At 36.9% G+C, this 144,179-nt stretch overlaps 1 protein-coding gene across 1 annotated transcript; it reads left to right on the forward strand.

Annotated features, from left to right (window-relative positions):
* Positions 1-10,582: 10,582 nt before the first annotated feature.
* On the forward strand, positions 10,583-95,770 carry TFEC (transcription factor EC). The gene is made up of 8 exons (XM_030455546.1): positions 10,583-10,783; positions 64,314-64,565; positions 66,698-66,793; positions 81,717-81,831; positions 82,646-82,702; positions 85,798-85,873; positions 94,084-94,231; positions 95,042-95,770. Exons 1-8 carry the CDS (start codon positions 10,583-10,585, stop codon positions 95,420-95,422), a joined length of 1,326 nt encoding a protein of 441 aa, XP_030311406.1. The 3' UTR covers positions 95,423-95,770.
* The last annotated feature ends 48,409 nt before the right edge of the window (positions 95,771-144,179 follow it).

Raw genomic sequence — 144,179 nt, forward strand, 5'->3', positions numbered from 1 at the left:
CAATGCAATGCCTGAGGGGTCCTCAGGCCCATACTGAAGGGCCACCCAAAGGACTGCAGGAGGCTCAGGAAACAGACTGTTCATGTCCCTGTTGTGCTGTGGCATCCACACCACTGTAAGGGTGACTGCTTCTGGGTAGATGTGGGATCTCTGGAGGGTACCATATGCCATGACTTTTTATTTTAACAAAATACTTCTGTACTAGTGCATTACTGTGCTTGCAGTGTGGTGGTGTCCACTGTATGGCCGTGGGAGGGTGGCAAATGTCATACATGGTCAGCTTGAACACTGAAGCAGTCCTGGAGGGATCCAGAATCAGGGTTTCTGGCAGTGCACCTAGGTTTGATCAGGATCCATGCAGACTGTAAGCAAAGATGGGCTGTTTTCTGAGGTAGACTCTGGGAAAAAGGATGGAGAGGGTGGTGTGGAGCCTTCCTCACCATCTGTAGGCCATATATAATCCCAGACGTTTACTGTAAACTAATCCTACTGCTTCACTGAATCAGGGACTTCATGGTGTGGCACTAGAAATTGGGAAGGAGAAGTTTTTCCCATCCGTTTGGGCTGGACAGAACACTCTTGTCTTGACCATATCAAAGTGTATTGATCAAAGGATTGTGTGTTTATTTCTTTGTTGTTGTGATTGGAGAGCATTAATTTCTTTTATGGAGATATACAGTTTGTTAAGCATCTATCTCTATAGACCGTATTATTGATGTGCATGCTTTCGTATTTTCAAACACAACAGGTTGTATTGATTAATGAGTTACAAAGAAGAAAATAATACTCTAAATTAAAGAGTTACATAATTCATCACTGGATTCTAGATTGCTGCTGAAATTTGCTTCCTCAAATACCTGTGAGGAACCTCTTCCTGAGAGCTTGACTGCCCAGCAGAATGGGATCATTTTGCCCCCAGCAGCCCTCACACAAAAGATTTGCCATTGTAGTGGGAATTACCAAATCTTCTGATTTTGGCACTGTTGTCTGGAAACCTAAATCTCAGTATATAAGCAAATTACTATCCAAGATGAAAGAAACTTTTCAAATCAAACCATAAATTCAATGTCAATAACCAGACTAATAATTTACAACAGCTATAATATTTAAAAAGAGATGCATACATATAATATACAGAGTGCCTAATGTAATCAGCATTTTAATATACTATTTGGCCATGTTGTGTCTTCATTTCCACACTGTGTGTGGTAAGGCAATGTTTCTCAGCTGTCAACTGTGAATTGTTCCTGCTGTGTAAGATATCAAGAAGTGATTAATGTAATTATCACAAAAACATAACAGATGCAGATATAAAATTTGGGAAAATAATCAAAATTAATTTCAAAAAGAAAGAATATTGACATTTTAACACAGTTTTTACGTAGAAGGACTGGGTGGTCTTTGAATTAAAAAAACTAGAAAAGACTTGTTTGGTTGGTTTTTTCTTTTTTTTTTGGTAGGCTAGAGAGTGGCTTTGTATCAAGGACTCATGGACAAATACATATAAAGGCTATGTGACTGTGTCCTATGTACTGCTTTCCATATTCTGCCACATTTATGTCTCTGCAAGATTGGAGTGAGCTATAGTAAAAGTTACTCTGCAGGTTTACAAATACACAAGAGTTTTGCAATGTCTTTAAACATTAGTTTTTAAAAAAACTGGTATGTATTGTAACGTGTGGGGGCTGGTCTCTTTTCCCAGGCAACTCTCAGCAAGACAAGAGGACATGGTCTTAAGTTGTGCCGGGGGAGGTTAAGGTTGGATATTAGAAAGAATTTCTTTACCTAAAGGGTGATCAGGCATTGGAATGGGCTGCCCAGGGAAGTAGTGGATTCTCCGATCCTGGAGATATTTAAAAAGAGACTGGATGTCTCACTCAGTGCCATGGTCTGGTAACGGCAATGGTAGTGGGTCAAGGGTTGGACTTGATGATCTCTGAGGTCCGTTCCAACCCAGTCAATTCTATGATTCTATGATTCTATGTTAAAACTTGTTACAAGGTGTTTTCATTGTTTAGTGTTACTTTGCAAACTATTTCATTTGGGTTATACAGCTATAGTAGAAGCTATGACAGGAGAACAAAGAAAATTTTAAGTGATGTTATTAAGTTCTAGTGGGCACATTATCCTCAATATAAAAGCCACCCCAACTGAATCCCTGAAAATAAAAAGAATTTTGGAAAAATTTTAAAATACCCTTCTGAGCTGCAATGCATGTTAGTCTTCCAATGTGTTTGCTGTTTGTTGCTAACCACTAATGCCACAAGTCAAGAAACACATTTATTTTTAACCTTTGTGCTTCAGTGGCTCCTGTGCAAAAATTATTCTGGCCTTTGAAAGCAAATTCCCCCCTCTTTTTATGGCACAGAGTACGTGGGAGCTGCAAGCCTTGCTACGGATCTTCAAGTTCGAAAAACATTTCATTCTGGAAGAGAAGCTAAATGATTTTCTTCTCCTACTGGTCACATTAAAGCTTGATGAAATTTATGGCAAGTGGGTGCCTTAAGGGTTTTATGTAACAATCAGGATATATGAGTACCTTTTGTAGGACTAGTGTTGTTCTGGTGCAGTGGGGCCTTATACAACTGGCTGTTCAAGGTATTGATGATGTATATACACTGCACAGGAAACAACCCCATCTTCCCAGCGATGCTCTTTTCTGTTGCCTCATAAGAATGGTATAACCAGCTATAGTGAATCACATCAGTCTTCAGCAATCATTAGTAGCAGAAACCTAAATAACAGTGAAAGGACATCTCCAGAAAGCATTCATACTTCTACTGGCAACAATCTCAGCTCAAGCAGTCTGTGGCTCAGGTGATTCCTGAGCCAGAGATATGGTATCTTTGTAATTTATAGTCCTTGATGGTTTTCCATTAGTGACTACTTAAACTTATTTAACTTCTTCCTTTCTGTGTAATGCTGTGACAAAATGTGTCACAGTTTAGACAGAAGTGCAAATGCTTTCCTTTTGTTTATTTTGAGCTTGTTAGGTGGTAATTTCATCATAGACATCATAGTCCTACTTCTTAACTAATGAAAAGTAGTGTTTCCTTCTCAGCTTCTTCTCCACATGTTTTTACACGTCCCTGTATTATGTTTGGCCTGAAGTGCCTTTTCTCCAGGGTGGAGAGTTTTGTCTTTTTACTTGATCATCATTAAGAAGTAATGGTATATCTTCAACTACTTTTGATGTGTTTGTTAGCACCTTTCCATTTCTACCACATTCTTTTTCACACAGATAGACAAGGACAATGCTTGAGGTATAGTTATTGCACTTAATTTAATCCATGACATTGCCTTGTTTTCTGCACAGTTTTTTCTAATATTGTATATTCTGGTTTGGTTGCGACTGACCATTGGATTTGTCATCTTAGAGAACTGTCTTTTTTAGCTTCAAATTTTTTTCTTACATGGTGACAACTGGTTCAGTAAGAGTCTCTGACAACAGTGTATAGTTAGAAATGTATTTCCCTAAGTACCTCACATAACTTTTTGCTGACAGAAAATTTAATCAGACAGTTTTTAACTGTTCAGTAGGTGTCATGAGACCCTTCAGTTATGCTGCCTTCAATAACCAGCAGTTTGTTGCTTTCCTCTCTAGAGCTTTTAGATACTATCTCTGAACAATTGGAGCATCCAGTGATATCCTTGGGATTTTTTTCATTAAGAAAACTGAACATTTATCCCTACTTTTCATGTCTTATTTTTCAGCCTGATATCAGCCCTGATGAGCAGCTGTCTCATTCTGCACTCTAGTCTTCTTTCACCACCTTCGGTGAGGGAACTTCCTAAAAGCTTTTTGGAGGTCTCAGTGAACTGTGCAAGCTGCCTCTAGTTTTCCTACAAGCTCAGTGATAGCCCTAAAGAAATTTGGGGCTGTTGGGGTGGTTTTTTCAGCATAAACCTCATCAGCTCTATCTCCTTACATTTTACAGGTATTCTATGTGCCAAACACTCTCTTTTATAACTCTAACACTATGTCTGGCTTAAACATTGGATCTACACATGCAGTCACTTTAAAGAAGAACTGACACTAATCTTTCCCTCAGATGAAGCTGCCAGCAAATCATAGAGATTTCTCTTCAGCTTCAGAAGGAGGCAGGTTAAGGAGAAATGCCCAACTACTTCCATTTCTCTAGGTCATCACTCGGAGTCTTGATGCTGCTGCCCTACATCTGTCTATAGGCTATAGGCTGGACTTCATTTAGGTCAGAAGACTTCAGTGAAATCCAGGACTGATGGTCAGACCCTATGGTCACAACAGTCCTGGGCATAGCAGACCTTTATAAACAGTAGTTGCTATCCTGTCTCACCCTCTCCTGCCTTCATAGCAAGAAACTCTAATTAACATCAGTCTATTGAGTTTTCCTGAGCATCTTAAAATGAAATAGCTTTCTCTGGTTCTAGGTTATTTCCCAAACATTATTTTTAATGCTGTCAGTTGTTAAAGAAAGTCTGGAAACAATATAGATGGTCACCAATGATTCTTTTGGTAGCAGATATTGTTAAAAAACCTGTTTCTATGTGAATTGTAACCAAGGAAAAAAAGTTTATGTATGAAATCCTACTCCTGCCTTACTTTTGAGACCTGAATTTTCAAAGCGTTGATGGCAGGGGATTGTACATTTTCTTTTGCTGCTACTTCAGCCTGATCCCTCTGCAATAGTGACCTCTACATTTATTTTGCCTTTCAATGTCTTAAAATTTTCTGTCATTTGTACTGAATGCTGAAAGAAGATACATATATATTTATAACAATAAAAGAGAAAGAATTCCTTGACTGTTATGGCCTTCTGATATTTTATTAGCCAAGTCTATATTCACCTTCACCCTTATGGGTCTCCATGTGGTAGCTCTGAGCTCTGCTGATCTCACAGACAAATGATGGAATCATCTGACTTAGAGTCTTTAAGAATCAAAGAAGATAGAGAGGGAAAAGACCTGCTAGGTCATTTTGTCTGTCCCCTGCCAATACAGGATCATGACCTACTGTACAATAACTTCACTCATGTTTTGCCAAGTCTCAGTTTCAATGAACTGGATGGTAGAGATTATACCACATTTGTTAGGACACCATATCCCTGTTGAAGGATTGTTATGATACCCTTCTCAATATTCTTAGCATCACCATAATTGTAAGGAGAATTTATTTTCTTCTCATGGTAATTGTTTCTTTCTTGATGTGCATATTTTTATTATCTATCATGTTGAAAGAGCTGTATTTTTCACCTAGTGATGACAAAACTCATAAGTCCCTTATCAATGTTTGCTGTTTACCTTAATTTAATTTCCTTCCGCTTTCTGGTATAGGCTGCTGAAAAAGGTATGCATTGCTCAGTAGATTAGTCTTGCTATGATTCTTGGGTGTTAATGTTCTATAGCCAGGCTTTTGCCTGAGTCATAATGTGATGTATCCGGATATGTAATTCCAAATTTCCTGGGTGTTCCTGTTTACAGCTTAATGCTGCTCTCTGACCAGTTCTCACCCTTGTCTTTTATTGCACCAATATATCTTTTACTCACTGCTGAATTTCTGTATTAGTGAGTCATCCTTCCAATTCCAATTTCTTCATAATTTAATATTTTAGGTCATCCCACTTATTTCCCTATGCCCTTTTATAAAATGTAAAACCTGTTTTTTACAAAATTCCAGAATCTCAAGTTTTACTCAAAGTGAAAATAAATAAATATTCCAGACTTTGAATGACATAAACTGTATGAATTTTGAAAAATAAATTTAATCTTTTCTGGTGCTGCAAAGATTTAATTGTTATCAATGTAAATATAAATTTAGTGCTTGGCATTGCTACAGATGAGGTTTTTTTAGTAAACTCCTTTCCAAACCAGTATCTATTTGTCATTTGAACATAACATTTATGCAAAACTCTGATTACATTTTTTTACTCTTAAATAACTCATACATACTTTTAATTTTACCACATATTTAATTCTATAATGTTTTCATTGGAATTCTTTTACTTGTGGATCTTTGACTTGAAAAGTTTTAAAGACTCAAACTATCAGCAGAACTGAAGAAAAAATATTACACTATTTATTGTTCTTTTGAGTTACTTCTTGATCAGTTCTGAAGAAAACAACATGGGAAGAGGCAAGTCATATTTTAAATGACTGCATACATTCAGTAGGATTAACTTTGTTTAGCTATTGCTAAGGTATTGAGTAGATCATGTAAGTTGAGATTCAATGTAAGGTTGATTTCAGTTAAAAAATATTAATTTAACACACTTTTTACTTTTTACATTGTAAAATTGCTGAGGTAAATGAAACTTTTACAGATGGAAAAACACTTAGAGTTGTTGCTTGATTTTTATGTAAAATATTTGTATATGTGACTGCACTTTTTCCATACTAATATACCTAAAGGATTGTAAGTCTGCATTCCTTAACAAACATAGACTACTTCACTGTCAAATGGTGCTCCAGGCAAAGCATTGGCAAGCAATGAGTTAACAAAAAGGTCAATGAAATGTGAAGAAATGTGGTCCTCAATGTGTAAAAAAATAATATTTATGGTTTTCGTTGTCTTTAAAGTTTGTATTGCTCAAAAATAGATTTTTTTTTGATTGAACATTTTCAGCCTTCCATTGACTAAAATAGATGATTGCCTTAGGGCATTTTTGAAGGGGAAAACTAAAAGAAAAATGACTAAATTCCTTTTTTTCCAGAACTTCTGCTCTGCATATTTGGTAATTTTTTAAAACACAAACACATAGCAGTCCAGGGGGAGTTTAGCTTGCAAAAGGACTGCAAGATTAGGTTCTTAGCATGCTAAAAGGCATGACAGGACTGCAGTGACCAGGAAGGGGCAGTTTTGGCCATCTTCTCAACTTTTGCATTTCAGAACTTTATAGGTATTCACATCTGAGTAATGAGAGAGGTCCAGGGAAGCAAGGAATAAAAACCACTCAAATTGCAGAAGAGCTAGGAAGAAATACTAGCAAGTCCCCTTGTTGAGGCAGATTGGTGTTCAGCCACAAGAGCAAGGTGACCTTCTGGGAGCAAGGGAAGACTTCAGTTTTTTGCTGAGCTTTGTTATGGAGCTGACTATGCATGTGCCTGCAAAGCAGATAATTAATCCAGGCACAATGAATCAAAATCTGTGTACAAAAGGATTGATGTTGCTAGGGAGCAGCATTAGTGATAAGGAGATAGAGCATATTTCTGTCCATTCTTTATTTTGAATCAGCACAGGTGAGTTATCTAAGCTGTTCCTCAGCTTTCCCTCTTGCTTGTATCTATTAGAAGAGACTGCTGTGAGAAGCAGTGCTGTAGTTTTTGTGATGTATTTACATCAGAGACTAGTTGAAGATGTTCTAAAAGAACAAAGCCAGATCCTTGTCTTGACATTTATTCTGAACACTCAAGCAGTGCTCTATGCAGAATTGCAGGGGTCAACATTAGTGGAATAAGTTTTAGAAGTGATGTTTATTTTGTGAGCAAAAAGAAGAATGTTGGAATGCTAAAACTTGAGATTTCATTCAATTAAGGTTATCTCTTCTTTAGTGGATATTACACTGAAATACAAAGAAATACATTGAAAAAGCCTTGATCAAAAGGAAAAATCTGCAAGACTTTCTTCACTGCTGCTGCTGGCACTATCAAAATGCTCTATGTAGTGTTTTAAAATGTTTGTTATGTTCTTGGATATGTACAGACATCTTAGCTCATAACAGCTATTTTATGGTTATTATAGCTTAACAGGTTCATAAAATATATTTTTTTAAAAGACACTAAGCAGGCATTTGAATAACAGTAAAAAGAATTCTAAGCACTGCAAACTTCACAGACATTTAAGAAGATCCCGTTGATACACATCAAAACATTACTAAATTAATAAATTCATTTTAACAGAATAGAATAGAGTAGAATATCGCAGTAGAAAAGGGATCTATAATGGTTATATAGTCCACCTCCTTGACCACGTCAAGGCTGAAGATGGTTGTTGATATTTTTTTGTGTTGTATCTGGAGAAGCACATGAATGGCATCATGAAGTTTTTTTACAGATAGATCCACAGCAAAAGACAGACTAAAGAAAAAGCAAAATCATGATTAACCAACTTAGTGGGGTTCTAGAGTGAGATGATGAGCTGAGTAGACAAGAGGATACCAGTGGATATTGTTTAGCTTGATTTTAGTAAGGTCTTTGAAGCTATCTCCTAGAGAATCATCATAGACAAAATGATAAATTATTGACTAGGCAGTAAAAAGCCTGGCTGACCTGCTGAGTCAAAGTGTTGTGATCAATGCCACAAAGACTATCTGGAGACCAATAACTAATGGCATCTGTGAGGCATCAATACTAGGTCCAATATTGCTTAAAATATACATTCATAAACTAGATGATGGGGCAGAGTGCAAGCTTGAATACAACAGAGAATCAGGAGGGATTGCTGCTATACAAGCTGATTGTGCGACTCTCCAGAAGGGCAATCTGGAGAAATGTGGTGACAGGAATCTGAAGAACTTCAACAAATGGTAATACCAAGTCTTGCACTTGAGGAGCAATAATTGCATGCACTAATGCAGGATAGGTCTGACCTATCTGAAAGCAGTTTTGCAGAGAAGGTCTTGGGAGTCCTGGGTGGACCATGAACCCAGCAATGCAGCCTTTCAACAAAGAAGACAAAAAGCCTCTCTTTGGGTGCATGGGAAACAGCCCTGCATCACCTGCAAGCTAAGGGTATAGTCCTTCCCCTGCCTCAGCACTGGGGAAGCTACAGCTGGAGTGGTAGGTCCACTTCTGGGCTGTCTGATGTCAGATGGACATTGAGTGAGCTCAGAAAAGGGTCACAGGGATGCTGGAGGTCTTGGAGCATATGAGTTACATGGAGAGAGTGAGAGAGTTAGCATTGTCCAGCCTGGAGAAGGGAAGGCTCAGGAGATTTTCTTCATGTGTGTAAATACATGATGGGAGAGAATAAAATAGATAGAGTCAAGCTCTTCTGAGTGGTGCTCAGTGACAGGCCAAGAGGCAAAAGGGACAAACTGACACTGGGGAAGTTTCAATTCTCTAATAATAAAGCCTTTTGTTACCATGAGTGGATAAACACTGGAACTGGTAGCTTGGAGAGGTTGTGGAGGCTCTGTCCTTAAAGATACTTAAAACCTAAAAAAGTCTTAAACAACATGCTGTGGCTGCCCTAATTTGAGCAGGACAGTTGTGCTAAATGATCCCCTGAGGTCTTTCAAACCTCACCCATGATGCACTGTATAGTACAAGCCCAGTTCATCATAATATGTTCCGCTGTGGTCATTAGAGACTTTGGAAAACTCTTATTTACTCTATCTTTACTTTATTATTGTTATTTATTATATTTTTTTTCCACTGTGAATCTTGACATCAATAAGCAAAAGGCAGCCCACACACAGGGTGCCACATGTGTCATTTTCCTTCTCTTTATCTAATAGTGCTTCTGCCAGGGCCTGGGCCAAGGAGCAGAGATCTATAGTTTCATGCTGCTCATATTACAAAAAATACACTGCAGTGAAGTAATGACGATGTTCAAGCCTCATTGTGTTTTCTGGGGCAAAGGCAATATGCAACAGATATAAATGTGTTTTTATTTTAAAGGGTTGGAGGCTGATCCCACAAACCCTTTCTAGTGTGAGTAATTTTGATAAAAGGTTTCTTCCTCAGAGCTATTCACATTTGAAAGGAAGGAATCAGTCTTGTGTTGTATGTGGCAGTACAGAAACTGGGCTGTGAAATATTTTCTTCTAAACACAGAATAGGTAATGTGGATCGTTGTTAGCAATGTATTCCTGCAGCAAACGGAATGGTTACTGCATACAGAATCAGTTTACCCTTCATTACTTTTCAGGTTACTTAAAAACATATTGTACCTGCTATAGAGCAAGTAGGAAAGAGAATGTGGAAAAATGAAGGCTTCTCATATCAATTGTGGTGGCTTTTTTTAAACTGGCAGTTGTTCCTATTTTCAAATGTTTGTTTTTACTTTAATGAGGATACCACTTTCATCCAGAGAGATGTGTGGGTCACTTTGTTAGAGGCACTTGCAACACCAAGGCAATACACCAGCTGGAAATTTTGACTTTTAGCTGAATTATTTTTCCCCAGCAAACGGCTTTCCTTTTGACATATTTTAATGTACTTGCACACTGAGAGGAAGAGTGGGTGAACAGAAAACAGACTGTTTTATTAACCCAGCAGTCACCTTTGAGATTCATACATGTCCACTTTTTTCTCGCCTTTGTACCTAATCCCAAGAGAGTGGTATCTGGCTTCCCTTGGAATAACGAAGTCAGTCACAAACCTCCAAACATGATTGTTAACTGAATGCCAACTGTTCCTGCTCATTTTCCACCCCCCTATTTTCCCCCCCTTCCTCCGCCCCCCAGTAGCATGTTAGGGATTTTGTCCTTATGGGTGCCCTTTTACCATAACATGTGTTTGGTTTTATAATTTAAGGATTTATTTTATTTTTTCAGTAGTAGAGGTGTATCATACAAGACATTAAATTGCTGCTTCTATTTTGTGTGTGTTTTATAGTGATTTTTTCAGCTCTGCTAATAGTGGGAAAGGAAGAAATAAAGAGATGCTGCAGGCACTGACTGGACTACAGTTTCAGCTCAGAGGAAAGCTACAGGATGAAGAGTGGACAGACAAGCACCCTCGAGAAGAAGCCCATGCACATTATTCACAGTGTCACATCCCAGTTTCACAGTATCCTGGGTTCAATGGTTTTTTTCCGATGGGAACACACTTTTCATCAAACAAGGCTCCAGCAATCCCAGAGGTACCTATATTACCATCAGATATTTGTAAAGCATGTTTCTCAATGCTGTGCTATCTGCAGAAAGTTATTCTTAATTATAACATAATGAGCTCATTTTTAAGTTCACTGAGATGCAATCCAGGAGACAGGTGAGACAAGAAGCTGTTGGAGTTACCATGCTAAAAAAATACATAGGGTTCAAGAAAAGCAAATGATGGGTTTCTAAACTAATTAGGTTTCATCCCCATTCTGACTAATGATCTAGGGCTAACAGCTTAACTTATTCTCTCTTTGGACAGCTGTCTGTGGAGTTTTCTGTCCACATCATGCCATATTTCCAGCAGCACAGAGGCTGAGATCCAGCTGTGGGGGCAGCAGGGAACCAGGACCCTTCAGCTCTATCTGTTCCTTGTCCAAGGCAGAGCAGGAAACTCCTCATGACATGGGGAAAGGGGATGCTGCTCCTGGTAAATCTGTGTCTGTCAGATGTGTGTTATCATCAGAGATTTGGAAATAAACATTTTTCATGCAATGCTGTTGGCAGCCTGGGGTGGTCCTGGACTGTGGTCTCCCAGCTTGAAGGATGAGCAGTGGGAAAGTGATTTGGTAGCATGGCCACTGTGTTGAGGGCAATATACCACAGCTGGTCACTCACTCAGCCTCAGCAGAGCCTGCACGGGGTGCAGAGAAGCCACCCATCAGCCACCCCATCTCTTACAAGCAGTGCATTGCAGATCAAGAGCTTAAAACCCATCACTGAACAGAGCAGATGGCTCCACCATATTTCTTTTCTGTCTGAATGAGAAGTAACTGTGGTATTTCAGACACCACATGGTGGCAGCTGTTGATAAAGGCTGGTACTACTTTGTTTTAATTTTTTAAAACTAAGGAATGTATAATTGCAGTGAGTGGAGCAGACAGGTAGCCATTTCAAAAGCTGTTACATCAGGAATGCTCTGATAGCTTGGTATCTGATGCACTGACTCTTTCTTCTTATTTAGCAGTAGGAAGGAAAAGAAAAACTAAGTAGAGATTCAGCTGTACTCAAACTCTAAATACAACAATGAGTATTTTAACCTTTCTTTGACTACTAATAAACTTTCCCTCAGTTCTGCCACTCCCTTCTCTTCTGGGCTCCCTCTGCTCTTCTGTTCCTCCAGTATTCCTCAGTGTAGCCTGGGGAAAGAAGTTTAAGAAAATAATAAAGTTTTTATTTATTCCTTAAGCTTTTCTGCCCCTGTGGCATTTGTCTGCCTGTCTGGGCTAATATGCTGTAATGAATCTTCTCTCTGCCATACACACACATATCATCCTATCAATCAGGGAGATGAAATGCTGAGTATGGTAGCACTAACAAGCATCAGAGGGGTCAGTACTCAAGTGCATGCAGTGGCATGCTACTTTCCCTACAGGCTGCTTTAAATTGGGGGAAACATAAATGTAGGTGGCTGGCACCATGTCTTCTTGCAGTCTCCCTCCTTTGGCAAACTTGACCCCCTCTTCTTCAACTTTCAGTCAGTGACAACCCTCCTCTTGCTCCTGGCTGTAAGGCAAGACCGTCACATCCCTTTGGAGGCTTAGAGTTCACAGGACAGGTAGAGCTTGGTCACTTGCAGACACTCGCAGGGGGATCAAAGGGTGCGGAAGAGCCTGTGGGGTTAGTGCTTCTTTGAAGGTTGCAATCACAAGGAAAAGAGAAGCTGGAAAGGGTGAGAGAAAAAATTAAGGAGGTGGCTGAGGAAAAAACAAGGGGTTGATGAGACAGGGAAATGGTGATGAAAATGGGAGAGGGAAACTTGAAGGACTGAGGAAAGATTGGCAAGAATCCAAATAAAGAGGAAAGAAAAAAGATAAAGAAGTATGACAAAAAGATTATGGAAAGTCGTATATTACTGGTGAGAAATACTAGAAGCAGAAAAAAAATAGAGAAAGCTAAAAATAGACCTGTGCAGAAGTCAGGGAAGACAGGAAGCAACGTCTTCCAAAAATCTTAAAGAAGATAAGGTCACCAGAGGAATTTTTCAAAGGCAGGTTTCAGCTTTTAGACAAGAAAATCATGCCCAAGTCCATAATTAAGTATCAGTGTTTTAAGCTATATCCATAGACAAGTTGACTTCTAGTCATGATTTCTTTTCACCCCTTTTGTGGGCTGCCAGCGATGCCATTAAGGACTGACTGTCAGTGCTCTGTTAGTAAGACTTATGAATTGAAGTAAATTTTCTATCAGAGGCTTCGAGAGCAAAGCCAATTTCTCCTTTATTGGTTGTCTGGAAGGTGTAAAGGGATTTGTTGGGAAGAAGAAAGGAATTATAAATTTCTGAGGGGTTCTAAAGTCTATGGTGGGAATTTGGGGTTAACAGCCATAATAAAGGACAGGGCATTATCCAAAAATCCCACATTTTCTTTTCATTCACAGAATTTATGTGGTTGATAGATGTAGCATGTTTGCTATGGCAGTCAAATGACAAAAAAAAATCTAAAGTAGTTTCTCATTGCCCCAGAGTGAGCACTAACGAGGAATCCAGCTTGAGTGAAGATTTGCATAAAATGCCCTTGAGAACACTGTCTTTGAGACAAGGGGATTTGGAAAGGTAGCAAGAAAGGGGTTAGGTTGTATTTTAGAAAAAAGTAGCAAAGGCCTAAGAAAGAGAATTCAAGAGACTGAGGCCTTATTCTGAGACCTCCTTTTGTGACATCTGGATTCAATTATTTCTGTATTGATCAAGGAGGAATTACCTATCCTCTCCAAGAAGGAGTTAACCTATAGAAATACCACAGGCAGTAAGATTACTAGATTTTCTCTTGAAGTATATGTTAGCCTTGTAAACTAAGGAACTTTGGCTTTAGCAAACATCTGGATTGGAGATTTTTAAAGAAAATCAAGAGGAAAGTAGAATCCATTTATAATTGAAAAGTACCAATTTCTGGTCTTAAATGAATATGCCTGGTGAAGTGAAAAGCATGTGTGGTGAGAAAACCATCCTTCAATCAGTGAGCAAAGGCCAGGTTCTACTGTATGTGTTTATACCTGATGCCCTTCTCTGGGGTCTGTTCCAGTATCTTAGTCAAAGTTCAGCTTAAATAATGACTTAGAACACTTGTTGAAGAAAAAGATTACTTTCTTTGGAATGGCTTTTTATCAAATATTAGTTTTGGTGCAAATTTCAGTGGTCTCATTCTTCAGGTAATTAGTCAAAGCAAACTATTATACCAAATTCAGATTGTCACTTACCTTTTTCCTTCTCTTATCCTTTAATGAATACATTTGAATGGAGGTTAAAATTATTTATTTAATATGATACTCCTTCTCCAGCCTCTCCTTCTCCATGGCATGCCATTGCAGCTGTCAGTGATAAGACTACTGTGTGGCCACAAGTTCAGAATTGTGCAATCCTCTGTAAAGACCATTGTTGACTTTTAGACAAAAAGAACAAACATATATTATAATAATTATAATGCTAAAGTATTAATAATAATTAAAATACAAACATTCCAAACAAATGTATTGCCCTGGTGAGAAGGTATTATGAGTGGAAGAATTCTGTTGTTATGGCAGTATCATAAAAGAATAACAGGATTATTCATCATAAATAACAAAAGAATGGCTGACATGGGACTCCATTAACAAAGAATGAAAGAAGGTAATGTGGCTATATGCATAAATGATTTTGTCAAACTAGCTGTATCTGGTTTGATCCTATTTCACTTTGATTGATAGACGGTAAGATTGTTAATATAATACGTAATACTTCTTCAAGATGTTTGATTAGAACCTGTGGAAAATTAACTTTCCATGCAATAACACTGGATTAACAAAATTCATAACTGACAGAGGTGAAAATGGATTTGGAAATGGGAGATTGCTGGTTATTGACATAGTTCTTTGGAGTAACACAAGAGATGAGTTCTTGGCCCTGTTGCTACATAATATATTAGCAACTATTGAAAACAGTTTACATGTATAAGTGACTTCTTTGCTTAACAAATTGAAAAAGTCCTGAAAATGCTGCTGGTATGAACAGCATAAGTATTTTCAACTTGTCAACACAACCAGAATGTTGTGTTACCACCAGAAAACGAAAGTCTTTGTGGCCATAACATAACTGGAGACTTTATCCCGGCAACCTCTACTTTGTCAGAGACTTAGGAGTCAGAAACCTGGATCAACTGGAAACGAGCTGCCAGAGTAGCTTTGCAGCAAAATAAATAATCAATTTGTATATCTAAAAAACATATAAATAGATAAATATTGAATAGAATTAAGAATACTGTCTTACCTATGTATTTGGGGTTGTTTGATCATTAGTGTATTCTGTGTCCATTCAGATCTCCCTAGATCCAGCAGAAAACTGGGAAGGAGGTAAGGACTAGACAAGGAGTCCAGCAAATTACTAATGCATAAAAAGATCTAATTTATCCTGAAAGACCTGGGGACCATCATCTATTTAACTAGTGTAAAATGATGTTTAATGACCTGCAGAGAATTCACCAGCAGCTGTAGGGATTACCAGTGTTGAGAACAGAGTTTCCAATATACACAGCAAAGGGGTGCAGGGGAGAGTGGTTGGAAGGTAAAGCTGGAGTTCCTGGATAAGAATCTTTTGATTTTATTTCAGGCACCTACAAGATAGGTGTTTGATACTTTCCCATAGCTCCCAGTGAGGCCACAGTGCTGCTTGCTTGCCTAGGCTGGGAAAAGCCCTGCATAAGGATCTGTCTGTTAACAAGTTTAAAATCCCTACCCCAGTATGATCTTCTGTATGAGTGGCAGGGGACAACATGCTGTTGCAGTGACTTGGGCCACTGAGAAAGAGGTAAACTTCTCAGACGTGTATAAATAAACAGCAACATTTCTTTGATAATAGTTGTTTTAAGCTGCTGGGGCTTAATTTTAATACTTATGCTTTTAGAACATTTCTGCAAACAAATTTTGTATTTAAAACAGATCAGGTCCAATTCAGATGTTGCTAAAAGAGAAGTCATTGCTCTTTAAATGTATTTTGAAAATCACAAATAACTGTGATATTTAAAAGTCTTGTGCTTTCTCTCATATTTCCTATGTAGGTTGTCTGCTACACTGATATCTTTCAAGTTCTCATTTTGGTATCCTGTTGGTTGCAGCATCTTCCCATGTGTCATACAACAATGCAAACGCTTATGAAAGCTGATTTGTTTTTTGGTGGATAGGCATGTATGAAAGGGAGAAAGAATGGCAAGCATCTTTACTGAACACACTTCTAGCCACATAAAATATATCATCTGCAATCATGAAGGATCTACTATATCTCCTAGAAGATCCTTTTCAGATTGAGGTAAGATACTAATCAAATCAACTCTGGGCTCTGATTAACATCTCAGGGCTTTGCTCCAGACCACAGCCCCTGCAAATGACATATTAGCAGCACATAAGAATATTAAGTTAGAGATATTGCTTCATATAGTAATAGCTCAATAATCTGTTTAAGAAACTTTTTTAGGATCTTCCCTATCTCTGAAACAAATATCTAAGTATGAACTTGAATGCCTTAGTGGCTTTTTGTTGGCAGTGGAACAAACAGTCCATTTAAGATCCAATTATCTGGCTTATCTTAGGAGTTTACTGCAAGTAATATGTATCATGCCCTTGAAGTCCTTTTTTCTCCCTGTTGACTGCAAAAAGTCTGATAATTAACTTGGATGTAGACATCTGTATTTTCTCATACGCACAAAATCAAATGAATTCCCTCTGTATGTCTTTTGTTTCAGAGAAAGGATAGAAGATTCAAAACTTCTTGATTCCACTTAAAATTATCTTATGAGCTGATACTTGAGGGTTAAAATTTAATTTTATGTCAATTTACAACGAGTAACGTAATTGAGGTTATTATGTTTTTAAGTCTTCCTGAACTGTTTGCTGAAACAGTTCCTAGCAGTTCAGTTGTGTGCCTGTTTACTGAATTCACATAGATTCATTGCAATAATTTGAAATACATTAATTTTTAGTGCTACAGACTCATTTTATAGTTGTTATTGTTATGCTTATTGTTGTTCTTGTTGTTCTTGGTATTATTATTATTATTATTATTATTATTATTATTATTATTATTATTTGTACTATATGTAACATATCTAATAATAATAACAAACCCCTTATAGTAGATATTGATGTTTATATAATGAGAAAGAGAAGAGGAAAGGAGGAAATGAGGTGAAGGGTGCAGAAGTAAGGCAGAAAAGGGAAAGGTGAAGGAGAGCAAAATAAGTTTCGGAAGAACTGGAAAGAGGAGGAGCAGAATGGAGACCAAAAGATATGAGTAAGCAGGAAATAAATAGATTTGTGTAGGATCCTCAGGCTCACTCATTATTTTGTAGAATTTTATAGTATCTCTTCTTTTCTTCTCCTTTTCAGACTTCAGAGACTTAATCTTTTTAACTTTACAGTGTGTAAAGTCCCCAGTCTCCATTCTTCCTCCCATATACCTCATCATTTTTTGTCATTTTTTTAGACCGTTTTCTTTTTGCTATGTCTATTCTTGCACACACCTCTTCACATCTGAACACAGCTGTTGACCTACTTCTGTGAGATAATTCTTGTAGCATGGAAATCACTGATGTTGCTGCTACTAAGAGAGTAAGTTCATCAGGTCCATAACCTTCATCAGCTGAAGAAAGCATTAATGCTGGATCAAAATTTGATTTTTGTATCAAATTAAAATTACAGATAACAATTCTTAAGACTTGAAGCTGTCTACTGTCAGGATGGTTCAGTTCAAAGTGAATTGTGATTCTATGTGTGAAGGAGGCCAAGAACTGTGCAGGACAGGTCTAAAAAGAAAAATAGTCAGGCTTTAATGCATGGAATCTCCTAATTTTTTCCCACGTACTCGCAGCTCAGAGCCCTGAGCAGCAGTGATATTTGCCTGGACTATTACATTTAAGTATATTCAGGACATGTCTGGGCAATCGTCTTCTCAGCAGCTCTGGACTCAGTGCCCACAAGCATTCCCAAGAATATCAATTTATTGAATGATACAGCTTGAGAGAATTCAAAAAGCATCTCTTTTGGTAGCCACATGTTTTGCAGTATATATTTCAAAGTATATATGTTGTATAAAGAAGGACTAAACTTATTTGAAAGGGAGAAGCACTTTTAAAATTTCTATTTTCCATGGCAAATTTTAACAAAATTGTGCAATTGTAAAGTCAAAAAGATCAGTGCAAACACTGTTGATCCTGCTTTGAGCATATGCAGGCTTTTCCAGTGCTAATGACAGCAGGCTCAGTTTCTTGTCATCAGCAGTGGAGAAAATGAATCAGCTCCAGAAGACTTGTAAAGCATATCAGCAATTTTTGAAATGCTGGCCCAGAATTAAAAGCATAACAGAACTCCCAGATGCCTATTGACTTCAGTGAAAATGTAGGAACAATGGTGGGAGCTAGAAGTCCAATATAAGTCTATACTTGACTTGACAGTCATACTATTATTCTTGAACTGACAAATGGCAGCCAAGCAAGAAGCAGTCAAGATGAAGGGTCACAAGGGATAAAAAAGCTTTGAAACAGAACTGCCAGTCTCTATGACAAGGGTGGTAGTAATAGAATTTGAAGAGACTTGACTATTGAAGATATTAAGTAATGCACATTGCATGAGTAATTACATAACAGATGATATTAAGTATTCTTATGCAAGTGTTTGTAATTCAGATTTAATGAATAACCAATGGCCTTGTTGTAAGAAGGAAGCCCACACTTAATTTGTGAGATTAATTTTATTTAAAGGAAAAATTCTCTCTCTGAATAGCTTGTGGTATTCAGCCTAAATTAGCATCTGCAGAAGTGAGCAGTTGAGCTTCATCTGACATTTATTTAAGACCAGTGCACAAAGGCTGTGCAGTGGCAATACTTTTAATTGTCAGGGCAATTAGTTGCCGCTTTAGATATCAGAATTGTCACTGAATTAAAAACAAAATAATAAAAGAAGAAGCTGCTGGATATTATGAAAGACCCAGTAGAAATAGTTTCCTTTTTAACTGGAAATTGTTCCTGAATTTATATTGCTCGTAAAAGTGAGATCTGATGGCATAGAGTGGACTCAGGCATAGCAGGAAAAAATAATCATTTTAAACAGTGGTTGGTCTACTTCTTGTGACTTCAAACCAACTCTGAATTTTATAAAAATATGTAAATGCTGGATGCTAGGGCAAAGTCCCTGTTAGTGTTTTATGGGTCCTCTACCTCCCTAGAAAAAAATCAGGATTATATTTTCTCTTCAAGTGCATTAATATGTTAAAAATAAAACCTCCTTGTCCTCTTGCATTATTCTGTAAATCTGAGTTCCTTTACTCTGCATTTGTGTAGACCTCTAAGCAAATGAGATGTGCAAGTTATTAACAATTTTACTCTTATCTCTTACTAAAAGAACTTCCTTATTTTGAAAATATTCATATGATCATATCTTCCAATATAGGAATAAACTGGCCATAGCAAGAGAGACTTCTATTAAACAGTCATCATTTATTGCTTTTTGTTTTTCAACTGTTTTTTAGAAGATCTTTCTAATCAATGTTGCTTATCTACCATGCTAATATAGTAGAGTCAGAAAAAAATGGGAGTCCATTTAGGTTCAAGGCTCTGATCACCAGTGCACTGTGCGGGAAGGCTGTACTCTGGCAGCCTGTGCAGTCACTGGCCTTTGGATTAATATAGGAATGCAGAGCTACAGGTCCCTTAATCTTCATAAAGAATGACAAACAGTCTCTTAAATTCTGGAGTCTCCATGTTGTTCCTTCATCCCTTCTTACCCCCTGCCTCACCAACGTGCAGTTTATCCATTTCAAATCTGTCCAAATTAACTGATTAATTTTAATACAGCCTGTCTTTTTTATCTGTTGTCACTTCTGTAGCTGGACAGAGCAGAAGAACTGATCAGGTAATTCTCTGATTTATAAAGAGTGAACTTAAAATCAAACTCTAGAAAGAAGATAGTGAGATTTTTATTTTCAATATACCAGACACCTCTGGGCTGTCGCAATCCGGCTGTGTAGAGGAAGAGTTTTGCTATCTCAGCTGCCTTTTACTAGCCCTTCAGTGGTGGCAATGCATCTCATACATTCATTCAAAAGTATTTCCAGCCATCACCAAAAGGTCAGTATATTTTTACTGTGAGGCAGATGATCCTGTCTAATTAAGTGGCCTCCTCTACTTTCTGAGCAATGCCAGACAGGGTTAAGTTCATTTAAAGCTATGTTACAATTGAATTAGCTTCTGCACAAACTTCTGTACAAATGTTTCATTTTCTGAGCAAAGATCTAGGACCTGGATGCCAGCACTTTAAAACTGGAGAATGTAATACTTTATTTCAGAGGCAGGACATTAAAAATGTCTCTTACAAAATGAGACTGAATCCTCACGATTTATATATCAATTGATTTCAGGTTTTCTTTTGTTGGAGTGAGAGGCAGAGATAGAGATGAACGAAATCTCCAGATAATCCCACAGGTAGCTGAAATCAAATGAAAATATGATTAGAAGAGTGTCAAGGTGTCATGATTTATCTGTGATTACCTCCAGTCCAGCAAAATAGCAGATACTGAAGTTGTTCTGATTCAAGAGGTAGCACACTTTACTTTGTACGTATGGAGATGAACAGAACATTTTCTTGGTACCAATTTGTAGCCCATATGAGTTGCAGCATGTATCTGTAACTCCTTCAAGGTGCTAATAGCTCCTTTTATTGCCAGCCCTGTTTCTTCTAAATCCTTATTGATTTCTGGCATGTTCTGATCTTGACTAGACCGTATTTCCTTACACTGTTGCTGTTATGCGCACTCACATGACAATTTTTTGTTAATTAACTTAAATTCAAGGCAGTCATTAACAACTCGCTTTACACATGAAAGTACTGCTCCTTTTCTCTTGTGGAGTTCTTATCTCTCATAATGTTAGGGAGTGACTTTCGAAGTATGCAACCACTGATGCTAATTTCCAAATCTATGTACCATCTTCTTGCATTTGAAACAGAGCATTTTGTCATTCTCTGGTGTTCCCTGAAGTGCATTTTCCCACAAATGAAGCATGTGGTTATTGTCAACAGAAACTTGCAATCAGCGTTGGGCTTGATTTCTGCACTAGATGTAATAAAATTAAAAATCCTATATGTGTTGCTTCCATCTGCCTTGACTCACAAATAGTTTTGGGTCTATTTAGCTATACTTCAAATGTCCTGATACATTCATAAGTAAAAGATGATGTAAATATCTCATATTTGTCCCTGAGAAAATGATACAAACAGCTCTTTATAACTGAGACCAAGAAATTTCTGATATGACAGAGAATGTTAGGATATTCCTGTTCATCTTAGGAGTCAAATGTTATCTCCCAACCAGAAAGCACCTCCAGTTTAGGGCATTGTTTCACACAATGGAGAGGCAGATACTCAAAATGCAGTGAAAACGAAGTGATTCAGTGCCCATCAAATACGAATACAAATACAAACACAAATACAAATACAGATACAAATAGAAAATAAACAGCAAACGACTCAGCATGGGTAAAGTAACATAAGAATTATCTTCCCCAAATTCCATTGCCTGTTGCTGAAATCTGTTAGTATAGAAATACAGCTTTGGTCCCCATGACACTTCACCTATAAACACACACATAAATCCTTTCTCAATAGATAGCTATTTGAATACAATAATTTTCATAAGTGAGATTGCTTGAATTTCATAAAGTTGAGAACCATACAAATGTGATAATGGAGAAAAGTGGAACAGACAGAAATGACTCTTCAGAGGAGAACACCTGTTGTGAATGGCAGAAACTTTTACTAGTGCCTATAAACCTAAAGGAAGAAAAAAAATACTGTTATTCTGTAGCCACGATAGCTTTCAAAGCAATACAACCTGCAGCGCTTGTCAGGAAAGCAAAAAACCCACAATAACCCTCACACCTCTAGCATTCCACATTCCACTTATTTCACCCAGGGCTGCATATATATTTTGAGATTAATTTGGTACATGTAGTGTACATTTGCCAAGTCTTTTTCCTATTTAAATCTCCACTTCCAAAGCTATGTTTTAATCCTATTACTGCTAATTGAGTGAAGTTGGCAGTCTTTTTGAGTTAGGTGAAATTCAAGTTGTAATTGGTATCAAAGAAAGACACAATGCAAGAACTGAATATTAATATTTAACTCTTGCCATTTTATTATTTCCACTTGAAAATCACAGCAGTGGTTAAAAGACCTTTTTATGAGTTCATGAAGGTATTGAATTGGTGACTATGGGATGAGATTTTTCATTCATGCAGCAAGATTAGCAAAAATTTCTTAGTTTGTAAGAAGTGGAAATGAAATATTATACTGGTGCCCAGTAGTACCAGTTCTAACTACAGGACTCTTGGTATTCCCGTTATGAATTTTTGCCTGTAGGTTAAGTTAAGGCACTGTAAAATTTTGTTTAAGGATAGTAAACTGTACAAGCTCCTAACCCAGGAGATGTTTTGTTTCAAATCTTCTATTTGTCCTTTTGCAGATGACTGGGAATTGTACCAGTTTGGGATGACATTTTGGATTTGAGTGCTTTTTAAATTACTCTAATTTTAAAGCAGAACATCTCATAAGATATGCACACAATGGTGGATTAATTGCTTATGACTGAAAATAAGGATAAAGACCACCCAGGACAAAGACCACCCATTTGATTTCAGTTCCCTAAACAAGTACATTTTTTTGCCTGAAATTAATCATTCAGCGGTACAAATGATTAACTTGTTGAAATGTCAAGGAAACTAAAAGAAAAGTGGCTACTGTCTGGGTGGCTATGGGAAGAATTTTTACCTCTTGATTAAACAATATTTGGGAAGCCAATTGATGAAGAATTCTTATAAGTAGTTTCGGCTTTTTCCTTTTTTTCTTTTTATTCCTCAATTATTCTGATTTTTAATTGGGAATTACAGGCTTTTGTTGTAATCATACCCATAGTGCATATTCAACATTTATACCCTTGGCACTGCTATAATCAATGGTTTGAGATCAAACTGGGTAGAGACCACAACACAGGAATCATTCCAACAGCACAGTAGTAGCAACTATATTTCTCAGAACTCTATCTTGCTTTAGTATCATGAATACCAAAAATAATTTTTAAAAAGGTGCCTGATAGGAAGTAAAATGATAAGATGTAATGCTGGAAGTCAGAGTAAACAAGTAAAGAGATCAAAACATAGAAAGGAAGAAAAGAAGAGATGAAAATTTAGACAGAGAACATTGAAACATTGAAAACAAAAGAGCAAAAAGGATAGAGGTGGAAATATTGTATTGTCATGACTCACTTTAGGTTAGGTGTGATAAAATATGATAATTATTGCTAATTTTTTCTACCAAAATCGTTGTTCATCATGTGAACTTTACAGATAGTCTCAACAAGTAATTTGCCCAAAATATATAAACAGCTATGGCATCAAAGATGGTTCCTGAGTGAGAGGTCTGATTCTTGCCTTTGTCCTATGTACTGTGAATTCAGACCAATGTACAGATTAGAGATGTATATTGTTATATGCCAGTTTTTCTGTTAATATTTTACATTCATTTACTGCAGAATTTGTTCCATTTGAAGGCCTTGCAAAACTGGACCAAACCTGGGGTCCATACGGATCTAGTAATTTTGTAAGGGGCATTAATACAACTGGAGTCATAGGTAAATCCTCCTGCAGAACAGATCTCAATTGCTTTCTAAAGCAAAGGGGTGTTTTTGTAACTACAGCTGGATTGGAACAACAGGCTAGATATAAGCTTGTAACTTTCATTAGTGCTGTTATGAAACATAGACATATTTTGAAGGAAAATCAGACTCTACATTTTCTTCACATTAAAACCATAAAAAATTGAATTTTGCACTACCTTTTATTATCTCAAAAGAGGTAGATTACAGTTGTAGTCCGAAGGGTGTGAATAATTAAAAATAAGTTACACTGAGTCTTGAGATAAGCTATTGTATCTAGCAGATAGAGCATGAAAAACTTGTCTGTTTCTACAACAACCTCCAGCTGGTTTAGTGAGAATTCTGCCTTGAAAATTTTTCCTTGAAAAATTCCGAATACAAGCAAGCAATGACATCCACTTTGTGCTCCTGAAAGTGCAGATTTTGTGACTTAAGTGACAGCATTATTAATTAAAAAATATCTCATACAGAGTGCTTGAAGAATTTGGTTCATTCAAACTCCAAACTTAGTTCTTTCTGGAAGTTTTTACTTAGTACAAAAGGACAACAACATCAGAATACAAACATTCAGTTCATACATTTTGGGCTCATTTCCTCCAGCATCCTTTTCTATCTATTTATCTTAAGCAATTTTCTGGGCCCCAATGGCATTTTGACAACATCATATAAATTTTAAAGTTTCACCTCCCCCAGTCTCATTGTAAGGAAGGTATCACATTTTACAAGTGAAAATTTAAGATGCAGAGACACAAATACAGGTCGTCATAGTATAAGGCTTAGCTTCCACAAATAAAATGGATCCAGACTTTTTGTCTTGTAAATAATAGGAGTCTGATGCAGGATAGTTGCTCGAGTCTCAGTCTATGATGAATGGGAAGGGATAGGCACCTCCAGAGGAATAATAATAATATATATAAAAATTTTCCTTCTGTTGCATAAGGTCTCCCAAAGGTGCCTAAAGTGATGTAACTTTTGGAGGTCCTTTCACCTGCTATTCTCCAAAAGACAGAGGTTTTCTTAACTTAGACTATAAAGCTATCCCTTAGAGATGAATGTCACTTCTGATGAATTCTCAAAATTATCCAGGACTTGTGTTCAGGTAGGAAATTGCACCAGATTCCTGGAAGTCTTCGTGTAGCAGGTAACTACTGAACCATTCTTCTTGCAGGCCAGATAATCTTCCTCCAAAGGCTCAGTCCACTTCTTTTACACCCAAGTGAAGCATGAAGTTTTGTCTCACCTTTGAGTCAGTGATATGTACTTCATCTTTTTGCACCTGATACAACAAATCCTGCTATACAAATGACTGTGGGATAGAGCTCATGTTTTATGGTAGCTATACAGACAACTTTATGACCTGCTTGTCTTAAAGCCTTGTGCTCTCCTGGTTCTGAACACTTGTAGAAGTAGGACAAGATGAACTGGTAAATGTGATGTTTTCCCATATCTAACACAAAGTTATTTCAAGTTAGATGCTGTATGGTAGTTATCTGGAGTATTCATAATATAACTTTTTTCTACAGTATCTCCACAATAAAGCAAATATATCTTCCCTGGAGCCTGGCTAAGGATTGCAATCTGCTAACTGGAAGACCTGAGACCAGTTCCAAAACCCACTGAAAACAATTTGACTTCACTGAGTTTCAAGTCTACAGAAGCAGCATTTTCAGTGTTACAAAAAGAATTATTCTGTGCCCCCCCCCCAAATAACTCTGAAAACATTTTCAAAGCATTCCACTCCCTACAGTAATACTTTCCAGACACTTGGTCTGATCAGACATTCTACAGTTTTGTATTTAAATCCTTATTAGAAAAAATATGCTATGGAAGGTATTATTGTGGATCAAAAGTGAAAAAACAAAACAAAACAGCAAACAAAAACTTAAGGGGAATCCAGATCTTTGATACCCTCTACCTGTGTGAATAAAACTGAACACATAAAATGAAAAAATCCCAAACAAATCCTCAGAATTTTCTGTATGCTTTCTAGAAATCTTTATACCAACTCATGCCTTCATGTAAACAGAAGTATTTGACCACACTTTCTACAAAAAGAAGTGCTGATGACATTTCAGGAGTGATTCCCTCACTGCTGTGCTGCAGTTAATGGACCACTCTTGTGATAACAGCACTATTGCTTCTAAAAGTGTGATAATCCTCTGTGGATTAAAAAAAACTACTAAAACACTACTTTGTGATCCACAGATTTGTTTCCAAAAAGGATGAAAGAATAAAAAGAGAAACTACTTGAAGAGATGGACTTCTGCCAATATTTTTTCTCCTTATTGATTAATATTAATGTATATATAAATATATATTTCATCCCCTGCATGCATACATATACATGCTTAAAATATCTTTTATAGGTATGTGTGAATGGTAAAAGTTCAAAGCTCTGAGAAATGGCCCATTATCACTTCACTGTATAAGGTGCTGTCAGGCTTATGAGCAGTCAGTTAGGGCCCCAAATGCCTGTTTTCTTCATTTCCTACCTGTCTCTGTTGGGTCAACAACATTCATGTAGTTATCCAGAACTACACTGTCAACTATTTTTTCCTACATTTATTTCTTTCACAGCTGGAAAATGAATCTTTCTCTTAATATAAGTATATTCTTAGTTTCTTATGCAGCTCCTTGCTGCCATTGTTGGCTGTATGCAGCCATTCGGTTCACTGATCTTCTTTGCAGCTCTTAAGTTCATCATGCATGTCAGTCCTTTCATAGAGTATTTTTGAGATACTAACTGAAAAGGGAATTTTACCAGGTGAATTATTAACTAGTACTCTTAAGAACTTGAACAAATACAATAATATAAATCTTTAATGCAATGTGTTTTAGTAAGAAAGCTACTAGAATTCAATTATTAGTCAGCAGCTAGATTACACAAAGCTCTGATGGTATGTTTGAACAAATCCTAATACTTCAGAAACTTAACAGTAAGAAGATTTGAGTTTACATGCACCAACTTGAAAATCCACTTGAGTGTAGATTGATTCATATCTGATTTTTGAATCTTTTTTTGCATTTTTCCCCTCCAATATCTTTAACACTGTACGTATAAACACATATTTATACATACAGCTATAAATATGACATCAGATTTTTTCTCCCATACATGCCCTTGCACACAATTGTTTCTACCTTTTCTGACTGCTACTTGCTACATATTAAAAACACTGATATTGTATCTTTGATCATACCTATTCTTTCTGAATAGGTATGTAAATAGGGGGTAAATAATTTATGTTTTATGCTTTATGTATAGAGGAAAGAGTCCAGAAGACTTCCAAACTTAGATACCACACATGAGATGGAACTTCTGAAAGACCTTGCACAGGGCTGTTCCTGTGGAAGTTTCAAGGAATTGCTATTGACCTGATCAACAGAGCACTTTCAGAAGCCTTAGCTGTGACTGAAAGAGCTCAGAGTTAGAAGTTATTGGATAATTCTTGTTTCTTCTCCCAGATCAGTGCCCCAGTGTGCAAAACATTATATACACATAGCGAACAACTTCCTTAAGGGCTTTACAGCTAGAAAGAACTTTATTGACAGAGAGCACATCTTAGAATTCTAAAGTGTCAATGTCAAATCCAGCACTGCAGAGAAAAGTGGAGGGGATAGCAGTAATCATTCAATGCAGATACAGAAGTTACGTGTTTGTTTAAGTGCTGTTGGCAATTTCTTACTTTTCTACATTAAAAATGTAGTTGGAACTCTATCCAAAATAAAGAACTGTTGTCTGAAATAAAGAGCTGTTCTCAGCTCTGGGGCTCACTTCATGGAGTGGAGCTGGGGGTTATGAAAAGCTCTGAAAAAAAAAAGCTCTGAAATCGTTCTATAATAATCAAATATATCTTAAAAGCTAGGACTCTTTGCAAAGTACTTTTTATTGGATTCTTCACTATAAGACTCCAATATTTAGAAATTTATAAAACCGAGGTATAGAAATTCTCTGATGCACAGAGTCTGCAGTCTCCACTGCCTTGCTCCAAGTGAACTATTTCATCTCTGCTTTACATTCTGTGGCATGGTTCAGGAGAGTGAAGGTGTCAGCACGCATGGGCAGATGTCTGTGCAGCTGAGGGTTGTGTGATATTGCCTGGATTCAGCAGCAATCTAAGTATTCACACCAGATGTGTTTTTCAAGTGAGACAGGAGAAACCAGTGGGAGAAAGCAGCCACACACTGAGATGTGGGCAGTCTTCTGAGCATCTCTCAGGTTAGATCCCAGGGGCTCCAGCTGCCCTCTTCTACCCCATGAAGGTGTAGATAACTGCTGATAACACAGGGGAGGGTGGCCTCCCTTCTTATGTGATATATTCAGCATTTTTAAGAGGCTAGATTTTTGGGGAATGTTTTAGTCTTTTGAATTTTCAACTTTATAGTATCAAAAACCCAGCTTGGCACCTTTGACTGAAGGTACTCTTATGCTCTGCTTTAGAAATTGTTAATATTCATCTGTTTCTAGAAAATATTTTTATTTTTAGGTATTAAAAACTACTGTTCCTTGCAGACAAATTACTTAATATCTGGTTATGTTTGGTCTATTTAATGGGGAAAAAGTCGAGTCATGGAGTGTGATAGATCTGTATTTTATACATGGATACAATCATGTAAAATAATTTACTTCACATTTTAAAATTTTTTTTAGTTTTGATGCTAACATAGCTTATAAAAATAGTTTGAAGTTGAATATTCAATAAGTATGAATTAATGGATGATGGTTTCTGCATTAGACCAGTCAACAGGTCAGTCTAAAAAGTGGGGTCAGAGGTAGTGGTTTGTTTAGACTAACAGAACTATTTTGCACACTCTTCACCTGAAGATGGAGCTTGAGTGGTTCTGAATAGATATGCAAAGTACAACTTGTTCATAGAACTATGAATAATAACCTTCTCTTTGGACTTTGTACAGGGAAAGAAGCCCCATCTTAAGCTTATTTAGATTCTTGTGGCAGAAAAATGAAATCTATAAACAAACTTTCTCTCTTTAATGTTCATGCGCTTTCCTATGCTCCTGGGTGTTTTACAGATTCTTATATAAGACTCCTGTAATTATTGAACTGTTCTCTTGACCTGGTTGCTTGAAGGATATTGGATTTCTGTTATCCGTAAATGGAGATTAGCAGTCAGATCACCTCAAGTGCTAAAACACTGCTGTTTTTTAAAAACAAATTAATTACAAACAATTTTTTTCCATACCTTGGACTTGAGTATTCACATTTAACTCATTGTAATAGCTGTTGAGTGATGTGAGGATGACATTCCCTGAGTAAAGTTTTACTAGGCATTCTTATATCTGCAATAAAATGTTATAAACTAACTGGTATCTCTGAAAACCAATAGTTACAGAGTTGAATAATTACTTAAGTAACTAATAGTATGATTTAAAATAACTAGAGCATGTCCTCTTTGGCTGCTGTTTTCTGTTTATTTCAGTGACCCCTTTCGTAAAGGACCTCTTGGCTTTGCATATTGGATCTCAAAGGACACTCTGAGGACCCAGTTTTACTTCTTTTCTTTCCCTTCTAGCTTTTCAGGTAGAGGCATTGATTTCACAGTTCCCAGCCACAAGGCAGTGACTGTAAGGACCTAATATTAGTGACATTTGCTGACACTGCCTGCAGGAGAACTACTTAAAAAGTAGGGTATATCTAGTTGTGAATTGGCTTGGTCCTAATTAAGGTAACTCTGATTTGTGCCCCCCCAAAAATTATCCCAGATCCCTAAATTTCTAGGATCATAGGAGCAGGAATGTGGGTATTGTTGATGGCAGACTAAAAAACATGGAATTGGTGTCCAAACCTGGGAAACAAATATCCTCCCCAGTATGGGTGAAACCAAGGAGTGTCATTTTCTGGAACTGGAAGCCCACAAGCAGTTTGAGAAGAGAAGGCTGGGCCTTGACCACACAGAACAGAATGCTTTTATTTATCTTATCTTTTTTTTTGTATTCTCATGACTAGTTATCTAGTTTGGACACGGAAATATTCCTAAGCCCCATATAAACAAAGAAATGTGATACTGTCCTTTCATCACCTACAAGAGTATTCCTAGAGTTTGTCCCTTGATATATAAAGCAGTGTCTACCTCTCAATTTAACAAAGAATCTTTCTGACAAAAATAAAGCATGGAGAGGAACAAGGAGAGGTATAATGAAACATACTAAAATATTTCTTATTTCTACCTGTGCAATAACAATACTAAACACTATTCTTGTAAATAAAGAAACAAGCATGTTGGGAAGAAAACAGGGTTGCCAAGGCCAGTGACCTCCACAAAGACCAAAGGAGATGATTGTGAAACATTATCTATCCAGTTCATAAATCTTTGGCCTCTATTGTGTAAGGCTGAGTGAAAACATTTTAGGCAAAGCTTTAAAAGAACCTGGAGAACTGTACAAAAATGCCAAGAATTGGATTAATTGGCATAATACAAGGTGGCTGGGCACAGTTGGGGAAAGTGTCAGTGTAGGGAGAATCCCTACCAAGTAAGACTGTCTGTGCAATTAGCTATCTGAACTCTAACCCTTCCAGAATAATTAATGAATAACAGAGGGGATCAAGACAAAGACACAAAGTGATTTGGTGGGTGCTAGCAAGTAATACATCAAAGAATGCTGGTAATTGGCCCTGTGGCTTTCATTCTTTGCCCTATTTCTTTCAATTCATTGACTCAAAATAATGGGTTCAGGTTCATTATCAACAGGTTTTAGCTGCAAGAGCACAACACTTCAACAAAGCTATGATTGTAACAGTGCTGGTGGTTAAGTAAAAAGTTGTAGACTGTAGCACACTCCCTTGAAAGGGAAAGTAGCAGCATAGTCATAGGCTTTGTCTTACATGAAACGGTTGGTATTCACGAATTTCCTCTGAGTTTTCTAACACTTGGTGTTCACTGAGGTTACAATGCTGGAATACAGTTGGTATGGGCAGGTATGTATAACTCCCCTTCAAACCTTGTTATAGCAGTAGCACCTATATATATTCTGTTCCTTCAGCTGTAAGAAATGAAATAGATTTCTTGACATCATGTGTCACATGTACATGACATTATTTGCATACTAATGGAAACAGTTTAGATGCTTCCCCCCCCCCCCATTTTGGAGGCATTGCAGTAAAAAGAAACTTAATTACTTTTAATCCATAAAATATCTTTCTGATCTGCAAAATTTTACTAGAAAGCTTGAGGGCTTTTTTCAAAATCAGAAATGGCTTCTCCACTGTTCTGTTTTGTTTTTAGTGTAAATGTTGTTGCAAGATGTTGATTAAGTAATTAATGTATTTAATTAATTAGAATAACTTTTCATAAAAAAGAAGCAGCAGAATATTAGAGCAGTTTTATTCAGTGAGTGAATGATGAATGATGTGCATTTTTGCTCTTCTGTTTCACTTTTTCATCATTGTTCCTCCATGCTTAAGGGCTGTAAGATATGTTGTTTATTATTTTATTATGGTCAAATTAAATGCAAATACATTTATACTTAAAAACTGTCCTTTTGTAGTAGTATTTGATTAGCATTAGAAGCAATTTAAATTTTAAAGGATGTCTATGAGCACAAATGGATGCAAAAATTTTTTTTTTAAAAGAGATATTTTGAATTTGGGCTCATACTAAATATGCAAAATTCTGTAAACGTTTAAATCAGCAAACTGTGCTCCATATTTTATAGACAACAACATAAAAACTTCCCAGTACCTCTGACAAATCTCTTAGGCGGAAGCTGCTGGTGCAACTGTTAGCTGCCTTAGTATTACAGGTCAGATTCTGATCTCTACTATGTCACTGTCTTTTTGAAATAGCTTGAATGCAACTTATGCAGAATTTCATTTTAAGAGGACTGTATAATGTAATTATGAAATCGTAAAATAGAATCTTGCATTATATTAAACTTAGATTCAAATTTTCTAATTTAACTTGTGCTATTTCATTTTACTCATGCTCAATTTTTGTCAATAACAATTATTAACAGAATATTAAAAAAACCCAGTATGATTTACCAAACTATACATACAGGTATAAATATGATGCGTGACCAGTAGCTTCCCCTTCTTTAAATGCACCCATACTACTTAAAATAATGTTGTCACTGATCTGTATGTAGTAGTTCTTGTTATCTTCCATAATGCAGATTCATCCACCTGAATACATGCCTTATCCATAACATTGTCCATGCTATGGCCAAAAGTATCTTGGTTTGGAAAAAATTTATTACCAAATATTCTAAACCGAATATTTGTTTTTGATAAATTCCAAGTCACAATTCCTAGAATTTTTCAAAAACAATGAAATATTTGTAGTAGGACAGTACTTAGCACTGTGAACAGTGCTACAAGCCTGGTGTGACAAAGCTGTTAGTCAGAATTTTTGCATTTCCCCCTTCCTGATTCCATCTGGTTGTCGTAGAGTTTTCTTAGGCAAATCTCAGCATGACTTAAGCAATATATGAAATACTTTGAGAGAATTTTCAGGTTGTCACTTTTTTGAGTTAAGACTCTAGTTCTTAAGCTTTTATAGAACTGAGGATGTATTTTCCATCTGTTCGCATCATCCATATCGCATGATATGGATGTCATAAATCTTTAGAATAATGTATGTTGAAGATAGCAAACATTTAGGAGACTGCTATTTATTTTAGTCTTGTCATTGTTATATATCATTAAAATAAATATCTAAAAAATATTTACATAGTGAAAAACCATGCTCACTGTGCCTTCTATCACATATAACTCAAGGTCCTGAGCCGATAAAATACTGGCTGGTCTTGTCCCAGAGGTTCTCATTTTTTCAGAAAGTTGCTTCACTTTTTGTATAATTTTACTTTCAAGTGAATAACAAGACTTTGGAAGAGAATGAAAATCGTTATTAAAAATACACACAGGCTTGATCAAAATAACTTTGATGGCTAGAATGATAAGAACAGTCATTCTCTTTCTTTGACAGGTATTTTTTGGTCTGAGATTTGAGGGCACTGATATTGATTTAGAAAACACTGTGGCTCAATTTTAAATGCAATGTAAAACTTTTCCATTTTCTCACCTATCAACCTCCATAAAAGAGCAGCTGCTCTTGCAGGGAAAACTGCTTTTCTCGCTTTGGGTGTCAAAATGCATGTATGATGTGGGGCTTATCTAAACAGCTCCCCTTGATGTGGAAAGAAAGCCTGTCTTTATTCAGGGCATGCCTTCTGACTGAAGCAGCTAGATGCAAGTCTGGATCCCTAGGCTAGGATATGGACTCCCTTGAGATCACCCTTTCCAGCAGGCACCCCCAGCTTTTTTCCTGTCTCTTGCAAATGCCAATGGTAGCCTCTTACTCCCCACTCCTCCTTCCCACTCTCCTGAAGGCAGCTGCACCTCTGGCCCTGATATCCACACTTTCTCCTCTCCAGAGAAACAGCAGCAAGCTGAGTGCACCTGGGAAGTTGGTTAGACCTTGTTATCCCACAGAAAATTTCCCAGGAACACACAGGGGGTTCACACTTTCTACCCCTGGTAATTAAAATTACTCTTCTACAGTAAAACTGGATTCAGTTTGACAGCAGAACTACCCATATATGGGAAAGACAGAGGAAGAAGAGCTGAAGGACAGTCCTGTCTCTCAAATGTGCTCAGTTCCTGTCTTTTAGTGAGAACAGAAACAACTTCAGGCTTTTAAGGACATTTAGCAGATGAGAATTAGAATACACCCCTTTGCGTTGCTTCCTAATAGAAAGTGCACAAAGGCTGCAAAGGAGAGGGGAGTCTTGTTTGCTGAAAGTCAGTTCCTGTTTCAAAGGATGACCTCCTTTGAAAAGAGGTCTCTCTGCCTGGCGTTCCCAGAGGAAGGGACCCAGGGGCTGGATCCATGCTGGCCTACAGTCAAGGAAGTGCTGAGCTTCCATTCAGCTTCCCTGAAAAAAAAAGAAAAAGCCATTTCAGCATAATCTTATGTATCTTTGACTAAAAAACGGATGCTTTCTAATGTAAGGTCTTCATTTGACTGATACTGTGTGCTTGGATATCTCAAAGGATGTAAATTTAGCTAAATCCAGACTCTTCTTAGAGATAATCTTAATTTGGTATGGTTTCATTCAGCCTGTTTTCCATTGCCCAGGCCCTACTAGGACTACTAGTAAAATTTGGGCTAAATGGATATGTGAGGGAAAATAGTAATTAAAAAAAAATTAAGGTGCCAGAAAGGGAGAAGGAAAGGATGTCAATAATTAGATCTGGGGATTGAAATCTCTGCTTCTGGTTTTTATTATTAAACAGTGTACAAAAGTATACGTACTTTACTAGCAAGTATCTTAAAACCCCCAATATTTACCAGGACAAAGATTTTTTATATTCTTTGGCGAAATTTTTATGTAGCAGGGTAGTATTACAATAATAGGATTTTAATTTATTTGTTTCTCTACCAGTGAAAAAAGGAAATGTTCATACCTTGGAGAGGGGATAGAGCTGACCTCTGTTATCAATAGTTTTTATACTATCTCACAAAGTGCATTCCTTAAACAAAAGAACAAGAAATCATCTCAGGGAAAAGGGTGGCAGGATGCTAGAGGGCAAAAGGATGCCGAACAAAGAATCCTGACCAGCCATTTCTCATGGAAATCAGTGAGGTAGAAGCCACAAACAAAAGGGAGAATGCTTTATATATTTCATCTGCTAATGTACCATTGGCCAACCAAGAAGACAGTGACTAGTCCATATATCTCTCTTCTCCAAGGCCAGGCTTTCCATTGCTGCCCCCTTTACCACCCTGACCCCCTCTATGATGTATTTTTATAACACTTACCAGAAATTTCTCTGTTTGGACTTCTAAACAAGTTTTCTCATTTAAAGGAAAAAAAACAACAAAAAAAATCTGTGAAGACTAACTTGTTTGTCAAGCTTTGAATCCATCTCAGCTTTTCAAGTTTTCCCTGGGGAGTGGGTCTGTCCCTGTCTAGAGCAGAGATCAGGTGAAAGAAACAGCAGGTCCAATGAATTTTAGTTCTTTTGTTTTGCAATGCTGTGAGAAAAGCAATGGCATCTTCAGCAGCTTTGAGAGAAAGGAAAGCATCTCTGTTTCAGTGTCTGAGGTGGACAGTGTCTGAACTGTCTGATGTTTTCTTCCCTGTATGGCTTTTTACTATACCAGGCAATTTTCTTGGTTGCTGAGATCAGAGGCACCATTAACTCCTTTCAGTATTTCTGTAAAACTTGTGAGCTGACACTTGAGCTTCAGCCCCCTTGCTTTTAGTTTTGAGCAGTGCACCAAAATTTTTTGTGTGTGAGACTTTCAAAGTGTTCTAGCATCTATCAAGTAGAGAGTAATTAAAAAAGGAAAATACTATGATGTAGCTCATGTCTCATTGCCTGTGTATCTCAATTCTTGCTTCTCATTAAGGGTTAGATGAATTCTTTACTCTAAGGTTAAAAAGAGACTAATATGGTGTGAGAGAAAATGGGTGTTTCCTGAACAGGACTTAGGGATCTAACTCCCATCTTTGAAAATATTTGAATTTGAAGATTCAAATATTTCCATAGCAGTTACAGCAGCTATAAAAACTGGGATTAAAAGAAACAAAATTGCCTCCCTCAAGGCTTTAGCATATAGGTAGTATATAAAGGAAAAAAAAAAAAAAAGACCTAAGGGACTTAGCGTGATTTCAAGTTATTCATAATTTGGACAAAATTACTGCATTACAAGAGCCTATTCCAATTACAGAATTTTTTAATCTCAATCCAAGATAAACATGTCTTCAACACCACATACACCTGAGCTGCCCTTTTAAATGCCCAAAAACCTTGATCCATATTCAGGGCTTCTTTTCCTGAGTCTCCCTGCTGTGATGAAAGAGCCATCTCATCTCATATTAATTTTGTCTCAGCACAAGGAATATTATTATGCTATAGCTTTTAGGGCAGGTTTTTTTATATATTCATGTGAATTTTAAAGCTGTTAAAGTAACAGCTAAAATTTCCACCTCACTTCCAAAAAAATACATTCTGCTTGTGAGGGGAAGGTGGTGTTACGCAAACTTTGCTGTGAGCAATTGTCTTTAGCAGCCATCGAAAGTCAAATATAGAACCAAATTTCTAGAAGTTCCTTAAGAGGCAAACCTTGTCGCCACCCTTCATGGGAAGGGAAGCAGGATCTGTAAAACCCCCGGGTGCTTGCTTCCCTCAGCATTACTGATCTCCAGCCAGCTGGTCCCGTCTGCCACCCACACTATGGGTAAGGAGCGGGGGTGAGTACCGGGACAGGCAAGTACCTGCCTCCAGGGATCGTTCTGCTTTCTAGCAGTGGGGACAAGCAGTCTGCAGAGTCTAACAGGGGTTCAGAGCCCACAGGAGTGGGTGTAGGGCCTCTCAGCAGTGGAGACAGCCCAGGGGAGAGCCCGAGCATCCACCTCATCCCAGTGGGTGGCTCCCAGCTTCCCGGCGGGGGTGTGCAGAAGCAGTGACTGCTCAACAGTGCTTAATTGTGCAGTCACTCATAATCGATTTGAATGCTTGAATATTTACTGCCATTGAACTTGCAGTGCATTTTTTGTGGCAGGAACTGGTTGCTTACAAAGATATTTTCAATGCCATCTGGATTTGGACAGCATTACAATTAAGCTATTGTAATTCTATAGCCATTGAATTGCAACACAGATAACTGGGTTGAAGTTAGACCATTAACTTAATATCTGAGGGGACAAGAAGATTTAATTTCCCTGTTTTATAAAATTAAATGTTGTACTACATAAAACAGTATATGCCCTTTATTGATTATTTACACAAAGCTTCTTTTGTGGAAGTTTTGCTGACAAATTCAGTGCAAGACTGTATTCAAATAATATTTACATCACATCATACTTCTCCATTTTGCAGGTTTCCCCTTCCTCTCCTTCATTTTTTTATTTAATTGTGAAAGGATTTTTAGAACTGTGGGGACTCTAACAGTGATTTGTGTACAGATGTCTATGGATGTTTAGACAGCTATATTCATTCACAGCTACACTCTCCACCATAAAAACTTTATTCTAAATATAGGCAATTTATCCCCAAGGGAAAAGAAAATAAAAAACAATGATCCAGAGAAAAAATTCCAACAATAATGCCCCTCTGTTCCTCAGACCTATAAATACTATTTGGTATCCAAAGAATTTAATCATACTTGGTCTTTTTGCCTCCACGGTCATGGATAAATCTCTCAAATTTGGATGTCCAAAATATAGATGAAATTTCAAAGCCTAAAAGTGATTTAAGACCATGGTCTACATTAAGATCAGTGGGGGCTGGCATTCTTGAGTAACTTTTGTGGTTCTCACAAGAATATTCTGAATGTATAATTTAACATCAAAGTCAGTATGCTGCTTGAATGCCAAGGCAGACAATTGACTTTTGGAGAGCTATACACTAAGGTGTTCTGGTGCTACTGTGGCAGCTGGCAGGACTAAGTATTAATTTAGATGCTTAATTTTAAATCAAGGTAAATTTTAAAAATCCAGACTTATTTATCCCAAGTCATATTATAAATATGATCCCAGTTAGCTCATCTTATCATGGTCATTCTGAAAGTTTGACATCTGGGCCAAGCCAGTTGTCATTGTGGAAGAGCAAGATGTAACACAGAGTGATCAGCCCACCTGCTTTAGACACAAATAGGACACAACTCCCTAATTTAAAACCAAAAACTTGTATTCTGGAACTCACATGCAATTGTGAAAAAAGATAATAAGGTTGGATTTGAAACCAGAAACCATTTTTTTCTCTTCATATTGACTGACTGCATGGTCTCCAACTTCGAGAATACCCAACAGTTTTGCTGAGTGGGATAAGAAATAGGTGATCATCAGTCTTGGTGAGTAACACTTGCTTACTGGAGACATAGGCACTCTGCTCCAGAATAACTGGTAGTGTTGGATGAATGCAGGTGTGAGGGCATGCAGAATTGTAAATGAACAAGTATTTAAGAAAACAAAAGTGCAAATTAGAAGTTTCTAAACCAGGCCAGTAAAAGACAAGGCTGACTTTTCCCTGGTGTGTGGTGCTGTAATCCATCCCTCTGAGCTGCTTCACCTTCCTAGGGCTGGACTGCCAGTGCACAAGATTTTCACTAGCAGTTGTTTTCCCTGCAAAAAAAGAGAAAGGGAACATTGCTGTGAGGATCCTTTTAGCACAAAAGCATAGGAGTGTGGTGTCACCGCAAAGCCACCTTGGAGCAGCAAGTGCTGAGCAGTTGGGCAGAGGCCTGGGATTTGTTTCACAGTCATTCTGTTACTTTTGGAGTTTCCCTGGGACAGTACCACTATGTTGCCTATCTAGTTGACAGGCAGTCTGGGCTGGGCAATGCTGTGGTTGCCTTTGCCTATAACTGGACTTGTTCCAGTGGGAAAAATTCTGCTGAGTCATGAAAGCAGGGGAAGCAGCAGAGGGCTGCAGGCTGCTGTCAGCACAAAGCTGGGAACTGAACAAACTCTTTCCTGCAGACTATAATTACACCATGATTCAGTAAAGGAGAGCTTGCAAAACCAGGCACAGCCAAGTGCAAAATAACCTTACTGATAAGCAGCCATACCCATTGGGACCTATTATCCTCTCATCTTTGCAGAAACTATAGAGCTGTGTTCAAAATCTGTTGGTTTGGTGTTACCTTCAGGAAAAAAAATTAAGTGTAGGCTAAGGGCAAGCTGATTCTCAAGTCTCAGACTACTCATTTTGTAGGAAATACTTGTCATTTTCATCAGTTTCACATGATGTTTAAAAGCCTCTCTTCTTCAGAGGGTGTTTAATCCAGCTGCCTGCCTTTGCACAAGTGGCATCACCCTCTTCACCTCTCTGTGTGGCTGGATGTGCTGCAAAGGCTTCAGGGGATGAAGTGAGATGGGAGCTCAGGAGACCTCTGTACAGTCCTCATTTAGCTGTCTACAGCTGGTCAAACAAATCACCTCCTGGACATTTCACTCCAGTAAGACGATCACCTCAGGTAGAGATGGTTAACTCTGAAGTGTCCAAACTTGGGCAAGATGAATTCCCCTGGGTAAAAATGCATGGCCAAAAATAGGGCTTGCCTTGAAGAATTTATCATTAGGGAAGGCAGGCAAAAATGTATCAAGACAGCAAGGAGAGGTGGCAGGAATTGTCCAAAGTGACCTAGACCCTCAATCATTGCATGGGAACACACCCTTGCTGTCCTGAGACAAAGTTCCTCACTATATATCTTGGATCTGTTTGAATCTAATATATGTTATTAATTTTGCCAAGCTCCTCCAATCTTCCTTGTTAACTCAGAATCCTAAGAAAAAGCTGAAAGTCTGAGTGTGGGCAATGGAAGAAGGAAGGGTGAGAGGAGCCTTCTTATGCTTCACAGCCTATTCTGAAAAAGGAAGTGCTGAAGGTTTTGCAAGGTAAATAGAAACTCAAAAAAAAAAAAAAAAAAAAAGGTTCAGACTGTTTTGCAGACAGTTTCAGAGCCAGTTAGATGGATGCAGAGAGCCACATGCAGTTCCACTGCAAACCAGTTTAGCAACAGGCTTTACTGCAGATGTTCCCATTTGCATGATTTGAAGACAGACAGATAATAAATGGAAACTTTACTTTTTTCTGATAATAATATAAACCGATGGTGACAGTGGAAGTTCACAATGTGTAGCATGTGAGTAATTTGTTGGAAAAGTGGAAATACCTTTCAGATCACTTTGCACTTTTTCTCTTCTTAATTTCCATTGGCTAAATGTAATTAATATGCTTGTTAAGCATGAAATATTCTTCTTTTTTTTTTTTCAGAAATGCAATTCCTTTAGCTGCACTATAGATGTTTTCAGTGTAAATAAAAGAGGTCAGTGGAGTGTTAGAAGTCTAACATTAGATATGGGAAACTGGGAAAAAAGGAGAGAAAACATAAAAAAAAGAAAATACTTTCAAAACCAGGCAATTTGTCACCCAACAGAAACATGAATTAGATATCAGGCTGAAAGGTTGAGAACTAGGAATGATTTATAGAACAAAATGAACAGGAAGCTGTTGATAAAATTTGAAAATGTTGCCATTCCACGTTTACTTAAACAAAATGTAATCTGTCAATCAAGAAAATTTTGCTTCACTTCTAAAATAAGACTTCTAGCGGAAAATGTCAGTGTTCTTTTTCATTTTAAATTTCTTCAATCTTCATTTTCTGAGCTATACATCAATTATAAAAAAATTCTACAAATAGGAAAATGAAATGTGATGACTTTGAGTAGTAACAGCATGACTCAGACTGTTTTTTCTTAGTCCACTGTCAACTCCAAGTAAGGGTGGCTTCTTTTCAGCTTTAATTGCTAGTGTTAGGCTATCTTTCCTGCAGAACTTTGGTAAAGATAGCTGAAATTTCTGTTGTATATAATATAATGCCATATAAACTTTAATTAAAGGGATCCAGATACTTGGCTACCATATCTCAGGATTTAATGAAAAAAGTTATAGCAAACCATGATCTCAGCCAATGTGACCAGCATATAAAGATAAGGATGGTCATTTACCTTATGCATGTTAGATAACTGAAGAACTGTGTAATTAACAGCATCTGTAGCTCATTGACATTAACACATTTAATTATGATTAAACAAAGCCTCTCCATTGCAGCGTGAGAAATTTTCAAGTTCTTTTTGCATAGATATTGCATGACCTTTGGGGTAACATAATTTCTGCTGCTGGTATCTGGGTGCTTGTGACCCCACTCAAGGAAGGATGTCTTGAACTGAGTGGAGATAAGCGTGAGACTGGTACCACAGTAACAGAAGCTGTTTCTCAGTCTATTTAAGGACCCACAGGCAACTGGGTTGACTGCCACGTGTGTGCCAAATACTTCTGGGGTGTTTTCTTGCTTCGTCTTAGAGTGGATGATTTGGGGTTCCTAATCAGAGGATCCACGAGCTGTTTGGAAGCTGGAAAGAAAGTTACTCTTTCTTAAAAGAATACCTGAGAAAAGACAGAACCTAAATACTGGCTCCCTCCCCTGAGAAATAAATCAGTGGAAGTGCCTGTAGTTTTTTCAGGGAAAGGGAGCATATGTGTTACTACACGTTTGATTAGATCTGCAGCTTCTTGTGCTTTATAGTGAAGTCCTTACAAGAAGATGTACAACCAATGATTAACACCAACAGGAATTTTAGTTTATCTTTACAGTTACTAATATGATAAAAGCTTGAAATAGTCCTACTCCTTAACCAAACTGAATTAATAAAATTTATCTTTTTCTTGTATGTGCATGAGTCCTGCTCATGTTGCAAAATGCTCAGAGTTAAATTAAAGATGAAATAGATGCAGTAACATGCAAGATGTCCTCCCCCTCCTTCAAATTGTATTTAAATGATGCAAAGCTTTTCTATGAGGTTAGCTCCAAACAGTAGATTTGCTATTAGATTTAATAATGTAACCTCATACATAAACTTAATTCTTGAAAATTCAATTTTTGGAATTACCATAATTACTTATGTCAGAAAATTTTTGAAACAATTTATTTGCTTTTGTTTGAATAATGTTTAAAGTTGATTATTTTTATGCACAAACATTTTTATATCATTTTTTTTCCACAGGACTTTAAAGATCTTCTTTCATGTTAATTCTATTGACTTCATTATTTTTCTCCACTTTGCTATTTCTGAATGCATATAATTTCAATTACATTTTATTACAAGTTTTAGCTCAGGAGAAATGACATCACATTTGAATGTTAAGGAGTAGTGCCAAGAGTGTGCGAAAATGAGGACAATAATTATTTCATATTTGGAAATTGTTAACAACTTTTATAAAGGAAATTATATAAAATATCTGCAAGGACATAGATATTCAGGAGCTGCTGAAAAATCTTGGAGTATCATTGTTCTTTTGCACTTTTTTGTCAAACGAATGTGAGAAAAATTGTCAAGGAAACTTAAAATATCATATAATTATTGTTGTTATTTGAGATTTTTGAGCACAAATTTATATGCCTGTGTAATGAATCACTAAAGATGTGCTGACTGTGCAAGACAGGAATACTTATACCTGAATGTTATAGAACAATAAGGTAAAACATCTTCAGAGAACTGCTATTTGGAACTTCCTATTTCACTATCAGTAACTTCCAGCTGGAAGTTTCTAGTCACTAACTGTCATCTCATTGAATCCATCACTATTTAGTCTGCTTCTATGTCTGTTCTCATGATCATATAATTTCCCTTGCTTTTCATGAATACTTGAAAATGGACACCATTTGAGACATGTAAATAAATTGGATTACTTTTCCTCATTGATATGTAATAACAGGATTATAAAACACAGATCCACAGTGGTGCTTAGGATATATTTAATAGTCACTTTTTGCTGAATTCCATAAAAATCAGGTATTTAAAAAGGACTGATCCAATTGGGGCATGGAACAGAGCCTTCTTGTTCTGATGCTGGGACATGACAAAAATACTGCTCTTCAAATTATACTAGTACCTCCAGAAAATATAATTACAATTGGTGGAAGTGATATTTCAAATACTCAAATACACAGAACAGGATAATATAATGTGATAAGAAATAACAAATTGCTGAACCATTGCAATCCTCATAAAAACCAACAGTGGGATTGAAAGTAAGCACAAGAGGTCGACAAAGCCAGGCAGTCGTGGTATGTAGTATCCAAAGTGGTAGGTAGCATCAGTCTGCATCAGTCACTCTTCTTTTTGTGTGCCAAAGATCAGCACCCAACTCCTTGTTCTGCTGAGTCTCATTTCCTTGGAGTACTTGTGTCTGTACAGGCTGTGAAGCTGCTACCCTCATCCAAGTGAAAAGAAATTCAAAGACTGATCCTAACTTTGTTCTACTATTATGGCCTCCTTTCTGTGATTTTAATGTCAGTGCTATGTTTTTATAAGTGTGAATATTTTCAAGTTTAGCAGGATTAGACCTAAATCCAAATCTAATGATTACTATTATGCAATCCATGTTACAGGTCACTTGAATTTATGAGAGTTAGCATGCTAATTTATGTAACTTTAACCAAGAAATTGAAAGCACAGTGACTCTCCAGGTTCATGAACAGATGTCTAGGGTAGCAGAAGCATGTATTTAATGCTAGCTTCATGTGTCCTGTCTCCATATGGTCTTGAATGCCTGAGCTAATATTGTCTTAAGTCATCTTTCCCCTCTAAGTTCACATTTATAAACCTGGACAGAAGTGTTCCTGAGAATGGCCACTGTCTATGGTATTTTGCAGCCCGTACACTTCTCCATGGTGGTGATTTTTCATGCTTATAAACAGCTCATTTGCACTGAATGTCCTAAAGAAAAAAATGAAACGTAGCTCTCAAAGGACATTTGTATGAATCTTTTGCTTCCAGCAGAAGTACACTGATCCACTGACAATGTGTGCTCACTGGCCTGAAAACCGACTGTATCCTGGGCTGCAACAAAAGGGTGATCAGCAAGTCAAGAGTGGTAATTCTCCTCCCAGTGAAACCCCAGCTGGGATACTCTGTCCAGCTCTGGAGTCCTCAGCACAGGAACCACTTACACCAGTTGGAGCAGGTCTAGAGGAGGGCCACAAAAATGATCAGAGGGATGGGACACCATCTGAAGACAGGCTAACAGAGTTGGGATTGCTGAGCTTGGAGAAGAGAAAGCTTCAGAGAAAATTTATTCCAGCATTTCAGTACTGTACAAAAAAAGGGGGATTACAAGAAAGAAGGGGACAAACTTTCCAGTAGGGTGTACAGCAACAGGAAAAGCACTAGTGGTTTTAAACTGAAAAGGGTAGATTCAGATTAGATATAAGGAAAAAAATTTTTATAATGATGGTTGTGACACACTGGAACAGGTTGTTCAGAGAGGTGACAGAAGCCCTATCCCTGGAAACATTCAAGGTCAGATTGCATGCGGCTCTGAGGAGCTTGATCTACTTCAAGATGTCTCTGCTCACTGCAGGGGGCTTGGATGAGATGATCATTAAAGGTCACTTTCAATCCAAACCATCCTTTGATTCTGTTATCATATGTTGTGATGCCAGGATTGTTATATCCCTGTGTCGACCAATGTCCTGCTCCATGTGTAACACATGCTGGAGATTAATAGTGTGTTTGCATCCTGTGAAACTCCACAATGGAGAAGGAAATCTCATGCCAGTTGTGTTCTGCTAGTTTGTTCACTAAGGTTATCAAAGTAGCTCTTGAAGGTTTTGAATCTTGTTTTCACTGGGTAGAAATTTAAATAGTGCTTCACCCAACTCAAAGTTCTGTCTGCATGAGGAGTTAGTTGGTCTATGCACTTATTTCAGATATTTAGGTGCAATTTATTCAGATACAATTTATGCTCATTAAATCTGTGTTTTGGAGCTTTCTTATTCGTGATCATGGACTGATTAGTAGAGCTGACTCTTCCTGCCTCACTCTGAGAGAGATTTTGTTGTCTACAGAGTCCTACTGAGGGAAAAGTGATGAGAGTCTGCAGGAAACCAAGATGATAATTTGAAGCACAGAAAGAAGGCAGATTTTTAATCTCAGATGGAGGGAAGAGCCAATTTAGCAATATCAGCAATAATAATATAACTTGCTTGCTTGTTTCAGGATACAAAAGAATACTTGTTGAAGCCAGTAATACTAATCCATACAAACTCTAGAAACTCAAGTGCATGGGGAGTTTTGACACAAACTGCAAGTCTATTTTTCTACTTTACAGCCTCCTTGTATGTTTGTCCATCTATAGCAAGGCATGCATCAGAAACGGAGAGAAATACATACACGTGTATTTGTATATTATGTATACATACTGTTTATAAATTAACATTTAAGATTATAAATTCAGTTACTTATTATTTATTGAACACAAAGATAGGAAAGAGATTTTCTCTTTCACATTTGTGTAAAGGCCACGCCAACAGAATCCTAGTCTGAATAAAGAGGAGTGTGGCCAGCAGGTTGAGGGAGGTCATTCTTCCCCTCTACTCTGCCCTGGTGAGGCCACAGCTGGAATATTCCATCCAGTTTTGGGCTCCCCATCTCAAGAGAGAAAGAAAATTGCTGGAGAGAATCCAGCAGAGGGTAACAAGGATGACTGGGGGGATTTGAGCATCTCTTATGAGGAAAAGCTGAGAAAGCTGGGACTCTTTAACCTGGAGAAAAGAAGGCTGAGGAAACCTTATTAATGTCTAAAAGTATCCAAAGGTTGGGTGCAAGGAAGATGGAGCCAGACTCTTCTCAGTAGTTCCCAGTGACAGACTGAGAGGCAACTGGCACAAGATAGAACACAGGAAGTTCTATTTAAACATAAGAAAAAACTTTGCTGGGAGGGTGACAAGCACTGGCACAGGCTGCCCAGGAATGTTGTGGAGTTCCCTTCTCTTGAGGTATTCAAAACCTGCCTGAATGCAGTCCTGTAATGTGCTCTAGGTGATCCTGCTTTAGTGAAGAGTTGGACTACATGATCTCTAGAGGTCCCTTCCAACTCTGATAATTCAGTGATTCAGTGTTGAGCTGCCAAACACCTTGGTCATTTCATCCTAGGGGATCTCTAACTTGTGCCATAGTAGGGCTGAATCTGAAAAGGAGGCCTGTACAGAAAGAATATTTGTGACAAAGGTCAGAATAAAAGTCAAACCCACAAGTAATAGTAGACATTTTGAAATATAGAGAATTATTAATTCTTTTTGTATTAATAGAATATTATATAATTATGTCATTGCAATTTAATTCAGTTTGCCTAATCAGGACAAAGAATTCTAATAAGTGTGAAGGTTCCAATTAGAAAAAAGATTAATTTAATCTTCTGGATGCTCCAAATGTCTGTCTGCCTTTGCTCTTTGCTCAGAGACATTAGGAAGAGAGGGTGGAGGGGGAAGTTTCTTCAAGTTAGATATTTCCTACTTAGCAGCATGATACCTAAACCCCTTCAGTTATCTGAATTGCAGATTCCTTCATCCAAGAAAATATCACTCTTTGCAGAACCAGCATTTTCATAAACAGCAGCTTATCTGCTCTGCTTTCTCTAGAACAGAAGCCACAGTTAAGTAGGAGTCACTGTGCCTTTGCACTGTGCCATTCTATACCTCTAAAATACATTTAGAAACTGAATCCCTCATGGTTATCTTGCTGCAGGAATGCAAAACTTTGCATAACATTTTGGATCTAAAGTAGCCTATACATAGACAACACTATTTTGTTTGGGTCTCAAGTGCTATTGTTTCAGGATTCCTTCACTGAAAGATACTCTGAAAAATGAAAAATGAAAAATTGTCTGTGTATATTAACTATTCCTTAGCCACATGGTCCTGTTGTGCAAATGCTGCATAAGGTTGTGTGAATTGTAGGGGTAAGCTCTGGTAATTGAATATCTGGTGTTCCAGGTGGGGCCTGAGGTGAGATGCAAGTGTTTGCAGTCTCTGTCTATCTTCTTCATACATCTGCTTCACTTTCATGAGCAATACAATTCACACACAATTATTTTTTTCTGTTAGAAAAGTTGAACAGTTGGTGCCAGCCTACACGATGGCTGGCTATTATAATGCCTTCCTTTTTTATTATTAACAAAAGCACTCTGAATATTCATAAAAAGTTGACATTGTTTCATTTGCTGTTACAGGTGTATGGGTAATCCTACTGAAAAGGCTATCATGCTCTCTGCTGGATATCTGCATGAATGTTTCTAAAACATCACTTCCCACAAGCACAGAGGACCAGATAGCAAGGCAATTAATAGGCACTGAATGTGTATTCCCAGTCTCTCATTCCTGCTCTCTTTCTTGTTAGTTCAGAGCTATATTTGTTATTCTCTTATAAATCTGTGAGATCCAATCAAGCTCTCCAACAGACAGGTCAGAAATCTGTGTTTGTCAAATTTTTCAGCCCTTTTGACTTCCACAGTTTTAACAAAGAGGCTTTTATACATTGGATTTTTACCAGTTTTACAGAAACAAGGTTTTCACAGTTTATTTCAAAATCAGTTTGACTCTGGGAGCTCAAAAACTTCCAGTCATATTCAAAAAGCAGGAAACCTTCCACAATATAAAGCTGGCAGTTATAATAACTATTGGTTGATTGTGCCTCCTGAGCAACCTGTCACAGGACACAGAGCCTGATATTTTTTTCTGAATTCACAAATAATACAGAGTGTGGGGTTTCTGGTATATCAGAGACTCTTAGGAGGGACATGGCTACTATCCATGTAGTACAGCTACATAGATCAAGCAGGTTGTAGGTGTTGGGCTGTGAATATGGTAGGAGGGAGATACAAGTAGTGATGTTGAGCTAGAACTCCATTTCATTCCTTGCTTGTGTTCTACCACCACTTCTCTGTGTTGCTCTAATGCAATTATTAAATAAGGTTTAATGGACAGCTTTGGCCTGATGACATTTTGAAGTGATATAAATAGACGGAGAGCTTTGAAAGCTTGTGATGAAACAGGATGTGCAAAAGTCATCTTGTGCTTGGGCTCACAGTAGAGTTATTAGAAAGAAAGATACATAAATCTCTGCTGTAGTGAGCACTTACTAGTGTGGGCACCTGATGCATATAAGCAATATCTTAGTTTTCTTATGAGCTTAAGAGTTATACTTACAAGAAAAATAAGAACTTTCTCAATTCTGTCCCCCTGCCCCAGGAGTCTTTTGTTTACTGACCACATAGGCATCATTGCCACGCTCAAAAACACCTTAGCTCTTCTTCACCCATAATGAAGAAGAGTGTCCTTATTCAGAAAAAAAGATGACACGATAAAGACAAGCCATTAGATTTTTTCCTAAATTTTATGCCTGGCAATGAAACTCCAACAGCTGAGATTTGGGATCCTGTCCATTATTTCCATGTCCCTGTGCTAATTTTTATCCTTTGCTTTTTATCTCCACATGGATTTTCAGCTGCCTGTGAACTTACAACCTGCAGATCCTCAGGACATGTTGTAAGAGCGGCAAATCAATACAAAACAGCTGCTTAGCATCACTGCATCGCCCTACACATAGTGACATACACACAGTCCATCACTGGGGGGTGAAACAGACACACAGAAGGTGCATAGTGATGCTGAACATTTGTTCTATCTTCATTGTCCTTCTCGAGAACAGTTCAATGGTTTCAGAAAATGTAATTCCTATAATAATGATCCAGTAGGAACAATTCGCAAGAACTAGACCCAAAGCATTTTGTTTTATATTAAGCAAAAGACCAGATCTCTTATTATAGAAATTTGTTGTATATATTATATATGTACAATATAACAGAACTAGTTTTAATCCCAGCTCTATCTGAACAATCTTTATATGAATTCCCAGTTATTTTAGCTGTGAAACTGTATATTATGGCCTAATGTATGAAGCCTTTTTGCATATTAAAAGCAGTGAGTAGTACTGAAATACCAGGAAGAGTTGGCTGACTTGCTGGGACCAGCAGTCACAGTATCTGGGTCTGGGGTTTGCTGGGACTCGGAGCCAACTGCAACTGCTTGGAGTGCGAGAGGATCCATGTCTTCCCAAGGTAGATTAAAAATATATATTTCTTCCTATCTCAGCCAGAAATTTAAAGAGAACAGTCAGCTATGCTCCACACAGGGGCTGGGATAGAGATGTCTCTTCATATAATTCACCCAATTCTGGAGTTTTTTGCATGGCAGCAGTTATGATACTTATATTTAAAATGCATGATTTAGGGATAAATAGGCAACATTGAAGAAATTTTTCTTTATAAGTGAAATTAATTTAGAGGTATTTGAAACAGATTTGGGAAGCAGGTTTGTCAGAAAGATATTTTGCGGACACGCGTCCTCATTTCATAAGAGATTTTTCTGAGTTACTGAACTATCTATATTTCTTATTCATTAAGACAGATTGCAGTGTTCTGTTCCTCAAATTTCATATGGGTACAAAAGTGGATAGGATTAAAAAGCCCCCAAATATATATTTTTTTGTGTTGAAGAAACTGACTTTAAAAAATATAAAAATGTAACTCATCATTAAGTGTAAGTGGGCTGTGCTGCCTTTGACTCCACTACAGCTGCATTGATTGGCACAACCCAGACACCCGAGTCTACTTGTTTAAAAAAATTTCTCTCAGTTTTGAAAGCAAAACCATTGTTTGAACCTTTCTTTTAAAACAAAGAATGCATGTAAAATGTGTCCTCTATGTTCATCAGACATACCGTTGAATTTGATAGTGCTATCATTTGTAAGCTACATATATTGTTGCTTTAATGCATTCCCTCACTACTTTGATAAAAGCCTAAAGATGTTACCACTAGTCCTTTGATGTTTCCTTCTGATGTTAGAGTACCTCTTTTTTTCCTCCTCTTCCAAAAAATCTGTTTTGCATAAACATGAGCAAGACTTTTTTAGTTAAGGATAGAAACATCAAGTTATATCTATAAAAAAAGAAAATGAGAAGGTATATCTAGACTTTTATATACTCTTGTCAAGAATTTATGAGTTAAAAATTAACCTGCATGGGTGTTTGCATTGTATATATAAAAGAGCAAACACATTTCTCTAGTTAAAAAAAACAGAAACCAAAAAACAACTTGGGCTTCAGTGATTTTTCTGATTTTTCTTTCAGTGCAAGTTAATCTTATACTGGTAAGAAAATACTTGCATGCCTAGTCTATCAGTCTACTAACATGGATTTATTGGTTATTACACAACAGAAAATAATGAGTTTTTTCTATTTAGCTTCAAAGCCACATACCTTATATTGAAAAGTAAAATGTTTTAGTCTATTTTTTACTGGGAATAAGTATTAGGAGACGGAGTAGAAGAAGAAATGTTTCAACTAAGGGTCCTTGTGAAGAGGAGGTGGCCCAATGGGACTGAAATAATTCCTGCCCTAAAGAGTTTCTGAAATAAAAAAATACATGGCCATGTATGGAAAATGTAGCAAGGGTGGGGACCAAATGCAAAAAACTCCTGAGTGCCAGTCCACCATAACTGAAATTACTGGAAAATGTTGTGGAAAGAGTGATTTTCCTATGAATGGCATGACTGTTTTGCTGTATTCAGGAAGAACCCAGTGTAGTGGAGCCACAACATGGTCTGGTGATTAAAGAATGTTAACTAAAGCCAAGAAATGCCAGGTTGTCATCTTGCTTCTGAGACATTACATGTCCTTTGGTTAGTCCAAATTTTTACTGTTTTCAAGAAGAAAAGATGAGATCTCATAATACATTATACCTATAAACTGAAAATGGCAAATCCTTTTAGAGGGCTTTTATGATCAATTTTCAGTAATGTACGTAGATGTGAAATATGACTTTGCCACACAACTGAAGAGTGATGTGCTTCTTAACAACTTGTTTCACAGCTCACTAATGCAGGATGCCCTTGACAATTACTGCTTGAAGTTTCAGTCCTACAAACAGTTGTCCATGTCTGTAGTCCTCCAAAATCAATGAAAGACCTTGGTAGGATAAAATTGGACTAGAGTAGGTAGTTACAGGATCAGGGTTTAGAAAGGTATTAGCAAAGACATTCTTGTGGAAACAAACAGTACTTAAACAATTTGTCTTCTCTCACTCTCTCTGTGCCCCACTCTCCACCTCTCAAACCCAATGAAATGGAAGTAGATACAGACAAAGTAAAGTCCTAGTTAACTAACAGAAATGTTGAGAACTGGAAATAAGTAAGAAAAATAAAAACTATTTGACTGTGGAATAAAATGCTATGCAACCTCAAAAAGTTCCAGAGAAACATAAAACTGGAAGGAACAAAGTCATTCTTGAGAATTAATGTTTGTTAAACACATCTACTTCCTTCTACCTTAAGTCAACTATGACTTTTGTTTTCACCTTCTGTCTTCCCTGTATTTTTAAAGCTATTGAATTTGGCCTTGAGTGGGTGGAGACATGGCCTTCAATTTCCATTACTCACTAGTACAGAAGGTCACAATCATGAAGGGTATTTTTTTTTCCTAATCTGATTCTATTTTAATACCTGTTTATTTTACTGTTCAGCTGTAAAAGATATTTTGGAAATTATGCCATCATTCAGAGAGGGAATAATATCTATATATGAAGGCACTCTGGACATCTATGTATAGATACTTTGATGTGTGTTATTGTCACAAATAAATCCTTGTTCCCATACAGTGCACACATTAACATCAGTAGTTTCCCATCTGTTTCTATTTTGTTGGGCCCATACTCTATGTTCTAATGGGTATAGTTCCATTGTGATTTAATCCTAATGCATTAATTGGGTGCATGACGTATACCAAAGCATTGCATATTGTTCACAAAAAGCCTGTGGCCTTATTGTTGATGGGGTCATAAATAAAACTGACTCGCAATTTAAAACTACTTTTCAAATTAAGTTCCACTATCCCACATTACCTTTCCAGTTTCAGTGGGTAAGGTGCCCTCTTCACCTTCTCTTATTGCTCCTATGATCAAATCTGTCATGGTTTAACACTGGGCTGTCAATTAGATGGATGACAGATGCTCTTTATTAATCCTCCTCCCTGATAAAGAAAGGAGGGAGAATAAGGGAGAGAGACCTACAGGCTGGAAAGTAAACTACACAGCTTAAATGAAACAGTAATGATAAAAAGGAAAAATTATTAAATATATATAAATATACACAAAAATAATGCCACATTCTTTACCCCTTCTCTCCAGTAATGCTCACATCACCACCAAGGCTGAAAGTCAGACTCTGGAATAGTTCCAGGCTAGACTCCTGGAGTCAGGAGCAGTGAGTTGGAAGCTAGAGGCAGGAACACACAGATTCAGGATGACAGGGATTGGGACCACAGGCAGAAAAATGGACAGAATCCTCCAAGGATGCTGGCTGTGAGTGAAGGACCAGAAGAATGAAAAGGCCCTCTTTTAAACCATGAGGTTTAGCTAAGGTCATAGGCACAGTAGTGATGGGTGTTAGATTGACCATCACAGATTGCTCTTGCTGATATTCTCTTTCTAGATGAAATGTTAAGCTCATTTTTCCCAAAGATTTCTTGTTTTATGAGGCTTCCAGTAGGCCCTTACCAATTATTTAATTGATGGAGTACTTTGGGAAGTCAGATATTTCATTGAACCTTGTGTAGTTTAAGATTCCTTTTCAATAACTCTTTAGTTCTTTATACCATCTTATACGACTGAGGGCAGTATGGCATGTGGAATACTCACTGATTTCTCTTGTTTTGCCCAATCTTACATTTCCTTACATTATCATTTTGCACAACATCAGGAGTAGATAGATTTGAGAGCCGGAATGCTAATCCTTGCACTGTATTTTATCTGTTGGCTTTCTGATGCTTCCATAAGGAAGCCAGATTCTGCTTCTACTCCTATCAATGTCCCACAGAAGATTTGAATGGTCTGATGCAATAGCTTTGCCACGTAGGCCATAGAGTTTCCCTTCATTGATATGTGGGGATGGTGCTTTAGCAGGACAGTCTGTTGGTAATTTCAATCTACAGTGGGGACACTCTGCAAGAATGGTCTCAGACATTGGTTTGTTTGTAGGTCAGGCTTTACACTGTGCAGCAAAATAAAGTGTTTATTTATCTCTGTGATGTCAGTTTTGATGTAACCATTTTATCAATTGGTACCAGTCAGAATTTAAAGTGAGTATCCTAATCTAACTAGCTTAGCTATTTATGATTTGACTTTTTGGTTGGTTGATAATACTTTGCATGAGCTTTTAGCCATCCCATTTTAGTAATAATTACCAAAATTTGTTTATCCAAACTGAGGATTTGTTTACTTCCCAGTTCAAGTCTTCCTACTGATAGAAACTGAGTGGTACCAGCCCACACAGTATTACATTCTACACATATAAATTTGCTTACTTGTCATACTATTGATTTCGTTCAGCATCTATTTTTCAGTTAATAATGCATCTAAGACACAGATAGGAAGTTTCTTTCCTTAAAAGCATGTATCATTTATTCTTCTTTAACTGAAATTCCAGCCAGAGTTGAGGAAATACCCTGATGAACCACTTCTCCTGTCTCTTCCTTGAACCAAGTGAATACACACAAGGAGTGACATACATTATTCATGGATAGAATTGTATTAGTCTTTTCTTGTTTGCCCTGCTCTGTTTGGGTATCTGGGCTCTGGGGCAATGCTGTTTTTTATAGGTGATAAAATTGGTGGAAGTATAGTAGAAAACTATGCTGGCAAACCAATGCTTCTGCACTTCAGCTGTGTGATGAAAATCAGGCTTATCAGTTCTCACTTTATTTTTCATGTGTGACAGAATCATAGTTTTATCTGCCATCTTCTTAAGGAAGACCAAAGAGATTACAGTTTGCCTTCTTTCCATAACATGGCCTACAGATTATGCTGATAAATGCTAATTAACTCACTTGATAATTAAATTAATTTGTTAATAATAATATTCTCACTAAATCTGAGTGTTAATATTCACAGCACACCACTTTGTTGCAGTACAAACACTGTGACATGTTTTCCTGCAGAGAGGGCTGTGGCAACATACCAGAGACTCTTTAAAATACTGTTACCTTTATTAAATATCCTTACTTTCAAATTTTAAAAAATGAATTTTGGTGGCCAAAAGATTTCACACAATTGCATAGCTATGAAAATAATTTTTCTAGACAATTCCAACTTATTTTAAACTTGTGTGTTTCTTTCCACATAGGGGCCATTGCATTTGAAAGAATTATTCTGCACAATACTGCTTATAATTAATGCTCCTAATAATGCTTTACCAGAGTAATCTTTAATTCTATATTCCCACAGAGCTCTCATTTAAACAAAGTGTGAGTTTCTCTTGATTAATTGCAGCAAAATCAATCATCTTTTGTCAATTAACATGTTTTTATTTAGTGGATATTGGCTGAAAACTGTTAACTAGTTTCAGTTTACCCGAATATCACTCTTCCGGCTCCTATTCTGTAGTGTCTACTTAATGCACTGATGTCTGCTGTACCTGAATTGAAATGTAAATGATGTAAAGTAGAACTCTAGCATGGAAGGACATGTACTTGTTTCTGCTAGAATGCCTTTTGATTCTATTTATGGTGTTTTTTCAGCAGGTCTTGTTCTAATGTTTCTTCAAGGCTGATTTCAGAATTCAGCTAATTGCAAGTAGAAGTGGATTTTGATCTGCTGTATGTTAGAAATGGTATTAATATCTACTCTTTTTTTTTCTTTTTTTTTTTTTTTTCCCTAATTCATTTACTGCTGGATGGAACATATTGTGAACTAAGACTAGCTTAAATACATGTCAAAAGGCAAGACGACGTGCTCAGTTCAGTTCTAAAAGTACCAATTATGCTGTTTTTGTGAGATTTCTTGTCAATTGTGGAGTGCAGCAAAACATAAGTGTTTGGAGCCCTGCACTCTATAAATTGTTCCCTGAATGAATTCTTGGCTTTAGCAGGTATTTGTTGGTGTGAGGCTCAGCAGTATCTTTTCAGACACAAACACGCAACACTATAGTTCAGAAAAGACTCCTTAAAATAAATTATACAATTTTAAGTAAAAATTCACATTAATTATAATTTCTTCTAATATCTGGTGTTTTATTACTAACATCTAGGATTCTTATTTGCCTTTTATTTTCAGTATAGTGTCAAACATAAATCCTATGAAATTATTGAAATATTTCAAGGACCGTATAATAACTGCACTGTAAATCCACTGTTACCACTCTCAGAACATAAGTGGAAGTACATTGCTGAAAGAATATATTGATTTGTAGCTGGTGTTTAGGTCCTGAAGCTAATGTTTGCTAAGCCCATGAACAGCAGGGCAACAGCAGCCTGAAGGGTGAGCATGGTCAGACTCATTGCCACTCGTGGTCATAAAACATATTTGAACACAAAATGGGCCAGGTGGATTAAAAAAAAAAAAATAAAAATGCTCTTAACAAATGATAGGAAATAATTTTTTGTTATTTTTTTCTCACACAGCTATCCTTGATGTACCATTTCTGGTTTTGATGGAAATGACACCTATTGCTGTCACCTAACCCAGTCTGCCCCTCTTGTATGAAAGCCTGCTTTGTGGATAGGTCCTAAGCTGGCTCAAAATGATGTTGCTGCCTTGATTTCACAGAAACTGTGTTTTGAAGCTGAACCCAAGATACCTACTTTGAAAGCTTCCCCTCTTGCTCTCTTTTTCGTTCTGAGACTGAAGAAAGCAATAGAAAGCACATTTTGTAGGCTGAAGCTGGTTTTGTCTGTGTCCTTACAGAAGCTATAAGCCATCACAGACTTAAAATAGCTTGTCCAACAGATTAGCCTCCCTGATGTGACAACCTCACCAAACCCCCTTGTGCCACAGGCTTTGTTTCCTCCATTCTTGCAGTGCATGGGCTGAAGAGTGCATAACTCAATACAGTTTGTTTCAAAATGAGGGAGGACTGAAACACACAAAAAAGGGGTTAGTAATAAGCAGTGCTGTCATCTGGTGGTGAAATTGTTACCATTTAAAAAAAAATGATTATGTTTTCAGGCAATGGGTTTCACTTTTTTGGGAAGGTTGATGTATCTCCCTTATCATGCAGTCATGAATCTTTCATACTAGAAATAGACAAACATAGTGGTTTTATCAAAAAATCACTCAACTTTTTGAATTTACTGTATCTTTGAGGAAAAGCAGCATGCTAGAAGTAGGCTTACTGTGTTCCTCTTTTGCCTTTTTCTTCTTTAGCTTGTGCAGCCAAAACATGACAATGTTACTGTAAAGTGCATTATGAGTGTTGTTACTTGTGTGCAAACACTGCTTGTCCAAAGGAATGAAGAAGTAAGGAAAAACCCCCACATTACCCTCTCTCAGGAATATCAGTATTCTCAAAAGCCAAAGTACTATTTTCTCCTCTTACAATTTTACTTTTTTCCATGTTATATTTGATGTCCATATCCTCACATACCAGGATTCTTTGCTGTCTGTAACTGAACAGGAGGGATATTACTGCCATCATTGTCTCTCAAATGATGCAAACAATGAGAACCTATTACTTCATGTTCCCTCTTCATGCTTCTCTCTGAGTTCTTAACCCTGAAAGTGATATACAAGTGAGAAAATGAAAACAATTAGAAATCAAAGAACAAATCAAGAGCCTTTAGAAACTATTCAGGAATTTACTAAAGTAGCCATTAAACCCAGTGATCTTTTTTCTTTTGGTTCACTCATTTTGAAGTTCAGCCACCTGACATTTTCATTTACATATTAAGGCTGTACACATACCTACCGGTTCTCTTCAGACTTCAGCTATATATATCACAAAATAGGTGGTATGGATCTTGATAATATAGTCATCTCTAGTCTCTTCCAAGTGTGAAGTTAAATAGTTAAAAATGCTGACATTAACATATAAACTTTTATGTCTACTAGCATTTTCATTAATCCTGATTCTTGCATCAGCCTGCATTCTATAAATCTCATATTTTGGAGTATATTTCTTTTTACGTATTATGTTTGTCAGAAAATCTTGACTCTGAATAAAAGACATCATTTTGTTATGGATTTCCCATGCTGCTTTAGCTACAATTTTTATGCATCTGTGCTAGTTGTTGTAGTTGACAAATACAGAGCTTTTAATGCTTCTGTTTTGTTTCTTCTACAAGAATTGAAAAAACTGCACTGGTAGAAGCTGATTAGGAGACTATTTTAAACTAAGAACCAGAATATAGTACTTTCCATTTGAAATACTGATTTTCTTTGAATATGTGCACAATACCCTTTTCTCCATTAATAGCACCTTTGTAGCTGGCCTAATTTGAATGACTTCTGGAGAGAGACAAGTAGACAAGTAGAGGTATCAGGACCTAGCCCTTTAAAAACAGCTAGCTGTACAAGAAATTTCTTCCCATTCTTCAAGTGTAAGGGTCTCACTCCATGTCCTCTAATAACACCAAAAATAAAGAGAAACTGGAATAATAAAGATTTATTGTATTCACAGAATCATGAATCAGTGAGTGCATGGACAGTGTCACTGTGCAGAGCTAAAGTAAGGATATTTGCTGGGGTTTTGTAATTTGATTGTGGTGCCTTGTTGTGCTTGTGAGGCCTTTTAACTGTAATGGTTGGTTTTATTCACAGTTTAGGTTTTCAGTTTAAATTCAACCTTAAATCACAGAGATATTTTTGTAAAATACTTCCTGTAGTTTGCTTTGCTTAACTTTATAGGCTGTTTTTATAGTGCAATGTGAAAAAACTTGAGTCTTTTCTGACAGTGAAGACCACAAAGTCAACTAGACTCATTGTTATTTTAAAATGTGACAAGGTGGCCTTAAGACCCTGGGGATCCTTTTTTCAGAAGTCAATCTGGTGATGGATAAGGAGCCATCAGAGCTGTGTGTATCTTAACTGTGGGAGTTCAATTAAGAAGCCAGGAGTGTCTCGGGTATATCAGTGCCAATGGAAGTGCTGGCTTTGATATTGCCTCTGTAGCTGCTCAGTGCAGGTTGTTGGCTTCCCCCACCTCATTTCTGATTGCATGAGGAGGTTAGCAGGGAGGAATACCTGAAAGGACTGAGCTCCCTCATTGCTTGTGAGTGTCAGAGAATGCCACAAGGAGAAACTCTGTCAAAACCTCTGTGTCTGCATGGAGATTTGACAGGACTCTGCTAGCTGTAAGATCAATTCCTCTAATAGCCACAGCCTTGAGAGCTCTGCTGCCACCTTCTCCCTAAGAGAAACTCTGTTCTGCTGCCTATGCTTGTGCAGAGAAATTTTCCTTACCCAGCACTGGTTTCTGCAAAGTCTATTCTGCAGTTTGTGTGCCCCCACATTCCTTTTGCTTTTCATAATGCTTGGCAGCGTGATAGAGAATTTCCGATTGCTCCCATCCTACCCCACACATAATTATCAGATATTTTTAGACCTCGAGATAGCAAAATACAAAAGCAGTAGTTTTTGTTGAAGTCACGGCCTTTGTCAAAGAACTTTAAAATGTTTCTTCTTTAGTCTCTTCACCCTTGAAAGGACTTTCACGAGTTCCTGATGAATGTGATGTCAAAGGTTAAATAAGATGAATAATAGTGCATTAGTGTCACATGAGAATTTTTTCTTAATTTGAAAGCTACTGTAAAACAGCATCTAAACAGAGCTGTGAGTTGCCAGACTGGATGTCTTGTTGCTTTGTATTCTCTCTTCATGCATATTAATGGAGAAGGTCTCATCTAGTCAGATCAAGGTTCCAATAAGAAAAACATTCACATTTAAAAATTAATTACTGTGTTTAGCTTAAGTAATTAATTGACATAATCACACATGCTTTTATAAACTAAACATTAAAGTGAACAGCTACATTATTTGGTGATAGTTTTCAAGACAGAACAGAAGTGTATAATTGCTAACTTAAATTGAAATTTCATTTTATTATGAATACATTTCATAAATACACTTCTCTCAAAAAGTTTAATAGAAAGAGCGGGACAAACAAACAACTGATGTTAATTTGTAATAGAAGTTACAAAGGATTATTTCATCACTAAAAATACTTTCTTTTCTAACCCTTAAAATCCATTTGAAAGTCCTCAGAAAAAGAGCTAAAATAGTCTGTGTTGTGACTGTGTTTCTTATCTTAAAATGGAAATAGACATTTTGAGTACTTACAGAACATTTTAATAATTAAAAAGTTCATAATTAGATGCTTATTTTCTGGTACAGTGACTGAAAAGAACATGAAGCCCCATAACTCAAGCCATTTCAGAGAGGTGTTGTGTTCAGGCCTAATGATAAATGACACAATCCCATCAGAGTGAGAAATTGTACTTCAAAAGCTATTAAAAACACAGGAACAAATTAACATCTAGCATAAATGGCAAAATGGAATGAAGTTCACTGAGTTCTGTCCACTATACTATGTCCATATATATGCCATATATATATATAGGCCATATATATATGTCATATATATATATATATATGTTTTGCAGGAGAGATTTAAAATATATGTAAATTCAGAGTGATTTTTTATTAAAGAAAAAGTAAGCTTTATAATAGCCAGTTCTCAGATCTTAAAATCTATAACATTTAAACACAGAAAGGACTATTAGACCACTCATTCTAGCTCAATCACAGGCTTTTGTGTTCCAGTTATTATGTCAGAGCTTGGCTTTGAGTCCCAGAACATGCTTGATAAAAATACATCTTGTATTTGGCTAATTCATCTCTTCCAAAAAGTCATCAACCCTTAGTTTGAAGAAAACAGCAGTCAGAGGATTTCTTTTTGAGTATTTTACAGGGTTAGTCACATCATTTCTGATACAAGCTTGCCAAACATCAGCTTGTGGCCAATGGCTCTTGCCATGTTTTCTGTGCTAGCTGAAAGACTCTTACATTCAGTATCTCCCACAATTTTCACAAATTTCAAGTTGACAACAAGAATGTAGCTGAATTTCTTTAAACTTTTGTTGAATCACTGTAATTTTGATCTGCAACCACTTCAATAGCTTTCTTCTTCATAATTTCAATTTTTCTTCAAAAGTGTTTTGAAAATTTTTAGGGTAGAAATACTTTTAGGATTCCATTCTTGATCTCTCTCTGGACCAATAAATAAAGGCAGACTAAAACAAGGCTCCTATTCACTATTTCCTTTATGCCATCTTCCCTCATCATCACCCGGATGAGCTGCTGCTCATCATCACCCCTGCTGAGCTGCTGCTTTATTAAACCCCCCAATTTTTTGCAGACTCTTTGCTTCTAATTTTTTCTCCATTCAGCTTTTTCCCTTGTTGAATCCTGGATTCCTTCCTTCAACATATGTAGATGTTTATTTGACTGACGGGGAACACATTTACTTTCAATGGGATCACTTTTCTAAAAAATATTTATTGTTTTTAGTTAGTTTTATTTTTCATTAGTCCCAACTCAGTGATGGAAATGTTGAGTAGTACAAGACTAAAGAGTCCCTCTTTCTGGTGCCAAGTGTTTGCAGGTTACTTTCTTATGCGTGTTTGTTAGCCAATTCTTAATCTAATTAAAACATGCTTTATTAATATTGTGTAGTGCTACATTTTAAATTAGAATATTGACTGATACTAAGTCAAAAGGTGTACAAACGTGGAGTATATTATACCTACATGGTTACCTTTGGCAACCTAACATGAAATCTCATCTACCAATCTACAGAAGTAGATTTGTTTGACAAGGCTTATTTTGAACAGAACTATGTTGACTAGTATTAATTACATTCCAACATTTTAATGATTTAATAATTGAGTCTCTTTTCAATTTTTCTATTATTTCTCCCAGGATTGATGGTGGGAGAAGCAGCCTGTGAGTTCGGGTGTCACCTGCTTGCCCTTTGTAGAATACCAATAGAAGATGTAGCAAAGCTGGAATTACATATTTGAATTTCATTTACATTGTTCATACCTCCTGTAGGACCCCTAAATATGCCTTCTTTCTTACTTTTGACATGCTAGATATTCTTTTACTACTAAAAAAAAATCTCATCAACAAATATAAAAGTTAATATAGAAATATATATAAATATAAAGTAGCCTGTGTAAAAAAACTAGAAAAAGCCTACTTATGCCATTGTACAATATATTAGAAATGAAAGTAAAATTAGTGTCAGTGTAGGAAAAGATGTTACACAACCCTACCACAGCTTTACAACACTATGGTAAGTGATCAAATTAGAAAGAGCAGTTGAAGAAGTTCCAATATGCATCTGTCATTCTGAAAGGCTATTACGTTCTTGTTCTCAGAACAGGCTTGTCAGTGAGACATAAAATACAAATAGGTACAGTCAGTTACAAATACACTGGGGTATTTCTGGATTAAAAAATTGATCTCAAAGTTTTCTTTCCTGTTCTAGGTTTGTTCTGGTGGAATTGTAGAAGTTGAATTTGGGCTGGATGATTTCAGCTCCACGAATTCTTGATATTTCTGTTTCTGAATAAGCTCTATTTTCACCATAGTTATGAAAGCCAGATAACAAAAGCAGTGTCTAAAAGTGTGTGGATAATCTATTTGCTGGTGAACCTCATGCTGTCCTTCATCATAAATCTGAAATCTTAAATAATTAGCATTTTAAGTACATGGCCCCAGATGATGCAAGAGAATACCTAGGAGGAGAAACACAAACTCATCAAATCATAATGCTTGGTTTTTGTCACAAAGAACCCAGGTTCCACAGAGCTAGCAGCATCTTGGATGCTCTACCATTTCAGTGTCTTCCTTTAAAGCTGTTTTACTCTAAGCAAACAATTAAATATTCATTGACCCAGAGAAAAGAATAATAATAATAAAAAAAAGAATGCAACTATTGTGACAGTAAAGAGTCTGTCAGGATCAACATTGTGGGTCCTTGGTCCAAAGAAGCTTTAGTGTTTTTCATAGGTGGGAGGATTCCTAGATTGTAGAAGCACAGATACCCCCACTTTAAAATTCCACATACTCTCTCATAAAACACTCTCACAGATTAGAAGAACTTCTTAAAAGATGAGAAATTAGAAAATTTGTCTCCTAACACTGCTGGAAAATACCACATCAGGATTAATGGGTGAAGTAAAAATGTTTCTACTCTAGAATTTTTGTACTTTTTTTCCAATTTTCTGTGGAAGGACTTTGTCTAATGGATCTAAAATCTCTAAGCATATGATAACGTTTTTCCATGCTGTGTTACTTGTGTAATTACTCATGTGCAGGAGTGATCTTCCAGTTATTTTGCTTTTTTTGCATTTATTTCACTAGCTCCCTAACTTGATACCATTTTCCCTCTAGACTTAATAATAATTATCCAGAATTTTAATATTGAAACTACCAAGTCAAATTTCCCTGGCTTTTTCTAGATATCATTTACTTCCTCAGGTGCTCATGGTCTTGTCCAGTCAAGTTATGAAAATCTGAGGTGGAGATTCCACAGCCTCTCTGGGCAACCTGTGCCAGTGCTCAGCCACTCTTTTTACACCATAAAGAAGAAGCTCAAAGCCAAGTCATTGTTTAATGCTTGTAATTATGGAAATAGTTTAAAAGAGTTTATTTAATCTAAAACTTTCAGAAAACCCATACTGAACTTAAAAATACAGATACCATACAATAAAACTTGCCCAGCACCCCAGTGGAGAGCAAACTGGTCATAGTTGACACTTGATTTGGTTTCATAAAGTTAGTAAGATTAGAGTTTCTGCTTGTCATATTACCTGGGTAGCTTTTACTACCTTTTCTAATTTTTGAGAGCTTGACTTTGCAATCTTATTATTCCTTTGGAAAATCATGACTTTTCTACCCCATTGATTATACACTATCAGTAAGATTATAAAAATAAGCCCAGCTCTTTGCTTTTGCACAGTGGCTTGACTATCAAAAGTGTGTTACTTCATGTTACTAACATTGAACTCTAAGATTTATTTAGATATATAGAGACAATCAGAGACTGCAGCTTTAGGTATTTTTTTGAAAATCAGGCCATATATCCCTTTTTAACCTTGAGGGTTCTGCTTTGTAATGGCTGCAACAGTAAAGAGGATGGGGAGGTTTGCAAAATCATATCAACAGATCCCATTAGTGAGGCTTTAAATACTTTTCCTGGGTTTGGGAGTTCAGGACAGTTCTGACAGGATATAAGCACTGAAAGAATATAATAAAAAATAAACACTCCTTATGACTTAGTTTTTTGATTCATCAGCAGTTATCTGGTTGTCTTTAATAGATCCTTCTCTGGCCTGGTGGGATGGCCTATGGTGGTTCACTAGGAAATTGGGTTGTACAGAGGTTTTGTTCTGCTGCTAGCAATCTGAAATCCAGGGGAATCAAAAAGTGAGATTTCACCAATCATCTTATGGTAGAACTCACTTCCTTATTAAAATGCCTTTTAAAAAACAAACTTTAAAACATGGTACTACACACTCTGAACATTGTGAATTTCTTGTATTTCCTATTTAATTTCAAGATATGTGATATTTGGATTTCATGCCTCAGGGAGGCCTGTAGAATTTCTAAGACAGCAATTTGTTGCTCATTATGGAGTGATCATCAGACAGATTTAAGAGAAAACAGTAGATGGAGTGACATACAGTAGATGCATTTGTAGTGTATACATTGATCCCACTCCCAGCCAAGACATGCAAAGCAGCTGTGACTTCAGAGCTGTTGGCTGCAATGCTCTGCACTGCTGAGAAGACATCTTCAGCAGCTGAGGCACTGCAAGGGTCTGCCTTGTCATCCCTTTGCCTGGGCTCATTCAGTAACCCTGAAACGATGCAGAAGCCTGAAGTGTCTGTGAGAGTTTCTCACATAGGGGCAGAAAAAAAGGTTGCACAGCAAATCCCTTCTCTGGCCATGTTACAGGATTTCCTTTCCTTCAGCATATTGTATTTTGCCCAGGATCGATACTCATAATAAACTGGCATGCAGTGGATTTCATGTTCAGATTCTAATTTAAGAAACTGCTTGAGTGTCTAACTTTCAGTATGAGCTTAACTCTCACTGAAGATGAAGGGCTAAGCAAATGCATAAGAATATGAATTATTTGGGATTGTTTACATGTATCCTTGCAAATGATAAATTGGAGCTTAAATTAACAGTACATTATACACTTTCTAATAATAGCAAAAAGGATCTTAGTTAAGACAAGTAATATAATAATTTAATTAAATCCCAAACACATATGTAGTTTTTAAAACCTTATATGGGACACATACTTTCCTAACATAAAACAGATAGAAAACTAAAAAATATATATAAGGTATTATATCAATATTTTAATGGGATATTATTTAATAACTTTAAAAATAACTTTAACTTACATCAAAATAATTAATATTATATTCATTACTGGTTGGCTTAACCTTTTTATATGACTTGCAAATTAGTTTAAAGAAACATAAATAAAATATCTCTAGACATGCTACCATAATATGATTAAAAATAAAGTAGGTACTGCAACATTGTTAAAAAATACAGCTAGTTTAAATGCAACTCCCTTTTATGGGCTATTTACCCCTCCTTAAGTATGTCAGGGGAATTAAAAAGAAGTTTGTTTAAATGACTGAAATTTTTTTTAAGAAAAAAGAGCTGCAAAGCAAGTCTTGCTATTATTTAACAAATATTAATCATGCTTACACAGAGGCCACTTGAGAAAAATCTATTACAAGAAATCTGTGACCAGTCATGCCATAGGAAGTGGAGAAAGCCACAGGGCTGAAATGACAGTGAGGTTTGTGTATGCAGTGCTCCTCTGACGGTTAAATTGCAGGAATGTGACATTGATCTGAAATGGGAGCTGTTTGAAGTAGCAACTGTCAATCTCTGGAATCAAAGGATGGCCCAAAGTCTTACTCAATTATCTATTTTTTGCATGACCACTCAGTTTATAAAGTGCTACCAACTCAAAAAAGTGATCTGTCCTCAAGAGGCACTTCAAGAAGACTACTGTGTGATTTGAGGATAGTCATCCAGGACTATAGCTTGGACATTTTATTTTAGCTGTTTCCTTTTTTTTTGTTTTGTTTTGTTTTGTTTTGTGCAGCAATGCCTCATTTAACTGACTGTATTTATTACAAGGTGAGCCAAAGGTGGATTTAGATTTGAGTGAATATCTGCTGTTGTTGATATTGCTTGAGGTTGGTTGGATTATATTTATTGCAAGTACAAAAGATATCTTGTAATACTGATTTTAAAGTATAATATTTGGTATGCATATATATAGTTTTATGTAGGTTTGCTTGCAATGATCAGTGATTTCAACAGAGACCATCTGTAAATGAGAAGAGAAAAATGTGTAGCAGGCTTCTGCTCTTTTGTCAGGATTATGTTTATATTTTCTAAATCTATTTTATTTTGATTCTTATTCAGAAGATTTATTCAGCTGTTTTAGGGAAAAATAGTACCCAAGTAAGAATTGTGTAAGTATGCAAAACTGAAAAAACCCTGATTTGATGTGTTTTGTGGAATTTATTGTTTTGAAATTTTTAAGAGCTTATGGGCAAATATAGGTACCATTAATTTCAAACTTTAGCAATTATTTCTATTCCTTCCCAGGTACAAACACACTTGGAAAATCAGTCTAGATACCACATACAGCAAAACCAGAGGCACCAGGTGAAGCAGTACCTGACCCTCGACACCAAGCTGTCCAGCCAAACCGTCTCCTTGTCCCACTCCCACACGATCCAGCCTGCAGGAGTGACTTCCATCCTCAGAAACGGACACATGCCTCCTGCCAGTGATATTGGCACAGCTGAAAGCCCCGTTACCAAGCTGCTGGCCCTTGGAGGAGAACATGAAAATGCGGTAGGGCCAGGTTGGCAAAAGGAATGGGGAAATGGGCTTGGCATACTTCTTAAAAACATTACGTTACCCACACAGTGTTGATAGTGGGCAAGAGATTGCTTTCTGTCGTTTCATGAGGCCTCTGGATGCAACACTTGCTCCCCGAATCCTTTTAAAGTACATGAGTGGTTCCCTTGAATGTCTGTGAATAGCTTATTGCATGATCAGGCTTCTAAGTTCTTGTGAGTTAAAATGTACTGTTGCATCTTTTTATCTGTATCTCATATATTGCTGTAAGATTTTTGATATATACTTTGCAATGCAAAACTTTTTTTTTCAGATGAGTTATTTCAGTCTAAAAGTATTATCCTAGCTACATATCAAAGTTAGATACTAATTACCTTAAAGATGTAACTGAAATAACCTTCCATTCATTTTTCAGTTAGCTGATATATTTATGTATGGGTTATCTTGGGTAAATTGGCTTAGACATGCTAACTTTAGTGTCACCATCTATTTTAATAGAGGTACAGCTATTATACAGTGTCAGAATCTCAGTCAGTGTGAGATGTAGATAAAATGGAGATGCCGTATCACATCTTGGGTTTTAACTGCAGAGAGGAATTTAAGCATTTGGAAGTTATACAGCTAAGTTTTAGGAAACTGAAAAAAAAAAACCAACCTGGAGCTGCCAGAGAGCTCATCAGGGACCCTTCCATTTCTTTTGCATTGATGACTGACATTTTGCATTAGGTTTATGGATTGCTAGAGTCAATAGTCTGCAAAGACTGTTTCAGGTGGCCTTTGGGGAGGCCTCTGTGGTCACCTCTGTGTTGGCAAGTTCAGCATGCTAGAGCCATTCTCAGGCACTTCAGGTATCTGACAAGCAACAAGTGGTGCCTGCCCTAACACCACTTTCTGTCCTCAAGAGTGAGGCTGCTGCTTGTAAGCCTCTCTTCTGAACTGTATCTGATGATGCCTGTGAGTCTCATAGCTGACACAAGCCAAAGTCCTTGTAGACATTACTCCAATAATTTGATTCATCCCATCCCAAAGCTCAGGGACATGACTGGCACAGCACAATTTCCTAGTTGCAGATGTGTCCTGTGGTCCAGTGCAGGCTGTAGGTATATTAGTAAACAATAAAGAGCTAACAGACATGTTGGTGCACTGAACTGTATTCATCCGTATTCTCCAATTGTGGGATTTTCCTGGCATCCTTTTGGCCAACACAGCACAACTCCTTGGAGAGCACATGTATGTTTTTTTGGAGGGGGAAGGGAGTGTATGTATGTGCTGTGCTGTGCCACATGGCCTTAAAATTTGTATTGGAAAGTCCCTGACCTGTGTGATACTTTCTTTAGTTGCACAGGTCCCTCTGCATTTCCTCCAGATCTTCAGACAGCTCCTAAGAGCATGAGTCAGCTGCTCCAGCAGACAATTAGCTGTGAAAAATTCACCTTGGGATCTTTCCTGATTTTACTTTGTGAACAGAAACAGACCAAAAACACCACTGAAAATTCATGCCGCACCTTGTCCAAGTCTGCATGTGTCTATATGTCATCAAAGTACTCGGTGTCATCCCAAGTTATTAATTAACTATTTCATCTACTTCAGTAGCTTTTGATTCAGATTAGAACAAACATAGGAGCAGAAGCTGAGCTGGAGAGGTATCCAGTGTCCTGCCCAAACTGACACAAACCTCTGCCTGCTGAATTTGGGGAGCAGTGTGCAACACCAGCTCTGGAGTGACTCATGCTCTTGCAGAACCACAGGTTTCTTTCTGACTTCCTGCACCAGTGCAAGAATACACTGTGGATATGACACATCTGATGAAGGTGACAGATCACAGTTACAACTTAGCAATGCACTTCTGTCATCTTATCCTGGTGTTGCAATAAGAGCTCAAAAAAGGGGAATGGGCTGTTGCCCAGGAGGAAAGAAATAACTTGTTAAACCACAAAAACTGTTTTCACGAGAAGTAAAATACATGAATATTGTTTAAAAGTGCTTGAATTATGTGGATTTGGAGATATAAACTTCTGAAACTGTTGTATTGATGTAATAAATAATTAAGATTATTTCCTCTGTATTTGCATAATAACAGAGTTTCCATTATTATTTATAATGATTGGTCTTTATTATTTTTTCAGATGGAGGAGGTTATTGAAGACATAATCAATATGGAATCAAGTTTCAATGATGAAGGGATAGGTTGCTCTGAAACTCCTCTACTAATGCAAAGAACTGTAAGTATTTTGTGGAATTTCATCTTATTGTTTATAAAAGAGAATTTCATTGGGTGATTCAAGCACGTCACATTTCAGAGGCTAAAGCAATACTATCAGTGGATTATTCTCCTTTTCCTTCAGTTGCTTCTGTCAAGAAATATTACAGGAAAGTACTCCAATGTGGTATGACACAGCTGTTTTAAGTGGTATGAATAGTATTTATGTTTCTAGCTTAGCACCAGGTTTGGTGCCTAACTCATTGGAGGTAATAATTCCCATGCAGGACTATGGATATGAGGATTCTTTAGACCCTAGAAGGCTTTTTAAAGTTTTGCTTTAAGGTTTGTCTACCTCATCTAAAAAAGTCAAAGCTTCCCCATATAAGCTTCTACAGTATAGTAGTTTCTCCAGTGTCTTATACTGAAGCAAGGGTGGGCTCTGCTTGTCTTTCCTGAGGGCAAGCTGCACCCAGTTGAATAATTTCAGGAACATAGATGAGAAATGTAACTTTCCATATGAAATCCTTTATAGGAATAATGTAAAAAAAAAAAAAAAAAGTAGTATTTTGATAATATTTTTTTGGTAAAGAAATGACAGAGGATTCACAAAGGCTACTTATATTTACGTGTATGTAACACATTTGAAAAGGAAGAATGGACAACAATTCCTAGAGCATTATTTATGAAAATAATATTTATCAATAACTGCAATGCAACGCTCTTCATAGAAGTGATGCTTGTTCTCTCAGTCCTGCTTTATCTTTTGAACATTTCTACAAAGATTTTGTCCTCAGGTCCTTAAAGGGGATACTGCTAAAGGGAAACTTCACTGGTGAAATCAGGAGAATCTTCACAAGGTTTTGAAAGTCTGCAAAGTTCATTTCAGAATATAGGGTCATGTGCTTGCTCTTTATCACCCACTGGAGCAACATCTTTTTATGACACCAGAGCTTCACTGGCTACAAAAATGCATTAGAAGATAAGATCTCTATGCCTCTGTGTTGCCCACTACACTGTCCAGAAATTAATATTTCCATTGATACTTTGGCATATGCATGCCAGCTGCAGAACTAATATATTCAGTCTGATTTATACATATCTCAGTAAAGAACATGGCAAAGAAATGCTCCCTTGGGAATGAAGTAATATTTGGGCTCAAATTAACATGAGGCAAGGGAGGATCTTCCCAGGTGTTGCATGATGAGATAGTGATGAAATTCTGGGTTTTGGACTCGACTTACACTCCCTCAACACCTTTTAAAACTGGATGATGCTAATCTATGCTAATTTCATCCCCATTAGCCTTTATCTTCAGCCATGAAGGACATATCTCTCTAAAATATATTGGACACCATATTCTTGACTAGAAAGAAAATAGGCAGTGACCTGTAGGCCTACTTGGTATCTTAGCTGCAAAGACTTGAGACTCCTGAAATGACTGTGTAATGGCCTTTAGATTTTAGTTTGTGCTGAGGAAGTCACCAGGCTGCTACATAAAGCTAGAGAATGCAGTCCATTTCCAAATCTCTCTGTGCAGTACAATGACAAAATAAAGCCTTCCTTCAACGAGGCACGTGAAATGCACCAATGTGGAAGCAATCAAGCCGTGTCTATGTCTCTTCTGTTTGCTTTTTTGGAAATGTGTGCTCCAATATATATAAAAGAAATGGGCAGATGGAGGTGGTTTGGGCATTAGCTTGTTACTTAGGGGTTTATAGCACCTTTCAGGCAACATCCTAAACCTACCAGCAAAATTTTGGTCATAAGGTGTGCAATAGAGAAAGATAGAGAGGCAGATAGAAAATATTTTCTTTGGATCTCGGTTTTCATCATCACATTAACATTCTGTCATTTTGTTTATTGAGTTACAAATTTATATATTTTGACAGTATTGGACTAGAAGACATGATCAGGAATAAGAAAAGAACTAATTCCTCTAAGAAAGGAACTGGGGTTATGCTGTGCTTAAACAGAGATTCAGACTACTCCTGATATACTTCTAAACAAGGTACCTGACTATGGTGGCTGCTATCAGAATAATAGAGATCACAGCAGACGCTGAGATGCCCTTGAGCCTGGATGATTTGGTGTTTGCTTCTTCCTTGTATTCCTCCAGTGCAATGCTTAAGTATTAAAATTTTTCCTTATTGCCATTGTCCTGATTTTGTCTGAACTTTAGAAAGTAGTCTCTATAAAATTCTGAAAAGATCTAACTATCCTGGTTTTCTGAACATAGCATAAGGTTTAGGGGTTTTTTGCAGCAAAATCTTTTCTTGTATAAGGGAAATTCTTGAAATAATTTTCTACTCTTATTTTTCTCAGTAGATAGTGTCTGATTTCAGAGAATTCACAGTACTATCTGTTGTGTAGCAGTGAATTAATGTTTGCTTTAGTTAGATGCACCCACGTACCTTTTTAATGGCACATTAAATGAGGACATTGAATTCTATGAGACCACTCATGGGAATAATTGCTCAGAGGCTCATTGTCTGACCCTGAATTAATGAATTACAGTCATGTATTAGTAGAATCAGAGAAGTGAAAACAAGAGCATCCTTCCATCTCTCATTAAAATTATTACAACTTCTGAAGGGTAGATTGTCTGACTTTTGCTGTGCTTAGGCCCAGAATGATACTTTTATAAGTGTCTTTGATTTTGGGTGGCAATTTCAGAATTACTAGAAGCAGGGAATTCTCTGTGTTTCTATTGCTGTTGAGAGTACTCTAATGGTAGAAACCTACTTTTTATAATCATCTTTTAGAAGCTGAGTAAAAACATAAGACTAGGTCCTCCCTATATGCAAGAGGTCTTGATTATTCTGAAAGATTTTGTAAACTTTGCCCACAAAACTATCTGAAATAAAATCATAATTATTCTTATGAGCAATTACTTGATGAAAATTGGTTGTTCATCATGACAAAGTAAGATTTGATAAAGAAAACTTGAAGATTATACCAATTTAAAGTAATTTTTCCTTCTCATAATAATTTAGTCATATGAAACTTATTACTAGCAAGCAACGATATATTTATCTATATTGTGAGAAATCAGTTTCTTCTCGAGTACTGTATTAGGAGCCTCAAGTTTGTTTCTGATCTTACAGGAATCATTAAAAAAAGTGAAACAGACTACATATGTGAGTATGAGATAAATAATGTCATCTATACCAGATACGGCAACAGATATTTCAAAAGTAAATATTTTTAATTTCATTACACTTCCATACTTATTAAAAATCCTCACAGTCTATTCAACATTCTGAAATGAATTTAAAGTTTATTAACTTCCAAATGCTCTGAGCAGAGCAACTGTAGATGTGCAGGTCTGATAGTGTAAAACATACAGGAGACCATCAATAAAAGTTTGGGGCAGGTTCTAAAAAGCTGTGGTCTATATTCCTTTTAGTTATCTGGAAAAGGGAAGTTTAAGAAACATACTGTATCAAGGCAAATGTGGAGAGCATTAGTAGTATTCATGAAGAGTGCCAGAAAAAGGCAGAATTAAAAATCAGGATCTCTGTGCTTTTCAGTGTTGGATTTTTCAATGTGACTTAGTAAACCTGTATATGTTACTAAATGCTGTTTTCTTTTGCTAATATATGTATACAGCCCTAGGACTCATGAGATAACCCAGTAATTTTGCAAGCACAACAGTGATTTCTATGAAAGTGTTTTGCAGTACTTTCCTTCAGAAATAACTGCTGTAGCCCAGCTAATCACTGCACAGCTACTGGGATAATGTCCTCTGCTTGACATGCAGTCCACTGAAACTTAAATCAAAAGCATTAGGAGATTGACTGGCTTGGAATGAGAATAAAATGAGAGGATAATAATATCCTGCGAGGGCACAGGCTTCTCTTGAACCATTCTGGGTGACACATGCTGGAAAATAACTAAGTTTTGTGAACTATTCAAGGATTCTAGGTTGTCTTTTGGTCTGCTGCAGAAGAAAACAAGAACTTTCAGAAGTATTCTTGAATAGGCTGAGGGAGAAAGACACTATAGCAATTAGATAGTTGCTGGTGACAGCTAAGGAGTGGTGTAGAAAAGGCCTTGGTGGCATAGCCATAAAACTGGACACCCCCACAGTGGCACCACTGGTGATCTGTTAAATCAGGTGAGCTCACCGACGATGGAATAGTAGGTATTTAATGATTAAACAAAATGGAACCTTCTTCAATTCCTTTTCGATTGCCTAGGAAAAATTGAAAGCTTCTCCTCTGAAAGCCTTTTCATTGATTATTTTTACCATATCCTATAGCAAATAGATCCAAGAAAAATGTTTCTATTTTGATTTCTTAATTAAATTTAAGAAATGTTTAATTAATTATTCCTCTGAATGAGCTCACCTGCAGGAATGTTTCCTAAATGCTATGACTTCTAAACAATAGAAAACACTGATAATATTAAGTATGGATAAATATGGCATAAGTGTGATCTGAAGAATTTTTCTTACTCGGGGAATAGAATAGGCTTAGTTGTCCTGGAGAAAGCTGGAACAAAGAGGTGTTAAAACAAGTTTTTTTGTTTGTTTGTTTTTCTGTTTTTTTTTTTTTTTTGAATATTCAATATGCTTTCCAAAATCATTCTTTCCTTTAAGGTAAAGAAATGCTTAAAGATTTGAAACAACATTGATTTCTTCAACAATTGCATCTCTAACTGCACAATGAAATCATTATGTTGTCATTGGTACTTTGAAGCTCACATCACCTTAGAGTTAGAACTGTCACAAGCAACAGATCTGCTCTTTGGAACTTTGTCTATCTGTGATTTTAGCCAAATTTCTTCAGTGAATTTGACTTGATATATGTGGTATTTATATGCTGGGAAAAGAAGAATTCAAAAAACCAAAAAGGTATGTCTGCTTGTGTCATTTTAATGAAATGGTACTGCACCTCAACTGAAATTTGGTTTCACCATTAGAGCATCAGTGAATAAGCACATAAAACTAAAACATTACCTTCAGTAATATCTATTATTATTTGTTATTATCAGAAACAACAGCTAAGGGGGAGCTGAACCCATTGCTAGTAATCTCCTGATTAGGTGGTGTAGGTAGAAATAGAACATCACAGATCTGTCTCATCTGGTACTTCAGATATTGAATAAGGGCAGAAAGAGAGAATGAACTACCTGTCTTGGTTTGTTCACTTGCTGGGCCATCTTCATCCAACCCTAAACCCAAGAGAGCCACTGTTTCCCTCTGCGTGCTGAGGAAGCACTCTGTGTTTCCTGGCTCTCTAGCAAGGAAAAGTGTTGGCAGATTCCTCTCACCTTTCACATCAGCTTTGCCACCACTCCAAGAACTCAAGTGACTGTCTGTAAGATAAAGGGACCTCTAGTGAAATTGTTAAAAGGCCTCTGCAATGGGCTGGGTGGAGAGACTGGGAGGGAGAAGTGTCACTGACAGAGAGGAGAAGGCAAAGCCCCTGGGCACGCTGGCAGGAAGGGGCTTTGCTGGCTCAGGTGTTAGTGCAGACTTGTTGGCCAGGAGGCTGCAGGAGGTTGCAGCAAGGCTGGGAGAGCCCTACGAAGGGGTTGCCTTGCAGAGGGCCAGCTTGTGAGGGAAGCAAGACTTCACTGCTTTGCTTGCATGACTTGGTTTCATACATTCACAGCACAACATTTTGCCAAGATTGGGAACTACAGTCTACTCCTGGTCCACTTTGGAGTCATTTCTGATGGGATTTTTCCACTTCTGTCACCTTGCAGGAAAACAGCTTTTGGAGAAAATCCTCAGTTGCCCTGGGGCTCATGTATTTGTTCAGCTTCTTCAGCATTTTAAAAAATCTTATGTTGTACTGGTGTGGATGAGAGGTTAGATCAGGATAGGACAGGATAGATGGTTTCCTTCTCTAATTTTTATGATTCTCTTAACTAAGGCTGGTATCAAGTTCTGATTAAATCTGGTAACTCTGCATATGATTTTATAGAGATATTTATTAATAAAAGCACAGTGCAGTCTGTCTGTGACATCTCACTGCTATTACAAGGTCTTTGAGGTCACAGTTTCTCATCATGGCATTAATAATTTGTATTTGTATTAATTATTTGTCAAACACTGATGGTTACCATCTAGATGGATTACAAAAACCTTTGTCTGTCCCATTCCCAGAAATCATACAGAAAAAAAAGAAATTCAACTAGGTGTCCTCAAAAATATTTTATTAAATAACTGCTGTGATTATTCAGTCATGAAGTCAAACCAGGTTTCCATGAGAGGTCCATTGCTGATCTAGGCAGCCCCCTGCTGCATAATCATTAGTATTTTTTATTCAGTGAATGCTGGCGTCATTCAGCAACTTTTAAAAGTTTTAAAAATCTTCTAAAGTTCAAAACCATTTTAGAGAAAGGGCCAGAGTAAACATTAACAGCTTCATTTGCTTAGGTTGGGTAACTTGAAAAGCTGCATAACATCAATGAAAATGCTTTGTCTATCACATTCTACACTAGATTAGTCTTAAAGTCCAAGGAAGAATCAAAGTTCACCTAAGTATATAAACTTCTGCCTAGCACTCCCTGTTTCATTTCCAAGTCTAAGAAAAAAGAAAAATGAAGGGGAAAGAACAGTTGGTAGCTATTGAGGAAATAGTAGACTCCTCAGAAATAAAACTGGTGAGCAAATATTTTATTTGTTTTTCTTCATAGAGGTGCTAGACAGAAAAATGTGTCTTTCAATTGCAGAGAACTAACAATGACATGCAGAAACACAGAACTCCTCAGGCTTGTTTTCTGCAGCTGGAGTTGTCTTTTGCTATCACTGCCACTGCTTTTTTGAATGTCATTCAGATGCCAGATGAAGGTTTGTTTACAGTATTTCATGCAATGTAGTGGTTGAAATGGGCAGTGCACAGCTCTCTTACATGCTCTTAGTACTCCAAATACTACAAATACAGTGGGTATGAGAGTTTACGGCTTATCTCATGCTGTAGAAAAGGTCTTCATAACAGAGCATACAAACAACACTTTGGGTCAAGGAAAAAAAATGTAGCTGGCTTGTAGATAGCTGCAGCATGAAAAATCTCTGCAGAATGCCCAAATAGCTCATTTTTCACTCTTACATTATAACAGCATAATCTCTAATAATCCCTCTCCATTCTGGGGGTAAACTCATCTGGCTGAAGGGAGCTCAAGCTCCATGCAAGTGCAGTAAATTTTTCCTTTTTTCCTTTTGGTTTTCTCTTTCAGAATGGTACATAGACATAAATGAAAATACTATTCTAAAATAAACAGCTGTATGTAAGCACCTCTTACAAATGTGGTCTTCATCTCAGATCTTAACATGTGTTTAACAGAGCTAAGGGGAAAGGACAAATAAAAAAAGTTTCCATTTCTCCTAATATGCATTCCTCACTAATTCTTAGCTCCTCTTCAACATAATCTGCAGGTCAATTACTGCTGTTTGGGACCACAAGGCAAATCCTATTTTATCTCAAAGCATTAATAGTTAGCTTCTGGTGGATGTTTCATGTTGTTGTCTGCATACAGCAGTGCAAGACCTGATGTCCTTAGTAGACTACAGATAATAGATAAAGCTACAATAAGCTCCTTGTTTTTAACATATAGGTTATAATTGCTCCTGGAAGAAAAGCATAATATATATGTTATATATGATATAAATACAGGTAATAGAGATGTTAGCACCTGTATTTGAGAGAAAATAGTCCAGAGTCTAATCCTGAAAAAAAACTTTGGTTTCTTTTGACCCTCCACCTCAATTTGTCACTGTTCTTATGTTTTTGTACTGATATTCATTGTTTTTAGAGGAAGAATTTGAATTATTTCACATATGCATTTGCATGGGGTAGCCAGCGAGATAGAAGTTGGATGGAACCAGGAATTGTTGCTTTAGCTGGTGTTATTAGTGACATGATCATAGTAAAACAGCTTACAGAGCTGTCATTTAATGGTAATCTTTGAGTTTCAGACCCTGGAGGTTAGTTGAGCAGTACTGCTCTGACCTTTCATTTCCAGCCACAAGTTGGATGGTGACAGTATCACAACATCATTTTGGTCTTTGTTATTTTAGTTTCAAGAACAGCTAAAACCATATAATTAAGAGATGATAACTGAAAGAACAGAACTGACTTGCAAAAGGTTGATTCTCCAGAAAATTCCTTTGCTTGGTCATATTTGATCAGACATTTATCTAGACAATGGACAGATATGCATATGATAGGGCAGGGATGTACTGTAACTAGGATTATGAACAGAGTTCATTTTTCTCTGATGAATAATGAACAGCTTGATGATCATTATTCGAAGATAAAAAATGAACAAGTTTTCATGCATAATATATAACATGTAATGTAATATATCTGAACATTAAGTCCTTACTTGAGGAGTGTGTAATTATGAACCATGTTAAAGACAAATATAGAAGGAGATACAATTTGTTCAAAGGAAAACAAGACTGAAAAGGGAAGCATTGCTTTTCTGCTGTTCTCTTTAGATAATAAAAAGAGGAACTGAAAAAATTTGGGTGTAAATTATTATAGAATACAGTCTATGTTAAAATACAAATGTTTGTATTGCCATTACAAAAGAACTATAACTGTGAGCAGGATATTCTTGTCCTAGACCCTAAAACTAGTACACTGCAACTTTTTTTTGACATTTGACAGTGTAAACACATCCTTAAAAAGAAAAACAATATGACAACTTATGTTATTCAACTTCCTTCAAGCAATACAGCATTTGCAAAAGAAAGCCAGAGACTGAACACCAGCCTTCTGAGTCCAGGATTTGTATCAGTCTACAAGATTATTCATCCTGCCTGCAATACCTCTGAATTAGATGAAAAGTCAAAAGTTACTAATGATCCTTTGAATATACAAGAATTACCCCAGTTTTCACCTTGTCAAAAATTGGAAACATTTGGTATAGCAGACATTTCTGTTTAGAAATTGGATTTGCAATAACTGGGTTATTATGCAGCTATTGCTCAACTCACTATTTTTCCAAATTTGGTGCACTTGTCTTCAAACTTTGAAGACTGAAAAATAGTTTGTTAGATGTCATGAACAAACAGAAAAGGAATGACAAGGAATTATGTAACACAAATACTGAACTAACTTTGATTTGATGTGTAAAATGAACACTGGATGCAGTTCTAAGCCTAGTTTTATACATTTGGGAAGCATTCTTGGGATAACAGCATAAACACTTGGTAAAATCCCTGCTTTCCTTTTTTAATTAAAATGCATAAGCAAGAACCACAATTAAATGGATGGATGTTAACATTTTTTCTGGCTAAGAAGAAGTAGCTTCATTTTATAAAACTGTTCTTTGAAGTGATGCTATCAATTAGGTTCATGAGAACATAATTTATATGGGATGTATTTGGATGGGGGGTGGAAATAAAGTATTGTACTAATGTGTCACATGTGAACATTCTGTTCTAGAAGCAGTCTGAGCAAGCACTAATTTTTAACAAGCACCAAAAGAAATTTTCACTTGCAGATAGAGTACTCAACCTTTCGGGTTAGGCAGTTATGTAGTCTCTGCTTGGGCCAAGTAAAGCACCATGTTTAGTCCTTCCCTGTTATTGGAGTTTGGCAAGTCTCTAGGTGCAATACAGGTAATCTGACCCTTTGTAATTAGTCCAATGATCCTCAGAACTGTCTGTACAGCACATCAACTGCTCTGCATGTATGCTATGTGTCTGTTAGTGCAGAAAATACAGGCGTGTAGATACCCCTGGTGAGCTGCATGTCTGCAAGTATTAACCCTAGAAAAGAAGGCAGTAAAGGAAGTTTCTGCTAGCAGGAATATTCTTGAAGCTTGCTTCCCACTTGGTCTCTTTTTCATGTATTCTTCTGGGCAGCATGAAAACTGTAGAGGAAATCTGGTCCTGACCTCTGTATTTTCTGGGAGCATCTTGACCCTTCTGATCATATTCTTGGGCTTGTGAATGTGACTGAGAAAATAAGACCTGGGAGAAATGGTAGCTGGAAATAAGCATCCCCTAACAGGACAGCCCATCCTGCTGCCTTTTTCCAGGTCTCTCAAGAGAAAGTAGATTAGCTGTTGAATTCTTTTGACCTGTCAGGACAGTCCAGATGCCTCTAGTGAAAAGCTCTTGCTATCTTAGAATTCAGTCATTATAGGCAACTAGATCATGTAAGGTGTCCGCTCCTTAAAAATGTACATATCCTGCATCATTTCCATGATTAGTGACATCTTTTTGGATTAATGGAGAGCTGTTTGCTACTGGAATCTAATTAGTTCTGCAAATCCAGGGTTTGTTGATTGTAACCTTGTTTTATGGATATATATTAGTAAAATCTGATACAGATTATACAGAAAATAACTAAACAGGATTATTTTCAAGTTGAAGGGCAAGATAAAGAGATAATAAAGATTTTGTTAAAAGTGAAGATATTAATGAAGTGCTTCAAGAATCAGTCTCAAGCTTCAGTTTATTTAATATTTTCATTAATGACCTCGGTACAAAAACCCCGTTTATGTTGATGAAATTTACTGAGGCAGCAAAAGTAGAAAGTATTGCCAATTCAAGGGTGGGTGAGGATATCATAGGGGAAGAATTATATGGCTGTGATGACAGAAGAGTATAAATGGAAAGACTGTAATAGTACCGAGTGCAAAGTCATTCATTTAAATACTAATAACAGGGATGTCTGCAGTAAGCTGAGAGCTCATTAAGGGAAGATGACAGAGAAAGATCTGGTTACATTAGTTGCTCAGAGGATGACTGTAAGCCATCAAAATGATGGGACTGCAAAAAAAAAGAGATAAATATGATCTTAGGATCCATCAAGAGGGAGATTTCCAAGAGACACAATGAAATATTCACTGTGAAATTCACTGGCTAGAAAACTTTTTAGAACATGTTAGACAAATAAAGGTGTCCACCTTCAGAGAAACTAAATCAAAGCAGGAAAGAGAGACAGTTCTATTAGGACAAACCACAGAATGGGAAGCCTGGCTAAAGAAGCATGACCTGTTCAACTTAGCAAACTAAAGGATAAAGGGAGCTATGGTCACTCACAACCAATTAAGGTTAAACAATGAACTTTATAAGTTAAAGGAACACAAAACGAAAATAAAATTTGTCTGTATATGGAAATAAAAAGAAAGCTTTTAACAATAATTTGTGATAATCCAACTTTTGGAACATACTCTAAATAAAAATATTGGAGATGTTAAGCCTGGTTGATTTTAAGACAAAGCATCATTTCTTTGTAAATGGATGATGTGATGATATGTAAAACCAACCAAATATCCAGGAAATTCCTTCTGGTCCAGGATCTCTGACTATGGACTGGGAACTACCATGTTCAGCTGCATTTTTTAATTAGAAAAACGTAGTTGATCTTGGAAGAGCATTGAGCTGTTATTTTCTAGCTGTGCAACTGTGACAGGACCATGAACCTTTCAATCTTCAATGTTACTGTAATACATATCTACAAATATTAACCAAAACAGAAAAATACTTAAACAGTATGTCATCAGGTAGGTGGACACTATCCTGACATAGAGCTGACTAGAGACTAAAAGCAGACAAGCCTTATCCATGTATTTTGATTAACCCATTAAGAATCATTCTCTTTCATTCCTGGAAGTTATGGAAATACCATTTGCTTTAAGACTTTCTGAACATTGTGTGACATGTAGCAGTAGACTTAGACCATAGGCAGATGTTCACTTGAAGCCCTGGCTATGTGGGATGACACTGCCCTGGTGGATCCTGCTGATGGAAGGGGGCATAAGAGCTCTTCTTGCTCAGGACAATGGTAGCTGAGGTAGATGGAAGTACCTTCATCAGCTGTGTAATCAAATGCAGCTGAAATGTTTACCTGTGGTTTTAAGTTGAGTTTACTCATGTTGTTTTGTGAATTTTCAAGTTTGTTGATAATATTTTTTCACTACCAGCTATGTTGGCCTTTGGTGATTTTTTTCTCTTGGATTTGGATCTTTTAATTTATATTCAGATCTTTGTGAATAGACTATAGGAATTTGATTATATTTTGAGAGTAAAGATGAATTACTGCTTTAAAATTAGAAATAATGACTGATGTGTGTAATGCATTTGTGTAAACTGGGGTTTACATTTCTGGTCTTCTTTAATTAATAGTATTATTACTCTTATAAATTAAAAGAGGTTAATGCAAGTTATTGAACTCATATATGCAGATATGTGAAAAAAGTAAAGTATGATAGATATGCATTTCTCACTTTTTAGATTATTTATTAGACTATATTATTTTCAGAGATTACCTTTTCCTAGCATTTCACACAACCAGTAGCCTTAAGCATAGCTGCCTTATCCCAAGTCCACTAAGAATAAATGTAGGAGTCACGCTGACTCTCAGGTTTTTATCTCATTCTGTTTTCCTATCATTTCAATAAGCCAAATTCATTTACATGAATGTAGGAAGTCATCAAATATGTGTCTAGAGCTAATATGAGTTCACTCTTGTAATATAATTATACTATCCCTGGAACAAAGAAAACAGAAAGGTAAAGCTGCAGTGAATTCTGTAATACTTGTCAGTTTACCACCCTGGAATGAAACAAAGGTGCTTAAAGAGGGAGTGTGCTTAGTGTTCAAATCCTGCATGTTAAACATAGCTTGTTCTTGAGTAACATTCAACTAAATTCCAAACATTCTTTTGAAAAGTATTTTCATAGTGAGATCAAATAGGTAAGCAGATTTTCAGAACTGACTTGATGTTGAGATTTCTAATGGTATTAAAGAACTGTCAGTTCTCCTAAGTAATAAACCTCTGCTTTAAAAATAAGCATGTTATTTATGTCTATTAAAAAGAATCCTGATTGCTTCTTTTCATTTTAAGTTATGCAGCTGGGAGAATTTAAGAAAAAAATAGGTTCTTAGATAATTTTGTAAACTTACTTGATAATTTAGTAAAATAATTATTTAAAAATATAACTTATTTAGAATTTCAGATTTAATATAAAAATATAGCAAACTCTGCCATGGAAAATTTCACACTGAGCAAATTTTTTAGAAAGTGCCTTCATTCTAAATAACTTGTGGTGAAGCTCTTAGCCTCTGCAAGAAGAAAATGTGGTGAAGATCTTGGCCTCTACAAGAAAAGAAGTAATCATATCCTATAAAAAACTGGTTCCCAGCAGACTGATGATTGCTGTTTCTGTAACCTGCCTCAAAAATTCCAAGGCGTTTCAGGATCTGAGTGCAGGGCAGAACTCTAAAAACATGTTTTATTTTCTATGAAAAACAATTTTCTTAAATAACCCCTAAATTATTTTCATGATTTTCTGTCTCAGGTGTGTCTTAACCATATTTTTTTTCCTTTTTCTTTTATTTTTTTTTTTTCTTGGTCAGGTGCATCCTAACTTAGTTTCTGAGTCTGAGTTTGTGTTGGGCACAAAAGGGAAAAAAATTATTAAAAAATTTATATCTGTTATAAAATGAAAAAAATGAAACAAATCCAAATATGTTGCTCTTATTGCCTTAGAAGGCAGCAAGAATGCAAATCATTTTTGTGAATTAGGACATGACTTCTATTTATACTTCTATTTATACAGCTGCTTTCAGATGAACATACAGAAATAAAGATAATGATCAGTGCTGAAAGGCTGGTTATATTGTCACAGAAATGGAGCCTGCACTGTTCATTACAAAATTTCTACATATTTTAGAATTATTTCAGATAGGTAAATTATTATTATTCAAGTCAAAGTAATATTTGGGTAATTCCCTGGAATCTGTAGAAATATACTTTAACCTTACTTCTCCCCCTCTACTTCACTCTCATGAGACCCCACTTGAAGTACAGTGTCCACTTCTGGAGTCCCCAACACAGAAAGGACATGAAGCTGCTGGACAAAGTCCAGAAGAGGGTCACAAAGATGTTCCAAGAGCTGCAGCACCTCTCCTGTGAAGACAGGCTGAGAAAGTTGGGGTTATTCAGCCTGGAGAAGAGAAGGCTCTGGCAAGAGCTTGTAACATCCTTCCAGTACCTGCAGGGGGCCTACAGGAAAGCTGGGGAGGGATTTTTCTTAAAGGCTTAAGTGGTAATATCTTAAACCTGAAAGAGCTTAGATTTAGGTTAGACATGAGGAAGAAATCCTTTCCTATGAGAGTGGTGAGACAATGGAATAGGTTGCCCAAGGAGGTTGTAGATGCTTCATTCCTGGAAACATTCAAGGCCAGGTTAAATGGGGTTTTGAGCAGCCTGGTCTAGTGGAAGGTGCCCCAGTCCATGCAGGGAGGTTGGAACTAGATGGTCTTTAGGATTGCTTCCAATCCAAATCATGTTATGATTATTTGATACTTCTCTTTAAGTGCATTTGATGAGTTTATTTAAATAATGTCATATTTTGAAAGGTAACAAAGAAAATGGTATATATGATCATATATATTATGCATGTTAAAACCATTAGGTTATCTGGTCTATCGTCACAGCTTTGCTTAAAACTCATTATTTGATGCTCTGTCCACTCTAATTTTAATAATTGCATCTAACTTGATCATTGCTAAAAAAGACGCAGTAGAAATTCCAATCTGGACTTTAGTGATGTGGTTAAAAATCACTGGCAAGTAGGTCAAAACCAGCAAAGTTATTTCTACTTTTAGCTTAATTCATGTTTGAAGTGCAGTTTTGAAATAATGTTATCAGAAAATACTGTGTAGAAGTAATTACAAAACAGACACTAAGGGCCATATCCTGCTTCACTCTACATCTGAAAGCCTCTTAGAAAGACACTTTTGGAACTATGGCAAACTGTGACCCTTCACTTTCAATTTTATTCAGTAATACATGAAGTCAAACTTTCCCTTCAGACACATAGACAGAGCACCTTCTAAAGAACACTGAACTTCTGCTCCAAGACATTTGCTCTTTGTATGTATATTTGTTTTATTTTTTTAATTCTCTAACTTATTTTAATGTTGGGTATTTTTTTATTATTATTATTCTTTCCTCCTCCTCAAGCTATCCAGCAGCATTTTGGATATATATAACAGTGACCAGGGAATGGCAGCAGCTAATATGGGTCTCACAAATGCTTCCTGCCCAGCTAATCTACCAGTAAAAAGGGAACTTACAGGTAAAGGAACTCTGAGATTTTAGTATTTTATAATTTCAGAAGTTATGGTGTTTCTCTTAAAAGCTGAATAAATCTTACCAATGAAATAGATGTCTATAATTAAAGTTTGGTTTATAGTTTCATTTAAGGAAAAGAACAAAGACCTGTTCTTCTCCTCAGTAATTCAGAAGCCATGTTGCTCTCTAATTTTTATGAACATCATGTTTTTAATAAACCTTATTCTTTCAGGAAACATAGTGGATTCTTCCACATGTTGGCTCCTGAACAACGGTATAAATAAATTATCATCCATTAAATTTGTTCCAGGGTAGAACAAATGGTTCTTTTAAAACCTTACAATAAGGCTATTCAAGGTAAATCTACATTAGTGGATTAACAATTTTAAAAGTTACATTCAATTAATCCAAAGAATGCTAACAACCATGTACAGTTTATTAGTGTCATTCAGAGGAAACAGTGAGCTTGTTCAATGTCTTACAAATCTGATTAACTCTTGCATTATGGGATATACAAATCCATAGCAATATTAGTGTGTTGTATCCTGATGGAAAATACAGAAAACTACCTCTCCATAGAATTTCTGTGTTCTTAAATTAAAAATGTTTAATAAATCTCAAGCAACCTGCCAGACTTCTCAAATATTTAGTACTGGTAGAATATAGATTTGCTTATAATTTGTTTAATAATAAAAGGAGTAATGAAGTAAAAATACTATAAAGGCTGCTCTTTGTGACAAGAGGCCATTTTGAAAAGGTGAAATAAGTACTGGAATTGAAACCTAAGGACTGTTTTACTAAATGTTACTTTCTGTCAGAAGCAGATACAAGAGCATTGGCAAAGGAGAGGCAAAAAAAGGATAATCACAATCTCAGTAAGTATATGTTCATCTTCCACCTCATTAAATGGAATGTATAGGAAATGCAGAAATAATATACACTTTCTACCACATCTCTGCTCTCCTTTTAGATCAGCATCTTACTGGGCTTACAGTGCTTTCTCCCCTGAAAACAATTTTTGTCTTTGACTTTTGTCTTTCAAAATATCTTGCATGTTGTAATGAATTTCTTTCCAAATCATCTGCTACTAAGTTTTCATGTTAAATAACTATTCACACAGTTGTATGTGTGCACACTTTACTTGATGTTGTCCCTAAGAACTGTAGTGCAAAACAGACAAGGAAGGAGGCAGATGATGAAAATAACAACACAGAAAATCCTGAGTCTTCATAGCCTACTTACTGAAGCACCCAAGGGAGCGGCTGGAACTCTCTATGGATGATGGGAAAGGAAAAAAAAAAACGTACAAAGAATATCAGAGAACTTCTAAACAATAGTTAAGCACTTAAAGTTGGGGAAATTGTGTGTCACAAAAGGAGATCAGGGCAGAACTGCAGGAAACTCTCAGTGTATCAGACTCTGCTCTGAAACACAAGCCCCCAAACCTCAGAGGTTGGGCTACACTTCTGTTTCCTTATGGAGAGAAGTGCGGCCATGTAGAGATGTTAGGCTTTTCCATTCTAGAGGAATAATTTTCTATAGTTTAAGCCAGGAACACAGTGAAATTCATAGAGAAGTGTCTAATATTAAATTTATAAAAATAAACAGCATTTTGGTTTATCCAGAACAGAGAAAAAATTGTTTTGATTGCTGAAATAAGATTAAACATAAAGTTAGGCAAATTTTCCCTTCTATAGAGTAATTTGATAGAAAAAAACTGAAGGATTTTTTTTTGGAAAGGGTTGACTAAAGAATTACATTTTCCAGTTCTCCTTTCCACTTCTTCCAGCAGAAACAGTCTCCAAGTCTAGGACATTCAGTGATCCTTATATATCCCTTCCAATTCAAGATATTCTATTATTTTAAACATAAATTGGAATTTAGTTAATAGCCAGTAGTTATATTTTTGTTTATATGTATTTTTGTTCTCTGTACAGTTTGGTAGTCTTAGAGATATTTATGGCTTTACTTGTATGAAATGAAGTACCTGAAAGTATACATCCACTAGTCCGATGTGCTAACAACCACTGTGCACAACTTCTGCTACTTAGAATTTCCAGAAAGCATCCTTATTTCTTTCTTAACATTTTTGTGGATTACAGACAGACCATGTGGGCTTTTAGGGCTGTAGCTAGAACATCTCTGAAGTACAAGTGAAGCTGTTGCTGATCTTGGGCAGGAATGCGGAATTTTTCAGTGGACTAGGAAAGATGGTGGGTAGGAGTTATCTAGAACTGAAAAGGGAAATACAGGCAGACATATAAATCAGGGATTTCAAACCTTTCCATTGTCTCCATCATTTATTTTCCTTCCTGAAAACAGAAAGCATATCTGAGCCCTTTCTCTCCCCATGGGCAGCTGAGCTGAAGGCTGTGTGCAAGGATCTTAGCACCAGACAGGCAACAGCTCTTCTGGTTTGGTTCCATGTGTATACTTCAAAACTCAAAGTGTCTCTGGAGATAGTTGTACTATCTGATGGCTTAGGCATACTAATGCATTATCAATAAAGGTTTTATTAAGTGGTTTACTCATTTACAAGTACAATTTACAAGTACAGGAAGACTCACCAGGCTGCCCATGGCTACACACCTCTAATTTAGTTATGTTGGGGTTTTGTACTTATATTCAAAATTAGGACATCACACTTGAAGAACACATTTCCATCCATGGAGCATGTAGCTGTTGTGTCCATGTTTTAGGCTACACAGGTCTGATCTGAGAGAGTACAGTGACATTAGCATATTGAGCCCAAGGTAAGGTCTTCCAAGAAGCAAGGGATAAGATAAATATCTCAGTACAATTCTATTCATGGACCAAATCTGAAACCTGTCCACTCACTGAGGGTTGGATTGAGTCAAAGTGCAAAGTCAAGGGAGTGGACAAAAGTGCAATTTCATGCCAGTAGAACATTACTGATGGACTCTGACAGCTAGCATTACCACAACAGGACAGTCTTCTCAATGTATATACTTTCTGTATCACAACTGTATAAAAAAAAAATCCCCCAAAAGCAATGAAACTTGCAACTCTTTGCTAGAAAACATGAAGTTTGTTCATGTAAAAGTATCTGGAGAAAAAATGGTGAGAAAGCAGAGAACCATTCTCTCTAAATCAGTGAAATGGGAGAAGCAGAGGTGACAGACCCTTTGTGCAGAGAAGGGTCACATGCTCCAGTCTGGATATCAGTGCGATGCCCATAAAGTGGACTGGTAGCACATAGAGGGAAACCAGATTTTAGGAGGCTTATCTTCTCCCTTTTCTATCTAAACTCCAAGTAAACCAGCATAAATTAGGAGGAGAAGCACAAATTCAAACTTTTTTTTTTTTTTTTTTTTTTTTTTTTTTTTTTTTTTTATGTTAGGTTTTTCCTCATTTTCTCTGTGTTTTAAAAGTTATTGTGAACATGCTTGTACTGTCCATCATCAAAAGAAACAAATGTGCTGATGTGCTAGAAAGTGTTTCCGGGAACACAATCTTTCTTAGTTTCAGTGAAGGGGTGTGATTGCAGTTACATCCTCTCTAGTTTGCAGTGCTTGTAACTGTAAATAAGAGATAATGAAGCTGTTAAGTGTGATCTGCAGCAGGAATTCTGCTGGATGAGAAATGCTGGATGAGTTATCTTGTATCCCTGTTTAAGTCATCAACAAAACTCCACTAAGCTGAAAACTCGAGAGTGTAGAAAGGTTACATAAACATCAGAAGAAAGAGAAGTGTTCAGGCAATATGTGGCTATTTTATCCTCTAGACAGTTACTTGCAAATGGAGGAGAAATCTACATGTAGGGTAGGATACAGAGATTATACTAATCATGGAATTTGCCTTGAGTGTAAGTCAGTGACAGATCATGGATCATGTTGGGATTTTATTTGAGGAAGACATTGACTGACTTGTTTTTAACTAATTAATGTTTTATGTCGAATTTCTCTAAGAATACTTCACTATAAAAATTGTAACTGTTTCTTTTTAACAGTTGAGAGAAGAAGAAGGTATAATATTAATTATCGAATCAAGGAGCTTGGCACACTCATCCCCAAGTCTAATGATCCGTGAGTTCAACACTCTTTCCTATAATAATGTTTATGGTTTAAATACAAAGGGAAAAAAAAAGCAGTTGCATATACTGACTATGGGACAGAGTAATGGGATAAAAACCCTTCCATGCCGGGTCACTGGATCAGATCAGGCTGTTATAGTAACAAACATTTGACAGATTTTTGTGCCTGTTGGAAAAATATATGTGAAAGGACAATAAGCCGAAAGCAATTTCAGGGTGTTTAAGAAAGACTGCCACATCAGGGGAAAAACCCTAAGCCAACCAAAACCCAACCAAAACCCAAGCAAAAACAAGAAGAAGAAAAAAAGAAATTAACCCAACAACAGAAAGCCCAGCTCTCTGTACCTTGGAGCAATTGTGTGGTGTCTCTAGGGAAGGAAGGTGTGTTGCTTTCAGCTCTTGCTATGGGCCCTCTAGTGGGATAAAACAAAATGCATAATGTCACTGCCTGCCCGTTCTCTAAGAAAAAAATAGTCAGCCCAGGAGTCTGTTGACAGCATTTTTCATAAGTCCTCCTCTTGGTACAAGAAAGACAACAGTCCTAAAAAGAAAGGATAAAAATAATAATTGCTACAGTTACTATAATAATAGCATTTTATACTAATGCATATACTTACAGGAACACAAAATGCATATTGCTTAAACTTTACCTGCATTCCCTTAAAGCTTATATTTGTCATCAATGTGAAAAAGCTGCCTCGGTAGGAAAGCCTATTGCAGGATTAGGAATAACAATTCAGTGTGATATTTAATGCTGAACTTTAGCCTTAGATTTTTCATGTCACTCAGGGAAGCCTTAAGACCATACACTACCACAGTTGTGACTTGCATAAAATTGATTATACAGATTTTGTCTCTAGCATTTGCATGTCAATGCAGACCTGCATGATACTTCAAATGAAAACATCTATTGATATTTCAGCCTTTTTTTTTTTTTATCCTTGGGACTAAGACACTTTTGATTATATTAAGGGTTTATATAACAATATAAAACTGTGTGAGTCTTACATAAATACAAGGTTGGCATATCAAACCATTTGGAATGAAATCACTAGAGAGGAAGTTAGCATACTACATCCATTTTAGACAATTCACAGACTCGGCTTCTTTTACATCATCCACCCAAGAATAGATAAATGGACATGTTCTTGTTATTAATATAGAATTAGGTATTACAGCTGAGTTAAAATAAGAAGGGCTTTAAGTACCTAAATAAAATTTTGGGGATACATAATCTCCTGCAAACACAGAGTGGTAGATGAGTTTTAACTTTTCTGGAGTATCTTTTAGTATTCAAGACCATATGGGTAAATACTTGAAAGATTTCTCAGAAAAACAGTGGATGGCACTGTTGGTTTGCAGCTATAAAGCCATAATGGAAGCAAGTTACACTGCAATTAGAAATGGGCAGTAGGTATGAATTCCAGTTGCAATTTTTGATTGTCTGTGGATGTGTTTCAGTTACATGTTTCAGTTTGGATTAAGGTTTAATTTACTAATTTACTCAAAATATTAATACCTAGAACAGTGACTTAAGCTGTTCTTAAAATGAGTTATCTGGCCCTGTAGTTTTGCTCCAGTAAGTGGATGGAGGATTTTACCCACAGATTTTTGTGTTGTTGCCTGATGAAATAGTTTCAGGTAACGATGCCAAAGACATTGCATTTTCTTGGTTTAATTGCAAACCCATGACTCAGTTCAACAGAGCAACAGCCCCAAAGTATCTTATGTTTACAAAAGCACAGGGAAAACTTAAATATCTCACATTATGAGAACTACTGTCTTCAAAAGGCTGATAATAAGTACTCCTTTTCAAAATAGACCTATCGAAGAGGTTCCAGGTTGCTGTTAAGAAAAAAGAGGCATCAAAAGGTTCAGGATGCTTTGGAAAAACTATGCTATAACATAACTTTGCTATACCTTGGTGACAGGTCAGATGAATCCAAAGAAATGTAAATATATTTCTCCTTGCATTTGCAGATGAAAATACATTAATTTGATCGTGTAGTGTGTTAGCTGAGCATAACAAAAGTATTATTTCTTTCTGGTATGGTCCTGTGTTGCTAAATCGTAACTCAGTGTCCTTACCCTCTATTTTTCTTCTTGTTTTTTCCTTCATCACACCTTACTGTGCTCCCAATCTGCCCTCTTCTTTGAAAGAAATAGATGTATCATCTCTTACAGTACTTTATGTGTAACATTTTATCGCACATAGAATTTTCACCTCATATATTGATTTTATAAGTTTCTTCTCATAGTGGGAACTTAGCTGTAAAAGGAGAAACCTTACTGATGCTTGGACTAATGACAGTGAAGCAAATCAGTCTTTGCATTGAAGAGCAAATACTACTATAACTGAGCTATTGTGGTTAGCATGCCTGTCCCAGATGGCTTGCTTCAAGAAGATTACATTCAGAGTCTGTAACAGAAAAGGACATTTTTGATGCTATTTGGAAGCCTTTTATGATTTATATTTCTTAGAAGTGGTGTGTGGGGTTTTTATTTCACTTTTGTTTTGTTAGTTATATAGTGAACTTGTTTGGCGCCTGCAGAGCTTCCGCAGGGACTTTCTTTTGACTGGCTTAAACCCCTATTCTTTTCACTTTTTTTAATTTAATGATGAAAAGTGTGGATTACATTGCTTAAATGAATGGGTGTTTTAAGTTCACTTCATTGGCATTAGAAAATGGAGATAAGGGTAAGTTGCAAAGAACTTTGAGTCTTTTGTTTAATTTTCAGTGCTTAGATATCCAAATGGTAGGTGATTCAGAAATTCAAAACAGTTATATAGAATAATTTAAAAATAGAATTACAAAAAAAAGCCCCAAATACCCAGTCAGAATGTGCTGAAAATCTCATAACCTGCTCCTTTAAATGTACGTACCTTTCCATTCATCATTCTTTTGGGTTCAGCCTTTCAAAATCCATCTTTTACGTGGTTAACAGGACTTCATGTTGTGATGGAGTCTAAAAATGCCTACACAATAATTGTTCTATGGTGGCCAGTCTAGAAATCAGAAATACTAAGAAGAAAAAAAAATATTTCATTTAAGTATTCTAGTAATTTTACAGAGCTGAAACTCCAACAGAAGCATGGACGGTTTGGCAGGAGTAATGGGTTGTTCTCAGCCTCTCCTCTCTGCTCTCTGCATCTCCCTGTGCCTGACCTTCTCTCTGCTTTTGGTGGACATCTCTTTTAGCAGCCAGCACAGCCACATTGCTTGTAAGCAAAAGCTTGTGTACACTCATGCTACAAAAAAATAGAAACTTGCTGCCTCTTTCAGGTGAATATACTTGCGCAGGTCATCAAAACAAGTACAAAGTCCTTCTAAGTATTTGTCTGAGCAAGCATAATTTACAGCTGATTTCTCAGAAATAGGGAAAGAAATGGTCTGCAAACATAGTTTCAACTCCACAAATGTATTTGTTGTTAGTAACAGCTCTGTGGCTGACAAACTCTGAATATCACCCTCTCCCAAGTTAAACACTTTGGATCTTAGATGATCTGATGCTCTCATCCTTCCCCCAGGAGTTCAACCTGTGTTCAAACGGGTTAAGCTCCCTTGACTTCAATAAAGCTACCTTCAGGAAGTGAACTGAAAATCAGTCTCATGGCTGTTTCTTTTCTCCTAAATGAGAAACTTTCCTAGGTGACAGTTGCATGTTTTCGTCTGGGCATTTGAGATTTGTAGAGAGGCTGAGCTGGTAGAGTTAGTAGGGCTCAGAGACTTATAAAACATGTGTTTTCACTCATTTGTAACTTTTCCATACAAATCATGTAAAGTATGGTAGATCTCCATTACTTAAACTAAACAACAAATGTGTAGCAGGCAAAAAATTTCAAATTATTGTACTATGTGCACACACAAAGACACATTCTTCCTTTGCAGAGGTCATTGCTGATGATGAGACCTTCAAAACTTCTTCCTGCTCTCAAATGACTTGTTTCACATGTAGAGTTTCTTGTGCTTTGGAGATGCAGGTAGGCATCTACATGCCTACATAAGAGGCATTTGGGATGCAGCTGTACCTACACACAGTAAAAAGGAATACTAAGGGGAAAAAGAAAAGAAAGCAATTAATAAACAGTGAAAGAGTAAAAAGAAAAAAGAATTCATGCAGGCTCCAAAGAGTAGTTGACAGCATTTTTCTTTGTAGATTCAAAACAGTTAGGAAAGGAACTCTTGTCTGTTTTCACAAAGTGGTTTCCAGTACAATGACTGAGAGTGGCAGTTCAGTTTTTAAAGATCCTCAAATAGATTTAGAGACCTTGTCATTTCAGATTTTATCTCTATTATAAACCCAGCAACAAAAATATATAAATCCATAAAAGTAAACCCCTAAATTTCCTACTGACAAGTTCATAATTTTCCAGATAACTTTATTTAGACCCAATTCAGTATTTTCAGACAAATAACAGAAAACCAATAACTAATCAGAGGTTTTATGAATTCTTCAGATGTATTTGCTGCGCTTGGATTTAATCCATCTTCATGTGTTTTCCATCTTCAGGAGTCTTCATATCATAGAGAAATTTGCTTCCCTAACTGCTAAGCAGAGCTAGATGCCTTTGAGACTATTGCCATGCAGGCACCTCCCCCAGGAGATTCACCCCATTTACCTTCATCCTTACTTATTTTGTGGGAGTTATTATTACTCTTCCAATCTTAGACATCTGTGTAAAGCCTCTGTTTCTCCATAGCATAGTCCTGTGACTGCTGTTAGGTGCTCTGGGCTAGAATGGATGGAGAGTGTCTGCGATGAAGAACCATCAAAGACACCTTCAGTATTTCCTTTTGCTCCTAGTATAGATAGACACAGAGTGAAAGAGAATTCTAAGGTCATCAGCTGATACTTTGCTCTGTTGCCTTCAGACATTGTGAAGGTTTAACTTCAGTATTCCTCACTAATTAAACACCAACTAGCATATATATATATATATATATATATATGAGATGCAGAAGATATATGGGATACGCACACACCCACAGGCACACGCACAGAAACACGTACACAAAATAACAGGGTCTTTTAGATTATAATAATGACCACACATTTTCATCTTATATCTCCATGAGAGTTTTGCATCTCAAATTTTTAATTATTACCACAAGTGATATCTCTCCTGGGTGGCCTGCACTAGGTTTTCCTGCTTTGGCAGGGGGGGTTGGGCTGTATCATCTCTAGAGGTCGCTTCCAACCCCTAACATGCTATGGTCTATGATTCTCATTCTATCCAAAAGTATCTCATGCAGAAGCTGACCAGATCCATCTCTCTGGAAGTCTGAATCCAGGAATTAGACCTCCAGTGAAGATTTATTTCAACCTATGAGAAAAAGATGTTGCTACTATGTCCCCAAAATTTCAAATTATCAAGGCAACAGGAATGGAAAATATGCAATATCACAAAGGTTGTCAACTATGTGTAGCATGAATTAAATTTATCACAGAAAGACTCAAAAAAGTCATGACTATGTGACCTGTTGATCTGTTTTTGTCTGAATTTGACTTTAAATCGTAACACAATATGATATTGTTTGTGAAATAATTATGAAATATTTGCCAAATATGTGATACATGCAAGTTTTTATTTTTCAGTTACATGTCTCAATTATTTCCCTTTGGCCAGCTATGGATTAATTTCTATTTTTATAGTGCTACATTTTCATGTTCAGATCATAAGTTAAAAAACAGCTTGGTTTTGTCTTAATTACATGCTAGGAGGAGCTGACCCCACCTTGCCTAGGCAGATTGTGTATTTTCAGACTTTATATTATAGGTCTTATTACTGTAGTTCTTTTTTCAAAGTTTTCTTTTCAAAGTTACCATGAATATTTCTTGAATCAGTTGTTATCTCCTGAAATTAAAAAAAAACCTGTAATTCTGATTTATTTATAGAACATACAGATTATATCTGAGATATTAGTGGAGATTCCCAGTCTGAAGTGTTGCTGCCCTACTAACTGGAGCTGCTCCTGTTTGTTCAGGAGTGCTCTGGTGTGCAGACCTTTTGAACTCCACTGCAATTCAGGTGTAAATAGGGACCTCTCAGTATTTTACCTAACTTCCCAAAGGGTCTGAAGAAAACAGCTCTATAAGGTGATGATGGCAGTCAAAGATTTGTCCAGAAAATAAGCATCATGTATACTTAAATCTTCCTTAACCTTAGCAGTCTGATCATAAGTGTCTCAAATGCAAGGAGAAAGTCCTCCCCTAGGAGGGAGTCCATGTGATGCTGGCAGGAAAATTCCCTGTCCTCCCACCTGGGCAAGTAGAGGGAGATGAAAGAAGAGGCAGAGGGAATGCTGAGAAATGATTCAGCTGTCATGGGGGAGACAGGTTCTGCTCTTGGCTCCCACCTCTGTGTTAGGTTTTTCAACCAGGGAAGGTCTCAGTGAGAATAAATACCTGCTTTGGGGAGCTGTCCCTGATGTTCTGGCTTTGCAGACTGTAGGGTCTGAGCCAATAATTATTTTCTCTCTGACCCCCTCACCTTCCTATCCCAAAAGCTGTTCATTCCAGACCCACATCACTGAGACAAGGGGAGGTTCCAGTTTTCTGTAGCCCCACTGTTTCAGTGCTGCCCAGAGGGGACAGAGATGTGAATGCACACCCTCCCTGATCAAAAAGTTGGTACTAGCAAACGATTTAAATTCTAAGATATGGTTAGCAACCATGATGCTTTATCAGAATTTGTGTATTCTCTGAGCATCTTTAAAGCCATCTGCTCCAAAACCTTTTATCCCTAGTTCAGTGCATCAGAGAAGGCCAGGCAGACTGGGTCCCTAAAACCTGGACCTGCCTGCGCTTTGTCCTTCCCATTCAGTAGAAAGACAACTGTCTTGGTGGATGTATCCAAGGGTCCTTAGCCTTGGGGTAAGGATATGAGATTCCTTAAGTGCTTAATCTGAGAGGCTGAGTATAAAGCATAGACACTTCTGCAGTAAGTCCACTCCAGATCTCAGTTTTACTCCCAAAGGTGAGCATATGATTAGGAACAAGTCTCATTAACCAAAGAAATGAAGGAATAATGGAAAGTGGTGACTGACTGGACTATAGACTGTTTTTTTTTTGTTTTTTTTTTTTGACTCTATAAATTCCAGACTACAGATTTTTGAAATAGGTATCAAAAAAACGCAATAAGGTGGTTACTTTCCACTCCCAAAGTCTGATTCTTACTGGTTTAAATAGTTTTTTCCTTCTCAAGGTTGTTATGTAGGACCAGAACTTCTTCCAGTTTTCATCTCAGTCTAAGCCATTTTGCAATAAAGTGGATAGTTTGAATAAAAGCTTTTGTCTGTATATGTAGTGCAGCAGGCCCATCTTGCGTCATAAAATACTGACCTTTATTAGAAATTAAACATTTTCAACAAATTTCATTCGTGTTTCAAGGCCTCCAAGACCATACATAAAGGAATACAAGGAAAGCCAATAAATGGGTACATAGAAATCCTTGAACAGATGCATTTAAACACGTGCATTTTTGTCAGTAAGACTGCTTGTAAGCTGGAAGCTAAGTGATGATTTCCTGAGTGAGGGACAGATATAGTATTAGGCTTTTGTACGGCTTTTATTTGGAGTTGGGGAGCTTCCTGTAGCTGTGGATTTTAACTTCATTTATATTGTTTCAAGATTTTTGAACAGGATTTTTATCATTCCATAGACATAATGGTCACCAAAGTGTGATTTGTCTGGTCTGTCATCAATGAGGAGTGGCATTCAGCACAGACCATTTTTTTCTCAACAAGCATAAGAGCAACCTCATTAGTAAGTCAGGTAAAAGGAGTAGTATATTCAAAATGATCTTTAAAAATTTAGGCTTAAGTCCTCAGTAATGTATATTTCCTAGTTCATTAATGCAGAAATACTGCACATAGATTTTAATCTTAGAGTTAATAATAAAAGCAATTTTCACTAAAAATATAAAAACTGTAATGGTAGAATCATGATATTGCATTTAGCTCTCCCACAAAAACTCACTTTATTACTTTCTTTTGACACTTATTTTCATTCTGGGATTAATTTTACTATATAAGGGCTTCTTAACTATTCTATTAAAATTTCCATTCAGAAGCAATAATATCTAAGAGTGAATAATAGTCATGTAAATCATTATTTCATATTAATGTAAAAGATTTTGTAAGTTCTTATGAATTCTGCTGACATGCACAATTGTGAAAAGGTTATCTCTACATTCTGCAGTGATATGCGCTGGAACAAAGGAACTATTTTAAAAGCATCAGTGGAGTACATCAAGTGGCTACAAAAAGAACAACAGAGAGCTAGAGAATTAGAACACAGGCAGAAGAAATTAGAGCATGCTAACAGGAGACTTCTACTCCGAATTCAGGTTTGTATAAGAGTGTTGCCATGAACTACAAAGCTTTCTCTGTACTTATCCCTCATCAAATTTTATTAATCTAGATAATTTTCCTCCCAATGGCATTTATTAAAGTGAATTTGCTTTCCCTATTTATTGCTGTGTATATTGCAAAGGGTTTTTTTTTTAGATTTCTAAGAAATTCTTTTGATAATTAGACCTTGCATAAAAAAATACATAGGAAGTTATTTGAGTATTTGTGCAAACAGCTTCCTTAGGTATGTATTAGAGCCACAGAAAGAAAAAAAAGGAAGCAAAAATATATCTCTGCAGCCAAAAATCAATACTGGACACTAAATTTTCTTCAGTATTTTAATTTTCCCTTTGTAAAAATTTTACGTTACACTCCCTTGGGCAGAGTGTGCCATGTTATTTCTGCTTGTGACATACAGCAGCAGAATATGACCCTGCATGGCTTGAATTGAAGATTTGAATATAGACACCTATGAAGAGAAGAGAGAGATAGAAAGACATATAATCAATAATATTTTTCTGACACCTTTACTGGGTTCAGCACGCAATTGTTTTAGAGATGCTGTCCTACCTCTTATATTCTTGTAGGACAGTTGACTTGAGACAGGAGGTTAAATAAAGAGGAACATACTCTAGTGGCAAACTCCCATGGTCCAAATAATTTCATGTTTCAAAATTTCATTGCTTCACAACTCAAAAAAAGTTATAATTAATTTGCAAAAAGGATCTGTACCCTGTTTCAGTAGTTCTGAAGACACTGTTTTGTCTTTTAAAGTCATTATCTAATTTTTTTTTTTTAATTATTAGGAACTAGAGATCCAGGCACGTGCACATGGCCTTCCAGTCATGTCTTCACTCAGTGCAGTTGATTTAGCTGCACAGGTCATCAAGCAACAGCCTTATCCAGAGGAGAACTCTGTAGACTACTCCCAACAAATGCCTCTGGCACACAGACCAAATTCTGACGTTTGTGATGGATCTACAGCCTTTTCTGATCCACTTTCACACTTCACAGATTTGTCCTTCAGCGCAGCTTTAAAAGAAGAACAACGACTAGAGGAAATTCTACTGGATGACACAGTGTCACCGTTTGGAACAGACCCACTCTTGTCCTCCACGTCCCCAGCTGCATCAAAGGAGAGCAGCAGGAGAAGCAGCTTTAGCACAGACGATGGAGATGATTTATAAAATCAGAAAGGGCCTCAAACTTCTCTAAGCCACTGGCTAAGAGACTGAGTTGAATGTAAGCATGGTGTTCATGCTTATTTAAATACAAATAAGGAGAGTCACTGTGAAGACAAGTTACTACATGACAAGGGTTTAAATCAGCCCCTACTTCACAGGAAACTGAAATGGACATGAACTCATATCACTTTGCCCCAAATCCACATCCTCTGCTCACAGCTGACATTTGCACAAACCTTCCTTCACTGGGAACTTTTTTACTATCATTCCATGACTTTTTACAGTACTATGAAAAGGCTTACCACAAAGGGAACAGCCATGTTACAAAACTTTATTCAAACTCTCTCCACAACCTGCATACACTTTTCTCTGATACAAACATGAGTTTTAGTAATTTTTTAATTTCTCTTTTTTATATAACTAAAATTTCTGCAAAACGTGAAGCAACAGGGAATTATTTAAGCTGGGAACTCTAGGCACGTTACAGGTTTTAAATTAGAAAAAACAGATATTAATGCTTTCTCACAAGTGATGTGAGCATGAAGTTTAAACTGCATAGATTTCTCTTTAAAAGGAGAAAATACATTAAGCTTTTCATGGAATTCCATTTTTTAAAAAAAATTCTTTTGTAGAAGAACAGACTTTTAATGTATGTTTTAATGACACAGAAGAAAAATGGAAACTAACACAAAGACAGAGACTCAAACGAACTCAGACAGACTAAGATATGACATTTCAGCAGAAAGATTTTATGGATGCACTCAACAAAGATACTCTACGTTACAATTAGCACAATTTAAAAAAAGCAATATTGATAACAGTGCTATTTCAGCTTCTTAATCCAGGGATATTCAAACAGTGTCCTCTTTTGTGTATAAGAGATCAGAACTCAGAGCTATGATACTGTGGTTCTGGACAAAGCTTCCAGTGTCCTTTAGCAGCACAGCAAGGTTTTTCCAAAGGGATTTGACTTTATCCGTACGCGTGCCTTTGATCCACTTGGAAACAAGAGGAAAATGACAAGATTGCCGTTGCATGCACTTAAACAAAAAGAATTTAATTACAAATTTGGCATTGGATTCACTACAGAAAAGCTGAAAAGGAAGGGTATATTCAGAAGTCTTGATGTGATGTGCTGCTTCTCATCACCATCCTGCTAGGAAGGGGCATTTAGAAAATGTTTTGATGACTCAGTAAAAGCTTGGCAGTTAGAGGGCAGGTAGAAGACACACCATTTCTATACTTAGTGAAATTCTGGAGAGTGATGCATGTTCCTGGAGGACATTAAGTGCAATCATTGTAATTGTAATATTAATACATGGGAAAATAAGTTGGCACAGGTTCTTCATAACCTTTCCTCAACCAGAGCCAAAGCATCACATTAGAGAATTCTCTAATGATTCAAAATATATTTCAAAAGTGTGTCCTAATTTTTTTGTCACTGTGCCTGCCTCATGTACCAGAAGTGTCACAGATGGAAATAGTAAGAAGAGATTAAACCAGATTGTTCTTTGCCTTTGACATGTATTTAAACATATTATCCAAGATCAGAGCAATTGCTTCTTCCTGATGTCTCCTCTGTTGCCTCCTCTGTTATTGGTACCAGGGTCCATCTTACAGTCCTTGTGAGGGTTGTGCTCCTCCAGGGCTGTAGACCACTCCTGACCAACCCAGGCAGTGTCGTGATAATTTCTTAATTGGAATGTGGATGGCTATGAAAGGTGATGGAGTATGGAATTTCACAAGAATATTTATGTTTTTAGGAAACTAAATGGTTTCTGTGAGCCTGTGCAAACTACTTGAATGTAAGAAGCACAAACCAGCTGTAAGCTGAACAGAGCAAACCTTATCATCCTGTTGTGTTTTTGTGGGGTTCCAGACAGCCCAGGCCCTCAGAAAAAGGTAACATATGCTTCCACTGCACTGTCACTGGTCACTTTTTGGTTTTTTGCTTAACATGGAACAAAGGAATGGAAAGACAAGTGAGGATTAACCAAAGGTAACTGAACATAGAACTGATCAGTGTTTTAGCTGGAGTGCTTCTATAAATTAAGATCATTGAAAGAAGAACTACTGTGTCATAGTTTTGCCAAAGTCTAGATAATGTTGACATTTGAATATAAACCATGATGAATTAAAAATAACATTTATGCCCACATTGTGTCTGGTGTGGGATACTTTTTGTCCATTTCATCTGATGAAAGGAGGGAATATTGGGCTGATATCAAATGCCATTTGTCCTTTTACTGCAGTTTCAACTACATTACAATAAAATACACCAGTGTGGATTGCTCATAATGGAGAAAAAGAAATAAAATATGAATGGATTACATGATTTTCCCATTGAACTTTTACATGGAAGTTAGACCATATTTCTGAACTATCCTGACTTTAAATAACATCCTGAATTTCATCACTTTTATAAGTACTGTTCTAAAAAAACCCACCAACATTATAGTGCATCCATTAGATTTTTTTAAAGTTGATTTTCATTCTTCTGACAATTGCTGGAGCACCAGATTACTTTTTTCCCTTCCTGCATGGGAAGCTCAACAGAAGCTTTTGCAACATACCATATTGTGTCTATCATTAAACATATTCAGGCTTTCTTCATTCACACAAAATCCTCATTACCCAAAACACTAAATGTATCCATACCTGTAGACGTGTATGATGGCAAAGTTGTTTTATAACCATTATGCTTTTTTTCTAATAGGATGTCATCATAATTTTTTGTTTTGCTAATAACTGTAATATGTATTACAGCATCACCTGTGAAATAAAGTGGTGGGCCAGGATGCTAGAAACAGTAAAGTAGGACATTCTAGGGATGGACTGGATGGTACTGAAGGCATTAGGAGATGCATGTGCTGGTAGCCATATCCCTCAGTTTCTGGAGGAAGCAGCCCCTCTGCCACCCCAAGTCTGGGAAAACTGCTGTGAAACCAAAGGTGTTGTTAGAGCTGAGTAGAGCATGGTCCTATTGGCTCGTGTAGAGGAAAGGGATTTCATGACTACAGGGACAAACCCTGATGTCCTTCCTCAGGCAGAATTTCCTTGCTGTCCATGTGAGGTTTTTTGGACTAAAACGTGGTGCAAGGGAAAGACATGTTTTAGTTGTTTCCTACAGAGATCTCTTTAATGAAGTCTCATGAAAGAGATGTATAATGTCTGTAGCTCTGGGTCTAGAAAAGAGTTTAGAGACTTACAGAGTGTGACCTCAAGTGGGGCAAGAGGTGAGGGGAAGAGTTCAATGAAGAGTTCTTGCTTGTTTTCAGCAGCAGCAGTTGAAAGCTGGTGGACATTCTCCTACAGAGTACACAAAAAGGCAATGATAGTTACACAAAAGGGAGGGGAGTTGAAATATTAACGGCTTGTTTAACTCATGAAATGGATATAGATACTTTACTTAAGAACAGAAACCTAAATTATGTTGCTGTGCATAGAGTGAATAGTGTGAAAAAACTACAGTAAGTGCAGTTTTAACAAACAGGAGCACAGTTTCTTTATAGAGTAAAATAACTAAATATAATTCAGTCATTTAATCTTAATAAGAACATTGCTACTATAATACCTTTTGACTTTAATAGGGCTGTATATATGAATGGGGGATGTAAAATTGTTGTAATTTAAAATTATGTTAAGTCTCTTAGATAAGGAAAGACATTTACATTACTATTATGAAACTGTAGAATATTTTTTTAATAATTGCTATTTTTCATTGTTAGCTACATTGTATCTTGTTTTCTAAGTCAATATATGCAGACAGAATATACTTTGTTAAACACTGTACATGCAATGATCTTAAATTACAATTTATACATGCTATTATTTTTGTTTATTACACAATACAACTAAAGGACTTAAATTAAAACATCACTTTATATATCCCTTGTGAAACTTCACTATTTGGTCCCCCAAAGAATGCCATCACAAAACAGTGTAATAACATCCACTAAGAACACCTGAGATACCTGGCAGACAAAACACTTCACAACTGCTAAACATTTAGTCCATTACGATACATCATGATCCAGTAGCCTTCCATTAATAAAAATAATTGATACATTCTTTAATATGGTCTCCTGCCATCTGCTTATTCCTGCTGCTAAGGCTTTGATTTATGGAAAGTGTTTTCAGAATGTTGCAAAATTGCTAGCAGGCATGATGCTATCAGTTAAATCACTAGGAAGGTCTACAAAAACCTTTTAATGTACTAGATGTTCCCCAGACAATCTACAATAAATAGACCATTGTATTTTAAGATGTAAAATATTTTTCTAAAGCTGATAATTAAGTAGCATTTGAAATTAGAAGATACTCTTACTTAATGACTTAAGTAAGATTTAGATTGCATTTTGAATTTCTCATACCAAAAGTGCTGCTTTCTTTAAAAGATATTTGGTGCTTTCAGGGCAGGAAATGACTCAAAAGTTCTTGGGTAGTAGTATATATTTCAGCTACAGTTTTGTAATAGTTCATTGTTTTATGTAAAATAGTGCTCATTGCTCTGTGCATCAGATAAACATTCTATTTGTAATAAAGATGTACTCTGGGCTCTTTATTTCATCAAATGAGTAAGAAACCCCCCTCAGTATTAAACCAGAATATTATTATAAATATTATTTAAAGTTCAGTGATTAGCCATGAAAAGAAGCTTTGCTTTTTTACATATTTATTATGCACTTAGGATTTGTTCATAAAAGGTACTTGGCTCCTTTGTGAGGGACTGAGAGCCCTCAGTTCACTTTGAAGAAAGGCAATGCTCCTCCTGTTGTGGGCTCAGACACTTGACGATTAAATAAACAGTATCAGAAAATAAAATCAAACGTTATTTCAGAGATTAGAAAAGCACTGTGATACACTGTTTGATTAAAGTAGTGATATTTGCAATTGACAGAAAAACAGATTTAGTGTCAGCATCATGTCTACTGACAACCAATAGGAGATTAGGGGAAAACCTATGAAGTTGTGATAATAATCAGACCAAAACTCTAATTATAAAGGAGGCTGCAGCAGTGAAGTATGCTAAGGCTTATTGGTTAAATTACTGGTACCCATCAAGTTAAATATATATCAGTTTCATTAATTGGCAAGCACAAGACAAGTTTTCTATATTCAGGGTGGTGATGATTTTGATATAATCCACCACATTGTGGTTAAGTATATGATTCATGTAATAAGAAAAAGGTGCCTCCAGGCTATTGTTCCTAGCATGGATTAAAATTTACATATTGCTTCTCCTTATGTCAAAACATCTGGTGCCTGCAAATGCTAACATTTCGTTAAAAAGTTTCACAAGATAGGAAAAGTGGATTGGAAACACTGCATGTGAATCATTCAAGCATTATAATGGAATAAGAGGCTGAGTTATGAACAGGCAGATTGAACAATAGTATAGTCAAAGAGATTCATATGCTTATGAGTTTGAGAGACAACACTGTCTTAGAGGGGGAAATGCCCCAAATCATGAGAAATAATGAGTACTTTTTTTCAAATCTTATTGAAATATATCCTCCTGGTTACTCTCCAAACTATTTTTCCCCCAAATGAGATCCCTGTAGCAAAGCATGCTTACTTGGTGCTAAGGCTGTGGCTAATACATTAATTTCATTCATGGAATGAGTGTTTTGGCATCCCAAAATGCAATGTAGTTTTCTCAGAGAATTTATTTACTCTTGTTCTTACTGTCCTTTTTTACAACAGAATATCAGGGTATAGCAGGGTAGATTGCAAATGATTTGGATAGCCAGTTATCCTCATAATATTACTTCCTTGAAAGCCCTAGCAGTCCTTGCATCAACACTTAGGCCCTGGACTTTTTCCTTTTGATTTCTAGGTGGGATTTAAGATGTTAATTTTCCCTTACTAAAAAAAAAAATTTATATATATATATATATATATATATATATATATATTGGTACTAGAATATCCAGAAAGCTGCATGAGAGATTGACCGAGTAGTAGATACATTAATGTTGGGAACTTCCCTCTGTGTGAAAGGAGGCAATAAACAGTGCTTTTTTTTGTAAAGTGCCTTGATTCAAGTGATATATTTGTTTCTGGATTCTAAACAAGATGGATGTTGTGTTTGCAAAAGAGGAACCAACCCAAAAAGTAATGGCTCTCCCAAAGAGTTCTTGTATTTTAAAAACTTAGTCCTTGGATTAGAAATTAGCTTTCCCTTTTAGGTTTTTGGACTTGAAGCATGTCACATTTACATGCCATGAGTCACTTCCTGATGTTGTCTGGGGATGTCCCAGGACCCTGTGTCTGCACAGTGCAGATGGCAGTGATGGCAATTGCTGCTTTCTGCAAAGAGTCCCACCACCAGCAGAGTCAAATGAACAAAACTGCTTGTGCTGACCCCCATCCTCCCACCTCTCCAGGGAGAGGCACCTCTCCCAGCCTCACTTTCCCTCTGGATTTCTTCTTCAGAGCTGTCATGGGTCTCCTAATCATGCTGCCTCCATCCCAGAGCAGAGTCACCTCACAACCCTGCTAGCACCTAACATGCTCAAAACCTATGAGTACAAAACTGAGGCTACAGGGTCTGGTTGCCCAGATCCTGCAAGCCAGAATTTGACAATACTCTTGAGCATCTCTGCAGACCTCCCAGGCTTTCCTCGCACTGAGCTGGAGGGGCTTTGAATGGGAGGGAAGGCAAAGCCCAACACCGCTGAGAGCTCTCCCTACTACAAACCCTCTGAGAACATTCATTTTGTGAACAGTGGTTGAGGAGTTTTGGGTTGCTTTTTAAAGCATTTTACATGAACACATATTTGTACATTGTATTTACTTGTAATGGACTTGCCCTCAGTTACCAAATGATTATAAATTATTTAAGTTTACTATGAAGCGTTTGGAAGTATTTTTACATACTCTCCCAGGAGTAGGATGAGTTAAGGGAAATGTTTCTTTTTAAAGCATAAGACATTATCATTAAATATTCTTAATATAATATCTTTTCATCAATTAGTTGATCTGTGGCATGGGCATCTTCTCTCATCATTATGGGGGAGGACTTTCATCAGTAATAAAGAATTTGCTAATTCTTTAGAATTTGCTAATAAATTAGAATTAGAATTAGAATTTGCTAATAAAGACATTGCTAAAGAATCATTAGGAAAGTTAAGTAAATACCCAAAGTCATTGCAGAAATACCATTCCATCATTTCCACTGGAAAACAGTTTCTACTGCAGGACAGCTAATATACACAGCCAGCTTGTTATAAAAACAAACTGACAAAAAGCAATTTAGGTTTACTTCAATGTAAAGTAAGCATGGTCAACCTAAATTTGACTTGCTTTTTCACAGGGGTTATAGCATCCTCTGGGCAAGAGAAAGAAAAGCCTGAGACAGCTGAGGTTAAGGAGCATGGAAAACAAAAGAAGGTACCTTCTTGATCCCAAAAGGTCACAAGACTAATTTGGTGTACCTGAAAGAAGATCTCTGCTCAAAAGTAAATATCATCCTGAAAAGCAGGCAGGGGAATACTGGGTTGGGCTCTGGCAGAGACTGTCCTCTCCCACTGGAAAAGAAAGGATGTTATTTCAAGTTATTTGCCTCTTCCAATGGGGTAATTTATAGCTGGCTCTCATCACCCACTTCTCTCACATAATTTGCTCCTTTTTTTCTGCCAAACTGTGCCAAATTTTAAAGGGTAAAACACAAATATTCTTCCCTCCCTTTCTTGCTGCTCTTTCTCCTCCAGAGGCTGGTGCAAATGCAAGGAGCATCAGCTCCTCCTGCTTGTCAGAGAACAGCTGCAGCTTCAACTGAGCCTGGCACTCACTGGTTTAACAGGCTGGTACCTGTGAAACAATACCAATGCACTAGGGGTGACAAGTAATTATGTGATTATTTAAATGACCAGAAATAACATAGTGTTATAGTGGTAATAACAATATGTTATTACCAAGCATGAGAATAAAATAAACTTATTCACCCTGTAAGACTCATAATGTCAGAGGAACTTAGTTTTGGTGATCAGTGTATTGAAATCCAGTAATAAAGAAAGATTTTATTTCTTTAGGCCCCTGAAATCCTAAACCTGATGGCTCCAGGAACTTTCTGTGTTACCAGGAGTTGCATGTGGCTTGCTCTTGATAACCTTGCTGGTGGGAGCAAACTTTACATCAAGGACCTTTTGGTTTTATTGGGGATTTTCTTTCGAACAGGAGTTTTATGCTTGAGCTTACATTTTTTTTTTTCTCTGAGAGGCCAATAAAAATATGCTTATCACTACTATTATCTGCCTCATGGCCTATTTTGCCAGTGCAGCAAGGCAGAGAAGTACATTTCACATGAAAAGATTTACCAAAATGTGCCTACTTGGTCTTTTCCCTTCAAACTTCATTTTCTGGAGATGTCTGGAGTCTCAATGCAGACTGCACACTATCTTGTTTGGGAACTACATTAATACAGAAACTGAGAGCAAGTGATTTGAGACAGCTCACAGACTGTTTCTGGGAGACTGAAGTTTTCTTACTTTTTCTGTCTTTGCATAACTGTATATTCAAAGTGTGGCTGGACCTAGAGAATCTAAAAGCATAGAGACAGTGACCTATTTGCCATCTATTGCCCAAATCAGATTTGTGTATACTCTGAAATATGGATCCAAATTTTGCATACTGAAATGACAGGTCCTCAGCAACCCCCAAACTCACTTCTGGTGAAGCAAAGATGTTACTCAAAGAGCAGCACAAGGAACTGATCTTGTATGGAACATTGCAGTGATGTTGTGCTTTCCCAAGCTTAGAGACTTGGGATTCTTTCCTCCTTTTGAAATAATTTCATAAACATCACTTTTCTATTCTGTTATGGGAGCACAAATGCCTGGAAGAGGCTCTGGAAGTCCTATTCCTCTTTAGCACAAGGTCCTAGGGTATGTTCATTGCCTATAAAATATAGAGATACTTAGGTCTGTATTATAAATAATAATACATGTATGTGGTGCATGATTCTAATGATGTAATTCAGTTTCAGGTTTTTACTGCCATTCATAAACTGCTTCAGCAGACTTCTTGTAATTTATGATATCAATAGAGCCCCTTAAATTACATCCTAGATTTTGCCATGTATTGCCCTATGAAAGAAAATGGCTTTGTATCCAATATCACTTTGAGAGAAGTGCTAAAGGGAGAATGAACCAAAAGTCAAGTGCCCTTTATTGAGAGCGAATATTGCCAACACAGTGTGCAATATGTGAGAACCATACACTTGAAAACAACTACTGTAATACTCAGCTTAATTGTTTGCTTTGAAACTATGTGGAGATCCCTCACACTGGTTTGAAATAAGCTTGTCAGGGTCACAAGAAAGGTGAGGCAATCTTTCAGTGTCTGCAGGTTTTGGGCCCACAGTTTCTAACTCTGAGAAAGTCAGGGCAAAAATAGCTGCTGTAAAATTCTGACATTGACCAATCTGACTCAGGAGCTTCTTTTCCTTGTCAGGGACTGGCCAACATGCCAGAACCTCCTGAGGGACAGCAGATTGGTCCTGAAGCCCATGTTGCCCAGGGTAATGATGGCATTTGTACAGGAGCCAAAGACTATTTGCTGTAGCGTGAATCTGCACCAGTAGTTTTGAATATTTCCAGTCCCAGCCCAGGTAGACTTTGCCTCTTCTGCCTTCATTAGGCAAGGGGATAAATCCCAATGCACCCATTAGGAGGTGTATCACAGTATAGTGGACTATTGCCTCCATGGCATTTTTTATTCCCTCCTCTTTGTTCATCTTCCCATAAAACCCTCGAAGGAGGTCAAGAACTGCAGTTGGTGAGGGGGTGGGAAGAGAACTCTTCAAAACTAAGCAGAGAGAACTGGCCAATTTAGCACTGAGTTATTTTAATTCAGGTGCTTTCTTCCTCTGCAATGTGTAAACCTTCCTTGAGTAGAAGAGTCCTGGGGGCAGTGGCTGGAGGGGATCCATCACTGCCTTGGCTCCATCAAAGCCCTTCTGGGGACAGGGAGGCAGTGTGGAGGCACTGAACCTCGCTGTGGGACAGCTTGTGTAGTTTCCCATCACACAAATGCTTTTATTCTTGCCTAAGAAATGATGTGCTGCTGCTAAAAATCAACAGAAAATAAAGTTGCATAGAAGCCATACCTGCAGAATGAGCCAAACTGCTGATTTCACAAGAGCAAGCACGTTCAATTGCTTGCTGTGTTTCAGGAACAAAAATAATTTTTAGTAGACACTAAAGCTGGATTCAGAGGAAAGACTATAGCCAGTACAATGGCAAAAAATTCAAAATATCAGTAGTAGTTTTAGTAGATTATTTCTAGTACTTGCAAATACCTCTGTTTTCTCAAAATATTTAAACTGAGTCTGATTTTGATTGTTACCTGTGAAGAAAGGTGTCTTTATAGCTGTTCTCTTGAAGAAAGTGCAATAAACAACCTTAGTTGGTTTTATACATGTCAGGAAACTCTTGCAGTTTTCAAAGCAATGCAGTTGATGTGGGGGGAGCATAATCAGATCTATTTTGTTTAAATAATAGGAGACACCTGAAGATAAAACTCATTCTGAACACCTCACAAGTTTAAAATTACTTGACCTTAGACTGAACTTTGAATGTGAAAGATACTCTTACCTGAAAAGCAGGAAATGTAACGGAGACAAACAAACAAGACACAGTATATGAATAATTCTGGGGTTTTTTATATAGCTTCCTAAATTTATTATCTTATTGTAGTTATGCTTAATTATTTATGTATGAAAACATACCAACCCATAAAAATGTTATCTAGACTACTATATTTACTGTTTTATTTTGTTTCTGACCATTTTTTTTTTTGGTGCAGTTCAATTCTCATGGCACTGTATTATTTCCATCAACAAAGAAATAAAATGTATACAGTAGAATATGGATTCTGTTCTAAAATGCTTACACCTGTTAGATGCCCATTAATCTTCCCGTATTCCAAGTAAAAAGTAGAAAGCAATTTGAGTTTTCACATCCTTTGTATTTAATATTTACCTGTGGGCATGTATAAAATAATTCTGAAAAATCCACAGCTACTTACAATTTACAGAATGGGACTAATGCTGGTAGTTGATCCTAAACTGACACAAACCAGATATTCTCCTAATGTTACTCCAAGGAATTTTAAACTGACTCTGTTAAAGCCAAGGTTATTTGCCTTGGGGATGCCTAATGGAAGGGTTATTATAACACTGTCCACAAATAGGTGTCTTGAGAGAGCCAGGGCCATAATACTTCATTGACAGCTAATAGATTGTGCTACTGCTGTATCATAGTGATCTTTGAGGCCAAAGGTCACACCTCTTCCTTAATATTTAAATAAAGATACTTGACTAGAGCAGAAAACAGCTTATTGCCAGTGATGGCTGCTGCTCAATTTACAAGAACCTTTACAAAGTCATGCTAATTCCCGGCCTCCTTAGAATGCATGATAACCTTTCATAAATCCATCTTTTCCAGATGTCCTTGGAAATGACAGTTATAAAACTACAAATGATTTGTAATGCAAAACGGGACTGACAGACTTGGAGATTAGTTCTCAATGTACTAAAATGACTAAAGACTATAGCTAACAAAAGACTTAAAATGCATCAATAAGTATCTGCCAAAACAGCTCATGAGGATCTTAAATACGTTCAGTAATGTCTGGAAAATAAGAAATACTAATAATTGCAATATGGTAAGTGGTCATTTTCCCTCTAAGGGTCTCAGAGAAGAACTTTGTTTTTGTGGCTCAATTTAGAAGGCAGATTTTGAATTGCTCATGCTTCAAATACAGCATTTTATTTGTCTGTAACATCCTCTTTGTGAAGAGGACTGTTTATGAACCTAAACCAAATTGTTATGGGGTCAAACTAGACTTAGCACTTATCACAATCCAAATAGATTATAAAATGTATTTAAACTTAGAAAGTGCTACAGAAAATATATTTTGTTAAAATAAGAAATACTTCTTCAGCATTTAGGGAAAATATAATCTTCAAGATTTTGAAAACACACATGATCAAAGTTCCTAAGTTTCACTGCAAATTTACACTATAATTTGTATTTACAAATAACTTCATTTTCTGCTGCTCCAGGGCATGCTCTTTAATTTTGAAAAAAATATGAATTTTAAATATACCTGCTTGCACTCAGAAACCCCTGCAGGGACTGCCTGGCAGGTAAAGCATTAGGGTGAAGGCAGCAGCTCCTAGAACTGATGGGACCTGCTGTGGGAGAGCATCCTGAATTAAGGCTTGTATTCACCACCCCTCTCTTCTTTGATTTTCTCTCCTACTTTCAAGGTACTTGCTCTCACTTTTGTTCTCAGTTCCTTTGTCTGAAAGACTTTAACCCTGGGAAATGTCATTTTTGGAACTTGGAAGCATTCACTGAGTTAATGAAGTATTTGATGAAATAAATAATAAATGTTATCCGTCATGCTAAGGAGCTATGTTATTATGAAACGGTCATTTTGTTCATCTTTTCATACTTTAAAGCTACCTGGGAAAATGATAATATATATTAGAACCAATCACATAGCTTAATTGGTCACAAATGTGTTCCTAGCTTTTGTTCATTGGGAAATTATTTCACAGTCCTGGTTTCTGTAGAGGTATTTGTAATTCCTGAGTTTTATATGGCTTATCAAAACATATTTCAGCCAATTGTCTGTTCACACATATTTTACCTCACCTGTATTGCATTTCTTTCACGGCAATGATTGTCTGCCAAGAAATAATGATGTTCCTGCCCCCAGATTGAATTAGTGAAAGTTATTATTCAGTCACTCCTTAGTTTTTGAACAAAACCTGTTCATATAGATATTAAGAAATGTCGTTAATAAAGAAAACAATTTAGAGAAAAATAGCTCTCCTGTCTTTGGTTTAATATTTGTGAGCCATGATCTTATTTTCTTCTTAGCTCTGCTTTGTTTAATTTCTCAAAAAACATCAATTTTGGGATTCTAGAGCTCAGACACTAGCTCTGTGATGCCATTTGTTGTGACAAGTTAAGACAGTAAAGGATGAAAACCATGGTGCTCACTGCACCCCTGTTCAGTAATAGGTTTGTCACAGTTTATCCTTTGATGGGATGTTTTCCCAGACTGCGGAGTCTTTAGCAGCTGTCACTATTTGTTCATTCTCACTGAATGTCCTCTCTCCCTCAGACCTTTCAGCTTGCCTCCCCACATCATTTATTGCAAACCACAGCTATCAACTGAAGCCAATTTCTCTCCACAGCCCCAGATGCCCTCACCATGGGCTGCCCTGCAGCTCTCAGTCTCTCCAATCCCTGGGGCACCTCTGGGCTCAGCACCCACCACAGGGCCATGCAGCAGGGTGGAAAAGCCTCTGGCTCAGATGCACTAAAAAAAGACAAGGGGGCATTAAGCACCTCAGAGGAGGGAACCAGGAAACAACTGACCAACAGCAGAAGAAACCACTGGAAAAAAAGGGAACTTCTACATTTTTGTCTATGCCCAAGGTACGTACTTCATTTTGTTCTTCTCACAGCCATTATTTTTATCTTGGGACTATCATTTAGATACAAATTCAGAACATAATTTAACCACCAAGACTTCCTCAGCAAGAGTGGCTCAGGCAGTCACCCAAGGGTAAGAAATCTGGCTTTAAATACTTGGTTTTTGCCTTGTTTAATGTCAGGCTTAGCAGTTTTTTCCATCCATGTCACTGATGAGCACTTTAAATAACACATCAATATTTCCCAGTTGACTTCAAGGTTTTGGGGTTGGGGAAGTTTTTTGTTTGTTTGTTTGCTTGTTTTAGGCTTTTTTATTTAAGAAGACATGAAACTGTTTCAAGCAGGAGATATTTAAAAACCCTCAACACTAGATAACCTAGCGACAAGATAAGTCTAGCTCCTTTGAAAAGACCCCAGATCAGTCTCCTCTTTCAGGTCAACTGTTGTGTGGATTTCAAATATCCCACAACAACCCCAGAGCACTGCTCTTTGGATTACTGTGTACAGTGTTCTTGTCCAAGTGCACCTGGTGCACCTTTGATGTGCACTAAAAACAGGTGCTAAATTGGCACTTGTGGGTTAAGTGGAAGGGGGCATGGGTTTTGACAGCATCTGATGCTCTGAATGACTGAGGACCACGAGGACTTTGGTAGTTATGTGGATGTCCATGAAAAGAAACTCCATATGTAGGCATAACCATATTTGCAAATCAGCTACAGCAACGTGTGGTATACACCACAACTCAGTGTTAGTTGTCATCCCTGAGGTTTCACAGAAGGACCCTCTGATGGTGGACTCCAGGGCAAGAAAAAACATATTTACTTGAGTCAAGCCCTAAAGCTGCAGTAATGAAGGTGAAAAGCAACAGCCTTAGAGCAGCTATGGATATCTTGCAAGCAAATGGCTCACTGCTATGGTGCAGGTATGTGAAGCACGTACAGACCTGGGAGAGAGATGAGCAGAGATTTGTGAACATTGACAGAATGTTGCCCAGATCTTTAAAGAGAAATTTAGGTGCTCAATAACACCAACACAAATTTAATGACTGCAAGGTATTCTTTCACATTTACACTGGAATATTTGTGTCTAGTGTTTTATAATAGTGATGAATGGAATAAAAATGTTTACGAGGTGTTTTCCTTGATAATTCCAATAATGATGATATATGGGGTTAACTTAATTCCCAACAAATATTATACTACATAAGTTATTCCTACCCTGAGAGAGAAATGGGAATCAAGTGTGTTTGCCTCTCTAGATGTTTAAGAAAGGTAGTCAAAAAATAAGGAAAATGCTTTCCTGACATTTTAAGTTTACAAAGTCCTATATGTTCCTATAATCAGGAAATGAAAAATAAAAAGTGAGAAAAATTGTCACAGAGAGAGAGTCCTTTGGTTTAGGACCCCTTCACTGTAGAAAACAATCTCTCAACTTGCCAGATATATTTGGAGATGAAGAAGAAGGAGAAGGAGTATTGAATAGCCACATATGAAATGGCTTTACTCTGTTAGCCTGTTCTAAACCAATATTTCAATTTCAGTAAGAAAATTCGTATCTCTCATTATAGCAATGATTGGTAAATTACATTTGTTTAACAGTTTTCTTCCTACTCATTCCCATATAGTACACTTCTTCAGTTTTATTTTTTTACCCTTTTTTAGGGCTAGCAGTAACCTTTTCATACTTGAAAGGTTAGTTTCACTAACAGTAATAATTCCTGCTATTCCACTACCATCGGACTAGTCAGCACATATTTATCACAGATCAGCACATATTTATGTACAAAGATATCAATGCCAAATTCATTTCTGCAACAGACTTCCAGTAAGTATCATATATATTGTATTGTATTGTATTGTATTGTATTATATGTATGCTATATATATATATTATACAAAAATAAATAATATTTAGAGAGGAGTTCACCTACAGGGGAAAAGTAGCCCAGACACCTGTTTGATCAGGGATGATGAGGTGAAGATGATGAAGTTATTCACTGAAGTAGATTGCACAGTTCTGCCACCAGCAATATATTCAAATAACTGGTTGATAAGGCTTGTTTAATGCAATAAATGTTTGAAAGAATAGGAAGGAAAAATGAAGATGCACCATGTAAGAGTAAATGTGATCAGAGCACAAAAGCAGGTGGCTGGAAGGAGATAATACAGCATATAAACTGTCATGTTAACTTGCCTTTTGACTTAAAAAAAATAGAAAAAAAGAAAAAAAAACAAGAAGTGAAAAAAAAAGTAAAAAGAAAAAGACAGAAAGAAAGAATCAAGCTTTTTCTTCCTTTTTAATGATGCCATTTCTCACTTAAACTACTATCTACTTATTCCTCTCCTCAGTGATGTCCTATTGTCACCAGAAAACAAAGCTACGTGAACAAATTTTATGCTATTAGACTCTATTGAAAAAGATAAATGCTCTCACTACAAATTCTGAAGTGCCGGTTGTCCTATTCATGGGCTTTCTGAAATACTTGCACACAAGTAACAAACAGGTTTCCTCTGCAAATTGCTGAGAACTGTTGGTAAGATTCCTGAAAGAACTGTGAATAACCTGTGTGGTGAATGAGGTCGAGAAATCTCATCATCTTCATGTATCTGAGTAGAGCTTAATTAATTTAAATGAAGAAATTAAAGGCATATGAAGGGAATTAAAGCAAAAACTGAAAATAAAAATAGATCTGCAAAACATTAGATCTCTCCTAGCCACAAAAGAGATCAATTAAATCTTTACAAGAGAAAAGGCACAGAAAAGGCCTCCTATGGGGCCAGCAAAGTTCTGAAGTGTAATATTTTGGAAATGCCATAATTTAAGGAGAATATAATGTGTTATTTTTATATGTTGCAGAACCCCACAACTCCACCTACCTCTCCTGTTAAAAATGCTACCCAACTAGCTTAATATTTGCAACTCTTTGACACGGTGTCCTGGATTTTAACACTTTCTGCCTATTTTATTTTCCATGTCTGCAGCAGTTCCAGAAGTCAGCCACCTCAGTGCTATTATTCGCCATAAATCAGAGAGGAGTGATTGACTCCTTTGTAAATCATGTGTACCACACACGAGACTGGCTGGTAAACATTGCGATAGTAAACAGGCCTCCTATTTATCCATATATTTTTGAGAATCCTGCCCAAAAGAGTTTAGATTTCTGACGAACTGCTCACTCCATCTCTAATTAGCATTAACACTAAAAACACTATTCACTATTCATATTTGCTCATCTCCTTATCTTAGATTAACCACTGTTTAATATGTGGTTAAAATTATTCTGCACATCATCAACTGATCTATGTGAAACAGCACAGAGAACAAAAGAAGCCTAATCTTCCATGAAGCTTCAGTCAAGTGAAACTGTACATAATCCAGAGACAGTTTCTTTTTGATAACCTGCACTTAATAGACACTGCATGTCTCCCCTCTCTCTGCCCCTGCTTATTTTCAATCTGCTTGGTAAAATTAAACTATAGGCCTTTTTTTTTTTTTTTTGTTTTTTTTTTGTTTAGTTTTCTTTTTGCTAGGTTTCACACACTTTCCCACCCAAATTGTGTGAACTCTGCATTGGGGACAATGGTTGAGATGTCCCATGGACACAGCTCTGTGCTAACAGCTGTGGTACCTATGGGACTACTTGCAGTAACAGGAAGAAAGATGACTTTGTGAGATGAGGCTGCCAATGGTGATTGTAGCTGCATATGACTTGAGACAAATCGTTGTTTTTTGGGCTGATAGGCACCTATGTTATCAAATAGAAATAAATTTTAAAAAAAAACCAAACAAAAAACAACCAACAAAAAAACAAAACAGAAAAACAAACAAACAGTTTTAAACCAAGATCTTTCTCATAAACAAGGCCAGTAGTGAAGTAAGAGGACAGTAACATATCAAATTATTCAGGTGTGACAGCAGAGGGTAGTAAAAACATAAATTACATCACGGAATCCTGTGTTCCAAATTATTCACATACGTGTAGGAGGTTTCAGCTAGCAGTCTCAGTAAAACAAAAGCAAATTGCTGTACCTTTAAATGTTTTTTTTTTTTATTTACGTATTTATTTAGAAGTGATCTGGTAGTTATATCATCTTTTTGATTTTTGACACCGCGTCCCCCAGCGCACTGCTTCCCAACGCCGTAAATTAAAGACTGAAACTGAGACACGGTTTGTGCCCATTTACCCCAGAAGTCCCTGGGCAGGAGCAAGACGTCCCCAGGCACCCCGTCAGACAACCGCAGCTCTTTTCCCCCTTCCCCCCACTCCCGGTCCTTCAGCTCATTCCCTCCTACTCCATGGGCAAGCGGCGGGGTGCGGAGCGCTGCGGTGGGGCGCGGTGCGCGGTGCGGGGCTGGGACAATGAGACGCGAGCTGTGGAGCCACTAGAGGTCTCTCTGGTTCCAGCTTTCCCGCTGCCGCCCTCGGTAATGATTTTACTCAAAGGAACAATTCTGCGTTTTAGACTGGAATGCCTCACTTTAAGTGGTGTGCTAGAGAAAGATATAATGCCTCCTTAGCTTGTTCTCCTGCTGATGAGTAGATGTTGGGTTGACTGAATGAATCATCCTGGATATTTTAATACACAATGGATATATTTTAGCAAAGAAGTTTGAGCTTTCACCTTGGCTCCCCAAAGGTCGAAAGTTTGACCAGATAAAACAATATGCTATGGTTAAAAAGTGCCTTACTATAGAGAGACAGACAGCACGGTTCTTCAAACTCTTCTGAAGATACTTAAGAGCTGGTATATACTTAGGTCCCATAATTGCAAATGTGAACCTTTTTACATCCATTTATATTTCTGTAATATATATATATATATATATAAAGGTTTCTTTTCCCATAGGAGCTGATAATAAAGTTCTAGTGTATAACTTCCATTGTGTTGTGCATTACTCTTTTAATAAAAGATAAGGTATTAACCATAATAGTCATCTTTTTCGTGTAAATTTATTATGAACAGAACTCCCATTAAACTTCTTTGTTTACCGTGTTCTCACTGTTTTAAATTCTTGTTGGATGCTGCTCCCCTTATACTTGCTACACAAGTAGCAAGCATGTGATGAAACACAAGATCATTTATCTTATGTAAAGTTTTTCTGATTAATTAAAGCAAAAGACATGACAAAAAGTGAATGAAATGCAAACAGAAAACCATCCCCATAAACAAGGCAAATCACGTTTAAAGAAAGTACAACAGAGCTCACTGGTACCAGATAGAAGGCAATATAAAAGCCCATGAGACAGGAAGAATTTTTCAGTTTCCAAGGTTGGTGGAGGAAAACAGGTGGAGAGCATCTTCTTAGCACGGGGAGTTGCATGTAGGAGGTAAAGCAAATCAATATCAGGCTGCGTCTGGAGAAAGTCAGAAAAAGGGAGGAGATTCCCCTGTTAAACAGAGAGGTAGGCATTGTGCAACAGTGGGGGGAAACAAATGGGTTTGAGTTGGTAACTGTAGGGTGATACAACCTAGCCAGAATCAGGAGATGAAAAAACCCCAGAAAGTTGTGGAAAAAGTTACTGTAGAAAAATTACTGTGAATTGAGCAAGGCACTGTAAGGGAATACTATGGGACCATTCAGGCTGTCCTGAAAGATTTCAGGCTGAAGCCTATTTCCTAATAACCAACTGTGAAGTAGAATTACAAAGTGAATGCATTCTCCCCACAATATCTTCCTAGGATTGATGAAATAGTAGTGTAGGTCTGTATTCTGATTTACCTTACATTATTTTCACTCTAGTCCAGCTGGAAATCTCAGTGGAGTTTCTGCTTATTTACAGTCCTGTGAGATCACACTCAGTAGCTTAAAAAAGTACCTATCAAAGATAGTCCTTTTACAATTCCAAATTACTTGTTCAGCTACAAAAAAATCTTTCTCTGAAAGATTTTACAGGGCCTGATAGTCCATTTTCATCTCCCTCACTGCTCCCAATTTTCCTGAATGAGTGTAGAATCTTGGTACTCCATCTACCTGATCACATAAACCTATGTGCCAGGTAGTAGAAAATCATGCATTCTTAATTCTTAATATAATTTTGTTGTTTAAATGTTTAATAGGCCAAAATTTGGACCGTGGTACTCCTGCTACATGGCTTATACAGAGCCAGACACCCTGACTAGGCTAAGGTATGTATTTTGAGACTATTGGCCTACTTTAATGAAGCCACTGGAGCCTGAGGAGGCATGGTTGCTTTTTTTCTGCATAGGGGAATGGAAATTGTGCAACCTCTGATGGGTGCGTTTAAATTCTGTGGTTCAAGTGGAGAAAGAAGTCGGTTTCTGAAGTTAGAGAGGACAGTGCTGAGGGTAAAACCAGTAGTTTTTAGGAGAGCAAGATCACTTTCCTGAAAGCAGTGAGCATCATCATGACTTAGTGTGGAGAGGCAAGTCCCTCCTTCCCTGGAGTGTAAATCCTGGGAAGCTGAGAAGGCTGCAGGATCCTCTGAGCTCACTGGCTGCAAATGTCTTTCCTTATGCAGGAGGAAGGTGGGGACAAGAAACCTTCTTCATCCTCTCCTGCATGAGGCCATTTTTGTTTCAAAATCCTGGTAGACACTCAATGCAGTTAATTTCTCCATCCTTTACAGTAGCTCCATGCGGATCACTGTAGCCTGAGGGCTGTCATTACTGCTAGGGCTTACAGAAGGGGAAAGAAAGACCAGATTCATTATTCATTTGTACTGAAGGGAAAAGGAATGGATCCAGAGAGACAATGTGGTCATACACAGAACCCAGTTTTCCCGATTCACAGCATATCCACTGGGCGATGCTGCCTCTGGCGTGTGCCAGGGGTAAGAAATGCATTAAGTACAAGTGTCTGCCCAATAGGCTGTGAAGCCCCTACACATCTCCTGGGGCAGAGCAGCCCCAGTACTGCTTTGGAGCAGGGACTGCAAAGTGACAGCTAAGGCTGAGAGTCCTTGCCTAGTCTGTTTGGGGAAATACCCCAGCCCAGTAAGTGATGGGGAAGGTCTTCTGTGTCCTTAGCCAGAGATAGATACAACAGCTCTAATGGTGATACAGAAAGAGCAGCATTTTCTTCAGCTCATGACCCAGAGTGTGTGCCCCTTAGTTTCTCCTGTAAATCCATTGCTGCTAACTGCTGCATTAGATAGACCCATGACCCCAATATTTTTAGTTCATCTTTTACTGGAGTCTGGCTTGGCTATTACTATAAATTAGGAAAATGAGAAAGGATTGCATTCTTTCTGGAAGTGTCCTTGTTCTGCAGAAACCTCACCTGGTGTCAGTGGTAGCTACAGCTTTCAATTAGCCTACTCGTGTGATTTGCGGGGGGGTTTGTGTTTTTTGTTTTTCCTTTTTCACTTTCATGTAGGACAAAATATGCATGGTCAGCGTGGGAGGTTGGTGATGCTCTTTAACAGCAGTTGTAGCCAAACTGTTATCCCATGTAACTTCTTTGGCAAGATGTTTCCCTGCATGCTAGACCCCACAATGGTTTTGATGGAGAGTCTGAGGAAGACTGCAATTTTCAGAAAACCCAGTGGTCAAGGATGTCTTCTGAGAAGAAGGTCACCGTGCAGCAGAAGATCATTTTACCCAAAGCAGGAGGAAAGATCCCTTCCAAGAGTCTGAGGAGAATATGTGTGCTATTGAGACAGGTTCCAATCTTGTACAATTAAAGAGGGGAGGGAAGATTGCAAATTAAAAAGCTTAAAAAAGAATAATACTGGGTAGGGGAAAACATTGTTATATTTTTATGCAGAGAAGCTAAGTACAGAGGCTCCAGTTTGCATATGCTGCTCTTTAATAGGGCTTGATGCTTTCTGATCCAAGCTAGTAGTCTATTTGCTGTGGTGTGGACTGGTAATGCTGCTGCTCTTGCAACTGGATTGGTAGGATCATGTCAAATATCCATCAGTGACTTCTTTATTGAAATGTGGATCAATTTTTATAATTTCCAGCCAAGAAAAGAAAATAGAAAAAAAACCAAAACAAAACCAAACATTAAAAAAAAAACCACCAAAAATCTCCAAACTCTATATACATAGTGACTCCTTTACCAGGGAAACACTAAGTGTAATAGTTCATCTGTAACCATCAAAGGTCCAGGATCCAATACCCATAGAGAACTTGAGACAGAGAGTCTGTTTTTATCACTTTCATTGAAAGTATCACAAATTTTCTTACCAAGGAGGATTTATTTCATTGTTGTTCGTTGTGAATGGAAGTTACCTATTCTGCCTATGCAAACCAGAATATTGCCTTCTGGTCACATAGTTACAGATTTTGCAGCAGATTAGAAGGCTTTTGAATTTTGTAACCCTTCTTCACCAGGACATACCAATTATCACTCAGTTTATGTATAGGACTTCATAGGTAGTAAGAGAATGATATTGTAGCTGAGGTCTTCTGCAGCTCTAAGGAAACAAAAGCCTCACAGCAATATTAATTCTGACTTTAAGGAACTATTTGGAGATGGCTTTTTTCCCTGTACAAATTGTACTATGAAGACTTTTTAACCATCACACTTGCATTGTTTTCATGTTTGGAATATTACCAGTCTGTTGGGTTGACATTAAATTTCTGTTTATGAGGAAAGAGAATCAGACAAAAACAGCCTCCGAATTACCACAGAAACATCTCTCTTCAGTTGGATTTCAACTCAAAAAAGTATAAAGAATAACAGCATACTTATTTAAAGGGTGAATATATGTCTGTGCATTTGTTGGGACGGAGCTTACAAAAAACTCTGTCTCAGTAGCCATCTGATACATAAATGGCTTTGTTTACAGCAAAATGCTGGCATAAATAAATAGGAATATTGAACCAGAACAATCGCCTTTAGCAGCCAGTACTGTAAATCATACACAAGCTGTCATCATGAGTTGAAACACGTCTGCATATTTAGTACCATGTTTAGCTTGCCTAATCAGAACAATATGTAAACCGTTAGTGCTCAGGAGAGCTGCCAAGCCAAAAATTATTTACAAGTTGCATGTTGTGTTTCTGGAAATTTTCAACAAAGAGAGGAGAGGAGAGGAGAGGAGAGGAGAGGAGAGGAGAGGAGAGGAGAGGAGAGGAGAGGAGAGGAGAGGAGAGGAGAGGAGAGGAGAGGAGAGGAGAGGAGAGGAGAGGAGAGGAAAAGGAAAGGAAAGGAAAGGAAAGGAAAGGAAAGGAAAGGAAAGGAAAGGAAAGGAAAGGAAAGGAAAGGAAAGGAAAGGAAAGGAAAGGAAAGGAAAGGAAAGGAAAGGAAAGGAAAGGAAAGGAAAGGAAAGGAAAGGAAAGGGAAAACAGATTGTTGTCAAATACAGAAAAATACATTGGTATTAGTAATCAAGCAGGAACAGAATGTTTTCCTTGACAATATACAATAGTGTGGGCCAGATCCCCAGTTGATATAAATCAGAACTGAAGGTGTACAGAGTTATACCAGCTATAATTCTGCCTGTTACATTTTTACTTTCTGTTAAATTCAGAGGAATATAAACAAATAATTTAAAACCACATGCATTTTTCAGCTGCATTCCATTCATCAGACTGTGGTACCTTAATAAGAAGCATTCTGACCCTAACAGTCCTTTCAGTCTGTAGGTGGCTGTAACCTTTAAATACTGGAATAGATTCTCAGCTGGGTAGACTGGATGGTTGGTTTGTGTTGCTGTTTATATTTCCAAGGCTCTGTTTACAAGAAACAGCCAAGTTCCTTTATTTATCTGACTAATAAGGAAGCAAGGGCTGCCCAGGTTCTTATAAAGGTTTGTTCCTCTCAGTACAGTGCTCAGATGTCATCCTAAACATGGTCCCTGACAGGACATTAGGAGTGTGTGGTTTTGCCTGGATACTCATTGCATTGCTGTTGAGAACACTTTGTAGGGAAATTACTTCAGTGAGATAAGATTATGTCTTTAGTACTGCTGGGGGACAGGAATGAGGGTGCTACTATCAGCAGTGCCTGGGGCAAAGTAGTTTCTGATGTCCCTTCAGAGTCCATGTTAAAGGCTTTAACATAGGCTTTATTTGCTGCCTGTCCCACCAGAAGAATATGGTCCCTAGTTCAGGCAGGGGCTGTTCTCCCAGGAGGTGCAGTGAGGCTGCATCTGGGCTGTAGAGCAGCCCCTCTGAGACCTCCACAGTACTTGCTGTGACCCTGCATCAACTGCTGAACAGGGAGAGTCAACCCCATCCAGTTCAGGAGTGATAGTGTAAATGTGTTCCTCTGTACAGCAACCCAGGTCAACTGGAGGAAAGCAGCATTTTGGTTTCATATTGGTTTGCCTGGTGCTGGAGTTGAGAGAAGTATGAGGAAGGGAGATGAAATTTTCCCACTGTCATCAGCTGGCACAAGGACCAGGCATTCATCCCTATACAAAATAATATGATCAAGCAAACAATTTCCATTGTTATGCAACCAGAAAAAAACCCATCTATAATGACTGTCATTTTCATATGATAAACCTTCTCCTATTTTTAAAGATTATAAAGAGGGCATTCTTGCCTTGAGTATTTGCTGTTTACAGACCAGATTTCCTTTTGTTTCTGAGCATGCTATTCCGGCAGAGAATCTTTTGGAAATGCCTAATTGCTTTGTAGGCCACACACTATTTGATTCTGGTGGTCTATGAAGAACAATAAAAGTAGACTTACAATAGCCTTCTTTAAATCACGCTTGGCACTTGACCATGCACATGCATGTATTCTGAGGTTTCCATTTATTAAAAATCCAGCACTTTTTATTGAGCAAATTAATGGTTCAAAATCACAATGAAATACCACTATTACAGCTGATCTTACCTAGAAAAATATGGCACTAAACCTAACGAGAATTAACTGTTCTCTCTCCATTTTACATATGCTGCCGACATCCACATGTGGTGTTACAAAAACTGTCTTTGGCCGTTTTAGAAAAATCTTAATGTGTATTTAAATGAAAACATAAGTGGGCTACAATCCTCTGAAGTACTTTATTCAATTAACTCTTTTTTTTTCTTTCCTCAGTAGAAAGATTTGAATTATTTTATATTGTTTTGCTCCCTGAAAGTCTCTAGTGTGATTACTATGATGATGCCATTTGTGCCACTTTGGGTACATTTATGTCGTATTTTTCATTTATAACTTCTCGATTCAGATTTTTATGATGAAACCATTAGAAGTCCAGTCCTGTAAAAAAAGGCTTAGACCCAGGTCCTGGAAACACACATGTATATATGCTTAACTGCTGAGAGTAGTTCTAATAGCAAAGTTAAACTCTGCTGTAAATGCATTACTGTGGCTTTCTCTGTTTCTGAACCCGTGTTAGCTGCAATGGGACAACCCAGCACATAAAATTAAGGTTGGGCATATGAAATTGTAGGATCTTAGTTCAAATACAGCTGATCTTAAAAAAAAAAATGGAAGCAAATTTTGTTAGCTGCTGTTATGTCACATAAATGAAAGATATAGGAGTGGTGTGATATTAGATGCCTTTTTTACCTTATGAAACCTAAAAAAAATATTTTAAAATTAAATTTTGCAGGTCGTTAGTCTTTAAAAGGCAGAGAAGTGTTGAGGGCTATTTTGAAAATGCCAGATAACTAATATTTTTTCTAACTGGTCATTCATATACACATACACCCACAACCTAATTTTAAAAATAATAAATTTTATAACTGCTCACTGATTGTTCTGTATGTGCAGCAGCCAAATAGACAAGAAATGCTGAAACAGATTTAATGGAGCAGTTGTAGTCTATTGGGGTTAAAAATCTCCTGTCTAGGAGAATTTAAATATGCATTTAAATAATAGCCCATAATAATTCAAAGAACTCCTGTGCTGTATAGAAGAAATAAAATAGTTGGTGATAGAAAGTCAGCCAACTTATCATAAAGATACTTGGAGAACTCTGTAGCATGATGGCTCGCAGGGTAGGGAATGATGCCCTGTGCAGCAGTGGCCCTTGTTTGCCCAGGCTGCCCACTTGGCTTGCAGAGAGGCGATTCAGCAGCCAGATTTTGTGCCTCTCACGCACATTCCTTAGTGGTTATTCATTCACACAACGAATCCTATTAAAACCAAAGGGACTCCTTGGGAGAATAATGTTACTTGCCTGTGGGCAATGGGTTCTTGACTTGACTCCAAGAAAGTGAGAGGTAGCAGCATTTTGTTGCCCAGCTGTGGTAAAGTGTTTTGGCAAACTGGCATGTAGCTGTGGTGAATGGGACATGTTGAAAGGCATCCATTCCAGTACATCAGTTCCAAATTTGCACATGCTTTATCATCTCTGCTTACCAAACAAATATAGCAAACAGGGGGTCATAATCCTTGCCAGAATTTCGGGATGTGTTTTTTATATGTTAACAGTGCCGTTTGCTCATGAAATCTGATCATCCTTCTTGATATATTATGTTATTTAATGACATCTGTAAGCTTCTATGTATTTTCTGTACTCATGCATTCCAATCCTGAGCTTGCTAATGAACACTTACACAAACATCTCCTTGATTACAAAGGCACTAGTCACAACAGTAAAGTTATTAACAGGTTTAAACTCATGAAAAACTGTGCCTGTAGCATTAGTGCCTTAATTTAATTTCCTTTTCTTGTTGTTTGTTTAGAATTTAAATTTGATTTAAGTAGTTTTTGTCATTATGATTAAACACAGGTGAAGAGAAACATTTTTTGATACTTATCTTCCTTTCATCTTTATTAAAGTTTTTCTTTTATTGGACTGGAAAAATATTAAACTTTTCACCTTAGACAGCAGGTTGAAGTATGACGGTGTGATCCAGATGGGAAACACAGGAAGACTTGGATAAAAGAAAATGAACTGCAAAAGGACTCAAGATGACAAAGCTGACAATGCTGTAATACTACCTTAGACTCAGTCTTGAGCTGTTTGTTTTTGCAATGAACACAAGTTTCTATTATAACATTTGCCTGTATGAAAAACTATGGCAAGACTTTAGTTTCCATGGTGACACTTCTCTTTTTCATACATATTTATCATTAAAAAGCAGGAAGCCCACCCTTTTCTATCTGAGAATGTTACTTTTAGCACTTAATAATTGAAGCCAAAGCTGATTTATTTTTTATGTCAGGGTGTCTTACACACATTCCTCTATCAGTGAAAACTCCCTTAGTATTACAGCTATTTATTGTAACTAGTTTATTCCATGCATTACTTCGGGAAAACATTTCCAGGGTTTATAACTGGAAAGTGGCCTGCTTTTCCTCCTCCTAGTTTCAATTGGCACCACGGGGTATCATGGCTAAGCTTTCAAAATATTTCAGAGCACACAGTGCTCCACACACAAAGCTTTTGGCTTCATTAATAAGACATGCAAGAGATGCAACATTTCTGGTTCTTGCCAGTGACCAGAGAATACTTGGAAGAGTAAATTAGTTTATGAAATTAGATCTTTTTTGGATACCAAAATGCTCTGTCTTTACCTGGCTCACAATCTTTTGCATTTACACAGCAGCATTGCTATTTTTTTCCTCCTCCCCAACAGATCTGAAACTAATAAATAAGCTAGCATGGGCAGTCTGTCAGTTTTCCTGCTCTTATATCCATTCTTCAGCTGGCAATTTTTAACATTTCTCAAGTGAAAAAAAGTTAGAAACTCAATCCAAAACAATTTTTCCATTCTCAGGTTCCCAAGCTGATGCCTTTTATTAGCAGATCTTTGAATGGTGGAGGAAAGATACCCTGGTGAAATATGTTGTCTAATTAGTTTTGAATCTAAAAGCACCAAGGATATGTGACATAATTAAATATACAAATGCTATTTGAACCTAAACAATTCTTACAGAAATTGAGGTAACATCAGAATCATTAATTCAGAAATATATTTAGAAGCAATGAGCAAGGTCTGTACACCATATATGCTATCTGGAGTGGGTCAGTTGCCTTAGGTCCCTTAGTGTGTCCTTAGTATTTACAGTATTCTGCATGTTTCCCAGCACAACTGAAAAAAGGATCCTAGAATTCCATTACAAATTAGTGTCATAAATCCAAGCTTAGAAGCTTGGCCAAACTGGTGGAATAGACTACAATTACAGATATGGTTGAAGTGCAGTTATGCTGATAAGCATGGTATAAAAGATGCTTCCATTTTTTAACCTAGTATCTGGGAATCATTAAAGCAGTAGTCAAAAGTCAATGACTGTTATAGGTGCAATGTAACTTGAGATGAGTATCAGAAATATGAAGATTAAAAAATCCTTAGGAAGATTTGTTAAGAAAAATCATGGATACTTCTGTCACTGTTTTTTATCTGGCTTAACTGCAGCTGCGCCAACTGGCCAGCACAGCTGAGCTGAGTGGTGACTTAGTCCCCAGCAGCATAAGAGTTGCAGCTCAGTGAGGATTCCTCTCCATTCTAGGAAGGGGCACAGAGAGCACAACAGGTTTCCCAGACAAGGGCCCATTTCACCCCCGTATGTCAACTCCCTCTGACCTGTGGGGATGGGAGATATGAGAGGATGAGAAGTAGCAGTGATATGCTGACATCTCTGCACTGCATGGATGGAGCCGTTCTGCCTGTATGAAAGTGAAGGGAAATGTGCCACCTCTGGTTTTCTCCTTGAACATCTCCATCAAGGTGTAAGTTGCTGGGGAGAGCAGCTCTCTGAGTGTGAGGATCCTATCCCCTGATGGTGCAGCTCCTCTGAGAGACTGTGGTTTCCCTTGGTTTGGGGGACTAGATAGTCTCATTTAAAATTTGTTTTGTGTATGTCTCGTCATGGTTTTTTTATTTATTTGTGGGTGTGAGAACAGAATTTGTACTCTGTTATGCATTTTTGAGACAAGAGAGCATGGTCTTAAGCTCTGCCAGGGGAGGTTTATGTTAGACATTATGAAAAAATGCTTAGAGAGAAGGTGATCAGGCATTGAAATGGGCTGCCCCAGGAAATGGTGAATTCTCCGCCCCTGGAGGTTTTTAAGAAGAGACTGAATGTGACACTCAGTGCCATGGTCTGGTAACCACAGTGGTAATGGATTAAGGGTTGGACTTGATGATCTCAGAGGCCCCTTCCAATATGGCTGATTCTGTGATTTTGTGATTTAGTATTTAGTATTAAGGATATCAAACCTCTTTAAAAAATATCAACCATTCGATTTTACAATATAGTAAAAAAACAACTAAATAGCTAAATAGATTCATATACATAGAAGTACTTCCCAGCCACATTAGTGGGCTGGGAATGTATTTGTGGGCAATGAAACAGTAAGAAATATAAATAAACGTACTAATATAGGACAGGCCAAACACATGACTTTATGTATCTATATATGTATAAAAAACTGTACAATTTGTAATATATTTATATATGAAGTTAAGAGTTGAGGTTTTTGAAAGCAATATCTAGGTTAAATTTTATAAAACATTTTAAAAACTATCCAATGTTCTTAATTTATCTCTCCATCCTTTGTTTTCATGTAACTCAATAATTTTTTCTTCTTTCTGGTAACTTGGTTGCTCATACCACATGCAGCTGGAAAGGTCTAGTTTTGGTCTTTTCTTCTGGATTTATTTAACTTCCATTGTAGAGCAGAGGTGGTCTTTCATATATGCACTAATAATGTTTACATTTTTAAAATGGAACACAGACTTTCTCTTGAGGTAAAGGATCAGAAGGTCAAGGAAACTCAGAGATTAGATCTTCTGCCTAAGCAGACTGCACTGTAGTAAAACTTTAGAGATCTTGATCGGTAATACTAATACTCTACTTCAGAGCCAGAGGCCAAGGCCTTTTGTGAACCAGCATTTTTGTTAAAATTGCCTTCTAAAATTTCTTTTAATTATCCACTTGCACCAGTGAAACCCCAACCAACCTAGTTTAAATTGGGAGCACTGGCGTATTTCATTTTAGTGCTGTAGCCTCAGCTACAGCCCTGATAGAGAGGGATGCAAAGCCACCAGCTGCCCACTGACACTTCCTACACACTACTGATGGAATTGAGCTGATGGCAATGAAACAGCAAGAAATGTTGTTAAATAATGCTAATAAACTCACTAGTAGTATAGGCAGGTCAAACATGATGCAGAAGAACAAATGGACCTATCAACCACTTCCAAATAAACAAAGTGAAAGTCAGCATCTTGGAGAATGGGCTGGTAGGTAGCAATGCTCCTAAATTGTCAAGCATGACAGGCTGCAAAAAGTCTTTAGAGGCAAATTAACTCATGAGTTTTGAATTTATTGATGATTGCATTCAATTCATTCAAGTATGGTGAGACTAAATTAATAAAAAATACTTAAGATAAATTTCCAGCAGATTTTCCAAGGCAGATTTTACCCTGAATATCTTCTCCATGATGTGCATGTTGTTTCCACAAGCAGTCCAAGTATACCTCTTATTTTCCTCTCAGACCCCATACTGTGCCTTGGCATGGAAACTTGAAGGCCTTGCTCATAGTAATTCAGATTTTGTGCCTGTGCCTAAGTCAAGAAGTTGAGTTTAACTTTCTCTACTGGGCTGTTGTATCTATACTAGCTAAGATTGTAAAAGAGCCAAAGAAAAAGGTAGTCATAGAATATTAGACAATGTATGACAGCTGAAGAATACAGATCTAGAATGATTTCTGCTATTTTTACTTTCTTTCAAAAAAACAAAAACAAAAACAAAAAACCCACAAAAACCAAGAAAATAAAAAACAACCAAACAAAAAACCCACAAAATAAACCATGGAAATTAATTTCAGCAAAGAAGATTTGCCTAAATTATCAGCCTTTTGACTGAACTATTTTGATGCTTTTGATCTGAAATACTGTTTCTAGTCTGTGAGCCAGAAACAAATGTTTGTTTTGGGCAACATAAATCTGCTTCGTATTTTGAGTGCCTCATGGGAACAGTAGTTCTTAGACTCTTACACCCTGCTTTTTCTCTTGGCCATGCTTCACTTCCAGACCACTACTCTCATGGTCTGCAGTGGCCACTCCCTAGTAATGAGTTATTGCAGTGCTCAAGGGAAAGAATATGTGAATTCTTCTATTAGTAAAAAGCCCCAATTGCTGGGCTTTGTGTAGGAAATTTTTTTTGCAATGCTAAGAAAGCAAAACATTTCCTTTCCTGTGGTTAACTCTGCAAAACTACTTGCCTGTTCCCTTGCAACTTCCCTCTTCCTCTTTGCAGAAAGATCCTTCTTTGTCTTGCAAGGTGCTGTGTGTTTTATGTGGTCCCTTTATATCCCTGGAATCTAAAAGTACCTTTCTTTTGTACTGAAACACATGTCAGGGCTACTGTATATGGATGTTCCAGCTGTATAACCCTATACAGATCACAAACGTGTCATCCAAACTTGCAGCCATTTATTGGCTAAACAGGAGAAGGTGATTCCTGTAAATGGTGAATGAAATGGAGACTCTTAACCTTTCTGGAAGTGACTCTGTGGGTAGAGAATGTGTGTAACCCATGGGTGATGAGAATGATAGGATGGATGCCTGAGCAGAATCAAAGGCATTTATTTAGTTGCAGCCATGATGAGAATGGAAGCAAAACGAGGCACTGCAAACCCAGACAACTTCAGGCTAAAGTTCTGATTGCAGCTTGCTTCTAAAAATAACATGAAAGCTGTGGTGAAAACTGATAAAAGCTTGGAAATACCAAGCTACAGCTGGTCACTGGGCTTGATTCACTGCTATATTAGAACCCCTTTAAACATCTTTGGCAGGGCAAAGGGTCTTTAAAGTGAGTGTGAATTATATGGTTAAATACTTGCAGGTGATTTATCATAACCTGTGTTGCTGCCTTGGGTTATGGAAGTACATGTTGTCTAGTCTTATTTAACTGAGCTCTGCAGGACTAAGGAACTCATATGTTTGCAGGACTGCTGCAGATGGAATACATAGAATGCAGAATGGTGTGGGAGGTTCAAGCCTGAAACAAAAGCTTCCACTTCTCAGTATAGGAGACTGTAACATACTAAATAATGTCAACCTTTAAATTAACCAATTTGCATTAAGTAAAAAATAAAAATGTTAGCAACAAATTTAGACCTCATTCTGTGTAGGTTTCTGTATCTGGCTACGGTAATTATACTCGTAAGTAAAATCCAAGACATACATATTTCAGAGAGCTCTCTTTTAAAGATGGTGAAAGCCTAAAGTTCATCCGTAAATACTAACTAATTAAATTATTTCACCTTAGCTTTAACATCATTATGCAAAACGCCCCAACCATGTTTTTCTGTGGGTTCCACTTAATCCAGCTGAATCTGTTTTAAATAGCTATAATTGGTGATTTTCTAGATCAAGGGTCTTACTCAGATCAATGGCAGTAGCTTGTGTATATTGATTACTAACCATGCCTATGAAAATATCATTTGTTACCTCGGGAATGATAGTGGAATGAACAAGCTAACTCCAAATTGGAAGGGGATCAATGTGTTGGATGTAGATAAAAAGAAGCATGTTACCTGAGAGAGCATCAATTTTTCATGGACTGTGGACAAAAACACGAAAGAAAAAGGAATTCACTAGGTCAGACACTTAATTACTGAGGTCTTGTGTTATTTTCTTCTAGCAAAAGAGTGAACCAAGTACATTTTTCAGCTACAGAGAAGGAGGAAATTCTCTAAACCATACTGAAATATATGGAGCATAGCTATTAAAAGTGAAAATACATACTGTGCTATTACAATTATACTTAATGATCTAGAAACAGAGACTAGTATACTGTCCTATAACAAGTACTCCTATGCAGAGATGCTAAGCCACCTAGGGGTGGACAGCTTATGCACATAAACATTCCAAATGTGTTCAGGCCTCCAGGAGAAACTCATTTCTCCCCTTTCCCTCAGATATCTGAAATTAAGAGTAAAGTATATCACATTCAAAATGTATGCCAGATCCAAAAAAGTATATGACATTGGAACAGTACTCAATGTCCTTGCCACTGAAATGGATTGGCAAGTCATGGCAGGCAGGCTTTGTGGATGGAGCTGTGCAATAGAAGAAAAAGGATCTACAGCACGTCCTGCAGTTTTCGGGAGAACAAGATGTTTTTCAAGGGAAAGGGACATGGAGAACAAAGTACATGTTGTGCAGAGAGGAAATGCAAAGCAGCTCAGAAATAGAAGAAATGGATTTGCCAAGCAGAGGAGCTGCAGATCTCCTGGAGCTGTGATGGAGTCTCCCCTGTCTCCTCAGGTAGGTTCATGCTGCCATTTGACTACAGTTGGCCACTGGGGCAGCCTGCTGGGTGTTCTGGAGAGGAGAGACTTCCTTAACCTGGGGATTGATCTGATATAAACATCCAAAAGGCAGATTCAGTAGGGTTTTGGGACTGTGCCATTTTGACTGTCTTGGTTGTCCTGTCATGCAGATGGCAACAATCCATGAGTTAGGCATGCTACTGGATTCAGGAGAAAGCAGTTCTCCCTTCCTTTATGGAACTCATGTGAATATGAGTCTACGGGAACTTAGCTCATCCCCAAAACCACAGTTCCCTGATGCACTCCAGGCTTACCTAGTGGGATCTGTAGGAAGTTAATCAACTCTAAAGTAACAGAAATTTTATGTAGTGCTTTACTGTTGAGATAAAAATAATGCACATGCTGTAATCAGTGAAGAAGAACAGTGAACTGAAAAAGGCTGTAAAATTTTAGCCTGTTTTTAATATACTTTTCTATCTCATCTCCACCCTCTGAAATTTCCATAGCATTTCTTTTACATTGCAGGATTTTGACATGGAATATACTGGCAAAAATCTGTTTTCTGATTTTAGCATGATCATTCAATGTTTTTTCCACTCCAAGTAGAAAAGGAGAAAGAAAGGGAAAAGCTTTCCAGGATGAAATTAGGGGTATTGAGTGTTCTCTGAGACAAAGATAAAAGATAAAAAAAGGAAAAATATTATAATTTCATATTTTTATTTACTTCTATGATTTAGGAACTCCATTGGTGGTATTTTAATTCATTTGGGAATTTGGCAATAATCAGTGAAATTATAAGTGTTATTAAAATCAGAAGAAATTACATAGTTTTCAGTCATATTAGCTTGAATGATTTCTGGTCTATGAGCTGACATATTTCTAAACAACCTGTGCCTCTTCTCAGATTTGCTTGTGACAGTCACAGAGTACATACTGAAAACAAATGATTACAGGTTTTCTACTTTATTAGGGAAGAGTACGATATAGCTACAGTTCATAGGTGGTTTGCTACCACTTCAAATAAAAAACCTTTTACAGTGTTACTTCCAAAAAATATTGTTGAAGGGATGAAACAAGTCAACTACATTCATCCACTGACAGAAAAACATGAAAAGTTGAGAATACAAGTACTACCCTGGCTCAGAGAATTTATAGATTAAAGTAAACAAGTTAGGCCCAATGTTAATCCCTTATTTGTTTTATTTTTATTTTTTTTTTAATTGAAGAAGGTCATGAAAACAACTCACAAAGCAGAATTTGGCATCTGGGTGTGTCTGAGGAGTGACAGCCTCATCAGAAAAGAAAGAAGTGTTGATACTAGTCAGATAAACTGCATTAATGCTATTTTCTGCTCCCGCTGTCTTTTTTCTTTGCTTCCAAAATTTGACAAATGTTAGCTTTCTGCTTTGTTTCAAGCAAGATGATTAAATGTAGATGCTGACTAGCTTGCAAAAAGGAAAGATTGTCTCAGAGAATTATCACCCTTATTATATGGTTCAGATTTAAAATCAAAATTAACAAATAGGACTGTCACGCTATTGTGTATGAGCCATAGGGCAGTTTTTACACGTATAAACACTGCTTAGCATTTCACTTCAATTTGTTAATTTAATTAGGTATTTTCAGAAATTTTAAATATTGTTTGAGTAGAACTCCCGTATTTAAAGCTTTTATATGAAGGTCACATGGGCAAATCTTGTTTTGCCAGGTGGACTGTCTACAGTGTACAGAGTCTTGATAAAAACCAGCTGCAATTGCCTGATACTGGTTAAGACTCAAAAATCAGACTGTGCAAACAAATATATCTTGGCCCTAGATACTTGCCACATCTGCCAACAATTAGTTATATATCAGGACTAGAAAGGGGCACAGAATAAACAAGATCTGATTTCAGAATAAGCAAATAAACAAGGAGCTCAGCATCATTATTCATCAAGTGGATGTGGAATTACCTAAGTTTTAGGCTTAGGTTCAGAGCTGTCAGTCCTTGAAGTTAAACTAAAAGTATTAGGTAACAAAAGATCTGATTGACAAATACTTTGCAGATGCTCTGGGAGCACATTATCCATTATCCCACCTGCTTGCCTACTCAGGAGTGCCACCCAAACACTCAGCCAGGGTGCTGCTGGGGGGGACAGATGCTGGGGGCCAACTGGCTGTAGCAGGAGAAACAACCATTTCCTTGGGGGTTCAGCAAAAATTAATGTCATTATGCCACTGATGTCGTGAGGTAGCCGTCTGTTCAGAATTAGGTGAGAATCTAAATCAAATGAATACTAACATTTTGGACTGAAAGGTAGTTTTTAAACCAAAGTGTTTTATAACGATTGAAGGAGGTAGGGAAGCTGAGACTCAGAGAAAATACTGAGGTTTCCTGGCTTGCAAACTTAAGCTGCTGTGTAAAGAAACCTGGAATCTCATCTTGCAGGCAAACTGTTCCAAGTCTTGAAGATTTTCCAAAACATTTTGACCTTTTTCTGGAGAGGATGAAAATAAAACAATGTTGAATTTCTGAAACAATGAAGCATTTAGTGACAATAAAATTGACAAATAATAGGCCACGTTTACTTTACTATCCAGACAAAGCAAGCCTTTCTGATATTGTCTTTCACTTGAAAGATTGTATTCAATTAAAATCAAAGCAGGAAAGGAATTTTATTACCTGCGTGTAACGTGGGATATGATATAATGACCTTCATTCAAACCCCCAGTCATTAAAACTCTTTAACTGGTGGTCAGGGAGGACTTCAAATTCAGGTCCAACAGCTGCAAAATATGAATAAAAGCTATAGCTTAATTGAATTGGTGATTCTAAATCCTAATACACAAATGGCATGAGAAAATCAGGCTTGTGGAAAAATAAGTTTTTGCGCCAATGTTTTACATTTTACTTTTAATAATACTTCAGTGAGGCTGTGCTGGGTAAGGATAGTCAGAGTCTGCACACTGACAGATCTCTCCAATACCCTGATTTTATTCTCTCAAATGAACCCACTGATGGTTGGAAACATCAGAATTCTGCTATCAACAAAGAGCAATCCACTGCTATCTTGCATGATACAATTTCTGGAGGTCCAGAGCTCAATACCTCCAGACCATGTCAAAAGCAAATACCCTTCTGAGGCCTGATCTGAATGGCACATGAGAAAAGGCATTTTTGTGTCTACAAAGTGGTAAATTAATGAACATGGAGGTTTTTTATTACTAGATGGATAATAGTCATATAGTCACACATTCAAGGACCCTGATCACATATTCCACTGAAATCAGCTTCAAGATTTCCACTGATCCTGGCCAGCTTTCAGTCAGGCTTGAAGACAGCAAATAGGCGGAGGTGAGTAGGGTATGAGTTATTTTTCCTAAGCTTTGGGGAAATCAATTTTATTCAGAGTATCTCTGAATTAGGACACAGGCCTTAAAGGGGCCTCAAAAATAATTTCCTGTCCTTTTGTACAATGTCAGAGTCAATGCAGAAGCTCATAATGACCCATTTATATTTTATGGGATAACCAGTCTTAAGGATTGCAATCATTTTGTTTCTCATCAAAAAGAAAGATCAAAAAGAAGAACATGTCATGGTCAGAAATACTGCAGCCCTGTCCAAAAGGAAAAATAAGAGTTGTCCTCAGTCTCAAAGAGGGTATATGATACTTCTTGTCCACACCTCATGTTGCTGTGTTCAAAGTTCAGAGCTCACAAGAAACTGAAACAGATTAGAGCCTTAATTCTAATCTTACCTCACACTTCCTTAAAACCCCACATATATACACTAGAATATTTTGTCTGAGTTAATTAAAAACTACTATTTTAAGCTTATTAACTATATTTAACCAACCCAGTTGAAAGTTGCTTAAAAAGTCAGAAATTGGAAAGGAGCTCATTAAAAAGTGAATTAACATTTCACTGATTTTAGTTTAATATTATTGCATTTATACAGTAGAGAAAAAAAATTACTTCGTTAAAAGTCATTTGTGTACTCAGCTACTGTATGGATTCAACTTTGACACAGTGGAGTAGTATTTATATCAACTGTTAAGTATTCTAAGGTACACAGTCTTGCTCTGATCTGCTTCTGAACTGCCAAGTTATTAGATACTTGTGGTGTGATACAAGTTTTAAATTTTGTGGCCCAAAAATCTTCATTAATGCATCCGGATATGTTTCTGTAGTATTCTTATTCCAAGGAAATGATTACAAAACTAATGCTGATGTGACAGGACTCTAAAGCCTAATTTTTCTCTATAACTACTTGCAGAACCTGGAAACTCTCTGCAAGAAACTTGGCATGGGGTTTCTTCTGGGAAAGACAGTGGCTGAGAGACAGTGCTCTCATAACCACTACTAGCATCTGAATGCCCCTTGGAAGTTCCATGTCCTAAAATAAAAATACAGTAGGAGAAAGATGAATATAAATATATATTGCATATATCTGGAGGATATGTGATAAGCTTTGCATTTTGGTCTTTCCTGGTGCTTGCAAATGCAAAGGAATACTTTTAAACCACATTCCAGAGTCACCAACTCTTCTCCTATTTGGGAATACAAGTGGTGCTAGAGGAAAGTATTCCAGACTGATATAAATGTGCCTTTTAAAGTGGAGCCAACATTCTCCCTGTCATTCTACCTTTTATTTCAGGACCAAAACACCTTTCAGTATATTCAAAGTAAAGAAGGAAGGAAAGAAAGAAGGAAGAAAAGGATAGAAAGAAGGAATGAAAAGAGGGAGGGAGGGAAAGAAAAAAACATTTCAGAACATTTTTGCTTTATCTGCTGGGAAAGATGCAATAGATTCAGTGGATTGCCTGCTGGAATTGTCTGTCAAAAAAATCCACATTACTGTGGAGGACACAAGATAAAAAAAAAAAAGAACAACCCGCAAACAACTTCTGGTGTAGAGATGTTACACACTTTTCACTTTGAACAAAATTTTAGTGGCTTAAAGGGATATGTTTTTTCATGTACTGTGCTTCTGGACTTTGAAGAGACTTCATCTTAGGTGAAGTTCATGCAGAGCACATTTCCTTAATAGTTTTCCAAAAACATGTTTTAGTTTTAATTTACAAGAGACTGAGACACTAGAATTTTATTTCCAAGCTCATTCCTTTTATTTTTCCTTTAAAGTGAAATATAAACACTGACAGATTTCATTCGAACCACGATGATTTTAGCATTTCTTACCATTTTTCCATTTCTTCTTTTTTATAAATCAATGTGATGAACATGGAAAAAATTGAACTTTTAAAGGATCTCAATCCTCAGACACATTTAGCCAGTTTCAGAAAGAACTTTTACAGGGGAAGTACCCAGACTGTTACTTCTCAACTGAGTCAATACTTCTTCTTTCTTTCCAAGATCAGTGTTTTTAAAAACATGATCAGCTACATATGCTATCATATGCTGCATTTCTGCAAAGTTTGGCATTGTTTTAAACTGTGTATTTGTCCCAATCTTTCAAGAAGAGAAAGCACCAGGGATATAGTGTAACAGGATGATGAGTCTCCCTCATATTCTGTAAAACTTCTGTCAGTCTATCAAGGCATTTATAGCTCATATGTCTCTGAGCATCCCTTTCAGCTATTTAAAAAGAGGCAAAGATCCCCAATTTCTGTCAGTTAACCTTTTTTCTCAATCTTGAAGCAGCTGATAAGTTGGTGTGTATGTCTGTGTGCGTTATTCAGCTATGGATGCATGCTTAAGTAAAATAAAGGGTTCATTAGGGACATGTGAACTGAAAAAGTATGTGCACTGTGTTCTAAAAAAAATCTTTCCTTCTATGATTATTGTGAATGAATTTACAGGATCTCTCACAATCCCTTTAGACCTCAGTTTACAGGGCTTGCAAGTCTCTGTTTGTAGGATGAGAGCTTTATTTCTGAAGGTGGAAAGTAGAATCTCTCACATAACTGTTGCCAGATTCCTGGAGGAGTCTGTGACTGTAATGGTAGGCATTTACCTTTGAATTTTGTTTTAGGATGGAAACTGTCAGCATACAAAGTGGATCACTATTTGTGTTCTCAGGGAAACGCCTAAAAGATGGGCTTCAGCCTTCTGCATCAAAGTACCCTTCTGGAGAGATTGGCATTTTCTGCCTGACTCTTCAGGGTTAGAAGAGCAAAAGCTATGAATTTATTGTGTGTCCTACTTTAGGGTAGGTTCAAACATGAGGCTTAACGTGAGGTTCACATTTCTGGTAATAATAAATGGGATACATGTATATATATATGTGTCTATATAATACTATAAAAATCTCAATAGCCATCAGTGGTGAGTATTCTGAGGATGAAGATTAACTAGAGTCAAAGGCATATTCCTTCAGTAGTGAGATATGCTACAGAAAAAGCAAATACTTGTATCTTTCAATGAGTTTCTCTCTTGGTAACCCTATCAGTCACAACAAAAAGAAAAATATCTCTGTGCAGAGAATGAAAAACTTTCTCCCCTTCCTTTCCTCACTGCCCAAACCTTTTTTTCCCCTATTTGTGAAAAAGCAAAGCTCTGAATACATTATAAAAGAAGGTGTTGAAAGAAGATTAATAATATGTATGTCATCTTTTGCATTCATAGCTTCTATTACAGAAGGACCTGGAAAGGCTGTAGTGCACACCTCTGTCATCTTTTCCTTACACATAAAATCGTGAGGAAGGCATAGACTAGAACTGAACATACTTTAATTCTTGTCACTCTCATACAAATGTGTGTGGATGACATAGCACTGCTTAGAGTAAATCTGTTACAGAGATGACTCTCCTGTTTCATGCTGATTTCAGTTCTACTTTTTACTGGTTTAGTGATAATAGATCTGTGCTAAACAGAAACACGTTAAGGTCATGATTTTGAAGCATCAGTGAAATTCATTAGCCAGAGTCTGTCTTCTCTGACTTAAACTAAAACTTTTCTTTTGCGGATGACTTCTGTGAAAAATTCTTATAGTATTTCAGCTGTATACTCCTGTATGATATTCAGAATCCCTTAATAGTGAAATTATAGTACCTGTCAAACTGATGCTCAAACACTACTGTGCTTCTGTGGGAGATTTTTCATTTTCTTTGATATTTTTTATTTCCAAAAGGAAAGACATATTTGTATCAAGTTGAGCTAAAGATATTTATTATCACAGTATGTTAAGTAAAACAGCCAGAATATATAAAGACTGATTATTGGCTGAATATGTTGCAATCAGTTTACAGTCTCAGAATGAAACATCCTTTTTTCCTTTTCAAATTTCTTGTAAAGCCGTTTATAAAAACCTTGGGGTTTTTCTTCTTTTTTTTAAAAGCATATGCTGACAATTACTGTTTTGGTAACGTACTGTTAAAATAACTAAGCTCAAAACCAGTCACGTTTTTAGATCCTTCTACAGTTGCTGCTTTACTTAGAACATGCATGGCAGCAGATTTCTCCATTTATGCACGACCAGCTCTCTGAAGTTGATCACTTGCCTTTAGAAACCTCATGGCTTTTTCAGCTTGGCTGGGCTGGTTGGTTCTTGGGCAGTCAAATGATTGTTTTTCACTGAGATGTGTTAAAGTGGTAGTAGTGGTATATATTCTAAACTCATTTCTGGAATAAAAGTGTTCCTGGTTCTACATTTGCTTTGTTTGTCCTGGACCTGTTACCTCTTATATGTGAGGTTTGAGACTCAAGTTGTTTAATTCTGCTCATCAACCTCATTAGCATAAGTATGGAGTTATTTTACCAATCCAGAGCTTTATTTTATAGACATAGGCTATAAAATGGATTTTAATTCTTTAAGTCTTCTAAAAGACATTAACAAGAATTCGTGTCTGGAAAATTTAAAAATTGAAAGGTTTTGCAAGTAACTGAGAGGACAGAAAAATAATACGGGAGTCATGGAGGCTGGCAATATGCAGCAAAGTTCACATAGGTGAAAATCAAAGAAGAAAAATGAAAAATAACATATTATGAGATTAAGATAATATGAAACAGAGGTATTTGCTGGGAGGATAATAACTGAAAAAAATTCTGGGTCTAAACAACTTATTGTGAGGTAGTACAGAAAACTGGTTGAACTTACAATGTGGCACAACAGGGAAAAAAATTCCAAAGCAGATTGTAGCAATGAAACTGTTTTCGATAGAAGAAAATCCTTATTTGCCCTTTTGGCTCTGCAGAATATCTTGAGGCAAAGTCACTGTCTCTTGTTAAGTATTTCATTTATTTTATTCCAATTAAAACCTCAGATTATCCACAAAAGAGGAACTTTTTAGTACTCTGCATAAGGAGAGGAATAAAATACATACCATTGTTCTTCCTGCCAGCATGTGTGACTGCTGTTCTTCTGAGATTTTTAACTGCTTTGTTTGCTTGTGCAATAAAGGTCTTATCAAGGATTGCTTGAAGATAAAAGTGCTAGTTTATCGCTTTTTAAAGTCCATTTTGAATCAGCATAAAGCAGATGATTGTTTTAAGCTTATCATCTTGGTGTTCTGAATGCGAGGTACAATATACACCCAGCCCAGCAGGATGTCCCTACAGTCTCTGTATATTATCCAAAAAATCTTAGTGATGACCTTATAGCAAGGATTTGTTAATTTGATTTTTTAAATTTACTATTCATTGGGGGTTTTTTGTTTTGTTTTGTTTTGTTTTGTTTTTTTAATTGTAACAGGGAAAATGCTATTGCCAATGATTTAGTGTTTCCAGATTTGATCTGATTTACAGTTGCAATCAGATGACATATTTTCCTGACAACAGAAAAAGTGAATATTTCCCTTCAGTATGATTCATTTGGGTCGGCAAACTAGAAGTAGAAATCAGGTCAACAATAAAAAATGCCAAGCTGTTTCAAATACGGGAGTCTATGAAAGTAATAATCAAAATGAGGTCACTGAATTATCTGATCCTAAAAACAATTTTATTTGTCTGCATGCATTGAAGCTTGAGGGTCATAGACAGATGAGAGCAGGAATGAATTTGCCTGGAGACCATCAGAAACACTTGAACTTGTAGCTGCTGTGATCTTTGATTTTGGAATATTCTCCTTGAAAGTGATACTTCAAGGATTGACATCAGAATTTAGAACCAAAATGATTGATTGTTTCTTTGACAAAATTCTGTTTATTTCTCCTCCCACAGGCATTACTTCTGAGAGTTTCTTTCTGGGTCCTGTCAAGAATGTACAGCTATTTGTGAGGCATCTGTGGGTGCTGTGTACTCCAGTCTGAACACTCTCTGAGCAATATTTTTTCTAGAGTATTAAATAGTTTAAAAAGCACTGTGGAAAAAAGAGAAAAATTGATGTGAATTAAACACTCAAAAAACCCACATTTGTGGTCCTTTAATTCTTCCTCAGTACAAGTAAAAGTGCCTGTCACAGATGTCATGACTCGAGTATTCCATTATTTTTAAAAGAGTGCATGACTTCTGACATTGTGGCACCTTTACATAGCTATGAGTGGGTAGATGGAAGGGAAATTTAACCACCTTTGCTGAGTTTTAGCTGCTAGCTTTTGATGAACCACTTTCCTCCTTCATCCTGAATACAGGGACAACAAATAACTCTTACCATGTAGTTCTGAGTTGTCCATAGTCCCACAGCATGGTGAAACGTAACTGTTCCCATGAGACCAGTTCCTGTGTCCAGGGATAGTCTTCAGATGAGAGCAGTGGAAGAGGCTGGATCAAGTGTCATCAGTGCCATAGGCCCAGGTTTTCCACTCACCATTGAAGGGTAGGGGGATATGTGCTGTGCACAAAGCCACCATGTATCTTCTTTGAGTATTTCACCTTTTCAAATACTCTGATAGAGTGGTTTCTAATTTAAATGAGAAAGCAATGAAACCAACAGTTCTGTTCCAAGAAATATATTTTAATCACCTGGCCTTGTTGCCCATTGTTTTCAGAGGCTTTGCCTTCACTGACTTCTAAACTGCTTGGCTCCACTCTATGTCCTTTCAGCAGACACTGCTGTGAGAAGAAAGATTGATCAAAACTTGCTCCCTCAACTTTCATGGCATTGATTTATATTATCACATACCAGAACAGAAAAATAAGTAAAGTGACTCTGTTGTTCAGTGGGCAAAGCATGAAATTTAAAATATTATTGCTAGGCTACATGCAGGTCACCTCCAAAGGAAGGGGACAAGCACTTTAAGAAGGAGGACATGAAATACAGTGATTATCTTACTGAATATAAACCCTTTTAGTACAACATATTCTTCCTTTTTATTTGATTTTCAGTGTGTTAAACAGCCTTAATTCCAGTGGAGGTGACCTACTGCTAGCAAAATGGTGAAACAACCGTGTTTGGACATGAAAATTCAGGTTTATGTTTTTAGATTAGAAGAAAGAACCCCTTCATCAATATAATCATTAAAGATACAGGTATCTTCTTAAAACATGTCTGATACTTTTGTGATGGAAGATATTTAACACCCATCTTCTTAGAATTGCATTTAAAATTTCTCTATTAAATTATGTCATAATGTGAAGATAGACTAGAATAAACTGTCTGAGTGTGAATATTTGTATACAGTTAGTCAACAAACTATTTTTTCAATGAAAGTAAGTCAAGGCATAGTCACTGCATGAGAGTAGTGATAAGAAAAACTGATGGCAGCTCCCCTGTTAATCCTTACATTCTCTCAAACCTGATCCTAGGTGCAAATATGAAACTATTACCAATGTCAGTCCCAAATTAAGTACCTGAAATAATACCTGTGTTTTGGCACCTGAAATAAATTCCTAGCCAAAGCAATTAGTGAAGCCCCTTAGGCACTCCACCCACACTACAACCTTTGTCTGGGGAGATGAACCATTCTCTTGAATCCCTTCACTGAAGTATCAGACATCCACCAAGCTCATATAAGATCATCTTCTCTGTAATGACAACAGTTTCAGTACCTTTACCCAGAAAATGAACCCCACTGATTCCAATTCTGGTTTTAAAGTTCAGCTGACCAAGCAGAAGGCATCTCTCATCATTGTAAGCAATGTGCAGTTAAGGAGTTTCTCATCAGCAGCTGCTTTTCTTGTCATTTGTAGGAGAAAGCTCTAGAAAAAAAAAATTAGTAGCCTTGAATATTACAAGTGTTCCAGAGAATTTCAAAAAGCAGTGGGGTCCTGAATGATTGCAACTGTCATAAGTCTTACTGAAGACACACCCACATCCTCCTGAAAGGAGGTTGTAGCCAGGTGGGGGTTGGTCTCTTTTCCCAGACGACTTTCAACAAGACAAGAGGGCATGGTCTTAAGTTGTGCCAGGGGAAGTTTAGGTTAGATATTAGAAAGAATTTCTTTACGGAGAGGGTGATCAGGCATTGGAATGGGCTGCCCAGTGAAGTAGTGGATTCTCCTTCCCTGTAGATATTTAAAAAGAGACTGGATGTGGCACTTAGTGCCATAGTCTAGCAACTGCAACAGTGGTTCAAGAGTTAGACTTGATGATCTCTGAGGTCCCTTCCAACCCAGCCAATTCTATGATTCTATGGTTCTATGATCAATTGTAGAGACTTTGAGACTTATGCAGGAACCATTATATTCAAATAATTGCATGTTCGGTTGAAAAACTTGAAATATTTTTCACTCAGTCATTTACATAAATGCTCTTTTGGACACTACAACCACTTGGTCGTTTAGATTCTTCATCCTGATATGTTTGCACCATCTGGTAATAGACATAATTTCTTTGCCATCTATCAGACACACCAGCATGCCATAAAAATATTCACTAGACTTTTTCAATTCCAAAGGCTGTTAGAAGCCATTGTCATTGACAGGCTGAGAATATGGTACATTACTGCTATCTACTTGCTATTACTGACATTTCTGCTCATGATACATAGGCTTCCCAACAGCTCCTCAAAGTTAGGGCTGAAGCTTTATCAAACAGCTTATGCGTGTATCGTATTCTGTATGCTGATGAGCTTCATATTATGCTGTGTGAATGTGGCCACACCACACAAAAGGGATATGCTAAAAGTGGTTTACGTCTGCAGTCTTTCTGTTCAAACAAGTATGCTGTAGAAATCAGTGACAAACCCTTCAAGATTTCTAAAATTTTTAACCTCTGCTGTGTGGATCTGACCTATGTTCTATGCCAAGTAGAAGAATCTAAATATTCAGCTGGCTGGAAATTCATACCCCATTCAAGTAGGAATCCTGAAAGGATCTTTCTCTTATAAATGTAGCTAGTAAGTGGTCACAAGAAAAAGGAAGAATTCCTTCTTTCATTTCCTTCACTAGAAAAGAAAGAATTCCCTGAAGCGGCCTCAAGATTGTATGCCACATCAACACTCATATGTAATCCACAGACAGACAAAATTGTAGGCCAGCTACAACTTCTAATCAAAGAAAACCTGTACTTGAAATAAAAAAAGTCAGACAAAAAAGTGTAAACTATACCTGCCTATATGTATAGTTACAGCAATTCAAACACAAATCATATCAAGTTGGGTTTGGCACAGCATCCTTAGGGGAGATTTTCCAGAGATTTCAAAGGATATCAAATCAGAAAAGTTTCTGAAGGTTTTCTTTTTGTGTGTGAGTTCTCCATCTAGAATTCTAAGGGAGATTAAAAAGAAGGGGGAAAAAAGTAAGAAGAAAGCAAAAATACTATTACAGATATACTACAAAATTATTTTTAATAAGCGGGGATTTCAAAGAAAGAATTCATTTGGAGAAAAGAACCTAATTAGGTTAAAGTTTACTAGGTTCTGTAAAATGAGTTTCCTTTGCCTTTTACATATAGTAAGTGTGCATTAACTCTAATTAGTATGGTTTAACACCAAGAGTTATTTTTAGACGAAACATATTATTAAAAAAATACCCCAAAATATAATTTTCTGATAAATACACATCCATTTCCAATCATTAAACATCATTATGCAGATAGTAGTATCAAATAATAAAAGACATCCACTTTTTTGTGTTGTCATGATACTTTGTACACATAGCACATGGTATATGGATTACCATTACTATTAATAATCTACATAAAGGTGCTCAGGTGCTGCATTTTGTATACTTATTGTATTTACAATTTGATAACTTTGTTTCAAAATATGTCTAGATCCTCAAGAAATAAAATCAATCTTTCAATTAATGAAATTTCTATGCTATGATATAGCAGCACTAAAAAAGATGGTAAAAAATTATAATCATGTATCTATCAAGTAGAGTTAGTCACAAGAATGTCATAAGTTATCACAAAGTAAGTTTAACAAAAAATCCTGTCACTTCTGTTTGCTACCCTAAGCTTTATCTTTGAAATGTGTTCCTTCTCCTGGTCTCAATTTATGCACCAATTTTTAAACACCAGCAGAATTAAAATTTTGTTTTCCCCAATGAACTCTAGCCATCCTTTTTACTGCATATTTTGAATTAAATATTCTGTATTTTGATTGGATTGCCATTCCACTTTTGTCTGAAAGGTTATTGAGGCTGTCAACAAGAAAAGGACTAGAATTACCAGCCAATCAAATTACAGAATACTTAAAAGGTCAAAGTAGTACAGCACACTAACATAATTCACAGAATATATGAGGCATTAAAATCCTAATACCTCATTCTCGTAACAAAGGTTGTAATGAGCGCAAGAAATGGCACAACATGAATTCATTCACGTGACAGCGATTATAACAAGAACCTGAAATGCAATAAACTTAACCCATTCTTGCTGCTAAGCTAAAACTGTAATTGAGGTTCATTTCAGGCTACCTTGAAAATTACTTAGAAGCTAAATATTAAGTAAGATACTGGGTCCAAGTTTTGTTTGAACATCATCTCATTTAAATTGTAAATCCAAACTTTGATTTTGTCATCTATGGTATGTGTAAATAACCAAAAACAACCCAACCCAGAAATTATTACTAGTTTATCTTTTAATTTTTTTTTATTCAGCAAGGAATTTCTTTATATCACAAGTGGTGAAATGTTACAGCTGTTTTTTCTATTTTGCCAATAATAAAATGTATTGCCTAGCCAGCTACCCAGTACAATAGCAACACAGACATCCCACTCACAAACACAGACATGGCAGACTTTTTGTAAAGTAAAATTCAAGCATTGCAAGGTTTCACAGGAATGAGACTTGCTTTTAGTCTCATTCTCATACTAGGAGATTCACAGTCTTTAGTATCTGTGTCATTGCAGTTATTAGAACATGTACAATCTTAACAAGTCTTTTTTCCCTGATAGAACATTCAGCTTTAGATCACAAATCTTGTCAAGGCAAAGAAGGCTGGCAATGACGTGCAGCCCAACCTTTAGCTTTCCAGTGTTTTTGGGAAGGGATGGTTATGGTAAAAACATGTTTTTATTTTAGATTTCTCTTCCTCAGTGAAATATGTAGCAATAATCCTTTAAACAGTACTATCTATGGAGAGGAAATAAAAACAGATTTAACCTACAGACCTTTGGTTAGTTTCTTCCTCAACTAAATATGAAATGTTACCTCATCTTGCTCAGATTAAAAGGGGAGAGAGGGAACTCCCCTCATTGCCACACATTCCCTTATTGAGAATCTCTTCTATATAAAAAGAAGAGTCTGCATATAAAAGACAATCCAGAGACATCTTTGAAGGTTCTCTTTCAAAGCATCTCTACTTCCCTGAGCGTCTGGGGATTTCTGTTATTAATTGAAGTTAATTTTCTAGGATATCAGTTTGCCACGCACGTGGGAAAGATTGATAGCCTCTTCGATTCTCAAGAGTGTTGAAAATGACACTGTTCCATCACCGGGTTTCTTCACTTTTATCATCACAAATCAAATTATAAACATCGGGGCAACCTTGCTGGAATCTGGCTTCGGGAGATTTCCATAAGATTAATTAGGCGGCCAAAGCAAAGATGGTTAAATCTAAGGGGGGGAGGAGGCTGGGGGAAGCGGGGGAGAGAGGCACCATTCATTCCTTGTAGAATGGGAAGTCAATTCAACAATGGGTAATTAGCGTGGGCCATGGATTCTCAAAGGCACTGAGGACACTGGACTCTTTCTCTCACTCTGATGTTTAGTGCGGTATTGTGGACCCCTCATTTAATTAGTGCACTTTGATACCCACAGGAGCTTGAAGCTCCAGGGCATGCTAAACACAGACTGACACCAGCAAGCTTCTGCCTCCTTCCAGTCTAATTAGAGACACAATGAGCTGCAAAGACAATGTTTTACTCCAAGATTTCTTCTGCAGATACCTCTGGCAGGAAACAATCGTTTATTTTGTGTCTATATTGGTATTCAGATTAAATTGTTAGCATGCAAAAGATGAGCTAAGGGCACATATCTATTAAAAATGCTTAGCAGAGTTCAGAAATGATGGAAGCAATTTGTGGAGGAAAAAAAAATGTATTTTCCCCTTTGGAATTTTTTTTTGTTCTCTTATCTAATTAGAAGTAAATGGTTTGAGTAAGAAAACCAAAATAGGCTGGACTACAAAGCATCTCTTATGAAAGGATTTTTACCCCTTTGCATTATTAATTTCTACCTCTTAGACAATAGAATTTTTAACTGTTTTCAAAAGTGGAAGGGAAAAAATAAACAAATCAAACAAAAAAAAACCAAACACAGGAAATAAGTCCAAAAGTACTCTGTTCTAATTGTCTTTTGTAATGAACACCCACCCACCCACCTGAACAGGGCACTGTGCAGAGAAATTGTTAATCAGATTTAGAGCTTTTTAAAGAAAAAAACCCCAAAAGTTTGTAGCACCGATTGTGTATGTGTGTGTGATTGTGTGGTGTGTGGGTATATATATATATATTTTTTTTAAGTTACTTTTGACGGACAGTTCTATGCTGATTGGAAGAATATAAATATCCCAAGGGAAACTGCGTACTGAAAATTAATTTCAGCATACAAAAAACATTTGTATGTGCTGCTTAAGAATGACTTGGGGAACCACTACTCCTAAAAATTCAACATCTACTATATTTATAGTATCATTATTTTTCTATTTCTCAGGTAATTAAAGAGACACAGACTAATATGTATGAACATGTCAACTCTTAAGACTAGAATGGTACTCCACTGGTTAAATTATGGTGATCTGGAGAAATCTACAATATAGTAAGTGGTTATAAGGGGACACACACACACACACAAAACAAAAAAAACAAACATGAAAAACAGTAAAAGAAACCAAAAAAAAAAAAAAAAAAAAAAAAAAAGTGTTTCTATTCAGATTTTAAGGCAAGATCTATGAATCTGCCTAACTTTGGGCAAGCTAGGCTGAGAAGCAGCCAGAGA

The sequence above is a fragment of the Calypte anna genome, chromosome 1 (assembly GCF_003957555.1).
Source record: "Calypte anna isolate BGI_N300 chromosome 1, bCalAnn1_v1.p, whole genome shotgun sequence".
NCBI classification, from domain to species: domain Eukaryota; kingdom Metazoa; phylum Chordata; class Aves; order Apodiformes; family Trochilidae; genus Calypte; species Calypte anna.

Excerpts from the sequence above, each read along its gene's own strand:
- TFEC (XM_030455546.1), top strand. The coding sequence starts at position 10,583 with ATGCTGCAGGCACTGACTGGACTACAGTTTCAGCTCAGAGGAAAGCTA. Across the intron at positions 82,703-85,797 it reads AAAGGATAATCACAATCTCA|TTGAGAGAAGAAGAAGGTAT; the intron begins GTAAGTATATGT and ends TCTTTTTAACAG. Across the intron at positions 94,232-95,041 it reads GACTTCTACTCCGAATTCAG|GAACTAGAGATCCAGGCACG; the intron begins GTTTGTATAAGA and ends TTTAATTATTAG.